Genomic DNA, 133,609 nt, shown 5'->3' on the forward strand with positions numbered 1-133,609 from the left:
TGCAGTTCTGCTTGGATGGCCTCAAGGGCTCGCGGGCTGTTCTGGGCCAGTGACTCTGTTGGCTGCACTGTGTGGTTCTCTTCAGAGTGCAGGGCGAGCGGCAGGCTTGATGGCACCAGCTGGGCCCCTGGTGGGAAGAGAGCCTTCAGCTGGCAGGTGGCTTTCGGGTCATCACAGAGCCAGTCCCAGCAGCCAGGCTGCCTGGCCGCCTGCTCTCCAGGCCCACCATCCTCACTCAGTGTGCTGCCTCCCACGGCACCTGGAGCCTTCGGGCGCTTTGATCCCTCTGACCCATCCACCCCCACGCCCTGCTTCCTCCTCGGTGCCCAAGACCTGCTGGGGGCCGGCTCAGTCACTCATACCCAACTTGGCTCCTGTGGCTTCAATGGCCACACCTGACCTTTCCTCCCTGTGCACATGGGTGGTGGTCCCTACGACCCTGCAGGCGTGGCTTGCTCTGGCTCACTCTTACCGCTCAGGTCATAGGAAGAGACCTTGCTGGACCCCAGGTTGCCTTGGCAATAAGAACAAAAATAAAAATGAGTCTGTCCAAACGAAGAGACTGAGTTTCTTAACACACTGTGTGAGTGTTTCTGGTAGATCCTGGAGTGAGAAGAGTAACGTTAGGACATCAGGGACGGGATCGAGCCTGGCTGTGGGGCACCAAGCCCAGCCCTGTCGTGAGGCCGGGTCTGATTTCTGGTGAATGCACGGTGGGTGCTACGGTGAAGCACGTGCCAGTCTCACACTTTCAGGAGCAGGCACCGGCCAGAGCTCCGTTCTCGCTCCTCCATCTGCCTCCTGTGGTCTCCTCTTCCTAATTGTTTAGCCCAAAGTGGCTCCTCTCATAATTTGCACTTCTTCATGTGCCATCCCAGCAGTTCTGAGAGGGAACCCCTAAGCTGCGGTCCCTGGAATTTCCCTGAGCCTGGTTCTAACATTTACAAGGTGTGTTCTACTGAACACAGAACAAATTCCTTTCTAGAAATATACTTCCTCATAGTACTTTTTTTTTTTTAATGTTCCACAGGACATGTTTGCTAACAGTCCCAATGTCTTTAGCTCCTCTATAAGATGAAGCAAAGCATGAATAAATCTATGTTCAGTAACCCTAATCCTCACCCAAACTCTCACCACATTACAACACACAAACTAAAACACACACCGTTTCCCACACCAGCCATCCCTGCTGGTCCTCTGTAGGCGGACACTCTGCCTCATCTTTCCTCCTGGTTTGTGGAGACGCCTCCGGTCTATGGGATGCCCCTATCTGCTGGGGTACATGGACCGCCCTCAGCGACATGGTGCCACCCGAGCAGCGGGAAGTGTCTCGGGCTGGCTTCCTGGCAGGGCTGAGCTGCCTGCGCATTCACTGGACGCCAGCACCACAGGCTGACGGCACAAGCGCCACATGGATCAGAGAGGAGGCTCAGGCGCTCCCTGCAAAGAACATGACCCCCTGGGAGACGGAATTCCATGAGGAACCACTGCAGGCGTGATACCATTGTTTTTCTTTTCATTGCTCATACATCACTCTTTAAAAACTGTTCTATGCTGTAACTAAGACTCATCTTGCCCTTTTAATTTCCAGGATTCACCTTGTATAGTTCCCTTTGAAATGGTAACAGCTGTCAAGACAGTCCCTCCAGGGACACAACTTCACGTCCATGACACTTCTGATTCCACGTGCCCACACCCTTAGCTCACTGTAAATGCTAGGAATGCTGTTACTATTTTATTTTAATCATCAATAAACTTAAAACTAACACAAATATTTTTTCTACCTCCTCACATTACATTTCTTCATGTTTTTCCAAGTTTAATCTATAAACATATGTTTTTTCCCCCTTTCATCTTCACTGATGTTAGAGAGGATGGGGAAGAGATGGAGAAACCCCAGGACCAAAGCCAGAACACTGGTGATGCTCCAATCAACTGAGCCGCATGGCCAGGTTCGATGCATGTTTTATAGCTAAACACCTCATCCTTTCTTAGAAAACATGCATTAAAGCTGGGGACAGAGAAACAAAAAAGTGCTCAGCACAGAAGAAGCCACAGGAGAGCCTGAGGGGGGCTGCGGCTCCTGAGAAAGAAAAGTCGCAGCGGCAAGGGGAGCCGCATGGGAGTTGCCTCACCTGTGGCCCCGTCACTGCCCACGCCTCACACCTGGTGGCCTCTCTCGCCACCGCTGGCCTCACACGTCTGGACCCGGCTGCCCTGCTCCCAGGCCACCACTCGCCTCAAGTCCACCAACCACCTGCCTCGCTCGTAACCTGAACCCCATGTGGCTCCAGTTGGGCCACCTTCTCTCCTCAGGTCCCCACCTCCCTCCGCTCAGGTACAAGGGCCTCTCGCCTCCATTTCCCACTCTGCCTGCACATCTGGCTGGTCTTTGGGCTCAGAGTGCACAGCAAGGCCACGCCTCTAAGTTCCAGCCCAGCTCCAGCCTCAAGCCTGCCCCCCCCCCCCCCGCCCACCTAACCCCACCCCTCCACTCTGGGGGAAAAGCCTGGCGGCTAGCCTTTATTTGCTGTTGTTAATCCTCACCCAAGGATATTTTTTAGAGAGAGTGGAAGGGAGGGGAGGAGACAGGGGGAGACAGATACATCAATGTGAGGGAGACACGCCACAACCTGTGTGCCCTTGACTGGAATTGAACCCTCGAATCCCAGGGCTGACACTCTAACCACTGAGCCAAACATGCTAGGGCTGCAGAAAGACTTTTATCTCTGACCTGCTGCTGGCCTCATATACAACACCATTTATTATTTAATGCACATTTTTTTCTATTGACCTGAGGAGACATGTTTATCAGACAAAATTTATCTTTGGATTTGGGTCTATTACTACACCTTCTATTCTGTTCCATTAATTTATCTATTTGGCCTAGCGGTGTGGGTCAGTGGTTGAGTGTCGACCTCTGAACCAGGAGGTCACAGTTCAATTCCTGGTCAGGGCACATGCTCCCCTGTAGGGGGCGTGCAGGAGGCAGCTGATCAGTGACTCAACATTGATGTTTCTATCCCTCTCTTACTCTCCCTTCCTCTCTGAAATCAATGAGAACATTTTTTTTAAAGTAAAATTTTGTAACCACGTATTTTCCAATTCTTTGCTAACTAGGAATAGGAAATTTGTAAATGTACAATAAACATTCCGCTTAGTCAAAACCGATTGAGGATGACTGTCAGGTGCTCATCTACAAAATGAAATAAACTTACATGTTCAAAGAATAAAGCAAATGTCAGAAACTGCAGATTAAGCAACTGTTCACCAGGAAGTTCCAAGAACATTTCCTCAACCTGTCAGTTATCAGCCCGGCGTCACCGGCCCGCCCCATGCCCCGCGCTTTGCGCCTGCGCGGGGGACGCTCGGGAGCAAGATGGCGGCGCCCAGCCTCCCCACTCCCGAGCACGGGCACGTGGGCCGGGGCGCCTTCCGCGAAGTGTACGCGCCCGCGGAGGACACCTTCCTGCTCCTGGACGCTCTGGAGGCGGCAGCGGCCGAGCTCATGCGGTGCGAGTAGGCGAGAGTCCCCATGGGACGGCGGTCGGGCGTCCTGGAGGCGGCGGCACAGGGCCCAGGAAGGGAGCGGAAGCGAGGTCCCCCGAACAGGTCGACACCGGAAGCCGTCACCAGGTTCCCCCCAGAAACAGTAGCGAGGGCGCCGGGGTTCCCTCGGTGTCGGTGCCGGTGTGGGTGTCGGAGCTACGAGCGCTCCGGGCGGCCTTTCCGCACCTTCCCAGCCACACCCGCCCCGCGCGGCTCCTTAACGCGAACCAGGAAGGCGGGGCCCCCGCGTCGCTGAGTTTACCCGGAAGCCCGCCGGCGCCGCGGGCACAAACCGGAAGTGAAGTTGAGATCTCGGGATGGAAAGTGTTATTTTTCTCGTTGATTTTTGGAGAGAGAAATTGTGAAAACTTAGTTACCTGCAGCCTCCATGTTAGCACCTTACAAATAACACTGACCTGTTGAAATGCTCACTGTAAACTTTAAATTTAATGACCGAGAAGAATGAATGCCTACATTGTCAATTTTTTAAATGAAAGGAATTTGGGTATTTAGATGTATTTAAAAATTAAGCCTTGAAGTGGCTTTTCTCAGGATGAAACAGCAATGTGTTCATTCCTCTTAAACTTGGTTAGATTTTTTCATGTATAAAATGGCCCAACTATTATTATAAACTAGTTTCCATTGTAAACGATGGAACTTTTGGATTTACTGAATCTAGACTAAAATGGTGCTGTTTTCTAAGTCATGGCATATCAACGATTTACAAGCACAAATTGGGCTCCACAGAATGCTGTACAAGGATCGAATTTTGTTTTAAAGTTTTGGATATTTCTGGTCTTGGAATTTTAATTATTTATGAGACCATAAGAGTTTATTTCAAATATAAGCTACCTGGTAAGAGTCAGTAGACCCTCCTATAGCATAATAAAGGTTTGTCAGCTATGGGACTGGTTCCTAAAGTTAGGAACCCCGAGTTTTGTTGTTGGGTAATTGGGTATTAGTGAGACCCCCTAAATCCCACCAAACCTATTTCTGTAGTGGGGATTCTTGGTGCTTTTGACACCAGATATGTATGTAGTTAAGGTAAGGAAATAAATTTGACTGAAGGACAAAATACAGTAGAATGGAGATACTCAATGGCAGCCTTAAGATTATTACTAATACTCTAAGATCACATACTTCAGTGTTTTCCCAATTTAGTATATAGTACAAATATGGGATTTCTTTGCTGCTCTAAATCTGTTATCTGTAGAATGGGTAACTTTCCTCCCCTAGGATATGCTGATGGATTTATGAATATTAAATATGTTTAAATGATAGAGAAATGTCTTTCATAAATAAATATTATAATAATATAACTATCATTTTAGGAAATACTAAACTAGGAACTTCTCCTGGAAAGAATTGATGTCTTTCATATTAAAATGTCTAACCCTAAATTAACATTATTTCATAGGTTTTATGTAATGTGCTGTAGAAATGAATTGAAAGCCACCTATTACTATTTTATGGACTTAGAATAAACTACATACCCAGAATTTTAACAATTTTGAGCTATGGAATATTAAATGAGGACAAAGCAGTTGTCAGAAATTAACTCATTTATAAATTTATTTTATATTTGTATATTTTTGTGACACCCTGTACCTCAGGTGAGTGGTAATAGGGGAGAAGTGGGTTAAAAGTAGCGTGAGAGTTCTTTTCTGTGATGTGTGTTTGCTGCAGCTGTAGTAACGGACTTTGTTTTGTTTAGAGTGGAGCTATGTCTGGAAGTGGGATCGGGGTCTGGAGTGGTATCCGCATTCCTGGCCTCCATGATAGGCCCTCGGGCTCTGTACATGTAAGTGTAAGGATGTCACAGGCACCCACATCTTCCACTAAGAGATTCACTGTACACACTATTAGGTGCTGCCTGAATGAAATCATTTTTGTAATTAGATAATATGTATCTGATGAGATCTGTTTAAGTAAGGACTCAGATTGCACATGAACCTCCCTAAAAATTATAACTGCGTGTTTTATTCCATCAGAATGGATAATTATAGAAGCTGCATAAGAATTTTAGGTCATCTCTAAATTTGAATTTTTTGAGGTAAATAGTTTATCACAAATGAATTGGGAGTTACCAGAATTTCTTTTGAGAAAAGTTTAGAATATAGAAATTATAAAGATTAAAAATTACCTATAAATGTTACCACATGGTTGCTTCAGTTTGTTTTCCTGTTTCCTGTTTTTCAGTTAATATGGTATCATGAGCATTTTCCTTCCAAAAATTCTTTAACACATTAAGCGCCTAGTCAGTCATTGGTGACTGATACTATACTTTGCGTCCGGAAGACGAAACAGGCGGGACGCTTAATGTGTTAAATTTCATTTTTGATGGCTGTGTAGTATTCCTTCATTGGATTCATAATTTAATAAATTCCTTCAGATATGTGTGTGGTTATGTGTATTCTACTTTTGCACATTATCCTATATAATAAAAGGCTAATATGCAAATCGACCGAATAGTGATGCGCACTGACCCCCTGGGGGCAGACACTCAATGCAGGAGCTGCCCCCTGTCGGTCAGTGCCCAGAAGCTGGGGTCACAACTGGCGAGCGCAGTGGCGAGAGCCTCTCCTGCCTCCATAGCAGTGCAAAAGCCCACTGGGGAGTGGGCCTAAGCCATCAGTTGGACACTTCCCGAGGGCTCCCAGATTGCACTGCAAGAGGGCACAGGCTGGGCTGAGAGACGCCCCTCTCCCGAGTGCATGAATTTTGTGCACTGGGCCTCTAGTATCAACTTAATAGACTTTTTTTAAATCAATGTAATAAATCTTTATTCTTTTCCTACCATTATTAAAGTATTCATTTTTTAAAAAATCTGCTTCACGTAAAAGGAATGGAATTCCTTGAATTTTTCTGAAACCGATCTGTCCCCTGAGCACAGGATATAGTTCTCCCTTTTCTGTTTGTAGGTGCACTGACATCAACCCCAACGCAGCAGCTTGTACCCTGGAGACCGCACGCTGTAACAAAGTCCATGTGCATCCCGTAATCACCGATTTGGTGAGATGTTACTCCTTGCCCAATAATAATTAATTTCCTTTTCAGATAAGTTAAGGTCAGCAGGATTTAAGTCAAAGATACTTGAGTGATTAATTTTTAACCCACTAAGCAGTATATCTCACAGTTTATGAGTTCTTGACTGATGTAACACTCTGTGTCCACAGTTCACGGGGGATTTCTGTTGACCTGTGTACATCAGGCTCTGTCTGTCACAATGACAGAATCCACTTCCAACTGGCTTCACTCCAGTGGGTGGCTTCAGGCACAGCTGACTCCAGGAACTCAACTGCCGTGACAGGCGTCCTTTTCTTGTGTCTGAACTTCTCTCTAGCGGCTCTGTTCCTAGGAAGTCCTCCCTGATGGTAGCAGGATACTTTCCTGTCTGCATCATCTTCTCCAGCAACCCCCATAGAAAGAAACTCTGTCTTCCAGCAAAAGCCCCAGAAGGAGTCTATCTTGGATGGGTTGGGGTCATGCGTCTTTCTCTCAATCTGAGTCCTCATAAAACAGTTCTCCTGGTTGTAGACAGTAATGCTTAGCTCAGAGGCTACAGCTTTAAAGCTGTGCAGTCTGTACAGGACAAATGTACCAATTAGACCTTCCTCCTCACTTCTAAACATGCAACCACGTGTCAACACGTGGGCTGAAGGGCTGAGACTCCTGAACATCATCTTCATTCTGATAGTCTTATTTCCTTATTTTTAGGGAAATTCATATAATCTTTATCTGAGTAAAAATGTAAAAATATTCATCTCCATTTCTGTTAATTAGTGTGGCTTGACACATTTTTCTTTCTAAAAATAGATATTTTTAAAGATGGTGATTTAATTTATACTCTGGTTTAAAGTCTGACAGTTGTTGAACATTTAGGTCAAAGGCTTGCTACCAAGACTGAAGGAGAAGGTTGATCTTCTGGTGTTTAATCCCCCATATGTAGTGACTCCGCCTGAGGAGGTAAGACATAACAGAATTTAATCGTTAATGCTGTCGGCTGCGTCCTTTCTAAACGCAAGCAAATTTCATCATTCGATGTCATCTGTGGATTAACACAAACTGCTCTGATTAAACTGACCCATCTCCATCCTTTAAAATTCCATTCAAATCGGTCCATGGTATTTGAATTCGTGTGTGTGTGTGCCTGTGTGTGTGCCTGTGTGTGCATGCCCTTTAATTACCTTTAAATTCTCATAGGAATTCTTTTTGAAAGTTTCCGGTTCCCTCCTCTCAAGGGTATTATGAGGCAGTGGGGATGGGAAAAGAAGGAAATTATGAAGGTAAAAGATAACTTAGAGGTTAGATCCGGGAGAGATAACATACAGGTAATAGAGGTGCATGCAGAAAGTTGTGGATGTACTTACTAGTGTCTCTAGACACACACAGCTGTTGGGTGTGCCCTGATCTGCACAGGATCAAGGTCTGGTCCAGCTCAGAGGTGGGCCCAGGCCGCAGGCCGGGCTTGACTCCCTCCTGAGGGACACCTCCCTCCTCTGGGTGTAAGAATGTGGTTGGTGCCAGCTGGTCTTCCCAAAGGGCCCCTCCAGTGCGAGCACCGACACCTGGCTGAGCATCCCTGGGGGGCAGATCAGCAGGGTCCGGCCCAGAGGGCCCCTGTCCACCCAGGAACAGAATGGAGAAGGGCCTGGCCAAAGCCGCCTTCCCAGGCACCTGTCCGCAGACGCCGTACTTGGTGCAACATCCAGAAAGGGGGAGGAAGGCATGAACCTGGAAAAGGAAGGAATCCTAGGAATGCCAAAAGGGAAGTCTCTAGGAGGAAAGTTGGGACAAAAAACAGGAATGCATGAATTTCCTCATATGATTCACTTTGTGGAAAGTTGTATATTGAGGTAGATATGGGAAGAACTTAAATACAAATGAAATTAAGCAAGTGGACACGTTGAATGTTCAATAACTATATATGATTATTTTCCATCATAAAATGTTATCCAGTCATTAAAAGCAAGGTAGAACTCAACTGAAAAGAGATTTCATAAGGTATTGCATAAGAAAAGAAAAATATACATAAATATACATAAAATAGATGGTTGGACTGTTGCCTCATTTTTCCCCCAACAGTGGGAAAATTATTTTTTTTATCATTATTTTCTAACTTTATAATTGGAAACTAATGTTTTCCTATTTTACAGATAAGGGAGGAAATGAATTCACAAAGACTACAAATTTATACAAGGTCACAAAGGCTAAGAAATGGTGGGGCTCAGATTAAATTTCACTGCCTTTTGTATGGCAGTAAAATACAAAATACATACTTGTTTGATGACTGTTACTTGTCAAAAAGATTAAGTTTGAGCCTGGCTGGTGTGGATCAGTGGTTGAGCGTCGACCTATGAACTAGGAAGTCATGGTTCGATTCCCTGTCAGGGCACATGCGTGGGTTTCGGGCTTTATCCCCAGAAGGGGGCGTGCAGGTGGCAGCCAATCCATGATTCTCTCTCATCATTGATGTTTCTATCTCTCCCTCTCCCCTCTTCTCTGAAATAAAAAATATATATATATTAAAAAAAGATTAAGTTTGTGATTCTGAACGTAACTCGAGTCAAAACAACCTTTCCACTGGCCACAGGTAGGAAGTCACGGAATAGAAGCAGCGTGGGCTGGTGGCAGAAACGGTCGCGAAGTCATGGACAGGTTCTTCCCGCTGGTTCCAGATCTCCTTTCGCCACGAGGGGTGTTCTATTTAGTCACCATTAAGGAGAACAATCCAGGTATGCAGACCACTGTCAAAGACTGTGCTCTATAAAGTCACCTGGAATGTTAGTATAATCGACTGACAACAGGTAGTACAGAACTCACGTTGAAAGAGGGATTGTGAGAGGCTGGTTTGGGGTTTTAAAAAGTACTGTCTTGCGGTGGGGATGGCAGTTTCCCCTTAATTCCTAATATTCAAACACAAAACCTTCAATTCCTTCTTCTGACACTTCACCCTCCGTATTGTGAATTCTCTCTCCTCCTCTAGTCTTCATGCCCTTGAAAATTGTGCTGTGCACATTTAGCTCATCTGAAGTTTATTTATTTATTTATTTATTTATTTATTTATTTATTTATTACAGAGAGGAAGGGAGAGGGATAGAGAGAAACATCAATCAGCTGCCTCCTGCACACCTCCCACTGGGGATGTGCCCGCAACCAGGGTACGTGCCCTTGACCGGAATCGAACCTGGGACCTTTCAGTCCGCAGGCCGACGCTCTATCCACTGAGCCAAACCGGTTTCGGCTCATCTGAAGTTTTATCATGCAAGCTAGCTCGTGGTATGGGTGTTTATGCCTTAGCTTTCAGATTACTTTGTAACTAAATTGACCATGTACACCTCAGGGCTTGACTTTTTATGTTATACCTTATATCCTCAGCCCTTCAAATCACATTATGATTACTAGGTTTTTGTTTTTTTGTAACTCCATTTTCTTAGTTCAGTCTTCAGTGTTGTTTGTAAAAGGGAAGGTTTTGCTTTTTTCAATGCACCTAAAAGAAATAAGCTATTTTATTTAGTACCATTGTCCCATGTTACTGTACACTGATATTTTTTATCCAAAGGGAAGGATTTGAGCAGAGAATGGAGCTAAACAACTAAAAACCTAATTATTGCTGTAGTAACAAGCAGGCTCCACTGCAACACAGGCCATTCAGTCTGGCTAGAATTCTCAGTAACACCTGGAGGGTACGAGTGCTCCCACCTGTGTCAAGTCCAAGTTCACTGTAGTAGAATCCTGCTTGGGGTGCATTGTTTTCTCAGATGAATATAATTTGTAAATAGTCTGTATATTATTTATTAAACCGTTTAGCAATCATACTTCACCAAATGATTCAGTTGAATTTTACCTCGTTTTAATTTCCATTTTAGAGGACATTTTGGAAACAATGAAGGTGAAAGGTCTGCAGGGGACCACCGCACTTTCCAGGCGAGCGGGCCAAGAAGTCCTTTCAGTCCTGAGGTTCACCAAGTCCTCACACAGTGTCTGCTCCACGTTACAGTGAACTAGTCGCCCATCGCCGGACACCATGCGCAGTAGGCTGCCCCCCCCACTTCCGCAGGAGCCGCGCTGCTTCTGCAGGAGCCAGGAGGGAGCCACACTGCTTCGTGAGAGGCGGGCCCGCCGTCTCCTCTCCGGGCCTGCGCTCGGCTGTGGGCCGGCCCCTCTGTCCCTGTCCGTGTCGCTCTGGCTCTGGGGGGCCGGCCTGAGCCAGGGCGTGGCGGCTCGCCGGCCCATCCCTGTCTCCATTACGGGCCTCACCTGCACGCACAACCTTCTGTCTGGTCGTGACCCATTATGGCATCCTGGCCTAATTTGCATATTTCATATATATGTATTACAGTGAATATACATATGGACATACTAGTATATACTGTATATGTGTGTGTATGTAGATAGGCTAAACGTATTCACCATATTTTGAAACTGAAGTCATTTTTTGGTTAACAAGTAAAACTGTCAGAAATTTGTCAAAGAGAAAGGTGAGAGGGCTGGGCGTTATATTTCACCTATGAATCAAGTCTACAGACATACTTGCAGGAAGTGCAAGGAAATATGTACATTATGTATACTTGGTATTTACATATAAAAGATAATTATATTATATACGAAAAGACATTCATTTCAGCATTGCCTAAAATAGCAAAGCAAGGAAGTCAACCAATGTGCCATCATAAAAGGGGTTGGTAAAGTAAGTTACAGTATGCCCAGGACCCTGAATGTGAGGGACATCCGGCCATCAAATGACTCGGATCTGTATGGCCTGAACCAGAAGGGGTTCATGACGTACTATTCAGTGAAAAAAAAAGCAAGTTACAGAACAGTATTGTCCTGCATGTATATTTTTTAAAGACCCACAGAGAGGGTAGATTTGTGCATATGAGAGTCTCAGAAGACATCAGGTGGGAACGGAGGAACTTTTGCTTTTTTGTAGTAGCATTTGTACAAGGATAATGTATTACCTACAATTTTTTTAACTTTTTAAAAAAAATTTTTAAATATACTTTCACTTGTGTAGTCTTCATTCTGTTATTTATAACTAGTGGCCCAGTGCATGAAATTCATGCATATTAAAAGGGAATTAGAGGAAATATATTGCTATTTGCTTTATAATAGAAGTGTCAAAGATGAAAGAAAATTAGTAAAATGTATATGAAAATCTTCCTCTTGTCAGACTCTGGGGCATGCTGCGGGACCCAGAGTCAAGTCCCCAACCACCAGCGCGCGCCTCGAAATCGCGCAAGACCCAGACCCGGCCAGCCCCACCCCCGTCAAGCCCCACCGGGCGGCGGATGGGGGGGCGCGCAGCCTCAGGTCCCCTGGCCTGGCACCGGGCAGGGGGTGCAGCCTCAGGGCCCCCGGTGAATGCTGGGCAGGGGGCGCAGCCTCAGATCCCCTGGCCTGGCACCAGGACAGGGGGCGTGGCCCAAGGTCCCCCAGCCTGGCGCCGGGGAGGGGCACGCACCTTGAGGTTCCCTGTCAAGCCCCGTAAGGCCAGAGGCATGGCCTGAGGTACCCCATCAAGCCTCGCTGGGCGGGGGGGTGCACCCTGAGGTCCCCTGTCAAGCCCTGCTGGGCTGGGGGCGTGGCCTGAGGTCCTCCAGCAGGTGCCGGGATGGGGGGTGTGGCCTGCGGTCCCCTGTTAAGCCCTGCTGGGTGAGGGGCATGGCCTGAGGTCTTCCGTCAAGCCCTGCCGGGGCAGGGGCGCTGCCTGAGGTCCCCCTGCCTGGCACCAGGGCAGGGGGGGCACGCCTTGAAGTCCCTCATCAAGACCCATCGGGCAGGGGGTGCAGCCTGAGGTCCCTGCTGATCTCTTGTTACGGGAACCTTGCCTCTGCTGTGGGCAAAGCCATCTTGTGTTACAGGAACCCTGCCTCCGCTGTGGGTGCAGCCATTTTTGTGATGGCGTGAGGGTTAATTTGCATATTGCTGCTTTATTATATAGGATGCCTTGCTTTCATTCTCCTCCCTGGTAAGATTTTCCCTATCTTTTATCCTTTACCATATATTTGTTTTCTTATTGCATATATATTGCAAATTGCTATGCATTTTTTCTTAGACCAAGGAGAATTATATTCAAACTAGAGGCTTGATGCACGAAGATTCGTACAAGAATGGGCCTCCCTCCCCCTGGCTGCTCGCACCGCCTTCACTCCGGCGGGAGCCGCCCTTCCACCTTCCCACACTGCCCAGAGGCCCGGAGCGGTTGGGGGTGATGCGGAATGCCTGCTGGGTTAATTAACCCTGTTGGGTTAATTTGCATACTCACTCCTGATTGGCTGGTGGATGTTGCGAAGGTATGGTCAATTTGCATCTTACTCCCTTTTTTAAAAAATTATATTTTATTGATTTTTTTACAGAGAGGAAGGGAGAGGGATAGAGAGCTAGAAACATCGATGAGAGAGAAACATCGATCAGCTGCCTCTTGCACACCCCCTACTGGGGATGTGCCCACAACCAAGGTACATGCCCTTGACCGGAATTGAACCTGGGACCCTTGAGTCCGCAGGCCGACGCTCTATCCACTGGGCCACACCGGTTTCGGCTGCATCTTACTCCTATTAGTGTAGATAAACTGACCAAGTGCAGTAGAGGAGATGCCTATCCAAGGAAAGTCAGAAGAACAAGGGTGAGGACTCTACTCTTCAAGATTAATTACAAACTTCTTTTAAAGAAAAAAACAAAACAAAACAAAAACACGTGTAGAATTAATACAGATAAATAGATCAGTGGAACAGAACACACCCAGGGATTTGGCGGCACGAGAAGGTGCAGGAACCTGGGGATGAGATACTGCTTCATAAGTGATGCTGTGAGAACTAGCTATCCATATGGCTCAGGAGTTCCATGGTCCAGCAATCACATTTAATTCCAGGTAAGTTAGGCATAGTTTTTTTTTTAAGCCCCGAGGAACGAACAAAATTTTAAAGATTGACAAATTTGACTAAATCTAACTGGAAAATTCTGTACAATTAAAGACAGCCACAGACCACATTATAGCCAAGCCCTATAGCCCCGGCCAGTGTTGCTCAGTTGGTTGAGCCTTGTCCCATGCACCAAGTCACCTGTTCAATTCCTAGTCAGAACACACGCCTTGGTTGTGGGCTCAATCCCTGGTAGGGGGTGTGCAGGAGACAGCCGATCAATGTTTCTCTCTCTCCTCTCCCTTCGCTCTCTGAAAAATCAATAAAAATATTTAAAAAGTCAAGCCTTGTACTTGAAGAAGCCCTGTAATAGATAAACATTATGATAATTAAGATAATAAACTCACAAAATAATGACCAATAAAAAGATGCAATGAAGTTCAGACTCTTGGTAGGCAGGTAAATAGAAATGAAAACGAAGACCTACTATCTCACAGCTGCCCAGCAGAGGAAGCGTCTTGTGAGACTGAGTGTGAGAGGAGGAGGAGGAGGGAAAGCAGAGGCCCCGTGGTGCACACCCCCAGGGAGAGCAGCCGAAGCCCATCGGAAGCCACAGAGCAGGAGCCCCCAGCTGCCGGTCCCTTCGAGGCCTTTATCCAGAACATCCAGCACATTTGCACGAGAAAACACATCAAGAATGCACACAGGCAGCTCTGTTAAAAATGGCAACCAATACCAATCGGAATGGCCAGTAGTGGGGGAACTGGTGAGTGAACTGATGTAATCTGACCCTAAAAAGTAGTTATATTGAGTTAAAAAGAAAGTTACAAAAGATAATGTACAAAATGATATCACAAATATGAATTTTTTAAAAACCACTGTATATTATTTATGAACAAACACGTGATAAAGTATAAACTCTCAAACAGGAAGGAGTCCCACCAATTTCAGTTTAGCTCCAGGGAAGGAGAGAGGAGAGGCCTCAGAGAGGAGTACAAGAGAGTAACACTTTATTTCTTTAAAAATTAGAAGCAAATGTGGCAAAATAGTCTGTGAAGAGCACAAGGGCTTTATATTATTACTCTGTATATTTGACATATTTTGTAATTAAAAAGAATTTTAATGGGCACATATGGCATAACAATGAAATAATAAATTAATTATTCACAGCACAAACTAATTTACTAATAACATTAATTATTTAAGCTATGGAAGCGTATGTACATACATTAGAGCATGTGCTACAGAGAGTTAAAAATAAATCCTAAAATTTGCAATTTACATTAGGGCTTTAAGTTACTAATTTTGCTAATGGACTTTGAATCTCATGCAAGTTGAAATGTCCCTATGCTATAATGTAAGGAGTGTTCTCTAGAGTTGCCAAAGCGATAGAAATAAAACTTTATTAGCGTGGTACTCTGAATTCCAGTCTTCTTTGGAAAGCGCTCTCCTCAGCAGGTACCAGGAACAAGCACTATGTACAGGTGTATGTACAGCTCTGGAGACGCGCGGCGTCTGTGTGAGGAGGTGCCCACGGGTCACAGGGCTTCACAGCAGCAGGGCCCGAGTCCCGCTGGAAACACTGCTCCCTCCCTCCCTCCCTCCCTCCACTTCCTGCCTGGGGTTTGGGTCGGAGGCCGAGAAGTACCAATACTGGAAAAGTTATAAACACACTCTTATTATAAAACAATCTTTAAAGAAAAAGTGTGTACCTTTGAAAGAGAATAACGCAGTCCTTTGGGAATACTATGTCAGAGAGAGACCTGGGAAGATTGGCCGTTTGAAGGAGGGTGAAGAAGAGGTAGTAGGGTTTTGCTATCTGCACTTCACTTACCGACTCTCTGAGCCTCGAGGCGGTAGGATAATAAATACAAAGAAGAAATTCAGGAGACAACTGGGTAGAATTCTGCACCTACAAACACAACTCCAGAGATCTGAAACGCACGTAATACGTCATTCTTGACTACAATACATGATCACATCCATACTATTTCAACAATAACCATTTTACCCATTTGATGGTGAGCAGTTGTTTTATTAACATGAATTGCTTTTGCCAATTAAACATTTGCAAGAGATGATTAGCTGATCTTTCAAGTGACCTGGCTGCTAGATATGCTAAGATTCCCGAGGGATGAAAGATTGCAATGAAATTATTCCAAGTCCCAAATCTCACACTTTCTGTTTCGGGCACCATTTTTAGGGTGATACTGCTGTGACAAAGGCAGGTTTCACCTACTCCACGTCAGCCTGTCATATTCCATTGTACTTGGTACTAAAATCCTTAACTTGACTGGAAAATTTAGCTTCCTCAAGTCTAATTTAATGTAACTTTGGCAGTATGAATAGCAAAATTCGCTTACAAAATTGAAAGCCATCTATAGCATTTAATTTTTTTTAAATTTCCTCCATCACCAATCTTAAGTTTCAGAACCACTCATTAATTTCCTTCCTCCCTCTCACAGAGGGCTAAATGCCACTCTGCTTCATGAATAAAGTAATCTGATTCCTGTTCTCTCAAATTCTCACGTAACGGAGTAATAATTCACGGACAAGTCTACAGTTCAAATGTCATGGCACATGGAACCTCTTCCACAGCAAAGCTCCGTGTCATGAGTTCATCCTCTGGATTTCATAGGCCCTAACAATGAAGGCCGTGAAGGCCCGCTGACTCGCTGATGGAGGACTGCAGAGCATGCTTCAAACAGCTCAAGATAAACTATATTGATAGCTTAGTCATTTTTATCATTAATCTACAAATAGCAGAATGCTATTTAAGTTTGCTGTCATAACTAATAAATAAGTCTTAAAATATTGCTAGGTATAAATCATCCCTCTCAATTCATTTGTCTCAGTGGACTGTTCTAGAACATAGATCAATGCAATGCTTTCACAAATTCCAAATCTGTAATTTAGGGGTTTTCCATATTTACTTTTAAATATACAAAGAGATTAAACTATTTTATAAATATTTTCTCTCAAAGACGTAATAATGTATATAATATTCGTATGTAAAAGAAACTGTTACAAACCAACGTAAAGGCAAGTAGACCCGACTGCAGGGCCATTACGCTAACAAGGGGCCCGGAGCAGGTCCGTCTAAGTCCGCTCACTGCCTCGCACCAGCGCTTCCGGGCAGGTCCAGTCCACGCCTTTGCTTTCCTTAAGGGTCGCTTCCAGGGGGAAAATCTCAGAAGAAGGTCTCACGACAGAGCGGACAAGTGGACTTGTTGCTCGATGTAAACCATTTGTACTGAAAAAGAAAAGGTTTTAAATGTTCAAAGAACTTCTCAGAGTTATCATGTTACACCTACAGCTAAAGTCACCTTGAAATGACTCAGTGAAAAGGGAGACCACTGACAGCTCCCCCATTCATCTCCAAACCAACACCCTCAGTGTCACTTACACAGGCTGCAGTGTGGTTCTTCCAAGGCTCACGCACACACCCCTGAGCAGCCAGGAAGACCGCCAAGCAGCTAAATGTCCACGTGACCTTTAGAAAGAGCCAGAGTGCCCTGGCCGGCGTGGCTCAGTGGCTGAGCGTCAACCTATGAACCAGGAGGTCACGGTTCAATTCCTGGTCCTGGCCCTGCACATACCCCAGTTCTGGGCTCGATCCCCAGTGTGGGGTGTGCAGGAGGCAGCCAATGATTATCTCTCATCATTGATGTCCTGTCTCTCTCTCCTTCTCCCTTCCTCTCTGAAATCAATGAAAATATGTTTTTTACAAAATAAAAAGAGCCAAGTGCTCTGATGCCAGACGGCCCTCAGTTCCACATTTCTCAGTCTACTTTATGATCTAGATCGTATAAGACCACCTGTTTGTGAGCACTGAGATCTGTATTAGAAACACCCAGTGATTCAAATGCTTTCATGCTACCGTTCTCACTAATTTACTATTTACTTTTACAGATTTTGAAAACCCATTTTAGTATGTCTCCCATTAACTACAATTAAGAGTTTATTTTTCATTGTTTTCTTTTCCAAAGTTAGATATCACATATATTATACATAAAGTAATAAATAAGTTAATTTCTTTTTAGACTCACCAAACAGGCTGAGTGGAACTTCTTCTTGCATGTTCTACAGGCTTTTTTGGGAAGAGAATAGTTGAACCCATGGATGACTGAAAAGCAGATCATGCAATCTTCAACACCCTCAAAGCGTTTGTCTACATTATTTTTCCATAACGCTAAGCCTTCCATAATACTTCCATTCTGTTAACAAGAAGAAAAAAAACAGGAATATACAATGAAGACAACCAATCAGTTAAAGTTGAGTTTTAACTTGGAGAGAAGAAAATCTGTTCTGCTATATTCACTTCTTTTAAGTTTTATGAATATTGGTTTTCAAAATGACCACCGAAATTTTGGAAGAGATAAATCTTTCTCCAGTAAAGACAAGATTTAAAAAAGGGTTTTGCACCAATACTTCAAGGTTCAGTCTCAGCTTGTTGCTTTATGAAACTCTTGATAAGTCAATCATTTAGATTTTTTCCGAATTTTAAACTAAAACAATTAATCATTTTATCTTCCCACTGCTGATTTGTTCCAGCTCTAAAAATTGGTGAATTTATTTTTTTTTTTAAAAAGTTTTCTTTACTGTGTAATGTTCACAATGTGTAAACAAAGCTAGAAAGACTTACAGGTGTTTAAAAGTCAAAGGTCTTTAAAGTACTGGGATTTCTATAACCACAGAAGGAGAGTTGAAATGTTAGACTAAGAGTAGCCTGGAAGACAGTCATCTGTCTGGCATATTACAAAACAATTCCACTCTAGCCATTTCCTTAATCACGACGTATTGTTCTGTGTCATTTATAACATCAATAAAATCAAATCAATTCCTCTCGAAGACCAGAGATTAACATGAAACCTCGGCCCGTGCAAGTCACTCAGGCACAAATCTGTGCCACCCAAGGAGCCAGGCGACCCATTTCCACCTCGAGCAGGGGATGTGTGTCAGTCTCACTGCCATGGGCAGGAGCCAACGAGGGGCCCCCAGTGTGGAGGCCAAGTGTGTGTGGGAACCGACCTGATGGGTGAGGTAGGTGCTCAGCTGCAGCATCCAGTTCCGCCACTGCTGCACGGCCACTCCCACGCGCCGCCCGCTCTCCACGGTGATGGAGCCCAACGGGTAGTTGGAAGGCAGCTGTATTATCAGCTCAATGACGATGTCCTCGATGCTGTAAGTAGCCATCACTTCGCGAGTAGTAGCGCGAGCCTTAACCTGTAACACATGAACAGTAATATTTGTTTTGTCAAATTTCTTGCCTTTTTTCACTCAAAAAGCATTTCAATAGGTTGACTATTAGCAGCCAGTTTTCATTCAAACAAGACGCAGGTAAGCACTTTCACTTAGTGGACGTCTGTATTTCATAAGTACCTGACACAGTCGTCCTTCGGTACCCACAGGGAAACGTAGCAGGACTCCCCTGCCCCTACGAGTGAGTCCCTCTGTCCGTGGGTCCACATCCCTGGGAACCAACTCTGACTTTGGACCCGAGGCTGCTGAGCCGTGGACGGAGAACCCACTGGTGAGGAGAGCTGAGGGTATTTTATGGTGGTTTAGGACATTCCAAGTGTATTTTACTGGGAATCCACTCTCATAAAACTGTTTTATTTTGTTATATTAGCTTTACCATGTAACACTAGTGTCTGACTAGACAAACGATGGAACAGGTTAATCATCACCGCTTGCCTTCCAGGGCATCAGATGCTACGCGTCTGCCAAGCCTCCCTCTGCGGCAGATTCTGAGTTTCACAGCACAACACGCACCCTGGTTCTGGTTTTCGTTCAGCATTGCAAACACAGCATGAGACACCAATGACCGCCCTTCACAACCACTCTTCTGACGTCCTAATTTCCAGGCTAACACCTTGCATCACCCTGAATGTCTCCTCCTGCTCCTCCCAGCTCTTCAAGCTTGGATACATTTCCACAAAATTCCCCACCCCCCGTTACATTCCCATCAGCACTGCCCAACCAGGCCTGCTCCTGCTCACAGCACCGACGCCAGCACTCCCCCACATGCCTCGACCCCGCGCTACCCAACAGCCCAGGGTTTCTATCATGGTCAGGCAGAGCAGCTGGCACAGAGGTAAGTCCACCCGCCACCGCCTCCACAGAAATGTGTCAGCGGCTGCACAGGACCAAACACTTCCGACTGCTCTGGGAGGCCTTTCCCAGCGTGACCTGGCCCATCGCAGAGCTGCCTGCTCTGACAGCCGCCTGCAGGAGCCTCCTCTCCATGAACACGGTTCCTCGTCCTTCCTCGGCAACTACAGAAATCCTCACTCCCAGCCTTTTGCTTCTGCCACTGTTTTCCTGCAGCGATGCCTTTCCACACGTCTCCCCAAACTCCTGCCCCTTACAGCACCTTCCTCCACAGCCAATGGTCCTCCCCTGTGACCACACTCTTCCCCTCCAGGTGCCACTTTCTAGTCTCGAACACAAACCGTGGTCGGTGTCTCACCTCCCGACCAGATGGCACGTCCCACAGGCCAGGCCCTAGCTATTGACCACCCTGCTCGCACCCAAGCCTGGACCTGGAGGCGTCCAATATATATTTTACCAGAACGGGTGAATGTTCAGAAACTCCTTGGTGGGGCTAATGAGATTATACCCGTTTCAATCTATGCTTTAATATGAGATCTGACGCACAAGAGTCAGAAAATACAGTAGGCAATTTCTGTAAATTCTAAACCAACGGTCACAACTGTGATACTTAACTCACTACACATGTCAGGCACAATCAATATTTAAATCACCTTCCTAGAAAAAAATGGAAGATTATACTAACCGTCATGCCATTAAACAGTTGTGTGCTTGTCTGCACAGCAGTGATTTCCTGTAAAGAAAGCACACTGCTGACGTACTTGCTGGTGAACCTATCGACAATGTTGAAGACGCGCTTCTCGCTGCTGTTCCACCACAGCCGGACCATGGCGGGCAGGTCCTTCAACGTCATGTGGTAGACGGAACAAGCCAAGTGCGGGATGTGGTACGGCAGGGTGGTCATTTCTGAGGGAAAAGCAAAGTCTTAGTTAGCAACATGGATCTCATACACAGAATAACAGGCTAATTCGAGTACTTTCCTAAGAAAATCCCAATTCCTCACATGAGGACTAGCGCTCCTAAAACAAACATATCAAAGAAGCTGGGACTGTACCATATTAGCTTTTTCTACATATTTAAAATGACCCATTACCACGGCAAAAAGAAAAGAAGATTCCAACTGACCCTGGAAAATCTGCCTAGAAACAGCGTTCTGTATTTCACACGAAGTCACAATAACAGGAAGCACTACTTTAAAGGGGGAATAAACGACGGAAGGAGTCCCGCCTCCTGTACTCCCAGCGTCACTGATGTATTCACGCCGAGTCCCGGAACACCCACCTCAACCTCACAGTCCCGCCCGTGCGCTAAGGCAGCGGCCGCCAACCTCTCGGACCTCACGGACACCAGTGGTCCACGGAGGTCTCCCGAGTCTAAGGCATTTAAACACATTATTCCGAGGAATCCATTACAACGCAGAACAGTCTGAGCCCCTGGCTAAAATCTGAGCTCACAGTGAAGGAAATAACTTGTACTCGTTTTTGTTTCCCCAACGGCAGACGCCTGATTACAGGCTACAAACCATCATCACATGACACGCACATGTTTACGGAAAAAAATGTAAGTCTCAACAATCTAGGCTTCAAAAATGTGTTAAATTCTTAACAGAGTTATGCACAAGGTCACACTGAATGTCCTACTTAGAGAAACATGGAAGGCCTTGCACTCAGGCCCCGTGAGCTGCACCCTCAGGTCTGAACCTGTCTCCAGGATAGCTCACGTGTGTGCGCGCACACACACATACCACATGCACGTGTGCACACACCACACGCGCACACACACCACACACATACACGTCACGCACACCACACACACACACATGCAATACACCATGTGCACATGCACACACCACATGCACATGCACACACATGCACCCCCACCCACCACACATATACCCCCCACCCATCCCCACACATGCACATACCACATACACAAGCACACACACACGCATAACACACACACATGCATAGGCACACACAAACCATCACTGACCTCTGATACTCAGCTGGACCTCCTCCGTGAAGAAGGTCTTGGGCTCCTTGCTCGAGAGCTCAGGGGCTGCCTCAGTGCAGGTCGGGTTTTCGGGCATAAGCCTGAACAGGTGATAGAGCAGTTTATTTAAACTCTTTGTTTTCCGGAGGTACATTGAATACAGAGCCCGAAGCTGGTGGAAAGCAAAAATGTGTTAGTAAACCCAGTTTAGCCAAGATCAGTCAGTAAGAACAAATCGAAGTAAAACAGATTGTACAAGAACAGTAAGAAAATCATTAGGGGACATATGCAGTACTTTCAACAATACGATTTTTAGAAACCATTAATCTGAGGACTCAGGATTACACAGAGGAGTCCCGCAAACAGATGCCATATCCTTCCTTCCCCGACGGGCCACGTGATGGCCCTGCCTCCTTTCCTCATCGACCCGCAGACGCTGCCGCTCCCTCATCACGCGACACGTGCTCTAAGGTCTCCCCCCAACAGTCTCCGGGAGGCTCACCTGCACTTGGAGTCCCTGCTCGTGGAAATCCACTCGCCACTCCCCAGATGACTCACTCGTCCTCCCACGCCTTCCACACATTCCTTCCACCCCACAAGCCCTCGTCTCTGGAAACCTTGCTTAGAACCAATTCCATTCCTGGCAGACCCGCCCCACCAAGACCCTGCAGCGTCCCTGCAGGACAGCACCGCCAGCAGTCCGCCTGTCGCTTTAGGATCGGGAGCTTCTGGTAAAACCAGGGGCTGCTGGGATCTTCTGTGACACAGGAGAGCCGGGCCCCACGGGGCACTGCGGGCACCTGTGAACCCATCTGGAGAACTCCTTGTCCCTCGAGGTCCAGTACTTGTCACGGGCTCACATAGCTTTAACATGATTTCCTCCACGCACCCGCACAGCTCCTCCCAGGACAGATGCCGAGGGCTCAAATGCGGGGATCAAGCCAAAGGGTTTCAAACTGATTCTTAAAATACATTGATCCAAGTACCTTTACCATGAAGCATTCTGGGGGGCACTACCTTGACCAAGTACCACACTCAATGTCACCAACAGGAGGCCCGGCCATGCTGAGCCTCTCGGAGACACGGTGAGACACATCACCCTGGGCAGAAGCCCTCCTGCTGAAAACCAACCAGCATCTAACCACCAGGAAAGTCAGAGCCGAACGGTCTACAAAGTAACTTACCTGGTGAGCTCCCAGTGAGAGAAGAAAGGTGGGGAATTACTGGGTAAAGAAACATGACAAACCAACACAAACAAGATCCTTGATTAAATCCCAACAGAGAAGGAGACTCACCTGTCTATAAGGGACATTTACTGAGAAATGTGAATACAAATTAGCATCACTGCATGAAATTCATTTGAGTATAATAGCTACATTGCACTTAGGTATGAACATGTCCTTGTTCTGAGGAGATACATGTTTATTTACTTATTTTAAAATATATTTTTATTGATTTCAGAGAGGAAGGAAGAGGAAGAGAAACATCAATGATAAGAGAGAATCATGGAGCGGCTGCCTCCTGCACACCCCCTTCTGGGATCGAGCCCACAACCTGGGCACGTGCCCTTGACTGGGAATCGAACCTGGGACCCTCCAGTCCACAGGCGATGCTCTATCCACTGAGCCAAACGAGCCAGGCAGGAGATCCATGTTGAAATACTTCTGGTAAAGCATCATGATGTCTACAACTTTCTTTCAAGTAGATCATCAGGAAGAAAGTGAATACAGAACAAGTGTGGAAGTATGGCAACAAGTGTCGGAAAGGGCCCATGACTTCATGAGTTATTCTTTCTGCTTCTAACTTTAAAATGTTTCAAAATATAAAGTAGAAAGGAATTTTTTTTAAACATTGTACAAATATACTTTTTACTACATGGAGGTGTAATACATTTGTATTGTTTTTTTTTAAATGTATTTTTATTGATATCAGAGAGGAAGGGAGAGAGAGATAGAAACATCCATGATGAGAGAGAATCATGGTGGATCGGCTGCCTCTTGCAAGTCCCTCACTGGGGATCGAGCCCACAACCCGGCATGTGCCCTTGACCGGAATCGAACCTGGGACCTTTCAGTTCGCAGGCCGATGCTCTATCCACTGAGCCAAACTGGCCAGGGCAGAAAGGAAATTTTTAAAAAATTAATCATACATATCAATAGACTTTCAAAACCACACACACCTTACCTAACAAGCCCACTCCTAGGTAAACAACATCGGAAATAAGAACATTCCACACCAACATGTCCACATGGACACTCACAGCGCACCAGTCACAACAGCCACAAGGTGGGACCACCCGAGTCCACCAGCAGGTGAGTGTGCTACGCTCGCGTGTGGTGTGTAAACATGATGTGGTGGGCTCCTCAGCACAAGAGACTCAGCCACAGAAAGGCCTCCAGCCCTGACACCTGCTGCTACGATGGCTCCTGAGACTCGAGCCGAGGGGAAGCAGACGCAAGAGGCCACACAGAGGCTGCCCCCCAATGTACACACACTGAGAGTAACTGCCCCCCAATGTACACACACTGAGAGTAACTGCCCCCCCAATGTACACACACTGAGTAACTGCCCCCCAACGTACACACACTGAGAGTAACTGCCCCCCAATGTACACACACTGAGAGTAACTGCCCCCCAATGTACACACACTGAGAGTAACTGCCCCCCAATGTACACACACTGAGTGTAACTGCCCCCCAATGTACACACACTGAGAGTAACTGCCCCCCAATATACACACACTGAGAGTAACTGCCCCCCAATGTACACACACTGAGAGTAACTGCCCCCCAATGTACACACACTGAGAGTAACTGCCCCCCAATGTGCACACAGAGAGTAACTGCCCCCCAATGTACACACACTGAGAGTAACTGCCCCCCCAATGTACACACACTGAGTACCTGCCCCCCAATGTACACACACTGAGAGTAACTGCCCCCCTATGTACACAGAGAGTAACTGCCCCCCAATGTACACACACTGAGTATAACTGCCCCCAATGTACACACACTGAGAGTAACTGCCCCCCCAATGTACACACACTGAGAGTAACTGCCCCCCAATGTACACACACTGAGAGTAACTGCCCCCCAATGTACACACACTGAGAGTAACTGCCCCCCAATGTACACACACTGAGTGTAACTGCCCCCCAATGTACACACACTGAGAGTAACTGCCCCCCAATGTACACACACTGAGTATAACTGCCCCCCAATGTACACACACTGAGTGTAACTGCCCCCCAATGTACACACACTGAGTAACTGCCCCCCAATGTACACACACTGAGAGTAACTGCCCCCCAATGTGCACACACTGAGAGTAACTGCCCCCCAATGTACACACACTGAGAGTAACTGCCCCCCAATGTACACACACTGAGAGTAACTGCCCCCCAATGTACACACACTGAGAGTAACTGCCCCCCCAAACGTACACACACTGAGAGTAACTGCCCCCCAATGTACACACACTGAGAGTAACTGCCCCCCCAAACGTACACACACTGAGAGTAACTTATTTCTACGGGTTAGATCTGAAAAGGAAGATCATCAATGGAGCTACCAGCTGTTGAGTGTGTAACACAGCCTTTGGGATACCCTGTATGTAAAATGTCCACAATCGGCAAATCCAGACACGGAACACAGGTGAGTGGTTGCCTGGGGCTGAAGGGTTTGAGAGGAAATGGGAACTGATGACAATGAGTGAGGGTTTTTTCCCCCCAGCCGCACACACACAATTTCACACACACACACACACATACACAATCTCACTCACACACTCACACACACACAATCTCTCTCTCTCTCTCTCTCTCACACACACACACACACACACACTCACACGGCTTTGGTTACAGTTCAATCTGACTGACTAGTTTTATGAGAAGAAAGGTAAAAATAACCCAGACTTAGGGCTGATTAAGGTTTTGTGGGTTTTAAATTCTGTTGTAGGATTCACCTAGTTGTGTTATTTGGTGGGTTACAGTGGTTTATCTGCCCACAGCTCAGTTCAGTCCCAGGCTTAGCAAAGCTGCTGGGAAGGTCTCTGTGCCCTCCCACACTCTGGTTTAATGAAAAAGGTGGTGCATGGCCATTTTCCAAACTTCTGAATATATGATGACAAGACCAAAATTCCTACACATAAAGGCCTCAATTTAGGGCCATTTTTGAGATGAGCGACATTTTAAGAAACAAATGTAAAAGCCCAACAATGAGCTCTTGAGGTTTGTCACCAGCAAATAACACTAGCTCAGGCCACGGGGAGGCTCAGGCCACAGGAAGGCTCAGGCCACGTGGAGGCTCGAGCCACGGGAGGCTCAGGCCACAGGAAGCTCAGGACACGGGGAGGCTCAGGCCACGGGGAGGGAGGCCTGAAGAGAAACCAAGTGATTCTGACACCGAGGTCAATGCTGCCCTGTAACCTGATTCCCGAGATACAAAGGCAAAGATGCAACTCGTGACCTACGGCACCAAGAGGCGGGTCGTGCCAACAGCAGACCCATAACGTGAGCGTTCTGAAATGCGCATCGGCAAGGAGTGCCTACACGCTCTCTCTGAAGAGGTAGCCCCAGCCTTCTAGGAGGACGTGCCCAGGAAGCCGTCCTCCATCAGACTGACTCAGTCTGCAGGAATTCTCCACGTCGGTACCTGCCTAAAAGACGTTAAAAATAAACAAACTAGAGGACATGTTCCAAGTGGACATGAGGCTGCAAAGTAACTTGGGCAAAATTACTGCTCTAGGACATTTCCCACTTAGAGAGAACGGCTGGGGTAACATGGGTCGTGTGCACACGCCTTCCTCTGAATGCTGGCTTTAAATAGGCGGATTGGCTGAGGACAGACTTGTCGGAGCTGCCCCAGGGGTGCTGACCTGAGAGGAAGAGGCTTTGAAGAAGGTGAGAATCAGCTTCCAGGTAAGGAGGTATCCCAGCACCGAGCAGAAGTCCTCGCTCAGCGGCCGGATCACCACGATCTGCCCCACAGGAACACCGCCGAGGATGCTCTCCAGCAGGTCCTCTTGCGTGTGGAGAAGGGACATCAGTGCTGCCGGCGGGGACCTGGGAGGCGGAGACACCCCACTTTCTGCACAACGTACCCCTCAACGACTGTCAGCATGCTTACACTTCAAACATTTCAGAAAAACCTTTCTCTATTTCCCAAAAACTACTTAAAAATCTCCTTTTATAGATTCACCTTGAACTCTGAATTTCACATAATGGCAATTATAGAAAATGAAAGACATAAAATATATATCACTTATACATGAAAAATATATGTATTGTACATGATATATTTCATATTCATAAAGATGTAAATATATATATTACATGTAAAGTGTTTTTAAATATGTAAACTTTTAAAGTATGTATTTAAAAAATGTTACTGGCTATAAAAATATGGACTCTAGAAGTTATCACTTAGTATTTAAACATCTATTTCAACCTTCTGTTTTATAGATGGGAAAAATCATACCCTTCGCAAAGCTGAAATGCCTCAAGCCCCTCAGCGATGGAAGAACAAGGCTACCAAGTCCTGCCAGGCCCTTCCCCCCGCAGTGGGCGCCGAGACACAGGCTCAGGAAGTGTAACAGTCACGGCAACGCAGGCCCCATGTGCTCCTCTCTGAACTTCCAGGGCTCCTGGGAGGCTCTCTGCAGGGGAACCTGTGAGACCCTGGACCCTGTCCTTCACCCGTGTCCTCCGTGGCTCCCGCCCCTGCCCACCCCCACGGGTCTTCCAGCTTCTGCATGCTTTCCTCCACCACCTCCCACACTGGCCTTTCTCTACTCCAGGCTCAGCGGAGAGCGTTGGCCTGCGGACTGAAGGGTCCCGGGTTTGATTCCAGTCAAGGGCACTTGCCCGGGTTGCGGGCTCAATCCCCAGAACGGGGTGTGCAGGAGGCAGCCGCTCCATGATTCTCTCTCATCATTGATGTTTCTATCTCTTTCTTCTCCCTCTCCCCTCCTCTATGAGATCAATAAAAATATATTTAAAAAAGAAAAGGAAAAAAAAGAACATTTACTCAACACTGTATCCTCCCCTCAGCATTTAATCAACACTTTGCACTAAATGGGTGCTCAAGTGATGTTTGGCCACAAAAGCTACCATGTGGCCTAAGAAGTTTTACTAAACAGTAGAAACTAAAATATGATTAAGGAGCAATTACGACGAGAAACAATCTTTTTGGGTGAACTCTAGATTTCATTTACATCTTACAGATGGCTGAGAACACCTGTTGAATGAATATACACTCCACCCTGGGAAGTCACTCCACATGAGATCGGTTATGACACTGCAATGAGCAATAAGCACATCATTAAAAGCCTTACAAGGCTGGTTCTTCCTCTTCGTCTCCATATGACTTCAGATTATCCTGATCATACTGTGGCAATTCTGGCATCAACCTGCAAATCAGAACATTATATTATTTTATTTTGAATTGTTCATTGTTAAAAATCATGTTTAAGAGCAGAAAGACCAATACTTATTTTGTAATGAATATATTTTTTAAATGTTTCCTAAAATAACTACCTATGGCCAGGATTATATAAATGTAAACTCTGTATGGAGAACACAGTGAAAGATAAAAAACCTGGCTTCCCTTAACAAATGCATAGTCAAGTTTACTTCATTTTTCTGTTGTTGGTTTTTTAACTTTAAAGACTTTAAAAGGGTTAAAACTGAATAAATATTCTATTATCTTAGAGCGCCATGACATCTAGTCAGACTCTTACTTGTACAGCATCTGATAAACAGCAATTTGCACGGGCCGAGCTCTGAAGAGGAGTAACGGGGCCAGTGTGTTCAGCAAAGTCTGGAGATGTTCCGGCAAGTTTGTCTTCTGGCCAGCAATCAACCTTGCAGGGAGCTTGTGACTCAAAAGCTGATCCTTTGGGATATATGTTAATGTTTCACACATGGGCTTTAGCACTGCATTCTGAAAGGACGTTTCAGATGTATCTCTGCTTTCTCCTGATGACAAAAAGAGAAACACATAAATGCACAGCCCAAAACAAAATGGGAAGTACAGTTTGACTGATTCACAGGTGATCAATGTCATTAAAGAAAATGCACCTGGAAAACAAAAGAGCCCTGGCCAGTGTGGCTCAGTAGGCTGGGCGTTGTCCCAGACACCAAGAGGTCACTGGTTAGATTCCCATCAAGGCACATGCCCAGTTGTGGGTTTGACCCCCAGGAGATTCGTGCAGGAGGCAGCCGATCAGGATTTCTCTCTCATCAATGTTTCTCTCTCTCTCTCTCTAAAATCAATTAAGAAAACTATATTAAAACTTAACATTAAACCAACTATAACTCTAGAACCATGAACTGAATACATTAACATTACATAATCTCAACTGTTCGATAACTTCTATTCTCCTTCTTAAAAAAGGCAGGTTTGGGTTGTAAATCTATCTGTGTTATCTGGTTACTCCCACTTTAATCTGCAATGGCCGTCGATGCCATTTTCACCTTCTTATCATGACTGAGCACATGCTGCTTGAGATGCCTGATTCTCTGGCTTGGTCTTCTCCTCTGGTGGACTGTTTGACTTACAAACCCACAGATGCTGCTTGGGATTTTCTGACAAGTCGTTTTTAATCTCATGATTATGCTCCTTTTTACTTGCCTGTAACGGTCACCAAGAGAGGTAAAAGCAAACTGTGGATGCCGTGGGAAAAAAATTCTTTCCATTCACTGACGAGGTTTGCAGGAAGCTGGCCGGCAGGGTCCAGCGTGGTGGAGTCGAAGAACGCACTAAGCTCACAGGCCAGAGCACAGCTGACGCAGGCCAGCAGCTGCACCAGGGGCACTGAGCGCAGGGCGTAGTTCTCACGTGTCGTCTGGGAAACAGAATGAGTTGGTCAGCAGACCTCTCCCAGAACACCCCCACAAGGCCACACAGCAAAGTCCCTTTCAGTTCCCAGGGACCCTTTCTGGAGTTTACATCCAAACAATGTTTCAAAATTAAATACTAGAAATTACAATCAACCCATTTATCCCGAAATGTTCTTTTTTATTTCTAAAACTACAAAACAAAATAGCATCAATGACCATTTAGCAAGTGGAATACATTAAAGACACATTTATAATCTTCTCAGGAGCCCTGCTGACTGGGCATTATTAAATTATGTTAAAATAAGGACACCGAGGCTCAGCAAGGTCACGTTTAAAGCCCCAGGCCACAGCACACAGCCAAGAGCGGGAGAGGCAGAGACTCCGACCAGGTCCACCCTGACCCCCTGCACGCTAGCGCCCACGATGATCTCAGGAAGACGCTGATCACCTGAGGCATCAGTTACTCTGACAATACTGACAGTGTGTTTGAAGAATAACTTAATTAGAACCCTAAGTCCAAAAATCTTGTCATGGAGAGAGAAAACCAGAAAGGCTGTGCAGCAGATACTACGTTAAAATGAGTGAACGAGGAGACCAGCTCAACAGCGGTTGGGAGATGGTCACGGAATGATAATGAACCTGTCCGTGAAACGGGAGGCGGCGAGGAGTCCGTCCCCAAAGGCGCTAGTCACCATCATTACGTAGACGACACGACTGGGCGGCAGTTCTGGTCTGCAGATGACCGGCAGAGGACACGAGACGCCCGTGCGCTCACCTCCAGCCAGGCCAGCATGGAGCACATGATGAAGTCCCACTCCCTCTCGGCCAGCGGAGGGGAACAGCACCTCAGAAACAGGGAGAGGAACCGCACGATCTCTACGTTCACTCCCAGGACCTCTGGGCTCACTCCTGACAGGTCACTGTGACGAGGACAAAGCAAAGCAGAACAGAAAGCATTAAAGCATTCGACAGACCACAACCCTTTAACCTTACAGCCTTATAAACAAGCGACTGAAATGTCCACCGTCCTACACTCTGCAGAGTTGTGACTATAAAATACACATTCTGGGTCCAGATTGTATGTACGGAGGAAAACAGTATAAAGAATCACCCACCAACTGAAAAGAAAAATATCTTCATGGTCTTTCTTCCAGCACATTAGGATGTTCAGTATACCATGCAATAGCTCTCCATCGTCTATGCTTCTGGTTTGCAGACAAGAATTTACAATGGCAAGATGTCCAAAACCTCCTAAAGGGAAATTCAAAATGAATATTAACAAAATGTAAGTTATATTGCTACTATAATAAAGACTACTTTAAGCTACTTTCTTGGACAGAGGGGGTGTTAGAGGCACCAATCCCTATGCAGTTGAAAATCTGCTTATAACTTTCGACTCCCCGCAAACTTCCTCCGCCCCATACCCGTGAAGAATTGGTTCCAGGACCCCGCCCCCGCCCCCACAGACCCTAAATCCTTGGGTGCTCAGGTGCCCTGTATAAATCCGCCGGGAACACGCACTGCCGGCCTCCGCACCGCAGGTTCCCACCGCAGGTCGCTAATACCCGGGCTACGCAGGGGAGCTGCACACGAGTGGACCACCGCTCCAACCATGGGGGTCAACTGTGAATGCATCTCCTCTTCCTTCAAAGGCAGAGCTTTCTTTTTTTTTTTTTAATCTTCCTGGCAAAATAGAAGAGACTCAAGGTACAGGGTGAACAAAAGTAGGTTTACAGTTGTTCGTATGGAAAATAACAATGAATAAAATAACACAAGAATAAACACTGTTTAGCGTACTCACAACTGAAAACCTACTTCTGTATAACCAGAAGTAACTGATTTTCTAAGAACTAAAAATCTTTGTCAGCTAATTCTGTCTCATCAGTTTGGCTGAAAGAACAAAACTGGATGTCAAATATCAACACATCACCCTAACCGGTTTGGCTCAGTGGATAGAGCGTCGGCCTGCGGACTCAAGGGTCCCAGGTTCGATTCCGGTCAAGCGCATGTACCTTGGTTGCGGGCACATCCCCAGTAGGAGGTGTGCAGGAGGCAGCTGATCGATGTTTCGCTCTCATCGATGTTTCTAACTCTCTCTCCCTCTCCCTTCCTCTCTGTAAAAAAATCAATAAAATATATATTTTTTTAAAAAATCAACACATCTGTCCTCCTCCGCTGCCCCCCGTCGGGCCTCTGCAGGCTGTGCACCTTCTGCCCCTGCCCCTCCTCTCTGCCGTCCCATACAGCCCGTCCGTGGTACAGCCCGTGCTGGAGAAATCACCTGCTCCCATTAGGAACTCCTCTCCTCTACGGGGTTGGGTCAACTGCTTTCCCCTCCAGAAGTACAAACCCCAACCCAACCCTCAGTGAACCCTACGTGCACACAGCAGGGAAGCCCAATGCCACCATGTTCTCTCTGGCATCAGCCGTTCCAGGTGCCATTCGAGAGATTCCTCTCGTGTTTTCTGACAGGCACCTCTTCTGTTATTTCAGACGTTCATTGCCCTTCAGGAAATCTACAATGTAGTTTCCACTCGTTACATGACCCAGCCTGAGAGGCCTGAGCCTGTCAGTTAGGCACCCAGGAGGTTCCCCTCCACACGCGCCACACATCTGACTCGTGTTGAGGTCCCGCCCTCTCGCCTTTCCTCACCTGCTCAGTGGAATTTTCCACCAATGATTTAGTCTCAACTTTCTACCCTTTCTCCTCCCCACGATTTTCCACCAATGATTTCGTCTCAACTTTCTACCTCTTCTCCTCCCCACGTGTATTTTCCCTGTGGCCTTGTATTCCTCTCCAGCTCCCACTTTCTTCTTCCCCCCGCTTCGCCAAACACCTAGAACAGACTGTCCGCCCCACCTTCTCAGCACAAGTTACTCCAACAACGCCAATGCCAGCGGACCCTTCAGGCCCTAGTTTATCTGACCTGCTGTGGTTTTAACACAGGTGACGGATACCACCTACAAGTCCTCGTTGCTTCTCTTTATCTTCAGTCCTTAGTCTCAAGTCTGCCTCCACCCACACCTCTTTATTCTGTGCTCGTGCTCCCTTGATCCTGTGTCTGAACAGGCTCCCTCCCTGATGGATCTGAGGCCACCTGCCGGCATGGACTCCCACAGCAGCATCTCGGTTATCACATGATACAATTTTATGTCTATCTTCTCCACACACAGCCAGTCGACAGCCTGCTGCTCCCTGAAACCTCCATGAACCCTCATTCCACAGGCACCTTCATCTCACATGCTCAGAACGCAGCACTGGCTCCCTGTACGCTCCGCCCGTCCTAACCCTCGGGTGTCCTACGGGGTTTCCCTCAAGGGCTCTGGTGCTCCCACCTCCCTCACAGGGAGCCCTTCAATTCTGTATCTGAATCTCCTTCATGTCCACATCCTCTTCCACCTCTGCCTTGACTGAAGCTCTGCTTCTCTCTCATGAAGCTTATCCTAGTAGCTTCCCACCTCGTCTCTCCCCCAGTCTCCCCTCTCATGCCCGCCTTCCCACAGCTGTCAATATGCTTCCTAACGGAATGTGCTCTCTCCTCCCAGATGTGGGCCAACAGCTCCTGCAGCTTCAAGTCCACGCTCCACCTACACACGAGGCTCAGGATCTGCTCCCTCCCATGCACGGAGCCCACCTTCCTGTGCACCCCAACCTTCCACCTGAGACGCCAGCTAAACTCAACGACCAACACTCGTCCTGTTTCTGTGTTCCTGGAGAGCCCTTCCCAAACCATGGCCATAGAGAGACAATCCTTCAACACTCAGGTGACTGTTTCTCTGTGAAATCGCCACTGACACTCAGAGTGGAAAACCCCTTCTCTGCCACTTCTACACATGGATTGTGTCGTTTATCACATGATACAATTTTATGTCTATCTTCTCCACACACAGCCAGTGTTCAACAGGGTTTGTGAAGTTAATAACAGATGGCAAAGTGTCCAAAGAAGTTTAAAGCAGGGGTCCTCAAACTTTTTAAACAGGAGGCCAGTTCACTGTCCCTCAGACCGTTGGAGGGCCGGACTATAGTTTAAAAAAAACTATGAACAAATTCCTATGCACACTGCACATATCTTATTTTGAAGTAAAAAAAACAAAACGGCAAAAACACCTGCATGTGGACCGCGGGCCGTAGTTTGAGGACGCCTGGTTTAAAGCCTTTCTCTATTTCCCAAAAACCATTTAACAAGTCTCCTTTTAGCCCTAGCCAGCTTGGCTCAGTGGATGGAGCGTCGGCCTGCGGACGGAAGGGTCCCAGGTTCGATTCTGGCCAAGGGCACATGCCTGGGTTGCAGGCTCAATCCCCAGTGGGGGGCGTGCAGGAGGCAGCAGATCCATGATTCTCTCTCATCACTGATGCTTCTATCTCTCCTTCTCCCTTCCTCTCTGAAATCAATAAAGAAATATATTTTAAAAATATAGTAAAATAAAATAAAAAGTCTCCTTTTATGGATTCATCAGGACTTTTAAGAGCTGCCCAGCCAGTGTGGCTCAGTGGTTGAGCCTTCACCTATGAACCAGCAGATTGTGGTTCAATTCCCAGTTAGGTCACATGCCCAGGTTGCGGGCTCCATCCCTGGTGCTGGAGGCAGCCAATCAATGATTCTCTCATCATTGATGTTTCTCTCTCTCTCTCTCCCTCTCCCTTCCTCTCTGAAATCAATAAACATGTATTTAAAAAAAAGAACTTTAAAAAAATACAACAAAAGTGGTTCCCTCTTTTGCCTTTCTGTGCTCACTCACTGGCTGCCAGGGAGACAAGGCGCAGCTCACAGAGCTAGGCACAGCCAGAGGGTCTGCGGTTGTCGGTCTTCCCTGAAGACCTAGCACTTCTGTCCCACACACGGTGACAGACACTCTCCACAGACACTACTCCCACGGCCCATCAGCTTGTCCTGTAGCAGAAGCATAAACTAGGAGTCAATCAGCTAGAATTTATCTCTGTTAGACTTGGGTTCAGATACTAAGAGACACTTGTTTCAACTCAAGCAATAATTAAAATAGCAGAATATTTACTATCAGGAAACTAACCATTCGTACTGCAAAGGTCTTCCCTGGCCCGAAGGGCAGGCACACACTGAGCAATGAATTCTTTCTTGTCGTCCTCGGGCAGAAATGGACAGAGGCTCTGGATGGTGTGCATCTTGCCTTCCGTTAGGGGGAAAAACCTGTGTACAGAAAAGGTGTGAATTATATTTGCCCTAAGTATGAGTTATTTCAGAAATGCCTTACTCAGACTCTTCTGGGTGATGAGAACGCACACAAATGCAATGTACTGCTGCTTTCTCCTTTAACGTGTTTCTAATTTTTAGAACGAGCATGCTCCCCTCCCCGCAGTGTGTGGCTGCTCTGAACTGCACACACAGTACGTGGGTAAGCTCTCTGTGAGAGCCCCCGAGGCCATTCACACGGGAGCTGATATTCGCGCATGTGTGCACAGCGGGGCTCACTTATCTAACAAGGTCGCACTAAACACACTATTTTCTTAGCTGCCACTTTCATACTTGAATACAAAGTATATAAGTTGTTAGCTGTCACATATACTTTGTAGATTTTTCTGTCAGAACAAAGGTACAAATTGTTCTATTTTAAAACAACGTAACTTTAAAAATTAGAAACAAAAACATCCCATGCTATGCATGTGTCATAATCTAACTATGTCTCTGTCAGTGGACACTGAGGTTTTACTCCCCACACTTTTGCTCTTATTTAAATAGTAGATGTTTTGAGCACACGTGCAAACACCTGTTCTGGCGAGATTCCTAGAAATGGGATTAGATCAAAGGATTGAAATGTATTGCACTCTGGTCATTTCAAATTGCTTTCCAACAAACACACACACACGTACTCCTTTGTGCTTTCACCAGAAATGTACACACGAGTGTCTTGCTATGCTCTCAATGAACCTTTTACATTCCTGGCAACATGGTAGATAAAATAGGCTTCTCTAAATCTGTACTTCCATCATTGCTAATAAGGCAAATCCTTTATACTTTCATTTCACCTGTGAATTACCTTTGACTATTCTATCTGTGAATTACCTGCTCAAGTCCTTGACATATTTTTCAATTTGGATTGTTTTACTAATTAATAGAAACTATTATATATTATGGACATTAATTCTTTATTAATTTGCAAATGTTTTCTCCCATTTTGTCACTTGGCCTTTAACTTTGCTGTATTTTTGTCATACAGAATATTTTTTTAAAAAAATGTATTTTATTGATTTTTTACAGAGAGGAAGGGAAAGGGAGAGAGCCAGAAACATCGATGAGACAGAAACACCAATCAGCTGCCTCCTGTACACCCCCTACTAGGGATGTGCCCGCAACCAAGGTGCGTGCCCTTCACCAGAATCGAACCCAGGACCCTCCAGTCCGCAGGCTGACGCTCTATCCACTGAGCCAAACCAGTTATGGCAGAAGTTGTGTTTTTTAAAAAAATTTTAATTCTGGAGTGTGAATACAGGGTATATGCAATGGGACCAAACTATACACTTAAGAATGCATGGCACTAACCGGTTTGGCTCAGTGGATAGAGAGTAGGCCTGGGGACTCAAGGGTCCCGGGTTCGATTCCTGTCAAAGGCATGTACCTTGATTGCGGGCACATGCCCAGTAGGGGGTGTGCAGGAGGCAGCTGATCGATGTTTCTCTCTCATCGATGTTTCTAACTCTCTATCCCTCTCCCTTCCTCTTTGTAAAAAATCAATAAAATATATATTTTTTTAAAAATTAAAAAAAAAAGAATGCATGTAAAAAAAAAAGAATGCATGTCAGTACTAATTAGTTCTAATAGTTTGTTAATTCCCTACACTTTTATAAGCAGAAAAAAAAATTAAATTGTGCTGAATAAAACAGGCAGTATCAACAGATCATAAGCTGCATTCCCTTACATCACAGTCCTGAGTGATGTAAATTGAGGGATGCGGAAATGGGACCAGGGAGGTGGCTGTGGCTATCAAAGGTAACACAAGGGATCCTTATGATTAAAACTGTCCTATATCTCATCTTGAGACTTTGGTGGTTGGTGGTCACACATGTGATCTGCACAGAACACACGGAAGCAAATGACCAGATGTAGCCTGGTGGACAGATCGCATCAATACCACTTTCTTATTGTGAAACTGCACTAACGTTATGCAAAATGGTGCCAACGGGGGAAACTGAACTATGGGATCTCTTTGTATTATTTTTTATAATTTGCATGTGAATCTTGAATTATCTCAAAATAATAAATCTATAATTATCTCAAAGTACTAAGGTTTAACCATTTTTAAATAAGATTTAAAACACTGACATTCAGTTCACAATCCTGCTGTGCCAGGACGTACACATCACCCTTGAACACTTTGTGGAAGCCAGTCGATTCCAAGCCCTTGGAGAGCCTCAGCCAGTGCTTTCTCGGGTGCCCGGCCTCTCTCTCTAGCAGTTCGAGCTACATCTCTCGTACGTCGAATCACAGCTAAGTTCTTTGTCTTAGGGATGTACTTACTGCATTTCTAGAATATGCTTCCACAGGATGACCCTGTGCAGAGAAGAGTAAGGAACTTTCCATAGAGCAAATGATGCCATGGGAAATGATGCAGGAGACAGAAAAAGGAAAGACATCAACAGAGATTTTTTGGGGAAAGAGAACAAGTTTATGAAATGCTACTTGTGTAAAACAAATATGAAATTCACAACAAAGTGTTATAAAGTTAAAACTGCTTATTATAAAAAAGTGTGTTCCAAACCTGAAATGATCAAAATTGTTTTGTCTTTCTCATTTCCTTTAACTTAATTTCTTCATCTCCTAGGCCTTGTTTTCCCGATTCCTTAGAGACTAGTAGTTGGAGGGAGCCAAGGTGGTCACATTACAAAGTAAAAAAGGTAAATAAGCATACCCTTCTTTCCTCCTGTAAAGCTGTTTTACGTCCTCAGGTGAAACACTTCTGGAAAGGATCAACTTAGCAATAATAAGAGACCACAGCGTGCCATGTTCCATGGATCTAAAAAAGGAGGGAAAAACCTATTTAGAAAGTGTACTTAAGATTTTTTTTTTAAATTTACAGAATTCAATCAATTCTGGATTTCTGTTACAGAATTAAAGCCCCTTACGAGGGCGTCAACTACCCAGGACTCCTGCACTAAACAACTGCCGTGACGGGAAGGGCTGGGAGCTGAGGCTCGTGACAGAATTTCCCAACACAGGGCAGCCCTCAGCCCCCGGTGTCCCCACGGACGATGCCAGGCTGCACTGGGGAAGGACACACCCGGGAACACGGAGGCTGGCGGACTGCGGAGGCTGGCGGACTGCGGAGGCGAGTGCAGGTGGGCAGTGTGCGCAGGGGACTGCAGAGGAAGCCCTGTCAGCGGTCAGCCCAGCAATTTCAGCCACGAGACACCTGACCGCTGCGACCTCTGCGACGACTTGTTCCCACCCGACTCCTCATCCCGGGAGGGTTCAGGGTGCTAAGATCAAGATGCAACTGCAGCAACAGGCCGAGCCCCCAGCAGCAGGAGAAGTGGCACAGGAGGCAAGCTGAAGCCACGCCCACAGGCTGCTCCTTCATCGCCTGCCCCTGGAACTATTTTTACATTTAGTAACACCAGCCAAGTTCAAACATCTCCCCAGAAAAATAAAGAGTACCTAGTATCCATAAGTTTTTATCACTAAAAATTCAGATTAATTTAGATCATCCTCTGACTGAAAAATTGGTATGAAGAGGGCTTAATTTTATAGAAACAAGCCACAAAGTAGTAAAATGGTCATTTAAAAAATGGAAATAGAAAGCGATTTTTACCTGTTGAACAGCAGGTGCAAAAGGCCAGACGTATTACCAAGTCCACACAAGTTATCGTAGGTAATGTCCATTTTCTCCAGCATTTCACCAAACCCGGCGAGGGAAGCAGGTGGGCTGTCCAGCTCCTCACACCACTGCAGCGCGTAGAGCAGCTCTGCGGCTGAGAAGGACGCACGTCAGCAGCTGCGCTCGCCCACAACCTCCCGTCTTGTTACTCCGGGGCCTCATTTCCTACCACTGGTTTCTGTCCACTAGTCTCAGATCTGTGAACTGACTCGAATCTGCTTTGAGGTTTTCGAGATAATGAGCACTGAGAACATGTGTTTGATACAACGTACCACTCCTCTCCCAAATCTTATTTCGTCCCTCTTGTGGATGTTAGAAATGTGACAGGAACTTAGTTATCAAATAAACAACTAAGGGGTCCAGGCCTGAGTGAGACGTTCCGGCCAATGTGTTAAGAATGGGACAGCAGGGTGGGGGGTGGGGGTTGGGGGGCAATGGTAAGATATGTACACATATAATACCTCAATAAAAAAAAAAAAAAAAGAATGGGACAGCAGGATACAGCACAGGGCGGGGCCTCGGTGACTGACAGGGCTGTCTTCCAATGGGCTGTCCACAAAGTTATCAACTAGGAAACTACAACCTCCCTCACGGGACTGTTGAGAATTAAATGACCAAGTATCTTTCACAAAACCTGGCATGTCAGAGATTTTTATTATGCATTTAGTCACAACTCTCTTATATAAATTCATGTATGATTTAGATTTTGAAGTCAGAAGGCTAGAGACCTGGCTAAAATCTAATCCTCTCCTTTTCAAGCTAAGTAATTCTAAGCAAGTCAAGATAAGAAAAACAGCCCAGCCGGCGTGGCTCAGTGGTTGAGTGTCGACCTATGAACCAGGAGGTCACAGTTCTACTTCTGGTCAGGGCACAGGCCCGGGTTGTGGGCTCCACCCCCAGTGGGGGGCGTGCAGGAGGCAGCTAATCAATGATCCTTTCTCATCATTGATGTTTCTCTCTCTCTCTCTCTCTCTCTCTCTCTCTCTCTCTCTCCCCCCCCCCTTCTAAAATCAATAGAAATGTATTTTTAAAAATTAGGAAAGAAAAGATAAGAAAAGCAGTAACATCTAACGGACAGCATTGATGAGGAGATTGAATACATGATGCTGTCAGTTTGGAATTAGTGATCCAGTTAACAAAATAAATGATGCTCTCCTTTCCAGTTCTGCTTTGGGACAGATTCCCTCTGAGTAACGCCCTGTGTGCGCAGCTCCTGCCCTGCACAGCACGTGGAGCTGGCCAGTCCCAGTGCTCCGCTGCCTCCTCAGGCACAGCCTCCGCCCAGCGAGGTCCCGGCTGAGGGCTTGCCCACGAGCCGACACAGGAACTGGAAAGGCCCTCTACTCCCAGCGCCACCCTGCACAGGTCACACGGACCTCGATTCTACCCCATCTGAGCCCACTCGCCAGGAAGAAGGTTCAGCCGATGGAGACCGAGGGACAGTGGTCCACAGGTTACGTGAGACCGGGCCCTCGATGAGCCACCAGACTCGCTAGATGCTCTCCTGGCTCAGGACACAGGTTCGCTGATGCTGATGTCCTGCTGGCCTGAAAAGTGTTCTGACACCAAATTCCGCTCAACACCTGACACGACGAGAGCCAAGATTTTGCTGTTTCCACCCGACTTGCAACTTAACATTCATCACTTAACTGACCTCAAATTTCTCATTCCTAAACGAATTAATTAGGAGCGGAAGATTCTTGATTCTTTAAAGATTTAAAACACAGTATAATCAAAAGTATTTCAAAATTCGTATTTATGCTTACATATACTTACTTATTTTCTCGAGTTCATTATTTTCTAGGACTATTTCCTTTTTCAGTGCAACTAATATCATTTTGCTCAATAATGCCGAAGTACACAAATGGCTAGGAAGTTTCTTTCTATCTTGTTCTTTAAAATCTGCTTTGAAACACTCATAATTCAAACTCAGTCGTCCTTCTAAAAGAGGTCTATGCAACCACTGCAAAAATATAAATTAAATGCAAAAATCATTACATATCCTATTTACCACCAAGTGTACAACTATGACAGGGAACAAAAATACAGTTATCAGAACATTCACATTGTCATTAAAATAACTTCAAAAATGAAGTCGTATCAGTTTACTATCAGTTTGTTAGCACCACAGAAGCCTGGGCTTTGGTTTCTGCTGCAGGAGCCTCTCACAGGCACGTTCCTGCAGACCCTATGGACACCACGTACGATACAGAGCATTCAGAGGCATCAGAGCAAAGTGAGCTCTCAGCTCACTTACTTGCTTTTCTTCACCAGAAATGAATACATCTACGCTCGCACGAAATCCAAACCTCAGAATGAGAAATGCTCTCCAGTCTCTAACATACCTGCTTAGGCAGCGACTGTCTCATCTTCTCCCACTCCCTGTGGTCTGGCATCACACTCGCAATATAGACGCCTAGAAGGGACGTATCTTCACTCTCTAAGAGCTTCTTCAGCAAATCGTCAGCAGCAGACAAGAGTCCCTGGAGACTGAAATAACGCAGAGAACTCAGCTGCTGCCATTATGCTGACTGACCTCAACGCCCTGGCGCATGGTCAATGCCACAGCAGCAACAGCTGACCTGAACAAAACGACAGAGCAAGCACAGGCAGGCGGCCTTTCCACGCCCCTCCTCCCCACACACACAGGCCCACTGGAGGGGCCTGACCTATTTCAGACCCGATCTTTCTGAAATACAGCTCCCTTCTTCCACAAAAAGAGCACGGTGACCAGAAAAGTGTCTGCCTCAACCCCCAAGGCCTCTGGATGCATTTGCTTAGTTTTCACCTTTATACATGGATTTAGTAAGAGCTGTGACATACACTGCAATTCAAATGCCTTAGAACAGTGGCAGTCAGACCAGCCAGGCAACCAGGCGAGAACGATCACATGACCCGCCAGGAGAGGCTGTGGTTACACCCACCCAGGGGAGACGGAGGACAGCACCAGCACCCGCCACCGGCAGCAGCTAGGAGTGCGCAGGTCTGTCACGCCGTCCTTCTTCCTTCAGGGAGCTTATGATCCACGTGGAGAAATCCTCTCGGGAGTCCTATCGATTTCTTATGTAACAAGTCATTTTCCATAGGCACCCACACTAGTATGGAGCCTGACTAAGGACAGTGATCAAGTAATAAGAGATGCTGTGCAAATGAGCACAGAAATGGTCACCTCGTAATGTCCAGAGACGGAGACTGAGCCTGGTTCTTCAGCCACAGCGCCGACGCCCGCAGGAAGGCACTCTGCTGAACTGGACGGCCAGGATGGTGGACCAACAAATTCACGCCAGAGAGCCAAGTATTTTTCAGTTTACAGATAAGAAAGTCTAAAATCAAAATGTCAACAGTAATTTGTAATCCCACTGAAGTAACTATAATCATTATAAAACACCTGAAAGAACTCACTGCAGATTTCAGATTTCTAAGGTGCCATTTAAAAAAGAAAACAGCCCTGGCTGGTTTGGCTCAGTGGATAGAGCGTTGGCCTGCGGACTAAAGGGTCCTGGGTTCGATTCCGGTCAAGGGCACATGCCCGGGTTTCAGCCTCGATCCCTAGTGGGGGGCATGCAGGAGGCAGCTGATCAATGATTCTCTCTCATCATCGATGTTTCTATCTCTCTCTCCCTCTCCCTTCTTCTCTGAAATCAATAAAAATGTATCTTAAAATAATAATAAAAAAATAAAAAAGAAAACCAAATTACTATTCAATGTCAAACAAAATGTGTCATAAATATGCAATAATAAAGCTAGCAAGGTAAAAAATGGTAAGATTTTTAAAGTTAGCTTTTTTCTTCTCTGAAATTCTTTAGATGTGGAAATAGTAAACCTTTTCCAAACAGAGAAGTTAGCAATGAAGAAGGGTTGGAGAGGAGGGCTTCCTATCGATAGTATTTTTTAATATTCCTTTTATAATAAGTCTAAATTAACTCAAGGCAGAATATAATCCTTAAAAAAGGCAATCTAAATTTCCTTTTGACATACATCAAGATTGAAAATTTATTAACATTGCGGACGGATCACAACAATTCTTGCTTCATGTTACGTAGTGTTTTACAAAGTATCATACATTCAGAAGATATCTGCTTGTAAGAACATGTAATAAATAACTTCAAAATGTAATGGGTATTTAATTTTAAAGCGTGCCTTTAACATTTATGTAAAACATTTTTTGTACTCGTTCAATAGAAACTTATCTGGCCACTGGGTAAAGCTAGCAATAAAACTACTGGTCCGCAATGTGTTAAGAGAAGGAAAGAGGTATTAATAAATGTGGAAACTGAAGCATGAAGAAATTAAGCAAACTACCAGAGCTCCTGAGTAAAGGGGCTAACATTCTAACCATGGCCCCTTGCAAAATGATATCACAGAAGAACTTTAGCCATCACGTCTATATACATCTTTAACGTAGTTTCAAAGCTGGAAGTGTTTAAGATTTGTAGTCCTTTACTCAAAAGCGTTTGAACTGTCACACAGCATGACTCAGTTAACGAAGCCTCGCACTGACATGCGAAGGTCAGGGCCAGAGTCCAGCAGAACCTGTGAGCAGTGGCTGTTACCTGGCAGGCGGACGCTGGCTCTGCTCTGAGCACACAACTGAAAGAGAGTGAGCAGTAAGTCTTCCGAGGACGGGACCAGCGAGCACCCTGTCGCCGAGCTGAAATAGTCATAGGCCACATCGCAGGTAAAAGACACTGAAGAGTCAATATTGTCAGCTTCTGACCATTTCTTTATGTTGGATAAGGTTGCATGAAGTTTAACAATAATTCTTTCAACATATACCTCTCCAATCAAGTAATCTAGAGAAAAATAATCACAAACAATAGAAAATATTAGCAGTATAATTTTGAATAACTTCCACTTGAGTGTATGTGTTAAAAAAAAAAAAAGGTGCTAGTGTATTAGACAAAAAAAAATCCTATCAGCCAATAAATCTGTTCTCACACAGAAAAGCCCTCACATGAAAAAGCAGCTCTAGCCCTGCCGGCGTGGCTCAGGGGTTGAGCGTCGACCTATGAGCCAAAGGTCACGGCTCGATTCCTGGTCAGGGCACATGTCCTGGTTGTGGGCTCGATCTCCAGTGTGGGGCGTGCAGGAGGCAGCCAATCAATAATTCTCACTCATCATGGATGTCTCTAACTCTCTCCCTCTCCCTTTCTCTCTGAAATCAATCAAAATACACTTTTAAAAAAATCATCTTTACATTAGATTTAAAAACAATGCTCTACAAAATTAGAGCGAAGAACTTTGCCAAATTCAAAACCCTTTAGAAATAATAAACTAAAGATACTAAATGTCATCCAAGTTATGCTACAAAGATTAGCAAACATTTAGGGTACTTACAAAATTAAGATATTTTAATGAAGTATGTCTTGTTATTCTCAACCAATAATATGCAAACTTAGGAGCATGAAACCCACTGAAAGACGAAGCCGCAGTGTTGCCTACCATTGTTAACATGCTGGGATAACACCAAGCTTAAGAGCGTCCATCTTTCTGAGAAGTAAGGTTCAGAAGTCACTGTGGATTCCAAGTCCTTGTTGCAAAGATGACTGGCCAAGGTTACCAACTTCTCTCCAAGGATATCTCCTTTCAGCCAAGAAATTACTAAAGCATGTTTATCTGAACTAGAACATGCCTAAAACCACAATTAGAGCAATGGTTAGAAATAAGATCAGAACGTGTATCTGCCTAAAGGAGTACTGGTACCAGACCGCATGCCTCCCTTTGTCACGTGGCCTGGCACCACGCCCCTCCTCCTCCTCAGGTCTAAGGCCCTTTCCTCATTCATCTCCCCCACCAGGAGTTCCCCCTCTTCCCCACTCATCACAATCCCGCCTGCTTTATGAACCCCCCATCCTCTCCAGCCCATGCTCATCGCTGTCTCAGATTGTCTAAGGCACTTACTGGGCTGTATTATTATTTACACTGTTTCATCTGCGTGTGTCTTGTTTCCAATGAGACTGCCAGTTCCTTGAGAGCAGAGACTGTCTTAAACTTCTTTGACACCTATCAACACTGCAGACATGCTCAACAATAGGGCTCAACTTTGAGGACACTTTTTAAAAAATGCTCTATAGGTATTCAATTTTGTTCATTAATTTTTTAAATTAAAGAACAATTACTATGTAATAATGGTAAATTACTTCAATAGGAGTAATGGGACTTATTATTTCCACAAATTCTTTGAAATAGTTACCAGGGCCAGATATCTGACAGCAACTGGTTTATTTTCATGGGGTGGGGAAGCAAGGAAAAAAGGTGTAAATCCACCCCCAAAAGCATGCTGATCCATGTTCCCAGAGCTTCTTTTGCTTTAAGGGCTGAGAAGAAAGGAATTTGCAACTTGGTTCATTTCAAAGCAATCTATGGAGAAAAAAAAAAATCCAAGTGTGGATTGGGTAGTGCCTGAAAAACTGTTTATCCTTTTACTTAAAAAATTGTAGGTAAAGGGGGACATCTGTGATATTCTCAATAAAAATGAAAAAAAAATTGTAGATAACCAGTGCTTTTATTTTAGCCCAAGCTTTTTACCACTATTCTGGCTTTATGACTTTGGGCAAATCTTTTTAAAAAATCCTCACCTGAGTATATGTTTTCATTGATTTTCAGAGAGAGAGGAAGAAAAGGGGTGTGGGGAAAGGAGGGGGGAAGAAAGGGAGGGAAGGAGGGAGGGAGGGAGCCTCCCATATAGGCCTGGACCAGGGATCCAACTAGCAACCTATGTGCCCTGATGGGAAATCAAACCCAAAACCTTTTGGTATGGGATGACATTCCAACCAACTGAACTACCAACTGGGCTAGGGCATTGGACAAATCTCTCTTTTTAATATTTTTATTGATTTCAGAGAGGAAGGGAGGGGGAGAGAGAGATAGAAACGATGAGAATCATGGATCGGCTGCCTCCAGCACGCCCCACACTGGGGATTGAGCCTGCAACCCAGGCATGTGCCCTTAGCCGAAATCAAACGCAGGATCCTTCAGTCCACAGGCCAATGCTCTATCCATGAAGCCAAACCAGGTAGGGCTGGCAAATCTCTTAAATCAACCTGGACCTATTTCCTAATATGAAAAATGAAGATCAAACTAGAAAATCTCTAAGGTCCCTTTCTAGATACAAAATTCAGGTTGTTTTTAAAAAGGGTGACTATAGGACTCTGCGCAGAGTATGAGGTTGCATAAAAAACAAGGGAAACTATAGTTTAGACAGCTACAAAATAGGCTTTCTTAATACAGTTTACCAAATAAACCAATCTATTTTACAGAATCCAGAAAATAATCTTCTGAATAAAATGTGTCTCAGGTTAGCAAGATGTGAAGTTCAACTTCTCACTGTTTTAATGAAGCTAAAGAATGAGACCAGCCCTAGCTGGCTTGGCTCTGTGGATGGAGCGTCGGCCTGCGGACTGAAGGGTCCCGGGTTCGATTCCGGTCAGGGGCATGTACCTTGGTTATGGGCACATCCCCAGTGGATGGTGTGCAGGAAGCAGCTGACTGATATTTCTCTCTGATCAATGTTTCTGACTCTCTATCCCTCTCCATTCCTCTCTGTAAAAAATCAATAAAATATATTTAAAAAAAAAAAAAAAAGAATGAGACCAGCTCTGAGGAGAGAGAGCTGCCTCCTATATGCACGTGAGGGAGGCAAACCCTGCCCAGGAGGACGACCTCCCAGCACGTGTCTGGACAGCGTGCAGGCCCTTTCCTAAGCTCTGATTCTAGACCCGCCAGGCAGGGCTGTTAGTGTGGCTCCATGCCGCCCGCCTATGGGGAGAGAAGGCACTGGATAAGCTAATGCAAAGATGTGCCTGGTAAGTTACATTTCTCATTGAAAAACAGTAACATTCTGTTTTTCTTTTGTAAAAACAAACTATTGGGGGAAATGGAAAGTGACTGTTTAATTGGCAGAGCTTCAGTTTTGCAAGATGAAAAAGCTCTGGAAACTGCACAATAATGTGAGTACACGAAGCACTACTGCACTGCACACTGAAACGGTTCAGGTGGTAAATTTTACTTATGTTACACCATCACTTCACTTTATTTTTAGTTATTTTTTATTGATGGGAGAGAGGGAGAGGGAGAGGGGGAGGGAGGGAGGGAGGGGAGGAGGGAGGGAGGGGGAGAGAGAGAGAGAGAGAGAGAGAGAGAGAGAGAGAGACAGAGAAACATTGATTTGTTGCTCCACTTATTTATGCATTCATTGGTTGATTCTTGTATATGCCCTGACCAGGAATCAAACACGCAACTTTGGTCTATTAGGAAAACGCTCTAACTGAGCTACATGGTCAGAGCTGTAACATACTTTTAAAAGAGAGAAAAGCCCTAATCGGTTTGGCTCAGTGGATAGTGCCTCAGCCTGTGGACTGAAGGGTCCCAGGTTCAATTCCGATCAAGGGCACATGCCCGAGTTTTAGGCTTGATCCTCAGTGTGGGGCCTCCAGGAGGCAGCCAATCAATGATTCTCTCTCATCACTGATGTTTCTCTCCCTCTCCCTCTCCCTTCCTCTTAAAAAAAACACACAAATTTTTTTTTAAAAAGATAGAAAAACTTGTAAATTAAAGAATTATCTGTGTAAAACTTTAAAATAATCCAAAAATGCTTTAAAAATTTAGGTACCTAGTCCTAACATTTCTAGGGGTAGAAATGTGTTAAGTTACATTTGTACCTTCATTAGGAAATACCGAAGCTATTTTCTTAACTTTCTAAATTGTTTATGTTCCTTGATTTATTTTCATTATTCTCATCACCAATTTCTTTCTTTTCTTTTCTTTTTTTTTAATATACTCTATTGATTCCTTACAGAGAGGAAGGGAGAGGAATAGAGAGTTAGAAACATCGATGAGAGAGAAACATCGATCAGCTGCCTCCTGCACACCCACCACTGGGGATGTGCCCGCAACCAAGGTACATGCCCTTGACCGGAATCAAACCTGGGACCCTTCAGTCCACTGGCCGACGCTCTATCCACTGAGCCAAACCGGTTTCGGCACCAATTTCTTATTTAGTCCAGTGGCCATCAAAGGCTGGAAGCTGGGCCAACAATTTCCTGATGTGTTCTAGCCAAAGCTAGAGCCACTCAGTCCATTTATGTAGAAGGAAAAGTAACTAGGGTAAGAGTAGAAATTGCAATCTTTGTTTAAAAAATAAATTTTTAACCCTGCCTTTGTTACCTGCTAAGAAGAAACCCTGGATTTTCCAGAGCCTGTTCATCCGTCCCTGATATTCCTAACCAGAAAAACACGGCAGAAAGGCAAGCACCAATGTCTTCCCAGTTACAGGGAGTTACAAGAACGAGGAAGTCCTCCAGCACAGACCCCTGACCACATTCGAGGTGTGATTGTGCCGGTGGTGTTAATGTTTCTATACTCTTAAACACAAAAAGTAAAGGAAATCATCCCTGTGATACCTTTTCAATGACCTGAAGAACCGAATTCCATTTCAGATCCACCTAAAAGAAGAAAAAGAGTCAGGAACAATCTCTGAAGGAACAGTAAACATACATAAGTACATTAAGTAACCATGTAATCACTGAAAAATAAAACCTTTTTAGCTCGTCCAACTGTAACGTATGGAGTGAAAGCACTCACCCTTTTATTTCCAAGCTCGTGTCTCACACACTTCCCAAGTCACAGTCAACACACTGCTTTCCTCAGAAACAACACACACATCACCCGGCAGGACCCACTTTACTTATCTGTGATCACAGGGCGGGTACACCATTCCTTTGAAAAGATACACAGCAGTAATACCTCAGTGAGATCATCCAAGACATCTTTCCTCTCCTTCTCATCTTTGCAGCAACAGAGGGCGCTGTACAGAATGTCCACCACGAAGCCGGCCTCCTTCCTCGTGTCTTCATTTAGCCAACCGACCACTTTCTGGTATAAGAACTGCACTGCCGGGTTTCTCTGTATAAGTTTGGCTATTTCCAGAGGTTTGGATTTGGCGATACTCGGCTTTTCATCACCTAGCAGCATCTTGAATATTTGGGTTGAAGAGAAGGAACTGAGCAGAGTGGAAAGAAACCTTAGGTGTTGCTCTGACTTCTGTTCGTTGACATAATTAATACTCATCTCTGCTAGTCTGCAGACTAAGTCTTCCAGCGGTTTCTTCCGCCGCGGAGATATCAAGTCTGAGCCGGGATGGGGGAGAGGAGGCTTAGCCACTAATTCACAGCCCTCACTGTGCTCCCCTTCTGAGGAGACACGCTTCTCATTCTCGTTGTTACTTTCAGGCACCTCATCAGCAAATCTAACCTTACCCATTTTTTTGTTATTTGACTTCAGTGAGCTCTTCGGCTTCTGAAGGACCTGCAATAGGCTTGATACACCTGAAACACACTTCACATCAGCTTCTGGCACATTGATCTTCTTGTAACAGACCTCGGAGAGCCTTTCCCAGAAATTCAGCAGCACTTTCTCCAAGTTCTGAGCAGCTTTATCATTTTTCTCCATGTCTGCTTTGGCTTCCCAAGAACTTAAAGTTTCTGCTAAATAGTCAAAGAGTTGCCCATCTTGCAATCTTGGGTCTTTGAGAACTGTGTCAATCACAGGAATCAGCTGAAAAACAAAGTGAAACAGAAAAGTTCAGTTTTCAGGAGAAATAAAATTTAAGGTATTTGTAAAACATTATAAACGTTCATATTTAATGAATGAAAAACATGGATTTCCCCCCGAACTCTGAAAAGAGTTAACTTGAAAATCATTTTCATATCATAGAAAGAGCATAATGATTTCACGCTATTCCCCCTGCATTACTTTGTTTTTATATGATTAACCAAGATTACTGTCATTAACAGATAATATAGTTTTCTCTTCATCTTCTGAAGTTATTCAAGTTTTCTTATTTTCTAAGCCATTATGAAAGACAGAGAAGACCTATAGAAATCAGAACTCTTTTTATTAAATTACAAAAATAAGAAAAGTTAACTATCTGAGAAGGCAAGGAGGATATGGGCTTATATTACATCAATTAATTTTCCACCGGGAGAGCCATATTCCAAAACCTGCTTGCATCCCTGGTTCTAAAAGCCAAGCACAGCTGTTCACAAAAGGATACAAGGCCCAGCCGGGTGTGGCTCAGAGGCTGAGCATCAACCCAGGAACCAAGAGGTCACAGTTCAATTCCCAGTCAGGGCACATGCCCAGGTTTCAGGTTCAATACCCAAGAGGGGGCGTGCAGGAGGCAGCCAATCAATGATTCTCTCATCATTGATGTTTTTCTCTCTAAACCCCTCTCCCTTCCTCTCTGAAATCAATAAAAATTTATATATTCTAAATAGGATACACGTATGTAAATATCCTATATAATAAAGAGGTAATATGCAAATTAACCATCACTCCAACACAAGATGGCTGCCCCCATGTGGACACAAGATGGCCTGCAGGGGAGGGCAGTTGGGGGGGACCAGGCCTGCAGAGAAGGGCAGTTGAGGGGGAACCAGGCCTGCAGGGGAAGGCAGTTGTTGGGGGACCAGGCTGGCAAGGGAAGGCAGTTAGGGGCGACCAGGCCAGCAGGGGAGGGCGGTTAGGGGCAATCGGGCCGGCAGGGGAGCAGTTAGGCATCAATCATGCTGGCAGGGGAGTGGTTAGGGGCAATCAGGCTGGCAGGCAGGCAGGCGAGCGGTTGGGAGCCAGCAGTCCCGGGATCGGGCCTAAACGGGCAGTTGGACATCCCTCAAGGGGTCCCAGATTGGAGAGGGTGCAGGCTGGGCTGAGGGACAACCCTCCCCTCCATGCACGAATTTCGTGCACCGGGCCTCTAGTTTTAAAATAAGATAACTGCTTGCATTATTTAAACTTAATACAAAAGGTCACAAATATCATCTTCTAAATTCCATTTTGCATTTCAACTCTTAAAACAGGCAGGGTTTGTACATCTGGAGACCAGTCCCCAGGCACGACAGTATGAGACTATTCTACTAGCAGCTGTGACACCCTGAGGAGGAAGGCTAATCAACAGAAATGGCAACAAGACACATGAGCTGGACTCTTCATGGTCAGTGTGAGGCACAGGTGGTTTACACACTATGCATACCTGGTCATTGACGAGCATCTCCTCCATCTCCTCCTCGCCTAAGCTTTGTTGCATTATAAAACGCAGGCATTCAAAAAAAGCAGACATCACTGCTGAGCACTCTGAGAAGCTGGCTTTGATTCTCTCTGTTGACAGCCTGAAATAACAAATACCTGAGGCTTACTCTTTTATAAAAAAGAATATAAGCAATGCAGAAACACCAAAATAAAGCCATGGAAAAGGCATCATACCCAAAGAAGAGGAATTTTTACAAATAAAATTCTTAAACTGAAAACTAAGAACAAATACAGCCTGATTAGAATGTAAACTTGAAGAACTATGAAAAAAGTCTCAAGTACCCAAGAAAGTTTTCAATTTAATTCTCTAAAAACTTGAAAAGTGTTTAATTGAACAGTAAAGCAATTTTGGGAAAATTTAAATAAGACACTAATGTATATGTCTTCTACCCATCTGTGAAAATAACAAATCTCCTTCACTTTAAAGATCAAGACTAGCCTGGCTGGTGTGGCTCAATGGCTGAGCTTCAATCTATGAACCAGGAGGTCACAGTTTGATTCCGAATTAGGGCACATGCCCGGGTTGCAGGCTTGATCCCAGTATGGGGGCATGCAGGAGGCAGCCGATCAATGATTCTCTCTCATCACTGATGTTTCTCTCTCTTCCTCTCGGATAACAATAAAAAATATTTTTAAAGATCAAGACTTTAAATTCCTTACCCTGCAACTAGAGAGGTGAGGAAGTTTCTGAAGAAGTCCAGCCTTGGGTCTGTGATGGACTGAGGGAGTTTGCTGATGAAAGGCAGAAGATAAGGATATATGACAGTGGCCAGACCCCGACCACCTTCACGAATCACAGCTGACAGTTTGGGAAAAACACTTTTTTTTGCATTTACATGAAGCCAACAGTCCTAACCAAAGAAAGATTATAATAATAAAGATTATAAACACACTTTTCCCAATGAACAGAGAAGACACATAGGTCTCAAAAATAAAAATCAAGTATTCTACCTAAAAAAGCTAGTATCTCCCACTGCCATTATAAACTAAAACTCTGAAATTATAAGAAATTTATTACATATAGTATCATGTATCCCACATGCTTCCAGAAAAAAAATTCATCAGAAATAATTATTTACAATTAAAATATTTCTATAAAAGCTGCATTCTCAAAATAACAGCAATATTTAGTCTTCAATATAAGATTCTGATATGCTTGCTTCAATGAGCCACATAAGAATGAGTGATACTGGCTAAACTGAAAGTAAATAAAAACTCTTTGCCATTTTATAATCAGTTTATGACTTACACAAGTTTTGGATTAAGTATTTTATTTCCAAGAAGCTTTTTTCCAATAACTTTCAGATATTATAACCTAGTAAGCTCTCTCCAAGACAAGTGTTCCCGGGTGTACTAAACATACTTCTCGTACGTACCTCGATAGTTGTAAGTGTATAAAGTACAGCTTCCCAGAGAGCAGGGCAGACAATGGGGTCACTGTCATCAATGCTAAGCAGAACAGACGAGCTCACTTTTGATGCTTCCTTTTTCATCAACTGCGGAATACGCTGGCACAAAGCAGAAACTAACTCAAAGTAAGCTGAGCGGATCTAAAAGAAAACACAGAAGTTGAATTAAATTCAAGCAAAATAAAACTAGGATAGGCTTTTATTCATGGTTAAGGACAGATAGGTTACTCATAACCCTCCCATTAATAAAACTAAAACAACTAGAAAAATACGTCCAAGAATATTTTTAAGAGTATCAAATGAATGAGAAGCCACTAGGAATCAGCAGGCCAAAAGTGAAGGCAGAAAAGAATTCAACTTCCCGTTTCTTTGGCTGAAGTAAAACAGAGCTAAGTGCAGAACCCTTCACTGGGGCCGTGGAGTATTCCTACAGACAGACTAGCAGCACAACGTTACACAAAGCCAGATAAAAACAAGATACCTTGAGCCACTATCATTAGAAACCAAAATTATCCAAGTAGCTTGAAAAGACAAAAAGAAAAACACCAATGAGAGCATAAGAGACACCAAGAGGAAGAAAACAGCACGTCCCGAGCAGGAAAAGGTGTCAACAAGCAGATTAGAACCACACACACTGCACCATCAATAGCGTATGAAGAGATGCTAAAGGGCACTTAGCAGAGTAACTCAAGTTAGAGGTCACCTGAACTGCTATTACTCTGGTAACAACTAGGAAGCTGCATGGCTTCTAGACTGTGCAGGACTCTCCATGCACTGAAGGTCCAGTCGAGCGTAACAGCCGTTCAAGTGAGCACTCCAGCCCGACTTCAGAAAGTTAGTCGGTATGCATTTACTCTTGACTCAGCAAATGAGGTTTTCGGAAAAATAAACTCTCACAGCTCCGAGGATACCGGAATGAAGAACTGTGAGGGTGAGGAACTAGAGGAATTGGTGTCTATCACGGAGGGATGGGCAGGTAAATGGAGTGGAGGCCCCTTCTGAACACTACGCAGCAGTTAGAAGCCATGGGCCATGTCCACATAGAGGAACATGATGAGTTTAAAGTATTTTAGTACTTTTTTAAAGTACTAAGTAAAAAGCAGTAAACGGAACGGAATGTAACACAATGCCACTTGAGCACATTTAGAAGGGTCAGCGGGTGGAGGTGGAGGATGGAGACAGAAAGGAAAGGGAAGAATAAACACGTGCCATGAGAAGGCCTTGTACACCCACAATGTTAAGGTGCCAGGAGTGAGGAGGACGACAGTTCACTCTGATGCTGTAACCCAAATAGGAAATAACAAAGCGAAAATACAGTAACATCTGGCAAGAGAGGTGACTCAGTGCTACCACAGAGATGCATTTGTAGAGTTTCAAACATAAACAATACACATAAAGCATAAACATAAACTAGCAAGATCTGAGGGAAAAATAAATCAGAGAAATGTCTTAAGATAAAAAAGATTAAGATACCTGAGGTATATTGTGTTTTCCATACTTCCAAAATTTATTCTGTGATAGAAGAGACTTAAATTTCTCCTCCAGAGAATCAAGTTCATTATCAGGTAAGAGGCAAAGCAATTTCTTTAATGCCAATAAGGAACAAGTTATAACCCGATAGAATTTAGCTTCTCTCTCTTCCTCTGGAACAGTTCTTATTGTAAAAAGAAAATAAATAGGTTTAAGGATTGAGTAAAAGCCAAACTACATACTTGGCACTTCTATTTTAAATGCCTACCAAAGTTGCTTTATTTCTATATTCTATTCTTCCTATGCCAACCCCTCCTCAAAATACAAACATCCACAGAATTCCAATCAGTTTTCACACAACAGGTGACAGTGATGAGAGCCACGGCTGGGGATGTGTGCAAGTCCACTGCTCTCGGCAGCAGGTAACGGGATGAGCCTCGGGAGCGGGTGTCACTGTGTCTAAGATGCCTTTCCCAACAGACTCTTAACAGTGTGTTTACAACGTAAGGAAAGTAAAGGGAACATTTTACTACTATTTCAGTAAAACTATTCATAGTTCTTCAACTATTTTCAGCCAGACCACAGAATGGTTCCTGCTATGACTGTCAAAAGGTGAACGTGGGCTGGCCAGTGTAGCTCAGTGGTTGAACATCGGGCCATGAACCAGGGGGTCTTGATTTGATTCCCAGCCAGGGCACATGCCTGGGTTTTGGACTAGATCCCCAGTAGGGAGCGTGCAGGAGGCAGACAATCAATGATTCTCTCTCTCCATCCCTCTCCCTTCCTCTCTCTAAAATCAATAATATATATTTTTTTCACCCTAGTCAGTTTGGCTCAGTTCGGCTTGCGGACTGAAGGGTCCCAGGTTCGATTCCCGTCAGGGGTACATGCCCAGGCTGTAGGCTTGATTCTCTAGTGGGGTGTGTGCAGAAGGCAGCCGATCAATGATTCTCTCTCATCATTGATGTTTCTATCTCTCTTTCCCTCTCCCTTTCTCTCTGAAATAAATAAGATATACTTTTTTAAAAAAATGTCTTTATTGATTAAGGAAAATAAGATATACTTTAATAAAATAAAATCAATATGTTTTTAAAAAGAAGTGAATGTGGGAAAAACCTAAAAGCATCTCTTTGTAAGCAAACCAAATATGTGGCTCCCAGATCATTCACCTCACTCAGCAGGACGGACCGCAGGGAGCAGTGCTTAGGACAGCACCTGCCCATAGCACTCCAGTACGTTTTCATCTCTGCATGCAGCACCCCCTTTACACGTCACCTTATAACCTAGGAATGAGACAAGCCCTTAACGCGAGTTACACGGTACAACTTACTGTGGGTCACTGAGGGAGTCAGGTGTTTCCTTTAGCAGGTGGTCCTGCAGCACCTGCAGGGGGACAACCCGAGCCTTGAGATTGCATTGAATTGAAGGTGACAGGGAGAGCATAAACCTCACCCTACCTCAGCAGGTTACCCCCGCCCCACAGAGAAGCTACATTAAGCAGCAAAGCTAAAAGGTTTGAATTTACTTATTTTCTTTCCCTATCATCCCCAAGCTGGCTGCTGCTGGGGTTACTTCTCCAAACAACTGCCGTTTCCATCAGGAGGAAGCGTCCCCGAGACACTCCTGCCCTGGCTTCTCCGTCCGGTGTGCCCAGAGCGGTGCAGCGCGTGGACTCCCTGTCAGTAGTAGGAGAATCAGCCCTGCTCCCCTTCCCCCTCTGAGTGCCTCCCTGCTCAGAGAAGAACACAGCTGTGCTCTGCCCCGTCACAGGCAAGTCTAGCTTCCGTCGGAGAGGCTGGGTGCGTCTGCCTCCTTCTGGGCCCAGCACAAGCGAGGACCCGGCTCCGGTGTCAGCTGCACCAGCACTAACAGCGCTGACATTTGCTGAGCGTTCCCACATGCCAGACAGTGCTCGGAGCACACTTCCTGCCGCACCTCCCTCCGTCCTCACAATTCTCAATGGAGGACAATTCCCACAGTGACAGACTGAAAGGAAGGACAGCAAGTCGCCTGGGGTCACACACCTCGCTGACGGGAGAGGGGCCCTGAACAAATGGTATCCCCAGGCCCTCCCTCTTACAGGCAGCACAATACACGATCTGCAGACAGTATCTCCGAGACCTGAACTGGGGAACTAGAATGCACACCATGTACCGTCTAAGTCTGGCATTTTGATTTTCATTTGTCTAACTCCCCTCTAATAAGTTGGCTTTGTCTTTGGAAAAGTTCAAACCTAGTACCTGCAATGAACTGTGACAGAAGCTGAAGGGAAAGTAACATGGAGGAAATCATCCACAGGTTCCACAAAAAGCCAGCACACACACACACACACACACAACCATGAACAGCCGAATCAGTTACCTCAAAATCCATTTTCTAAAACTCTTATTCTTAAACATTTTTAAAATTTATTTTTATTTTATATATTATCAGTGAATTCAGAGAGAAGGGAAAGGAAGAGGGAGATAAAAACATCAATGATGAGAGAAAGCCTTCGCCATTTTGGCTCAGTGGATAGAGCATCCGTCTGCAGACTGAAGGGTCCCAGGTTCGATTCCTGGTCAGGGCACATGCCCATGTTGTGGGCTCAATCCCCAGTGAGGGGCATGCAGAAGGCAGCCGATCAATAATTCTCTCTCATCATTGATGTTTCTATCTCTTTCTCCCTCTCCCTTCCTCTCTGAAATCGATAAAAATATATTTTAAAAAAATGATGAGAGAGAATCATTGACTGACTGCCTCCTGCACGCCTCTCACTGGGAATCAAGCCCACTGGGAATGCATGTACCCTTGACCGGAATCGAACCCGGGACCCTTCAGTCCACAGAACGATGCTCTATCCACTGAGCCAAACCAGCGAGGGCGCGTTTTCTAAAACTCGTAGTGTCCAGACTCATGACACTTCACTTTCATAACAGTCACCACTTGATATTTACATAAACAAGTGACTCTTGCCCTGTGGTTGGGTTAGAGAACTCCCTTTGAGAAGATGACTGAAGGTACAAATCCTCCCCTAGAAAGGCAAGCTTGGCACACCTGAGAAATGGAGCCTGGCAGGACCGAGACCCTCCTGGGGAAGGAGGCTGCAGATGTGTGCCTGTGGGAGAGGTGTCGGGGAAGGACCAGCCATGAAGAGCCCTGGAGTCCATGATTGTAGCGAGGAGGGGAAACCACAGGAAGGCTGACCGACTGACAGGAGGGAGGGAGGGAGGGACAGACACGGGCTCTGAAGACCCAGGAGCACTGCATAGGGAATGAACGGAAGTACACAGTTTTTAGATCCTCAACTCCCTCTCACTCACAGTCCATCTACTTCTATTTCATGTAATATTGAGATGGTTGGTCATCTGTTTTTCCAGTCCATATCTCAGGAATAGCAAAAAGGAGGGACAAAGGAAAATAGTACTAGATGCAGACAAACTGAAAGCCACAGAAGTTATGGCTGACACAAGTTGGTAAAGTGTGGGCCAGGATTGAAGAAACTTTCAGATATGTTAACAGGAGTCTAGATGTGTATGGCAATTTGAAGGGTAATTTGTCAATATTTATAGAAATTTTACATGTTCATATCTTTTTTTTTTAAAACTTTTTTTTTTTTAAATATATTTTATTGATTTTTTACAGAGAGGAAGAGAGAGGGATAGAGAGTTAGAAACATCGATGAGAGAGAGACATCGATCAGCTGCCTCCTGCACAACCCCCACTGGGGATGTGCCCGCAACCAAGGTACATGCCCTTGACCGGAATCAAACCTGGGACCTTTCAGTCCGAAGGCCGACGCTCTATCCACTGAGCCAAACCGGTTTCGGCCATGTTCGTATCTTTTGACCCAACAAATGATGACTCAAAGTGCTAACAATTATTACTCCCACAGGTAGGAAGAGTCTACTCATGAATGTCCATTAAAGCAGTGTTTGTTATATTAAAAATATTGGAGTAAAACTACACATGCATATTTTAAGTTACCTGGACTGCCATATATCCATACAAAAGAATACCAGAGAGCCAGAAAAAAAGAGTGAAGTAGATCTGTAAACATGTGTTAATATGGAAATATGGGGGGGAAGTAAGTTTAGATTGAATTTTTAGATGCACTCTTTTTTATATTATACTAGAGGCACGAATTCGTGCATGGGTGGGGTCCCTCAGCCTAGCCGGCGATCAGGCCGATCAGGGCCATCTCGCCCAGTCCCAATAGGGGTCGATCGGGCCAGTCAGCCAGGGGGAGGGACCGCGGGAGGTTGGTCGGCCGCGGAGGTTGGCTGTGGGAGTGTACTGACCACTGGGGGCAGCTCCTGCGTTGAACATCTGCCTCCTGGTGGTCAGTGTGCGTCATAGCAACCGGCTGTTCGGTCGACTGGTTGTAACGGTTGCTTAGGCTTTTATCTATCTATATAAAAGGCTAATATGCAAAGTGTCCCCTCAGGAATTTGAACGGGAGACCCAGAGTTTGATCTCTTGCTATGATGTGCACTGCCCACATGAAACAAAGGAAGGCCCTGGCCGACAGCTGGGAGGCCCCGATCGGCCCTGAATGCCAGCCAGGCCTAAGGACCCTATCCCTGCACAAATTTCATGCACCAGGCCTCTAGTGTTAATCATATTTAAAATGCAACATGAATAGTTGTGTTGAACACTATTTTAAAAAGACAATCTTCTGGCCCGGCCGCTGTGGCCCAGTGGTTGAACCAAGAGGTTCCCAGTTTGATTCTGGGCAGGATACATGCACGGGTATTTCAGGCTGGATCCCCAGCAGGGAGCATGCAGGAGGCAGTGATCGATGTTTCTCTCTCATCAATGTTTCTGTCTCCTATCCCTCCTCCTTCCTGTCTCTAAAAAAAAAAAATCAATAAGAACATATACGTGTGTGTGTATATATACACATATATATTCATATACACACACACACACACATACACATACACACACACACACACACACACTTTTTTAATGATAATTTTCTGTTGGAAAGACTCCACACACTTACTCCCTCATAAGCCAGGTAAGAGAGCTGTCACTGAAATATGCCTGCTACCCCTTAAATACTTAAGGAAAAAACAGAGAAGAGTGGCAAGAACTTACACTTGTGATCTCATCCTTACAGAATGCTATGGCTTCAGGCTGTTTGCTGGGAGGGAAGGCTGCTTCGAAGGCATCTTTTGCTGCGGACGCGGCTGGTGCGTATGTGTCACACTGAGCTATGAGCCAATAGCCCATTAAACTTTTTAAATAAGGAGCCAAGTGTTTCTTAACTTTGAGGATAAGTTTTTCAAAAGCTTGCTGTGTGGCTTCTCGAACCCGTCGGTCATGATCCTATTGAAAATATAACATGGTTTAAAATAGCTCTAGCTCATTAAAACAAATATACATAATTCTGTACATGCTATGATGACCCCTTAATAAGAATTCAACTATATACAGAGCTAAACACTAGTAACTATGTGAAGTAATTTATTTCCCTTCTCCCAATGAGATAAGAACTATATTCAAGACTGAGTCAAGGCTAGGCCTTAACCCAAGAGTGGGGAACCTTTTTCCTGACAAGGGCCATTTGGATATTTATGACATCATTGGACGGCCATACAAAATTATCAACTTAAAAATTAGCCTGCTATATTTGGTCAAACATTTAATTAAGTCACCACTAATGCCTTGGCAGGGCCAGACCAAATGATTTTGTGGGCCTTATACGACCCGTGGGTCGGACATTCCCCACCCCTGCCTTAAACAATGAAGCAATTGATTCTCATTCTTCTGCATCAAATATACACAGAAATTAAACTACCCAAATTTATTGTGACTGGAAAGCATTTGGGTAATTTTGACCTAACTTTTGAAAACACAGACTCCCTATACACATCATACAATGTGTAATTATGATCCAATCTGTGTAACATTTCATAATCCTTACCAAAAATGTCCTATAAACCTGACAGTCTCTATAATTAGATTAAAAAAATATACAATAGCCCTGGCTGGATAGTTCAGTTGGTTAGAGTGTTGTCTTGAAAGACCAAAGTTATGGGTTCAATCCCCAGTCAGGGCACATGTATGAATCAACCAATCTATCTATATGTATAAAACCTAAGCGACCGTTATGACCAGTCGACCAAACGACCAGTCCTATGATGTGCACTGACCACCAGGGGGCAGATGCTCAATGCAGGAGCTGGCCCCTGGTGGTCAGTGCGCTCCCACACCCAACCTTTCGTGGCCGGCCAACCTCCCACAGTCTTCCCCCTAGCCAGCCAGGTGGTCACTGTGCTCCCACAGCCAACATCCCGCAGCCAGACAACCTCCTGCAGTCCCTCCCCCCAGCTGGCCGGCCCCGATCGCCCCAATTGCCAGAACAGGCCGAGGGACCCCACCCTTGCACAAATTCGTGCACTGGTTCTCTAGTAAATACATAAATAAATAGAACAATAAATTGATCTATCTCTCTCTCTCTTCCTCCCTCCCTCTGGACCTCCCTTCTTCCCTTCAAGGGCTTCCTCTCTCTAAAAGTCAATTTAAAAAAAATACAACAGAAATAAGCCAGTAAAGTCTGGATACTTACAAGTGAAATTTTGCAAAAAATTCTTGGCCAGTATGGAAGAACTCCTTTTACAACTTCTGTGTCTCTCTCTGTACACATAGTTCCAAATTCTTGCATAGCCTAAAGTAAATTATTAGCATTGTTAAGGCTCAATAGCCATAATATTGGCTTTTTATTACATTTATTCTGTTCTAGAAGCTTCATCTGTTTTATTTAATGGGAGAATACATTGTTTCTATTTGTGCTTATATATAGGACTAATTTGAAGAGTTCCTTTACAAGCTAGTATGGTAGAATATTTTAAGTTGTTTTAAAAAAGATAAATACACAGGATTAAATTACAATCTCTAATGGGACAAAAAGAATACAGCGAGAAATCCAAAGTGGCTCCAAAAAGTGCAGAGCAGCACACTAATTTATAACCTAGAAGGTAAATGCAAACTACGCTTAAGTCTGTGTGTCAGAAAGAAGTGCAACTGTGAAAGAATTTACTAGCGATGATTCATCGCTCTCTACATGAAACATGCCAATGATATCTTAATAAAAGGATTGTCTTCATTTTCATGGAAACAAGAAATCTTACTTTTAATTTCGTGGTGACATCTTTCTTAGAAAGTTTCCGCAGCACCATTCGGAAATCAGAATCTACCAGGTTGTCTATTTCCTCAGCTCCCTGAACGGCAGGAACGTAGCCCAGGTCACTCTGAAATGTTCCAAAACCAATGAATCCAGGCACGGTTCCCTGTTCTTTGGCTAGAAGTTCTGCAGCTCGGCCACTGTTTGAAGGCTGATAAGAAAGGAGAGAAAAAAATGTCAGAGTCCAGGAAGAGTTCAAAATTTAACTTTGAGTTCTTGAGTCATCCTTGGTAATTCCCATGGGAGAACAAGCTTTTACTTGAGAACTTCTTCTTTTTAGCCTAAGATTTCAGTGCAATGTTCCCCAAGGGTGAATGTTTCTGTCACCAAGAGGGTCTCAGTAATGATCTCAGCGCATTGCGGACGGATCACGAGAATTCTCGTGTTTTCATATTATACAGTGCTTTACAAAGTATCATACTTTAAAAAGATATTAGCATGGAAGAACATTTAATTAATAACTTCAAAGTGCAATGGGCGTTTATGTAAAATGTTTTTGTACTCGTTCAATAGAAACTTATCTGGCCACTGGGTAACGCTAGTAATAAAATTACTGGTCCACAATGTGTTAGGAGCTATTTCCTGGTTTCCTAAACATCAGAAAAATGTTCTTTAAACTGGGTACATGATATCAAGTTAATGAGTCATGACATCATTTTAAAGACATAGATTAAAATATCTAAAATCAGAGAATGCATCACAAATGGTAAGCCCAAGTATTGTTTTATCAAATGTTTTACTTCCAATATTTGTATAAATAATATGTATATACACTTGTATACTGTGTAACAATGTAAAATTAACCCAAAATGGTTACAAATTACATTATTATGGACATAAAAATCAATACGATTATCATAAGATACATTATTTTGTTTTGAACCATAATCAGTGGTCTGCTTGACTGACACACAAAGTGGTGGTCTCTTAGCACTAAAAGTTAAGGGATTAGCTGTGACAGAAAGAAAATATTTGAACTATTGAAAGAAATTCACATGGTGTCATCAAATAGGAAAATGCCTCAGTTCAAAGCCCAGGATGACATTACAATCTCTCTAAACTTATCTGCTTCTTATTTCTCTATAAGAATTTTCAAAAAGGGCTATCAAATGTGTGATTCAGTTTGCCCGTACCTAACAAAATTGTGTATGGAGAACTTATTTGTCAAGGAATAATCTGGGTTACTTTCTAAACTGAGTGACCAGAAATGGAAATGATGGCCTGAATTACATTTTTTTTCAAAACAGCAGCATTTAAGACTAATTGCAACAAAGGTTCTCTACTTTAAAACCTATTAAAATGAACGTTATTCAATTTGTCTTTCTCAATATTGACACATGAACAAAAAGCTACAAAGAAAGTTAGTGAACTAAAATACAATTCTGAAAACTAAATATGATGACCTTAGGACATCAGAATCTTATCTATAACCCCATTTGTAAACAGCTTTATGATAAAACAGAATGAAGTAGTATAAAAAACTAATTATTGCTAAAAGCTAAAGGAGTCAAGGCTGAATTCTGAACTGACCTGAATTATCAGGGCTGGACAGTGATAACTGGGCGTGGGAGAAAAGGTATCCCATTTCTAGTTTCCAATTTAAAAGTAACAAATTAGTTCAATATTCTGATTGTATCTTTTACTCAATGTCTACTTTGAGTTTAAAATACAGTTACTGTTTCCTTTTACTTACTCTATTGTATGTCAGATGTTTATACCCACAGCTCAAAAAACAAGAACCTGATTTTCTTTCTGGCAGTTAATTTTCTCGTACACCTAGTTCGCTCTTTTGTGCCTGTCTTCCAGTTTTTAGACTACTATAGCAATAACTGATTCTAGCAATTATTATTAAAGAATACTAAAACTAGGAGATGAAAGTTTGTGGGAGAGAACAAGGTATTTGAAGTGGTGCGCTTGTGTCTACAGTTTAAACACCAAACTCAGAACATATCTTTCCCCGGCTGGTCTCAACCGGTTCAGGAAGGTTCTGCCCCCTTTCCTCCCTTTGCCTGAACTGAGCTGCCACAATGTATGTTCCAGTCCCAAAATGAACGTAAGGGTCCCTGAATATACTATGCCCTTTCACAAATCACACTTCCGTCTTTGCATAATCTTTTCTCTCCACCTGAAAACCTCTCCATTTTAATTGTCTGATAAACTCCTACTCCTCCTTCAAAACACACTCAGGTTTTCAACATTTGCCTCCCTCAGGTCAATCCCCATTCTTTTCTATTCCCCACTTCCTTTCTACTCATACCTCTATCATAATTCTCTAATATATTACCATTATTTATATACTTATTGGTGTCTATCATCAAGAAAATGGGCCCTAGACAGTTTCCCCAATGGGTAGAGCATTGGCCCGCAGACTAAAGGATCTCGGATTCAATTCCAGTGAATGGCATATACCTGGGTTGCAGGCTCGATCCCCAGCCCTGGTAGGGCGCATGCAGGAGGCAACCAATCACATCCATGTTTCTCTCTTTGTCTCCCCCGCCGCCCCCCCCCCCCCCCCCCCGCCTCTTTCCACTCTCTAAAAATCAACGGGAAAAATATCCTCAGGTGAGGATTAACCAGATAAGGGGAAATTTGTCTATCACTTTTGAATACTTGGCATTCAGGATTCAAGGTCTTCTGCTGGATCAATGACTCCACTCAAATCCCAATTCCACAACTCCTGGTTACATGAACTTAGGTAAATTAATTTCTTAAGCCTCAGTACCATCATTTTCAAATGAGATAACTGTAGGTAACTCGTTATTTGGGTTGTTGTCAAGATTAAACGTAAGTTTTTAGACCACCCTAGCAATAACTGATTCCAGCAATTACTAACAAAGAATGCTAAAACTATTATAGATGAAAGTCTGTGGGAGAGAACAAGGTATTCCCAGTCTCAAACTACCACTTAATATATTTTTAACTAGAAGCCCAATGCACGAAATCCATGCATGGGGGGGGGGGGGGGTCACTCAGCCCGGCCTGCGTCCTTTCGCAATCTGGGATCCCTCAAGGGATGTCCAACTGCTGGTTTAGTCCTGATCAGATATCCCTCTCACAATCCGGGACCCCTCGCTCCTAACCGCACGCCTGCTCGCTCCTTACCGCTTGGCTCTCCACTCCTTAGTGCTACTCGGGAGGCAGGAGAGGCTCCTGCCACCGCCACTGCACTCACCAGCCCTGAGCCCAGCTCCTGGCTGAATGGCGCTCCCACTGCGGGAGCACACTGACCACCAGGGGGCAACTCCTGCGTTGAGCGTCTGCCCTTGGTGGTCAGTGCGGATCATAGCGACCAGTGGTTCTGGTTCTGCCATTAACGGTCGCTGGGCTTTTATATATAGATAGATATAGATATAGATATAGATATAGATATAGATATAGATATAGATATAGATATAGATATAGATATAGATATAGATATAGATATAGATAGATAGATAATCAATGGAAAAAGCTCTCTTCATCAAGTGAAGAAACAAATATCACCAGTGATGAGAAAAAGAGGCTATGACAGGGAGAAAGAGCTTCATCTAGGAAGCATTCCTGTCAAAATGGTTTAACCTGAATCGAATCATAAGGAATAAGAAGACAATTCTAAGTTAAGCAAAACAATTGGCCCAGACACTTCCAAACTGCCCATGTCATAAAAGAACACCCCTCCCACCATGGGAAAAAGCTGGGAAACTGTCAAGATCTAAATAACAAAAGGGAATGAGTGGTCTCTAGCTGGATCTTGGCTGTTTTTTTATTTTTATTTCTTAAATTCTTTAAAATATGTTTTTACTGATTTGAGAGAGAGAGAACATTGAGATGACTACAGAAATCTGAATACAATGCTGTATTCTATTCGCTAACAGTATTATACCGAAGTTACATTTTCCTGTGTTATACTTGTTCGCGGTTATGTAGAATGGCATTATTCTTATAATTCACATGAAGTACTTAGGAGCTGAATTTCTGCAAGTACTTCTCATATGGTTCAACAAAACACATATACTTAGACCGAGGAAGCAAATATGACCAATTATTGACACCTGGTGACTCTAGCTGACGAATACATTGGTTGTCGTTATAATAACCTTGCATATTACCCCCTAGTACTCTTTTCCTTATATTTGGAATATTAAAAAAAAAACACCAAAACATTGAGGACATTTTAAAAATAAAAAGGTCCGGGCTCCGTGAGGGGTCCGTGCGGCTGCAGAAGGGATGGGGAGGAGGCGGGAGGGCGAGAGCCTGTCCTGGACCCCGGCCCTCAGGCTCCACCTGGCAGCCTCCAACCCACCCGAGTCCACGGCCCCCGCTCGCCCCGCAGGTGCCCTCCCCGTCCCGCTGCCACCGACGCATTCGCTCGAGAAAGTGTGTGCGCGGAGGCAGCTCGGCGTGGAAGCCCTCCTCTCCGTCCGCCACCTGCTCACCGGCCCCGCCGGCAGGGACACACGCGGGAGGTCGCGCTCCCACACACCCCGCCGCCCCGCCCCGCCCGGCTGGCCGCCCCGCTCTCACCCGCAGGTTCCCTTTGGTCCGCTGCTTGTTCTTCCCGCCCATGGTCGCGGTCTCCGCCACACTCAGCCGCAGCCCCCGGGTTGACACAGCCGGGCCACAACTTCCGGCCCTGCCTCCGGAAGCGGTCACAGAACAACTTCCCGGCCCTCCCCTTCCGCCACCCACCCCGGTCTTCCTGCCGCCCCACTCCGGCTCCCGCCTCCCGCCTCCCGCCGCGGCCTTGACTACCTCCCCGCATCACCTCACAATGAGAGCCCCCTCTCTGAGTGACGTCACCCCTGTCCAATAGGAAGCCGAGCCTGGGACCTCAGCGCTGAAGCTCCCCTGCCTCGGCGGCGGGAGGCGAGATTGGTTCCGGTGGAGGGGAGGGTGGCAGGTGTTTTCCCACACGGGTTGCAGTGGGACGACTGGCTGGGGCAGTGTGAGACCTTTTGAAATGCAATCATCAGCATCACCTGAGTGTTTGTTAGAAACGCAGGCTATTAAATCAGATTCTGCATTTTAAACAAGATTCCCAGGCCATGTTAAATTTGAGAAGTAGTGCTCTAGGCCAGTGGTCGGCAAACTGCAGCTCGCGAGCCACCCTTGAGTGTGGCTCTTCCACAAAATACCACATGCGGGCCCGCACGTACAGTGTGATGGAAACTTCGTGGCCCATGCGCAGAAGTCGGTTTTCAGCTCTCAAAAGAAATTTCAGTCGTTGTACTGTTGATATTTGGCTCTGTTGACCACTGCTCTAGGCAATATTCCCTCTAAATTCCCACCTTTTCGTATAACTGTAATGTGCAGTTTTAGAAAAGGGGGTGACTGTGGCAGTATGTTATATTTGAAATGTATAGATCTCGTAGTTCATGGTTTTGCATCTGAAAATAATGAGAAAAAGCACCTGTTGCTGGTTATGGCCTCATGTCCACATTCCCCCTTTTGTACTCAAGGGCATGACACTGAGCTCGGCAAACTCTTCTTTATTTGACTGGCTCCTCAGCAGGCACTGGGAGACTGGACCAGAACGCATCAGGGACAGCTCCACTGGGTCAGCCTCTTGGGTCAGATTCCTGCCCTGTAAACTATTGGACCCGCCTCATTGCGCCCTTGGGAGCCAGATGCAGCCAGGCACCACCCTATCTTCAGGGTCTTGAACTAAACCCTGTCAGGGCCTCCTCCAAACTACCCTGACTGCCTGCCTGCCTGCCTTCCTTCCTTCCTTCTCTTGCTCTGTTACAGTATATGAGAGGGGTTCATCTCCCCCAGTTGCTCGTGGAAGTGGGGTTCTTGGGGTACCTCTAGAATAAGCATTTCCAGAGACCCCCACGAGAGGATGAGGTATAGTAGAAAACTTTATTTTCACAGAATTACACCTCTGGGTTTCCAAAGCCCCATTTCCCTTAGTCCAGTCATAGAAAAAGGGCAGGTTGGGCTTCACTAGGTCTAAATCAGAGCCAGTGTCCAGAGTTTCTTTTCCATGTTGGAGCCGGGTCCAACCCCGCATCAGGCGAGGTGCAGTCCATTAATCCATATGGCTATAGAGGAAACATGGGCAAGAGCCACACAAGAGAGCCCCACAAACCAATGGCGAGGAGCAACAATTCTGAAGAGGGCCTGTTTAGGGGATTATACATTTCCAAATGTCCACACGCTTGCAGTGGCCATGCTCACTCTGGCCAACCATCTCTGTCTCCTGGTGTGATTGGCAAACAAGTACCTTCCCTAGGTCACAACAACTTTATTGGGCTTGTGTCTGTTTTCCCTTTGTTGGATCCCTTCCCCCAATGTTTTCCAGGAATGGGCAGGTGCTCCCTGGGCAGTGTGACATTGCAGCTTCCTGGTAAAGCTGCCCAAATGACATGCCTGTAACGTCTGCCTTCCCTTTCTCCTTTCCTGCTATTAATAACTGGCTAATTACAATGGTATCACAGGGATTGTAGCTGCTGCTTCAGTGCTGACCTCTGTTACCTCTTTTGGCTTTTAAAATCCCTTTTAACCAATCTCCCACATTAATTTTTTAATATATTCTTATTGCTTTCTGAGAGAGGGAGAGAGAATCACTGATTGCCCCCCAGCACGCCCCACACCAGGGACTGAGCCCAACCCAGGCATATTTATTTATTATTAAATAAGTAGTGAAGTTTGTTTTCTGAACCAGATGGCGTCAGGTTTGCCAGATTGTGCTTCAGTGGGAGGCTTGTGGTGCCCCTGACAGTTTCTATGGGCTCAGTTCATCCTAGGTTGTGTAATCAATGTGTGTGTGTGTGGGGGGGGGGGGGGGGAGGTGTTTAACTACCAGCACCTGTCCTTAACTCCCAGCTGCCTTGCAGTTTTACAGAAACTGTTGGATTCCCCAATAACCTGAAACATAGATTTCTTAAACAGATAAAGCTCTGTAACAGCTGTTTTTATATAAATACTGAAAGTAGTAAGTTCTTAATGCATTTTTTCAAATTAATGTGCAGATGATAAGATTGGCTTCCACTTTTCAAGTTCAATGGATATGGATTTGTGGGATTGTTACAATTTTTGAATTTTGTTTTGCTTAAAAATACTATTGCCCTAGCTGGTTTGGCTCAGTGGATAGAGCTTGGACTGAAGGATCCCAGGTTGAATTCTAGTCAAGGTCACATGCCGGGTTTCAAGCTCCATCCCCAGTAGGGGGCTTGCAGGAAGCACCTGATCAATGATTCTCTCTCATTGTTGTTTCTAATTCTCTCTCCCCCTCCCCCTTCCTCTCTGAAATCAATTAAAAAATATATGAGTAAAAAAAGAAAATTAAAAACTAATACTATTGTTGCCCAGACAGTGTGGCTCAATGGTTGAATGTTGACCTAGGAACCAGTTCAATTCCTGGTCAAGGCACATGCCCGTGTTTTGCCCTGGATCTCTGGTTGGGGAGTGCTAGAGGAAGCCGATCCAATCAATGATGTTTCTCTATCACTCTCCCTTCCTATCTCTCTAAAAATCAATAAAAACATACTTTAAAAATGACACTATTGTTTATATAGGAATTACTTTTATAAATAAAAGTGGACATGTAGCCAATGTTTTCTGCTCACACTGTTTTCTATAGATTTTTAACTTTTAATCGTAATTTGATTTGGCATTAATAGTTTCTTTTAAGGATAACACTTTCTTCATAGATGATTCCAGTTCAAGACATATTATTGGAATAATACATAGAAAAATTGTCATTGTGGAATGAATATACATATTGAATAGTTTTACATTTAAGGATCTTTATATTAAATATTCATTTTTAAAGTCTAAGGAAGCCATATTGCTCTAACATTTAACTAGTTTCTTACAGCTTTTATTGTGTCTCTTACATTAATGTAGGAGGACCATCTAACTTGCTGTTTTCTTTTTTGCTGACTAGTACTGTCACCCATTTTCAAAGGAATTTACTAATCATGAGGTTGGAACATCTGCATTCTCTGTCACTCTGTCAATAGTCCAATGTCTAAATTTGACAGGTTTGTCCCGAGGAAGAAAACTAATAATATTTTATTATATTCTATGTGTTTTTTGTTACACTTGAGATCTGTGTATTTGTACATATCAGTGTATTTTTTACTAAAATAATGTACAGCCTGGCTGGTGTAGCTCAGTGGTTGAGCATCAACCTATGATCCAGGAGGTCATGGTTCAATTCCGGACAGGGCACATGACTGGGTTTCTGGCTCGATCCACAGTGTGGGGCGTGCAGGAGGCAGCCAATAAATGATTCTCTCTCATTACTAATGTTTCTATTTCTCTCTCCCTCTCCTTTCCTTCCTCTGAAATCAATAAAAACATTTTTAAAAAGAGATTGAGCTCAGTTCATGCCTTACCCTTCTGTGAGGTGAACTCAGGAACAGGGCATTAAGTATACAAAAATATATATGAGCTGCAAACTCTATTTAAGAAATACTTCACGTGTTTGTGTATCAAATGGTTGGGATAGAATAAAAACTAAAGCTTTAAAAATATTTATTTGGCAAAACAGCTTTCCACTGCTGCTAAGTGGCACAGAAATATAAATAAGATGGGTTTTATTTCATAAGTAGAGGCCCGTGTAGGGTCTAGGGTCCCTAGGCCTGGCCGGTGATCAGGGCTAGCTGGGGCCTTCCTTCATCCATGCCTCCCCCTGGTGGTCAGTGCACATCATAGCGAGTGATCCAACTCCCGGTTGAACTCCCGAGGGGGCACTTTGCATATTAGCCTTTTATAGAGATAGATAAGCTGTCTATAGCGAGGCAGGGGCTGGTGCTGGGTCAGCAGCTCACCACAGGCGCTGGCATCTCTGTGGTTCTCTTGGCCTTCCTGCCCTCGAGCTTGAGGGGCTACTGCAGCTCCAACCATCGGCCTTGGTGTTGCAGCAAAAAGAGGGGGAAGAGGTGCTCTCGCTGTGTCAATCATGTTTACCAGGAAAGCAAAAGTTTTACTAGGCAACCCATAGCCAAAGCCCTATCCCCAGGCCACCTGAGCTTCAAGAGAGGCTGGGAGAGCTCATGGAAGCAGGTAAAGGGCAGGGGTTAGAGACTGGGTGGCAAGTTGGACTACCAATACTATCTAACTCAAGTCAAATTAATTTCTCTTTCAAAATGGGTAGATATGCCAAGGTATTTCTGTCAATAATTTTAAGATTATAAACTAAGACTCAGTTCTGCATTCAATCAGGACATATTTTTAACAGATGCACTTCAGCTATGCTACTTTTTCTTTTTTACCCCTAACATTCTAGAATGGACTAAAGGAAAATTACTTAATCTCTCAAGAAAGAGGGGGTAAAAAACCAAATGGCCAACAGTGACAAAATACTTTCAATGACTCCTCTGCTTAGCTACTGTCCTTCCACGCCAAAGAACATCTGGAAAACATCCCCACATCCACTGGCATTTAAAAACTGATACAGCTGACCAAAGTCCATGTGGTTTCCTCTGGCTCCACTAACACTGAACACTTTTTCTTCAAAAACTGAAAATTTTCTCCATCTTTCCATTTCATCATTTGTACCATCCAAAGGAATGTCTTCTCGATGGCGAATCAAAATTCTCTTCCAGTTTAATTTTTTGAGTCTGAAAAGAAATTTTCAAAGAAGAAAATTTGAAACTGTGTTGTGCATTCTAGAACACTGAAATCATTATTTTCCTAGAAAGGAAGAATCTATTTTATCTCAGGGATTTATTTTAATCAAATGTGATTCTGGTCATAATCCTGTCCCCAAAGTTTGTTGCATTATCACTGATACAGAAAGTGCTGATTCTCAAACTCCCGAAAGGGACCCCTCAGAAACTCATTTAGGGTACCAGTAGAGAAGTGAGAGGATTAGAAATTCCCAAGCTTCACAGGGAATACACAGCTTACGATGAGGAAGAATCAGATCCACGGGAATGGAGGGCCTTGATTCACCATCTCTTTACAGAACCCTCCCATGTGCACTGTGTCCGATGAGGGAAGTGATGTGACCACGTGTGAGTTCTACTTTGTCCACTGACTTGAGACTGAATTCCCACAAGACACCACCCAGGGAAATGCTTATTTTACATCTCTAGGATCTAGTTGAGAACTGCGATTATTGGCACAGCACAGAGTTTGTGAGAGTGCACCCACCTTGACCAGAATTCTTCGCAAGCACCGTGGGGGCCTTCCACACAGACCACGCCTGGCTTCCCAGGCATGCTAAAGCCCGACAGGGCAAGCTCCTTCGCCCACTGCAGAATGTCCTTCCGTTTGCATTTGTTGTAGATGTGATGGCTATAGATCCAGAGTCTCGTGAGAATGACATGGACGGGCTGGTCTGTACTTCCTGGAATGGGGGGAGGGGTGGGGTCTCTGCTGACATAGCCAGAGGCGTGTTCTCTAACCCAGTCGGTGGCATTCAGTATACAGACGTCTCCGAGGCAATTCCTCTGCAGGTATGTGGTCAGATCTGTGTTCAGCTGAGTCTGCTGGGATCTACTTAATAATACTGACCTGGTTTATATGGGATAAAACATTAAATCAGTTTTCCTGGAACAGAAAACAAAATCAAGAATTGCTATTATTCTCCGATTAATTTTGACCTTAAAAGCTAGCCAGTTCCTGTAACACACCTGACAGTGATTTCAGGCAGAACTGCAGGGTATTCAAAAGGAAGAATACAGGCCAGAGAAAACACCACCTGATCAAGAGAGAAGGAAAATGCCCTCAGCGTTACGTCTTGACGCGTTTCAATGCTCCCAAAAGCAAAGCTGATTTACCACTGTGTCCGCAGACACGTCCAGGTTCATGTTGATAGTAAAGTAAACTTTTGAAGATCGGCCCTCCATCGTCCTCTTTTCAATGCAATCTTTCAGTTCTGCTACAGCGAGCTGGTCATTCACTATGAGCTCATTCTCGCCAGGGAACATGCTGGCCAGCAGGTCTAACTCAGAGAGCTGGGCCTCAGCCTGTTCAATCTCAACCATTTTGGATATCTGTAAGTTTCTAAGGAGGTAAGAATAAGAGACAATTAACACATACAATCTTAGGATTAAGGGTACTTATTAGATTAGTACCCTTAATTCAATAGATTAAGGTTACTTATTTAAAAAGTATTTGACTTCTTCAGAAAATGTGAAATTTGATCAGAATATCGTTCCCCATTATTCTACTTTGTAATGCCTTGTAATATGTATGTAATAGATGTAATATGTTAATATGGAACAATCCAGTGAGAACAATAAACTCTAATAATAACCACACACCGATTCCTACGTATTGAGATAGTTGATCTGGCATCTTGATCTACTTTATAAAAGTAACTGAATAATGTAATCAAAACCCACATCAATGACAGAGCCAGGAAAGAGGCTAAGACAGGTCACCTTGGAAACCTAGAATGAACAGAGTAAGCAGAGCTAAATCTATGATGGTTTTATCTTAATATTAGGTATATTAGTTTTAAAAGCAGGAGACTAGCCCTGACCGGTTTGGCTCAGTGGATGGAGCGTCAGCCTGTGGACTGAAGGGTCCCGGGTTCGATTCTGATCAAGGGCATGTACCTTGGTTGCGGGCACATCCCCAATAGGGGGTGTGCAGGAGGCAGCTGATCTATGTTTCTCTCTCATCGATGTTTCTAGCTCTCTATCCCTCTCCCTTCCTCTCTGTAAAAATAAATAAATAAATAAATAAATAAAATAAAAAAGAAAAGCAGGCCAAAACCGGTTTGGCTCAGTGGATAGAGCGTCGGTCTGCGGACTGGAGGGTCCCAGGTTCGGTTCTGGTCAAGGGCATGTACAATGGTTGCGGGCACATCCCCCGGTGGTGGGTGTGCAGGAGGCAGCCGGTCGATGTCTCTCTCTCGTCGATGTTTCTAGCTCTCTATCCCTCTCCCTTCCTCTCTGTGAAAAATCAATAAAATATATTTTTAAAAAAAAAAGAAAAGAAAAGCAGGAGACTGGGAAAAGGGAAAATAAAGGCTGCTAATTATTCCACAGCTCAAGTAACCCCTGTCAACATTAAAAAAGTACAAGGTTGGAAAATTCAAATAGTAGAGAAAAAAATTAAGATATAGTTTCTTGCTGGTAGTCTCTTCCCCTACCTACCTAAGTCCCCGATCCAAGGCAAAAAGTATTTGGTGTTTCACATCCAAAAAATTTTTAAACATTATACATAAACATAAATGGAAAACATATGTTGATATAATCCTAATAAAGAGGGAATATGCTAATTGACCCTCACACTGTCACAAAGATGGCGGCACCCACAGCCAATAAGGAGGGAATATGCTAATTGACTGCCCCACCATCAAAGATGGTGGCACCCACAGCCAATAAAGAGGGAATACGCTAATTGACTGCCCTGCCCTCAAAGATAGTGGTGCCCACAGCCAATGAGGGAATATGCTAATTGACTGTCACGCCCTCAAATATGGCGGTGCCCAGGGTCTGCTTGAGGAGCAGGCAGTGGCAGCAGCAGAGGTGTGACGGGGCATCGCCTTCCCCCGATCGCTGGGTAACCTCCCGCCCCTGAGGGCTCCAGGACTGTGAGAGGGGGCAGGCCAGGCTGAGGGACCCCCCTCCAGTGCATGAATTTTCATGCATCGGGCCTCTAGTGTGTAAATATATGTAGAGTGAGATATGTAAACATAATTAAAATGTGTCCAAAGGGATGACACATACATCTTCCCCCCCCCCCCCCGCCACTTCCTACCCCCTTTACCCCTCTTACTTTGGAGATCTAGTCACTGTCAGTACATGGCAATCTAGCTCATTCTCTCTAGGGGTTGTCATACTGAATCAGGTAGACATACTTTATTGCATTCTTTACCTTGGACATTTGGGTTGCTCCCACATTTTTGCTATTATGAACAATTCTGTAATAGAAGTTCGTTTCATATATACAGTTTGATGAGTCATATATATATATACACACACACACACACACACACACACACACACACACACATATATACACACTAGTATATATAATTTGGTGACTACATATTCAAGGGTAAGTTTGCAGAGATGGCTTGTTGGAACAACAAGTTCAACATTTAAAAACCAAGTTGCCTTCCAGAAAGTTGTCATACAAAAGTTTGAATTTTTTACATAGTTCCCTCCTTTTTAAAAATAATTATTAATACATTGTCTTGTGTGTATGTGTGTGGCATTCAAACAGAGTTTGAGGGACATACGGGACTATACCAAAAACCCTAACAACATTCATGTCATCCGAGTTCCAGAAGGAGAGAAGGCAGAGCTGAAAAAGTACTTGAAGAAATAATGGCTGAAAATTTTCCAAATATGTCAAAAGGCATAAAGGAATTCAAGAAGCTGAACATATCTCAAGCAAGATGAACACACAGAAAACCATATCAAGACACATCATAGACAAACGTCTGAAAACTAAAGACAAAGAAGAAAACCTTGAAAACAGCAAGAGATAAATGAGGAAAAATAATTCATGTTAAGAAAGCATTTCTCATCAGAAACTATAGAGGCCAGAAGGAAGAGTCATAACATTTTCCAAGTGCTGAAAGTAAAGAAAGATTATCCCACAGTATTACATCCAGTGAAAACATCCTCAGGAATGAAAGGGAAATCAAGACATTCTAAGACGAATGAAGCAATTATTAATAGTTGTCTAAACGTGGGTACAAGGAAGAAGGAAAAGACTTTTACTTTCCAATTTGGACGCTTCAATATCATTTGAAGTTTCGTGATTAGCCTGCAGCACTTTTAAATTTCACAGAAAAAAAGAAAGGTTACACTTATTTAAAAAGCTCAGTTCCATTGCTCAAGAGGAAAATATGGCTTACCTTCTCAAAGAGAATTTACTCAGTGAAGTCAAACACCATTATTTATGTTAGCGGTATCCTCAGGGAATTCTTTCTCGTCTTTGGTAAAGTTTTATCAAGCAGCTACTATATGTAGAGCTTCACCCATCCTTCCTTCCTGGAGCTTTCTATTTATTTATTTACTTATTTAATATATTTTTATTGATTTCAGAGAGGAAGGAAGAGGTAGAGAGAGATAGAAACATCAATGATGATAATCATTGATTGGCTGCTTCTTGCACGCCCCCTACTGGGGATGGAGCCAAAACCTGGGCATGTGCCCTTGACTGGAATCAAACCCAGGACCCTTCAGTCCATAGGCCGAGGCTCTATCCACTGAGCCAAACTAGCGAGGGAGAGCCTTCTATTTAGTTTGAGGATCGGGACATTAATAAGATCTAGAACAATGAAGATAAAAGGACTTAGTGTTAAATGATCAGTATAAATATTATTACAGGCATGGGGAGTAAGATTAGGGCACAATCAAAGAAATGGGCCACCAGGAAACTTTGGGCAAAGGCCACAGGAGCTGAGCTGAGCCTTGAAAGAAAGGTAAGACTTAGACAAGCCGAGTGGGAGGCATAATGGGGAGAGAGAAGAGAGGTCTGTGAGGCAGGAGAGCACAGAAAAATCACATAGCCCTGAACCTGTCCCTGCTTCAAACCCCAATGACCAAGGCCTAATCCAGAGGCTCATGATTTGGACTATTTTCCCTGGTGCTACCGACTTTGTGCCCTAACCCATTTTGGCCCTTCTTTCCTCTCTCAGCACCCAACTTCTGTGCCTTTCTTGTGGTCGGGTTCAGCCAATGGGCTGGCAGGAAGTGGGAGGATGGGAGGAGAGAGTCCATGGTACTTCTCTGTGGTTCTCTGCTTTGGTGGGATTCTGACAATGGCTGTGACGGGCTAAAGACCACCCCTTCTGCAGGCAGCCCTTGTTCCTCATTTCCAGCAGACCTTTCAGGCCTAGTCATGTTCCTTTAAACTTGGCCACTCCTCTGTAAACAGACCCTTTATGAACAATCTCTTCACAGCTTCATGTTGAGTGTGTGTTATTTCCTTCCAGACCCTTTGGTCCTCCTACCGGAGTCTGGTTCTAATGTCTCCATCAACTTGCGCTCAGCACCGTCATCACATTGACTGTATGCGGCGTCTAATACATGTATATGGAGACAAGCAAGAGAGCACCAGCAGTCCTGTCATCCCCCTTCACCCCCCCTTAGAAAAAAGTTATTGTAACTGGTGATTGGGCAACAGTGTTGTAATCTGAGAGGAAGGAGTCCCTAGAGTTCCACAGGGGAAGGCAAGCTGGCTGACCCCCCACAGCTCCCCATGGAGTGAACTGACCGGATTCACCATCTGGCTGTTAGTTTCAGACTCAGAAGCAGGAAATGCCCGCATGTTGAGTGGATCCACTCCCCACAGGCTGCCTTGGATGATCCATTATCAAGTCCTTTAGGACATTAGCTGCAATGGATCCTGTCAAAACAGACCACAGATTATGGGGATGTCTGAATTGTGAGGGGTGTTGAGTTCATTAGGATGAACTGGATGCAAATCTGGAAAACATGAAGCGCTCTCTCTGCACCCGTGAGTGTGAGTCGATGACAACACTACATCATTCCTAATGCCAGTGTGGTTCCAACTGAAGTCCAGGTGCCAGTGCCATGCTGGGGAAATCTTACACAAAAGCATTTTCCGCTTAAATAAGTTCTTGAGGTGCAGAATGACACAGAGTTCAACCAGTTTCTTTAGGGTGCCCAAGGGTCGTCCTATTGTCTTGACTGATCTAGTGTTTATCTTAGACACAAGTGATTGCATTTGGACAATAAATTATATGGGCACTTTTTTTTTTTGTATGTGGCTTCTCAGCCTTTATTGTTAGATCACAATATGCACCATGAATTTCTAAGAGGAGGGTTTAGTATGTGTTGTACCCCAAACCTATCTGACCCTGGAACACTTTTCTCCAGACCTAATGCCATTAGCGCTTCTCGATACAGATGCGTTATTCCTGGCTGGTCATCTAGCCGCCCCAACTTAGTTAAATACCAAGGCTACAGTCCATCTTCATCGAGTCCTTTTCAAATAACGTTTAAAATTCCTGGACTTATTAGAATTCCAAAAATACCCTTCCTAGTCTGTTTTGGAGCTGAGGACTCCAGCAAACAGCTTATTGGTGTTATTAGAGGAAAGGAGGTCACGCACTCAGGTCCTTGACTAGCGGTTTAAGTGTGCACTCTTGCCAGTCTGCCCCAGTGCCACCTGCCACCCATGACCTTGACCTTAGGCCAGTGGCTTGGTTTCTCGTGCCTCAGCCTCCCCATCTCCAAAGCGGAGATGACAGGGCTGCTGTGAGGACCGAATGAGGGTGTGGAAACGGCACAAAACAAACTTGGCACTAGAGTAAGTCCCTACAAGCGCCTGCTAGGGCCGCGAGGGGCTCCTCACTCAACAAGTGTCTCTTGAGCACCTACTGTGTCCAGCGCGGTCCTTGGCACTAAATGACAACAATGAACAACAGGACAAAGACATCTCTGCCGCCACGGAGATGCCCTCTCGTGGGAGGAGCCAGGACGCGGCCAGCGGACGGCTGTTAGGATGAAAAGGCAGGAAGGGGACAGGAGCCAGCGGGGAGGTCTGGGCCGAGTTCCCGGCCAAGGGCCCAGCACCCTCGGGCCAGAGGCAGGAGGATGCGGACCGGTGGCGGGAGCAGGCAGCAGGGCTTCAGGAGTCAGGGCTGGAGAGGAGACGCGGGCAGTGCCTGCGGGGCTCACACGGGCCAGAACTTCCCCTCCTGACTCCTACGGAAGGCCCCCGCGGGGTCTGGCTCGGTCGCGCAGAGGCCACACTGCTGCCGTGCGCTGCCGCGCGGGTGAGGGGCCCACCTGCCGGCAGGGCCCGCGGCTGGAAAGGATGCCCTGGGCTCGCCGTGCGGGAGGCGCCGCTCAGTCCCCAGCCCGCATTTCTGTGGGCCCTCGCGTCCTCCTCGCCTCGGTGTTTCTGGGTCAGACCGGGCCGGGGGCGCCCACCTGTTTAATTCCCCCACCGGGGCTCGGCGCCCATGGGTCCGGAACCAACAGACGGAACCGCAGGTAGTCCACACGGGCCGCGCTGGGGCTCAGAGGGTACTGCGCAGAACCAGGGGGCCCAACGAAGCTCAGGAGGGCTCCCGACGCCCCGCGTTGGCCTGAGGAGCCGCGAGGGGCCGCGCGCCTCCGGCGACCGCCGCTCCCGCTAACCAGCAGGTGAACAACCCACAGCCACGCCCCGCGGGGGAACGCACTCAGGACCAGACTTCCGGGACGCGGCGACTGAACTTCCGGCTCGAGGCGCGCGCATGCGCACCGCAGAGCCGCGCACCGGAAGTGGCTGAGGTCGGGCCGCTCCGGCTTCCGCTCCGTCGCCTCTTATTCGCCACGGGGAGGAGGACGGAGCCGGCCGCGCGGGGCCCGCGAGGAGTGCAGGGATGGGCGCCGTCGCCGCGGGTGAGTCGTGGCCTGGCCGCGCGGCCTCCGGCGCCCGGGACGCGAGTCTCCTGCCGGCCTCGCTCTCTGCGCCGCGGCCTCGCTCGGAGCGCGGGTCCCGGCCTCGCCTGGCGCCGCGGCCTCGCTGGCCTCGTCCTGTCACTTCCAGGAGCTGCCCAATGAGTTGTGGGTGCTGGCGCCCCCCTCGCCCCGGGGGCCCGCGGTTCCCGAGGATGGCGGCCGTTGCGGGGAGAGGGCTGGGGCGCGGGGGAAGCGGGCCGTCACCTCGGCGACCCTGTGCTCCAGGGTCGGACCCCAAACTCGGCGCCACGTTCCAGACCTGCTGACAGCAGTCCAGACGCTTCCATGCTTTTTTAAGAAATATATTTTTATTGATTCCAGAGAAGAAGGAAGTGGGAGAGAGAGAAGCATCCATGATGAGAGGGAATCATGGATCGGCTGCCTCCTGCACACCCTACACTGGCGATCCAGCCCGCAACCTGGGCCTGTGCCTTCACCGGGAATTGAACCCTGACCTCCGGGTTCATAGGTTGGCGCTCAACCACTGAGCCACACCGGCCGGGCTTAGTAGATTTCTTGATGTTTTACAGCTGACGGTGCCCACGGTACTCTCTTCCCATGACTCACTAGATGCCCTGTACGGTCGTCAAAACTTTACTGGGGCTGTTTCCGCAGCACTGAAGTCACCACCACTGTCCAGTCACAGCTCATCCTTCAAGTTTCCCTCAAAGCAGTTCTGACAGCGCTGCCTTCACGCGGCAGACGCCACCATTCTCCACGTGGTTGCTTCGTTCTCTTGTACGTACCTCTGCACCATGTGATCATCCTTAGTCCGTCAGGTATTTCCATGCACTAAGTGTTTCTTGAGGACCTACTAACACTGTTTTAGGTAATTCAGAGGCAATGCCTAAAACCGCTCCTTTTCCCGGACCTTTAGATCCCAGGTGGAGAAATTGCACATGTCCAGGTTGAAGATGCCCCAGCTCGGGGTCAGAGTCGGGTGTTTGGAGTGGAGGGCACCAAGGATTGACTGGGTGGGAGAGAACGGTCTGCCCTTGGTTCCATCTCTGACGCCCTGTGGTCCTTCATCATCTTGTTGAGTTTCCTCCTTTGGTGAGATGCTCCGTGTACAGAGTTGTTGTGAAACGCCAATGAGATGGTGATCATGAAAGGGCATGTGATTAAACTTCACTGGTGTTTTTTTTTTGAGAAGTTAATGAGGGTCAGGATTGCAGAGCAATGGGGACAACTTGTGAAGGACCCTGAGTGTAGGCTGGGGAATGTGGACTGGAGCCTGTTAAATGCTTTCAGTCAGGAGTGATGTGATGGAAATGGCATCATGGGAAGATGTTTCTGGTGCCAGAATGCAGCACAGGTTAGAGGGAGTTTGACTGGAGGCAAGAACTTGAGTGGTATTTACCCCCCTAAACTCTACAATTCTAGATAAGTTATGTTAAATGTTATCTTTAGGGCAAGAAAACATACATAAAATATACCTTGTATTATATACACCTATATATTTTGTATTCTTTTGTTTATTTACTTTGTAAACTTGTTACATTTTAGATTATCTTTGTAAAGGTTAACAATTACTTGATGTGGTACTAAATTTTCATACAGGCCTTTTGAATTACCTTTAATTACACTAACCCATTAAGAGCTAAAAGAGGAATACTTATAAGACCCTAAGACAAGACATGGTGACAGCTAAGTAGCAGAATTAATTGGGAAGTGTTTTCAAAACATGTGTTCCAAGTCTAACTTTACACTAATGTAATCAGAATTTTAGTAAGCATGCCAGGTCAGATATTCAGTGATTTTGACACTAAGCTATTGTAATGTATGTTAAGTACAACTTTTCAAAATCATTACTATTATTTAAAATTATGTAAACCTGTATGTACTTTCAGTACTTTTCATATTTACTAATTTTGCATTGTTGCCTAAGGAGGTGCAGACCTGATGTGTCATAGTATTCCAAACTGACTTTATAATATAAATATTTGACAATGCAATTATAATAAATTATTGTATAATACCCATATAGGGTAGTATTCATACAGGAAATCCTGGTGTGGAAAACGCAGAACAATCTATCATTGTTTTCTTTTTGGCCTGGTAATTATTTTGCAAACTTTCTAACTCACTTTAATAGTTTGTTTTCAGAATTATTTTTAATTTTTCTTAGAGAAATTATTGATTTAATTTGCATAGACCTCAGAGCTAAGAAAGGAAACTTAGCCTGGCCAGCATGGCTCAGTGGTTGAGCATCAGCCTATGGACCAGGAAGTCACAGTTCAGTTCCCTGTCAGGGTACAGGCTCCATTCCACTGTGGGACATGCAGGAGGCAGCTAGTCAGTGATTCTCATCATTGATGTTTCCATCTCTCTCTCCCTCTCCCTTCGTCTCTGAAATCAATAAAAATATATTTTAAAAAAAGAAAGAAAGGCAACTTAGAAGGGAAGGACATTGTCTGCGTGCCACGCATTCCACGTGTGCTTAGTGAGAAGTTGAATCCAAATGGTGCCATGTGCTGAGACTTCAGGTCTGTGTAAGAAGACCTGGGTTCTCTCCTAACCTTCACATTTATTGAAAACCTCTTTTTTGCCCTAACCGGTTTGGCTCAGTGGATAGAGCGTCGGCCTGTGGACTGAAGGGTCCCAGGTTGGATTCCGATCAAGGGCATGTACCTTGGTTGCAGGCACATCCCCAGTGGGGAGTGTGCAGGAGGCAGCTGATTGATGTTTCTCTCTCATCGATGTTTCTAACTCTCTATCCCTCTCCCTTCCTCTCTGTAAAAAAATCAATAAAATATATTAAAAAAGAAAAAAGAAAACCTCTTTTTAAAAATAATGTATTTTTATTAATTTCAGAGAGGAAAGGAGAGGGAGAGAGAGACGAACATCAGTGATGAGAGAGAATCTGTCTCCTGCACGCCCCCTAATGGGGATCGGGCCCACAACCCAGTCATGTGCCCTTGACCGGAATTGAACCTGGGACCCTTCAGTCCTCAGGCCGTCGCTCCATCCACTGAGCCAAACCAGCCAGGGCTTTTGAAGACCTCTTAACCTGACTAAGAATCCGTTTCATAAGCTAGGAAACTAGTGTAGTACTGTTTATTTTCTCTACTTCAGAGTTTTTATTGAAAACTACATGATATATGTGGATGGTCTTTATAAATGACTAGAGGCCTGATGTACGAAATTCATGCAAGAGTAGGCCTTCCTTCCCCCCAGCTGCTGGCACCAGCCTCCCTCTAGCACCCGGGACTTCCCTCCAGCTGCCCACAGGCATCGGACCCTGGCTGGCTTCCCCTGTCCTGCCCCAGCTTCGTCAGGAAGGACGTCCAGAAGATGTCTGGTCTAATTAGCATATTACCTTTTCATTATCATAGATAGTGTGTGATAAACATGTAAAATGTTACCTATGGCTGAGTTCTATTACTGTCTCAGAAAAAGTATAAATGACCTTTTTTTAAATCAAGTTAACTTTATCTTGTTTTCTAGATTGTTATTTTGTGTCAGGAAGTAATCCATGAAGTGCCAACATGGGAAAAAAACGGATAAAGGGAAAAATTGTTCCAGTTGATGATACTTCTGAATCTTTAGGTATATTTCACCAATTGAACCTTTAAAGTGATGTTTATGTCTGTAAATGGCCATTTTTTAATGTGTAAAAATGGGATCGCCCTCAGTGGATAGAGCGTCGGCCTGCAGACTGAAGGGTCCCAGGTTCGATTCAGGTCAAGGGCACATGCCCAGGTTGTGGGCTTGATCCCTAGTAGGGGGTGAACAGGAGGCAGCTGATCAATTATTCTCTCTCATCATTGATGTTTCTTTCTCTTTCCCTCTCACTTCCTCTCTGAAATCAATAAAAAATATATTTTAAAAAATTTTTAAAAAGGGATCAAAGTGTACATTATTGTTCTGTAATTTGCATTTCTTTTTTTTTTTTTAATTGATTTCAGAGAGAAATTGATTTCAGATTGGGGATCGAGCCCGCAACCCGGGCATATGCCCTGACCAGGAATCCAACCTGGGACCCTTCAGTCCACAGTTGACACTCTATTCACTGAGCCACACCAGCTAGGGCTGTAATTTGCATTTCAACTTAATGTTTTTATCTAATACACTAGGGGCACAGTGCACAAATTCGTGCACTTTGAAAGGAACTGTGGGCTGTGAGGCTGCGGTAGGCATAGGAGCAGGTCCTGGCCCATCCTCTGCGCCCCCGCCCGGCCCCTCCTGCCGTGGCACCCTCCCCCCCAGTCCCGTCTGCTGGCAGCCCCCCTCCTGCCGCCGCCGCTGCTCCCACACGCTGATGGCGCCAGCCCTGCTAGCACCCGTTGACGGCGAGGAGTGATTGGGGCCAGCGCTGGGCGCTGGCAGTGGGTGCGAGCGGGGCCAGCGTCTGCAGCAGAGGCGAGCGCTGGGCAGGACCGTGGTGCTGGAGCAAAGAATTTTCAGTAGCCACCAGAGCCCCAGTGACAGCGACCAGTGCCCCATCTTGGTCTGGCGCCCCTGGTCACCTCCACCATCCCACCGCAACCGACGCCTGCCATGTTCCGTGCATGCCCCCTGGTGGTCAGCGCACGTCATAGTGACCAGTTGTTCGATTGTTCCAGTTGTTCTGCCATTCGGTCTATTTGCATATTAGCCTTTTATTATAAATGACACATCCTATATGTCGTTTAACAGTTTTCAACATTTTAATGGCATGATTAGTCCATTGATAAAAAAGACCATGAGTTCATAGTTCTCGTCTGCTGTCTACAGTTGTGAAACTTTCAGTGGCTGCCGTCTCCTGCCTTGTGCTACTGTAACGTACTTTGGGATTCCTGTACATGCATTTGTTCTCCTGCCTCTCCTGCCAGGGTGTGAGCTCCTCAGTGAGAGAGCTGAGCTTGGTTCTTTCGGTTCCCTGCACCTGCCTCAGCACGGGGCCTGCTGACTGAGCAAGCACCTCTCTGCAAACGTTTAAAATAAAGAGGATAATAAATATGATAAAAGGCCTCAGTTAAAGGAAATAGTTAAATGCATCGAAGTGAATGTATGTAGGACTACAAAAAATAGCAAAATTCCAGATTTCTCACATAATCAACTAATATTCAGATACCAAACAAAATGTTACTTTTCAGATTATCTAACAATTTGTACCTAGGATAAATTCATATTTGAAGTTCAAATGAAAGGTAAGCTTTGGGATTCTCTGAAGAAAGTTGTATTTTATCTCATCAGTCGTGTTATTTGTTTTACTAGAACCTGTGTGCAGACACATTAGAAAAGGATTGGAACAAGGTCTTCTGAAAAAGGCTTTAGTGAATGTGGAATGGAATATTTGCCAAGATTGTAAGACAGACAATAAAGTGAAAGATAAATCTGAAGAAGAAGCAGAAGAAAACCCTTCAGTTTGGCTGTGTCTTAAATGCGGCCATCAGGTATGCTTAGATGTTGATCATTGTGGGATTTTACAAACTGAGCTTGTTTTAGAAGGTGTTACCTAAGTACAGGATGCCAGCTCGCATAGGCCATGTTCCCTAGGGAGCAGGTGCCTGGACTGAGGTTTGTGAGATTTAGGTGGTTTCCTGGGATGTGTTTGCAGTGTATCTTCACCAGGAAAACTGTGAGGGAGGCAGGATTAGGCTGAGGGAGAGCAAAGAGGCAGACCTTCAGGGCCTCAGCTAGTCTCAGAATGAGCCGTGGTCTTGGTACCTGTGCATAAACCAGTCCTTGGATGTGGGCTGCCCTTGGTGTTGGGACAGGTGGGGTGGGGGACCACCCTTAGCCAAGCCAGCTTCCTTTCTCAGGATAATTCCTGAGGATGGACAGACCGAGCTGTGAGCTGTCAGCAGGCAGCTGGGAGAAGGGAGTGCCTTGGTCTTGTGGGTGGGGGTATCTGGGTGGCAGAACAGCTCCCAGGTATACACGCACTAGAGGTCAGGGTCTCCTAAGTCACCTGTATTGGTTTGGGAACAGGGCTGCGAGCCAGTTCTGCCATAAAGCCTGAAGATGAGGCAGACACCTTTGTTTTTCAATTGAAACTTTACTGAGATGATTACAGACTCAAATGCAGTGTGAGAAATAATAGAGATATCTCTGCACACTTTGCCCAGTTTCTCCAGTGGTAACATTTTAGCAAAACTAATACAGTATTATAACCAGTACAGTAGGTCCTCAGGTTATGTCGGAGATGTGTTCCTACGGCGTGACGTAACGCGATTTTCGCTGTAAGTCAGAACCCACCTACATAAGCACCTACGTCACTCACATGGAGCACATACACAGCAGTAATGAAGTGAAACAGTAAAAAAAATTTAAAAGAAAGATAACAATTCCTGATCTTTACTTGTGGTAAATAAATAATAAAAAACATAAAGCACATATGTATGTGCATATGTCGAAATGACGGAAATTTTTTTTTTATATAAATAAATTGGAGATGGCAACGTAAACGACGTACGTCGAGTCCGACATAACCCAAGGACTGTCTGTAAGTTAACATTGATATGATCCATCATCTTAATCAGATCTTCTGAGTTCTTTTTTTGGAGAGAGAGAGTGTGTGAGAGAGTGTGTGAGAGAGACCTCTATATCAAGCACAACAGTTAAGATGCTGAATGGGCCTGGCCGGTGTTGCTGAGTGATAACCTATGAACCAGGATGGTTGAGCGATAACCTATGAACCAGGAGGTCACAGGGCACATGCCCAGGTTTCGGGTTTGATCCCAAGTAGGGGGCGTGCAGAAGGCAGCCGATCAATGATTCTCATCCTTGATGTTTCTCTCTCTCCCTCTCTTCCTCTTTGAAATCAATCGAAATATATATATATTTTTAAATGTTTTAAAAAAATCGCTGAATGACTCCAATATCACCTGGATCTCTTCTTTGCCCTTTTATAACCACACCCTTCACTCCTCCTGTCCCTCCCCTCAGCCTCAGGCAACTACTAGTCTGTTCTCCATTTCTAAAATTTTGTCTTTTAAAGAATTGCTATACAGCCTGGCCGGTTTGGCTCAGTGGCTAGAGCGTCGGCCTGTGGACCAAAGGGTCCTGAGTTCGATTTTGGTCAAGGGCATGTACTTTGGTTGTAGGCTCCTCCTTGGCCCGGCCGCGGTCAGGGCTCGTGCAGGAGGCAACCAATCGATGTGTTTCTTTCACATCGATGTTTCTGTCTTACACTCTCTCTCCCACTCTCCCCAAAAACCAATGGAAAAATATCCTCGGGTAAGGATTAACAACAACAACAAAATAATAATAAGTAAATAAAATAAAAGTTACTCTGTTGTCAGTATTTTTAAAAAAATGCTAACAGCCTGGCTGGCGTGGCTCAGTGGTTGAGCTTCAACCCATGAACCAGGAGCTCACTGGTTGGATTCCCGGTCGGGGCACAGGCCTGGGTTGTGGGCTCGACCGCCCGTTGGGGGCGTGCAGGAGGCAGCTGATCAGTGATGTTTCTCTCTCATCGATGTTTCTATCTCTCCCTGTCCCTTCCTCTCTCAGTAAAAAATCAATAAAAACATTAAAAAATAAAAATAAAAAATGTTATGTAAATGGGACCATATAGTATACAACATTTTGGGATTGGTTGTTCACTTACATAATCACCAAAGATTCATCCAGGTTGTGTATCGTAAGTCTGTTTGTTCTCTTACTGCTGAGTGGTGGTGGGTGTTTTAATTGTATTGCTGCTTGCTTAACTGCTCACCTTTTGCAGGATGTCTGGCTGGTCCCATTTTTGGCAGTTATGAGTAAAGCTGCTGTGAATGCCGTGTACCAGTATTTATGTGGATTTAAGAATTAATTTCTCTGGGAAGTGTGCTCGGGAGCCAGTGGCTGGGCCATGTGGTACTTACCTGTCCCCAGTGCAGCCGTGTCACTTCGTGTTCCTGCCGCAGTGCGAGGGGCACACTTCCTCTGCGGTCGGGCAGCGTTCTCAGTGTCAGCCTTTCTGAGAGGTGAATGGTGCCGCCTCATCGTGTCAGACAGTGTGTAAAGATGGTTAGCAAAGAACACATTTACTTATTTGTACTTGAAAGTTTTTCTTTGAACCTCTTAAATGCACCTGGTGAGCAGGAATATATTTTGCGACTTTAAATTTACTCTACATTTTATTTATTTTGCTACCCTTTAAATTCCTAGTCAATATTAACTATTACTTTTGTCCCACTGTAGTGATCTTTTGCACTGTGATTCTCAGCTGCTGTCTTAAGACAACTCTTTCATTCTTATGTTTCAGTTGATTTGCAGTGGTGATACTAAGTCTCAAAATTAATGTCAAATTTAATTCATTTTAGAATTAAATGTTGAGTGGGATGAACTGTCAGTAGTGCTTTATATCACAGTTACAGGATTAGAAGCCACGGACAGATAGTCCCCTCCAAAGTGTATTTTAGCTGCCCTGGAAACAGGACCCATCACTGTAGTGCCCCTGGTGCAGGCAGACGCACGGCCCAGGGGCATTTCTTAGCAGGGACCCAACCAGCTGCAGGCAGGAAATGCATGTTCTTTTACGAATAAGACTTTAGATCTTGTGGGTAAAAACCTCTCATTTACTTGCATATGTGCATAGCCCATGGGCATAGAGGACAGTGTGGTAGGCCTGGAGGATGTGGGGTGGAGGGGGTCAGTGAGAGGAAAAAACAATAAAGAAGCAAAAGAAAAAGTTAGTTTGAGTTTGGAACTATAAAAAAAATCTCATTTACTTGTTCAATTAATGCTGTTGACTTTCCTTTTTCTAGATAATTTTGATAATAGAAAGACTAACTCATTTTTTGTGCCTTCAGGATTTACAGTTCAGGGGAGGATGGACATAAACATTAGCAATTTTAATATAAGGTAGAAAGTAAGGAATGCCACCAGGAATTTACACCATATTTGGTAGGAGAGTATTCACTGGAAGAACGTAATGTTTTCCTCTGGGAGTACAAGCATAATAATTCTGAGGGAGGTGGCCTTGGGGCGGGATCCGGAAGACTGGGTGGGATTTGAGCAGAGGCAGTGGCGGTAAAGGATTCCGTGAAGGGAATCACGAGAACAAGATGCTGTTGGTTGGGAAGATGCCGAGTGTGTCAGCTGGTAGACGTACGTGGACAGGAGGAGGATGGACCTAAGCCTGGAGAGCTGGTTCGGTCAGAGGGTGTCAGGTGTGTTGACTAGGAGTTTAAGAGCAATTTATAATTTTTGAATTAAGCATATAAACAGAGCTTTGTTTTATGAACATTAAACTGAAAAAATATGTATGTGAACAAAGAGGTTGAAGTTAGGAAAATACTATTTAGGAAGCCGATACAGAGTCCAAACTAGACCCAGTGAACGACTGCATTGGCACGGCGTTGGGGACTGGAAGGGCAGGCTACAGGGAAGGAGCACTCTTACTGCGTGGTTTTCTCCACGCCTACGTTTTCACAACATCGAGACTCTTTAGAGTCTAACATTGTGTTTTCAAAATTGTGAGCAAGGCAGAATTTCTCGAGCCACTTCTTGTTCACTATAGAGTATGAATTCCCTCCTCTTTGGGTGAACTTCTGTGGCCTTGACACTGGCGATGCTGGTTCCCTAGGGCTGCGGCAGGAACTCCCAGGAGCAGCACGCTCTGAAGCACTACCTGACGCCAAGGTCCGAGCCCCACTGTCTGGTGCTCAGCTTGGACAACTGGAGTGTATGGTGAGTTTCAGCTTCCTGGCTGGAAATCATTGGAGAAGGGAGGTATTTGAAATGTTAAAGGAGCAAGAAAGTTAACATTTGTGTGTTTGTTTAAACTCACCACTTGCAGAAGGCTGGAGACTGATGTTATGAGAAGCGTCTGCTTAGTATTGCACTAGCACCGTGGTCGGCAAACTGCGGCTCGCGAGCCACATGCGGCTCTTTGGCCCCTTGAGTGTGGCTCTTCCACAAAATACCACGGCCTGGGCGAGTCTGTTTTGAAGAAATGGCGTTAGAAGAAGTTTAAGTTTAAAAAATTTGGCTCTCAAAAGAAATTTCAATCGTTGTACTGTTGATATTTGGCTCTGTTGACTAATGAGTTTGCCGACCACTGCACTAGCATAAAACTGGTAGCGTGTAGGAGACTAGGAGCCCTCATCCTTTTCTCTTGCTTGTGATACTGTAAAGCGTATGGTTGGTTGCTTTTAGCTTAACAATTGGGACACCAAGAACAAATTCCAGACTAACAGGGTATAATAAAACTTTGGCAGTGAATTTACATGACAATTTTCACATCTTTAAAAACCACTTACACAGCAATGTTCATGGAACATTATCTGACAACTAGAGGCCTGATGCATGAAATTCGTGCAAGAGTAGGCCTCCGTTGCCTCGGCTGCCTCAGCCCTCGCTGCCCTGGCTTTGTCCGGAAGGTCATCTGGACGGTCATTCCACTGTTCGGTCGTTCCGCTGTTCGGCTGTTCAGTTGATTTGCACATCATGCTTTTATTATTATAGATAGATTATAAAATTTGTTAATTTTGATGATGTAGGCTTGTTCTTTGAACTATGCATAGAGAAAACTTTTGACTTTAATGTTATAAGTAGCCATTTCGAGTACTACTAGTATGTTTGTTTGGGGTATTTTTCACAGTATTTATATGTAGCCATAATTTGGGCTAATGTTATTAATAGTAAACCAGAGTTAATATGGACAGTCTTCTTTAAGAAAACATACAAGTTTTATTTTTATTTTCTCTAATAAAATAATTTGATGGTTATACACTTTGGATTCCAGGAATCATAATTTGTGCCCTTTTTGGTTGTTAGTTTGTCACTTTTTTCTCTGTGGTCTTTGGGACACAGGTGTTACCTATGTGATGATGAGGTCCAGTATTGTAGTTCAAACCGATTGGGTCAGGTGGTTGATTATGTTAGGAAACAAGCCCGTATTACAGCTCCAGAATCAGGTAAAAAAAATCATTTGTTCCTTAATAGATACTGTAATGTTGACTTTCATAGCTTTTGATATTTGAATAATTTACTGGACTACCCAGTATTGCATATAGTTGAGTAATATTAATTATGATTGACTTTAAACTATGAGACTATTTTTGGTTTAAGGATGTAAAACTGAAAATATAGATAATTCTAAAGTGTTGGAATTAGAAGGGAATCAGAAATAACCTAGTCCCCATTGATGAGGAGTCTGGTCTCATTGATGAGCATTCACGTCCTCCCTGCACAGGGGCTTAAGGCCGACCTGCTTTATTTTATTTTAAGACTTAAATTACATATATATATATATATTTATTGATTTCAGAGAGGAAGGGAGAGGGATAGAGAGATAGAAACATCAGTGATGAGAGAGAATCATTGATCCCCCTTCTGGGGATTGAGCCCAAAACCCAGGCATGCTGCCCTTGACTGGAATCGAACCTGAGACCCTTCAGCCCACAGGCTAACGCTCTGTCCACTGAGCCAAACCAGCTAGGACAAAGTCGACCTGCTTTAGACTGAAGTTACTCTTCTTTGGATGATATAAAAGTAAAGTACTTGTAAGTCCTTCACAAGGCCAGATACTTTTCAGGTATTTTTCACACATAATTAAATTAATTGGGTGCTATGCATCCTTAGCTTTAAGTTTGTGCAGGTTTTTACAATCACAGAAGTATCTTTGGCAGAGCCACATTTGTTTGTTCCTAACTTCAGGGTGCGTTTTTTAATTCATTACAAAGTTTATTTCATGTCTACATTCTTTACTTGATTGCTCTGTATTCCAGCTGCACAAGGTAAGATATGCTCTTTTGTAGAAAACTTTGTGCATTAACAAAGGAGTTTTTGCTAAAAAGCATATCTGTTTGGTTTTATTTGCCAGACTAATGCTCACTTCAGTTTTGAGTATTTTTTATTTACTGGTTTTTCTCTCTCGATGGTAGTTTACTTATATTTATTAGAAAACATTTAAAATCAAGCAGGTGGCAAGTAATAATAGTGGGTAAAATTCACAAACTCTAGTACTCCGTCCTCAGTGTAACTTTGCATTTGATATGGCTATATTACACATTTTGCTAAATCATTCTTTCTTTTTTTTCCTAAAGCAGCAAAAGATAATGGTAACATTGAACTTGAAAATAAAAAATTAGAAAAGGAGAGTAAAAATGAACAAGAGAGAGAGAAAAAGGAAAACATGGCTAAAGAAACTTCCATGAATTTCACTTCTCAGATATCTGTGAAAGGACTCAGTAATTTGGGGAACACGTGTTTCTTCAATGCAGTTATGCAGGTGCCAGCGTTAATTTTCCTCTTGTAAAAATCTAGTATCTCCCTGTTTGTTACTTCCAGTATTGAGTTTTTTCGCCTTAAGTAATTTATTCCCATGTTTTCAAAGAAAACTCAAGGAAGTGCTTACTTTGCATGTCAATAAAACACTGCTGAAGGGTTCAAAACAAACATGACCCCTGCCCTCAGGACTTGCCCTTGGTAGGGGGGCGGGGGCACGGGCTAACCCTGGACAGAACAGTGGGTGCATGGGCTGAGAGAACCGTGGTGGAGGCGGGTAGTGGAGAATGCCTTCCCAGGGGCTGCTTATACCTGGAATGGAAGTGCTGATGAGCATGGGGAGTGGGGAGAAAAGCATCCATTGCTTGTTTCCTGGATAGAGAGTCAAGATTGCAATGTTGGGAGTGACTTTGTATTTGGATCGAATGGGTTAATTTGTCTTGAGATAACTTTCCTTTTCCATCCTACATTGCAGAATTTGTCACAAACACCAGTACTTAGAGAACTGCTGAAAGAAGTAAAAATGTCTGGAACCATTGTAAAAATTGAACCACCTGACTTGGCACTAACAGTATGTACTTTAAAATTTTCTTTATAATCATGAATTTTCCTCTGTGAATATCCATATTTTAAGTTACTTTAAAGCATTGATGCTCATTTTCATCATTTTTGTTTGTTGTGTTTTAGGCTACCAAGTTAATGACTTTCAGACTAACAAAGTATAAGGAGCCCCCCCTACCCTCGCTATTTCTTTGCTGCTTCTTTGCTGCGTCCTGCTGAGACTTGTGTGTGGCTTCCTTCTTGGGAATGTTGGGGATGTTTGTGAGGCCCCGGGCATACAAAAGTGTAGCCACAGGAATTCCACCTTAGCTTTTGCATTAAGTCTTTTGCTTCTTAAGTATTCTAAGTCCCTGATCATCTAAAACTAAACCAGTAGAACTGAATTCTTCATAAAATAGTCTGTGACAGAAAGAACCTTTCTACATCTGTTGATGTGTATTTTGAACTTTTGAATAGACAGCTCAATCAGGCACATTGGCAGTATAGGTTAACTAGTTACATTTCACTAAAATAAATGATTCCTAAATTGGAATGATGAGAGTATTTTTTGTTCCCGTCTTCAGGAGCCCTTGGAAATTCACCTTGAGCCTCCAGGCCCTCTTACTTTGGCCATGAGCCAGTTTCTCAGTGAGATGCAGGAGACCTCAAAGGGAGTCGTGACGCCTAAGGAGCTCTTCTCCCAGGTCTGTAAGAAGTGAGTATCTGCGCGGAGGGTGCCTTCAGTGCCTAAGTCAGATGCTGAGAAATTCTATGAAAACTTGTAGCACGAGAGCCAACCCAGTGCACACATGAGAGTATCGGCTATTGCATTTGGATTAAAGAACATGTGCTTTATGTGACAGTGACATCTGCCACGGGTGGTATTGGACTACACAGAAATTTTAAGAAACCAGAGCACATCAAGACTTGGGATGTGCCCTGACTGGTGTGGCTCAGTGGATAGAGCGTCGGCCTGTGGACTGAAGGGTCCCAGGTTCGATTCCAGTCAAGGGCATGTACCTTGGTTGTGGGCACATCCCCAGTAGGGGGTGTGTGCAGGAGGCAGCTGATCGATGTTTCTCTCTCATCGATGTTTCTAACTCTCTATCCCTCTCCCTTCCTGTCTGTAAAAAAAAAAAAAAAAATCAATAAAATATATTAAAAAAAAAAAGACTTGGGATGTGATCCTAAGACTTTGTGAAAAGCGTTTCCCATTGTAGTGGACTCATCATCACTTTTCTCTTTCTCTGTTTTCCTTTCTTCTGTAGAGCAGTGCGCTTCAAAGGCTATCAGCAGCAGGACAGCCAGGAGCTGCTCCGGTACTTACTGGATGGGATGAGAGCAGAAGAACACCAAGTCAGCATGTTTTATAACCTCCTCTCACTAACTCTCCTGTCGTTTGGTATCTTAAGGGGCATTAAAGCAGTGAAAGTAGTTACTGAGGCCATTAGATTGGGAAGACTCTTTATGCACCAGCCTTTTCAGTCTGGCTGTCATTAGAGTGATGACGAGCATTAGAGATGATGCCCCTCCTCACGATGCTCTGTGTTGCGTGACGTTCCAGCATTGTGTCCTTCGGGGTTCTGTGGTCTGGGCTGCACCCACGAGCTCGTTCCCACGCAGCGCCTCACTCTGATTCTGAGTGGGACTCTGCACAGCCTTCCGAGTCTCGGAAGCACAGCGGCCTCGAGTAATGAGTAACGTCGTGTTGTCCATGTTGTGTTGCTATCACGTTGATGAGCCTTAGGGCTTAACTCTTTATGTCAATTAGCAGGTGGTAACATTGGTTTTGTTATATGTCCTTTTGCTTAAAGTCACAGAATCTACTGACGACGTGAAGATTTACTATATATTAACTCACTTTGAGTCGGGACATTTGTCTCATTTTAAAGTTTTTGTTACTTGCCAGGATGGAAAGTAATGTACTTGGGGATGTGAATATAATTAGTAATAATGTAGTGATATCAACTAATATTTATTTTGCTCTTATTTTATGTCAAGCACTGTGCTTAGTATTTTATATGAATAGCTTAGTCTTCACAGCCATTCTACCATCCCCTCGCTCCTAGATTCTGGAGCTGGACTGTAGGAAGCCTCAAGGCCCCTAGTGATGGGCGGGCTTTCCGGCTGGAGTCTGTCTCTGTGGCTCTCCTCAAACCGTCCTGCCTCTAGGACGAAGCTCAGTGGTCTCTGCAAAGGAGATGGGCCTGTTCGGAAAGCTTTGGTTTGAGTAGGTTAAGATTTTGAAATGATAAGACAGTGCCTTTTCCATGGGTTAGTGGTTTTATAAGTATAATTCTTTTTAGCTCCTTGAATTAATTTTGAAAATGTGATTTTAGAAATATTAATTTTTATTCAGTAAGTTTGGAGAGCTAATTCTTGATCACTTTCTTGACTTGATCACATATTTTCTAAGGAAAATAATTATAAAATTTTAAATTTAATAGTATGCATATATTCATTTTATTACTTTTAGAGAGTGAGTAAAGGAATTCTTAAAGCATTTGGTAATTCTACTGAAAAATTGGATGAAGAACTAAAAAATAAAGTTAAAGGTAATGTTTGACTTTTTGAACTAAACCACTGTAGTTGAGTTCCTCTGTCCCTTAGGTGCAGATGCCTGCACATGTACTTTGCATCCAGTTATTAACATACTTTCTCTTTATCACCATTGACCTTTAAAAATTATTCAGTACTTCAAAGATGGATATTTTACAAAAATTAAACTTCTGACGTATTCTTTTTATGCAATGTTATAGTGACATTTACAAAGATAGAGCTAAGATGACATCACAATTTGATTTTTAAAAGATTAAACTTCTAGTTAGCAGTGATCAGTGAAGTACACTTGTCTGTGTGAGTTGGCAGGAGCTGGATTATTACCGTGGAGCCAGCCTCGCTCTGACTGTGGTGTGGCAGTTAGCGGCCTGGCATCGGCCTGTCTTGGGGCTCTGTGAGGTCGGGACTCTTCTCTGCCTCCTGTCGCCACAGTTGCCCCCGCTGGGTGCTGAGCCCTGGAAATGGGGTTGGTGCAACTGAGGAGCCACATCTTCATTTTCACTTAATTTGAATTAATTTGATTTAAATGCTCACAGGACCAGTGGCTACTGTATTGCAAACCATAATTTAGAATCAACAGATAGCAACTCTTTGCCTCTGCGGTGCCCCTAAGGGCCTGGCTGGTGACAGAAGGACTCTCCTGCTGTCACTTTCCGTCACAACGTGTGTGTCTGTACAAATTGACATCTGCTCTTTGAACAAAGTATGTACATTTCATCTATTTAGAAAAAGGGGTGGCCAGGTAGTAAGATTATGTCCCCTTACACTAAACTTATCAAGATTATTGCTGGAGCATAGGAAGATAAAAGGAGGATTTTGTCTGAAACATTTTCCTGAAGGTTCTTTGTTTGTTTTGCTCTGGTTGTAAGTGGAGCTCAGTGAGCCGCCACAAAGCAGGTCACGCGCATTGTCGCCCAGCCTGCTGCCGAGTGTGGAAGGGAGCGAGTGTCGTCCAGCTCGCTTGTCTGCTCGCTTCTCTGTGGAGACAGATAAACAGAACGTCCCCCTGCCCTGCACAGTTGTTTTTCACTAACTAGGTCTTGGATGAGAACTTTTTCTTTCTCCCGAGATGTGACAGTGTGAAATTTGTTGTGCTCAAAAGTGCAGTATGTGCTGCTGATTATAGCATAAATAAAATCATGGTAATTTTGTGACTAGAGAAAGACAAGTCTGAGATAGGAAATTAAAAAGTAAAATTTTAGGGCTAGAGAGGTTAAGAAGTTGTAGCTGCTTCAGTTGGTTTTGTAAGTGTAATGACACATTTCCCCCGTGCAGATTATGAGAAGAGAAAATCAGTGCCGAGTTTTGTGGACCGCATCTTCGGTGGGGAGCTCACGAGCACAATCATGTGTGACGAGTGCAGAACGGTGAGTGGCGGTCGTGCTGCGGACTCACTGCCAAGACCCCGCCTGCCAGCTGTGCTTTCAAAGAGGCTGCACCACAGCTGTCCTCGGGGCCGCCAGGCGCCGTTCGCTGCTGGCTCCGGGCCTCTTGATATCGAAGAGTTATTCATGTGTCCTGCTTTCCGAACCCACAGTTCTCAGTGCTGTGTTTTTCAAAGATTAGGCCCCGCCACCCATCCCACTATATGATGTTTACAGTGAACCTTTTCCTTCCTTTTACGTTTTCTTTTTTGGTTGGTTAAGGTCTCCTTGGTTCATGAGTCTTTCCTTGACTTGTCTCTACCAGTTTTAGATGATCAGGTAAGACTGCTGAGTTCATCTTATTTAAGTAGATCGTTTTCTTGTGTAGATTTTATGGGGGAGCCTTGTCACCTTCTCCGTGTGTACATCACTAGCCTGTGGAGAATTTTTCTTAAATAGTTGAATGAAGAATGGGATACTTTTTTTACAAAAAAAGAGGAGACTGTGGTTGGAATTCTTTATAGTTAAATTGATTAGTTTATATGTAAAGATGTATTTTCTTCATATTAAAAGTTACTATTTATTTTCATTATTTAAGACTAACCACAAACCCCTTACAGTCCTAAGTCCTCAGGTGTTTAATAGAGACTATCTCAGTTTTAAGCCATATGAATTTGGTTTCTAGTAGTAGGAAAAAAGAAAACATGTTATGAATTTTGGATAAATCATTATTCAACTAAATATGAATCAGGGTTCCTTTTAATCACTGTTAGTGATTAAAGTCTTACAAATTTATTTTCTTTCCCCAAAACTGTCATTTCCACGCAAAGAGAAAAATGAATAAAAAGAAACACCTACATTGGGATGAGGAGATGACGGGATAGGAAGTGCACTTGGGAGTGGACAGGCTCCATCGGGCTGCGGCCTGTGTCGAACGCCGTATGCTGCGTGCCTGCTGTTGCCCTTCCATGTGCACTTACTTTTCTTACTGTGGGTTTGCTTGTTTTGTCAGGATATGAAGAGTGCTGTTTAGTATTTGAGATGAACAATTTTGTCCCGGGTATATTTTCAAACATTGTGGGAAATCAATTACTGTAAAATAGGAGTAGAAAAATATTTATGTAGCATTAAGTCTCTTCACCAAATGAAAAATTTTATTTTTGGCCCATTTTTTCCATATTTTAAGAGTGGTAAGAAAAGTATAAATGATAAAAATCTGAAAAAGACAATGGAGAATGAAGATAAAGACAGCGAGGAAGAAAAAGATAATGACACTTACATGAAAGAGAGAAATGATATTCCGTCAGGAATAAGCAAGCACTTGCAGAAAAAAGCAAAGAAGCAAGCCAAAAAGCAAGCCAAGGTGAGTCATTAGGGAGAAGGCCACACTTCTCTAGTGTCCCGTTTTGAACGACTACGTGTGAGAGTGACGTGGTGGATAGGCCTCGTCTTATAGCAGCTCTTTCACTCGGGAGTCCGAGTAGTTCCTGAGTGTTCTCTGCTGGAAATTTCTTCCAGTATATGCCACCAAAAGGGACAACTTAAAAAAAGTTTTAGTTCATTTTTAACATTTTTGAGTTATTTATTCATTGACATCCAAACTTTAAAAGTACATTCATGTGTACAAGTCCTCTTGACCCTGTCCTTTTATGATACTCATAACCACTTCATAAGCTCATGTGTTCTCTGGAGTTTCTTTTGGAAAATATGATCAAATACAAGTATGTTTTTATCTCCTTTTAGAAATTATGCACACGGTTATGGACTTTGTTTTTTGTTTGTTTCTACTTTATTAGATTCTTGATCTTTCCATTTTAGGACTCAAACATTTGTTTTTTAAATATTTTTATTGATTTAAGAAAGAGGAAGGGAGAGGGAGAGAGAGAGAAACATCAATGATGAGAGAGAATTATTGATTGGCTGCCTCCTGCATGCCCCACACTGGGGATCGACCCGCAACCCGGGCATGTGCCCTGACTGGGAATTAAACGCTGACCTCCTGGTTCATAGGTCGATGCTCAGCCTGAGCCACACCAGCCAGGCAGGCTGTACCAATTATATTCCCACCAGCAACATCTGAGACTTGCTTTTTCTCCTTGTCCTCACGGCACTGTGTTCTCAGACGTCTAGATTTCTGCCCGTCTGATGGTGGCATATAGTAACTTAGTGCAGCTTATTTTCCACTTTAAAAAAAAAATTATATATATATATATATATATATATATATATATATATATAACTTTATTGATTTTAGAGAGGGAGAGGGAGAGAGATTGAAACATCAATGATGAGAATCACTGATCGACTGCCTCCTTCCCCCACCCACCCCCAACTGGGGATCAAGCCCAAAACCTGGGCATGTGCCCTTGACCGGAGTCAAACCTGGGACCCTTCAGGCTGCAGGCCGAAGCTCTATCCTCTGAGCCAAACCAGCCAGGGCTATTTTCCACTTATCTATATATATAAAACCCTAATATGCAAATAGACCAAACAGCAGAACCGGTCTCTATGATGTGCGCTGACCACCAGGGGGCGCACGCGGAACATGGTGGGCATTGGCTGCGGCGGGATGGTGGAGCAGGTGAGCAGGGGCACCAGACCAAGGCGGGGCACCGATCGCTGTCATTGGGGCGAGCCTCTGGTGAAAATTCTTTGCTCCCATGCACCATGGTCCCACCCGGCACTTGCACCTGCTGCTGGCGCCGGCCCCACTCACACCCACTGCTGGCACTGGAGTCACTGCTGGCCCTGATTGCCCCTCAGGGCTTTTCTACCTCCCCCTGCTCCTGAGGGGCAATCGGGGCCGGCAGCCGCCTCTTGCACCCACTACCAGCGACAGCTCTACTCACACCCACTGCTGGAGCTGGCCCCAATCACTCTGCACAGTCAGCAGGTGCGAGCGGGGACGGCACTGTCAGCACGTGGGAGTGGCAGTGGTGGGAGTGGAGCTGCTGGCAGACAGGGGACTGGGGGGCTGCAGCGGGAGGGGCCGGACAGGGGCACAGAGGATGGACGGAGACCTGCCCCTGTGCCCACCGCAGCCTCGCGGCCCACAGTTCCTTTCAAGGTACATGAATTCATGCACTGGGCCCCTAGTTTTAATATAAGTGAAGTTCAGCACATTTTTATGTTAAAGAGTCATTTGTGTTTCATTTAAAGTATTCACTTATGTTCTTTCCCCATTTTTATTTTTTCTAATTGAACTTATTGAGGTGACATTGGTTAATGAAATTATATAGGTCTCAGGGGTACAGTTCTGCAGTATATCATGTGTGTCGCATCCTTCTTTCAGGTGGGACTGTTTTTACTGAAGCACCTGGGAGACCATTTGTGTCCTGTGCTCCCTTCCGCTCCTCTGTTCACGTTAGCCTCACGGCCTGTCCTCTTAGTTACAGCCAGATGGTGACCCGTCTTCAGGCAGGACTCTTGATGAAATGCCTTTGTCCCTCAGCATGGAAATAGGCTGCAAATGGACAGTCCCCTGTACACAAGGCTTCCTTGCTTCTTCCCTGACTTGGGAACATTTGTTTCCTGAATGTTTCCCTCTGTCTCTGTCCACGGTATCCCTGTCTCCTCAGGGAAACCAGCCTGCGTTGTGTGTAAAGCAAGCATGTCAAACTCAAAGGCTCACACGGGCCAAACAAGGTTTAAGTTTATGTGGCTGCAAAATAACAAAAGCTTCAGTTGTCATAGAAATGTAGGTTTATTTCGCTAGAGACATGCTGAATACAAAGGGCTGAAATAAATGAGTCATCGTTACCATGAAATAATAGAACATTTTAATAAAAATTAATATTTTAATTGAACATTAACTTACCAGACACTGAATAACTGCACAATAAATGTAACGCAAATAAACCTATTTTTCTTGTTCTCCAAAAGCGAAATATTTCCTGTTGCACACACCAAACAAGTCAGTCTAAGACCAATGATGTGGCCATCAGCTGCTAAAATATTCGCTGCTAGTATTGGTGGAGAGAAATGGTGTGTCTGTGTGTAAGGGAAATGAATGCAACACGATTATAGTCATCAGTCATTATCGAATGTTGTAGTTCGTTATTAATAATTATGTATAATAGGACATTGTAAAAATTAAGTTACAAAATTTTTATTAAAACGTTTCTTACATATCGTTACATTGGCTAGGCCGTGAGTTTGACATGCTTTGTGTAAAGTCACTACAGGGTATAACAGTTTACTCCTCTGTCCAGAGCGCTCCTCTTAGAACAACATCCTGCACATTTTTATTTGCCCTAGTGCAGTGGTCAGCAAACTCATTAGTCAACAGAGCCAAATATCAACAGTACAACGACATACATCTGGAGATTCTGATTTAAATTTTAAACTTAAACTTCTTCTAACGCCACTTCTTCAAAACAGACTCGCCCAGGCCGTGGTATTTTGTGGAAGAGCCACACTCAAGGGGCCAAAGAGTCTCATGTGGCTCGCGAGCCGCAGTTTGCCGACCACGGCCCTAGTGTGACGGTTGTTTGCTGATTGATAGTTTACTCCTACTTTCAATCAAAGACATTTTCTTCAAAACTTATTTGATCACTGATAGTAAAGGAACTCTTAGGATCAGTTTTGGGAATAAATTCTTTGTTATCAACTTTATTTTTGATGAATAAGCAAGAGAACCTGATGTGGTACATGTACGCTCCTTCTCTCAATTTTAAAAAATGTTTTATGCTTTTTACATAGAACCAGCGAAGGCAACAAAAAATTCAAGGAAAAGTTCTCCATTTGAATGATGATGTCTGTGCCTTGGACCATCCTGAAGACAATGAGTGTGAGGCTGAAAGGTCCGTTCAGGGAGAAGCGGATGTCAAGTCCGACCGTATCTCCCAAGAGGAAGTTGTAAGTGAAGAATATTGTGTTAATCCGAACGACTTGAATGGCCAAGAGAAAATGATAGAAAATGTAACCGACAATCAAAAATTCACAGAGGACGCAGAAGTGAAAAGTGTCAGCGTGGATAACGACCTGGAGGTTTTGTCGTCTTCTCCCACTGACTGTCCCGGGAGTTTGAACGGTGCCTGCCTGGATGTGGGGGGTGGTGGGGAAGTGGACATTTCTAGGGGTTTCCGGAACCTGCACTTGGATGCTGCTCTTCACCCTGACGACATCCATCTGGAGATTCTGAACGGCAGCCCTGCTCCCGGGACCACGCTGTACGAGTGTGTGGGCCAAGACCCAGAAACTGCTTTCTGTACCCTTGCGAACAGGGACGCGTTCAGTGCTGACGAGTGCTCCATCCAGCACTGCTTGTACCAGTTCACCCAGAACGAGAAGCTCCGAGACGCCAACAAGCTGCTGTGTGACGTGTGCACCCGGAGACAGTGTGGGGCCCCAAAGGCACACCTGAAAGGTACTGGCCCCTCGCAGAAAGCACTCGGGGGGGGGAGGGGTGTTCTGCCGTCGGGAGGCACTGCTGCGGTAATGGTGTCCGACTTGGGTGGACCAGAAAGCTCCCCTCCGTCTAAACATTCGAATGGGAGGTCGGATAACCCCAACCGGATTGTAGGGCTTCCCGACAGTGTGCCCTTGGACACGTGCCGTGGGTACACCGTCCCCCGGGCATGGTCACAGCAGGACCCTGACGGGTCGTGGCGGCTGCCTTGCTTCCTCAGTTTCCCACCAGTATTGGGATGGCCCTCACCTCCTTGCTCCTAGGAAGCCACACTTTAATATTCCTCAGGTACTAAAGGGACATGCCCAGCACGAGGTCCTGGGAGCAAGGCTTTCTTAGTCTCCCTCAGAGGGACGAGGAGGGGCTTGGGGGAGTGGGACAGGGACTGTGAATGCTTAAGGACGCTTGCTAGATAGAATCGTTGAAACTAATTTTCAAGTCTAGTTTTTCATGTATTTACATGTCAGCACAGAATAAACTGTGTTGATTCCACCATTCTGTTTAGAGCAGGTGTTGACAAACTAGTCCACAGGTCCAATGTGGCCTGCGCCTGTTTTTGTATGGTCTCTGGGGAAATGCTTTTCATACATAAATATTTGAAAGTTATTTCATGGTAGAAGACACTAACTTTGAACCCCAGTTAATTAAATGTTCTCTCCCCAAAAGTAATTATTATTTTCTTCAGTAGACTCTATCGTACTTTATTACATTTTGAATTCCATCAGTAAAAAATTGTGGAAGTTTTTATCTGATATATAAAATCCTTGAATAGGTAGGTCCTTAGTCCATAAAGCCTAAAATATTTACCTGGTCCTTTCCAGAAAGTGTACAATTCTGGCTTTTTCATCACAGACTGAATGCCTTGGAGTTCTAAAATGTTCACACTGCTGTGTATTTTTTTCCTTTTTTAGGTGAAAAGAAACATGTTTACACCAATGCCAAAAAGCAGATGTTAATTTCTCTCGCTCCTCCTGTTCTCACCCTTCATTTGAAGCGATTTCAGCAGGTACCCATTTGTTACCTGAAATGAATTTTAAACATGTAACACCTGCTTTATGTCTAAACATAATACTTTTTATTTGGTTTTGTTACTTCTTAATTCTAATGTCAAAGAAATATGAAAGTAAATATATATGTGTTTGTAACACAAAAGTTTTGATTAAGGTGCAAGTCGAGGAGGAGGAGGGTTTAGGCACAGTTCTTCCTGTTTACTAGAGTTCACATTGCTCTTCTTAATGATGTTAGCACTAGAAGCCCGGTGCACGAAATTCGTGCACGGCAGGAGGTTGTCCCTCAGCCCAGCCTGTACCCTCTCCAATCTGGGACTCCTGGAGGGATGTCCGACTGCCCGGACAGGCAGTCGGACATCCCTCTCACAATCCAGGACTGCTGGCTCCCAACTGCTTGCCTGCCTGCCTTCCTGATTGCCCCTAACTGCTTCTGCCTGCCAGCCTGATCACCCCCTAACCACTCTGCTGCCAGCCTGGTTGATGCTTAACTGCTCCCCTGCCAGCCTGTTTGCCCCCAACTTCCTTCCTCTGCCAGCCTGGTCACCCCTAACTGCCCTCTCCTGCAGGGTTGATCACCTCCAACTGCCCTCCCTTGCAAGCCTGGTCCCTCTCAACTGCCCTCCCTTGCAGGCCTGGTCCCTCACAACTACCCTCCCTTGCAGGCCGGGTGCCTCCCAACTGCCCTCTCCTGCTGGCCATCTTGTAGTGGCCATCTTGTGTCCACATGGGGGCAGCTATATTGTGTGTTGCAGTGATGATCAATCTGTATATTATTCTTTTATTAGATAGGATAGAGGCCTGGTGCACGGGTGGGGGCCAGCTGGTTTGCCCTGAAGGGTGTCACAGATAAGGGTGGGGGTTCCCTTGGGGTGTGGGGTGGCCTGAGCGAGGGGCCTGTGGTGGTTTGCAGGCCGGCCACACCCCCTGGCAACCCAAGGGGAGGCCCTGGTATCTGGAATTTATTTTCCTTCTACAATTGAAACTTTGTAGCCTTAAGCGGGTGGGCCCGGCCAGGGTGTGCGGAAAGCTTTGCTTCCCCTGTTGCCGCCGGCAACCCTGGCCTGCTCTCTCAAGCTCCATTCTGCCGCCATTTGTTTGAATTTGTTTACCTTCTATAATTGAAACTTTGTAGCTTGAGTGGAGGCTTAGGCCTGCAACAGCTATGGAAAGCTTGGCTTCCTCTGTTACCTGGGAAACCTTGCTCTCTGTGGCTGTAGCCATCTTGGATTGGGGTTAATTTGCATACTTGCCCTGATTGGATGGTGGGCGTGGCTTGACTGGTGGGCGTGGCTTGACTGGTGGGCGTGGCTTATGTAGCGGAGTGATGGTTAATTTGCATATTACCATTTTATTAGAGAGGATTGCTCCAACCTTAGTTACGTGCTCTCCTTAGAGCTGGCCCCGGTGGAGGCCGAGTGCCTCTCAGAAGAGCATTCTGCTCGGTTTTCAGCATCAGAATCTCAGGTCTAACGTGGCTCTCCTCGTTGCCGAAGCAGAAACGTTTCCTCACAGGAGCAGCTCTCCTGCGTGTGGGTGGGGTGCACGTAGCCACACCGATCAGCTCTGAGTCAGTGAGAGACTGAAGGCGGGCGGCGGGGCTGCAGTGTCCTAGCATGCACAGCTGTGCAGGACAAGAACCTAAACCCGTTCCTCTTTTTCAGGCTGGTTTTAACCTACGTAAAATTAACAAGCACATAAAATTTCCGGAGATCTTAGATTTGGCTCCTTTTTGTACTGCTAAATGTAAGGTAGGTAAAGTGTTCTTTTTGTGAAAATCCTTTAAGGGAAATCATCTTACTTCCACAAATGGAGCAGCAGCTCACCACGTGTGAAGTTGAGCATTTCGGAGCGAATGGACCTTTGGCTACTGTGCCTTCAGACTTTCAAGGTCTGTGATGAATTGTTTTGAACGTCAGTTTTATTACAGTTCAACATTTTTTGAACTCCCATTGTTGTGGCAGACGTTGTCTGGGGAACTGAGGGCACAAAACTAACGGTGAGCAGACATTAACGGGCAGTCAGTCTTTCAATGAGGCTCAGTGGTAAGATTGGTGCACACGGAGCAGGGTGGTTCCAGGGAGGTTCTGTTGAGTGGACGTGTCAGCCAGCACTGGCATGGGACTGGTGCGGCGAGTGGAGTGGCCATGTGAGGTGGCATGGGGGTGTAAGCAGTTCTGGAGCTCACAGGGCGAGGTCTGGGGAGTGTGGGGAGCTGAGCTAGGAACCTGGCTTTATTAGGCGAGCAGTGTGGAGCCACAGAAGCGGGCCACTGAAGATCTGTGAATTAAGTGGGTTCTGGCTGAAGCCTGGAGGCTGGGCTTTGAGGAGGAAACAACTAGAGGCAGGGGAACTAGTTGGAAGGCTGTTGAGTTCTGTCTGTGGATGCTGGGCTTAAACTAGCACAGGAGAAAAATTAACCAGATTTGGGGTCCATTGGCCTGCAAGACAAGACAGAGGCCTTTCCGTAAATGCTGAGGGTGACCCAGAAAGGGGCGGAGCGTAGATCCCCGGGCCTGGCTGAATGACTGGGTGTGTGGGCAGAGGGAATGCCATCCATTGATGTGGGAAACCCACGAAGGGCGAGTGGAGAAAGTTGATAAAGGGTTCTTGTTTGGGAAGGACTTGGCCATCAGTGCTAGGTGGAGCTTCAAGCTGGGAGGTGAACGCAGAGCCTTGGCTGTCGATGATCTCCAGGTAGAAGGTCTGTGTCCAGTTTGAATACGCCAGTCTAAGTACCTCGTCTTTATCCACGAAACTTGAAATGACAGGAATTCCTCTTCCCCATCTAAACTGTGCCTGCAGTGGGTTTCAGAGCTGGCAGATAGTGAATTGCAATTAGTGTGTTTGTAGGCCACTGCCACTTTTGCTGTAGTTTTGAATACAGGGCATTAGGAATCCAGCTTTTGCCTAAAATGCCAGTGCCCTTTGTTCAGGTTTCAAGGAAAGAGCCACATGTCCTTGACATCAGAGTATCAGAGAACAAGACTGGAAAGTAGTACGGACTAAAGAGTAGCAAGATCATGGCCAATTTTTCACGTGCTGGTAACTTCCAAGGATTGAGACAGGAGATACTGGGGATAAAGCAGGCAGGTCCATGAAGAGGCTTAGTTGAAAAGGAAAAATGGCAGATCCTTGAACATTTTTTTTTCTTTTTTTTAAGTCTGGGAGACTTAGGTAGGTTTGGAGGTCAAGAGGAAAATGTAGAAGTTGAAGATACAAAAGGTAAAGGTCCTTGATATGGGGAAGACCCTGAGGGATGAGGACATGGCGTTGCAGGGAGAACAGGCCCTGTGCAGTGTAGGTGAGGCTGTGCCTTTTCCTGCCGTGGGAGGCGAGGCCAGTTTCTGTGAAGGACATCCAAGGACAAGTGACAGGGTTGTGCAGTCACACTGAGGACCTGATGAGGGGGGAATTCATGAATTTACTGCCCACATGTACAATGGTTTCCTAGCAACAGCAGCTGTGTGGGTGGGTTTGTGATGAACTGGGTGTGGTGGCCATGCTGGTGCGTGTGGAAGGTTGTGGTGCTCATGGTCTCAGTTCTCCAACGCTAATGGGCTTTGGAACCACCAGGGAATCACTAGGCCACACGGGGTCTGAGTGTCTGCATTTCTAAGCTCTCAGGTCGTCCCAATGCTGCTGTTCTGTTACACTTTGAGTCTTGAAGACAGGTTTTATTTGGGAATGAGACCAAAGAAGGCAGGAGAAAATGGGACTGGAGGGTCCTGTTAGGTTAGAGTCCGGGTTAAGCGAGGCTGGAAGAGCTGTGCACAGAGATCAGACTTTCAGTCAGAATCTTGAACAGCTCCCAGCGATGAGGCTAAACTAGAACAGCAGGGACAGTATTGAGGGTCTGAACAGTCCCCAAGGAGGGTAGCTGGATTTGGGGTGAAGCAGCATTAAGTGAATAGGGGTACTGAGTAGAGCAGGGTGTACACACAGCACCACTGGAGGGCAGGTGCTGGTCGAGGGGTTGACGGTGGCCCCAGCTGGAGACACTTGTCCACGTTCATCCAGCCTGTAACGGGCAGGTCTGAGGAGCCACCTCTGCTCTGGACAGGGACTGAGGCTCCAGAGGCAGAGCCAGCCCCGCATTGAAGCCAGGGGTGGGGGTTGGATGTTGAAATGTGACAGGCAGTTTTTAGCAGGACCAAGGGTGAGAGTGGTTGAGGCCTTTGGGATTATTTGATCCCAACTCTCCTGAAGGAACTCGGGCAGGAAGCGATGCCATGGGGTGGCCTCTGGGAAAGGGCCGCGGCTACTTTGTAGGAAGAGTGGGCTTGGCTCAGTGGGCAGAGAAAGTCAAGTTCAACCTCATGGATGACCTCTGTGTAGGGTACACCCTCTTGCCCACATTTCCTGTGTAAATGGAACAAGAACTAACATTTGAGTCCTGTTCGGTTCTACAGAATGTTGCTGAAGAAAGCAGCAGGGTGCTGTACTCTCTGTATGGAGTCGTGGAGCACAGCGGTACCATGAGGTCCGGGCATTACACTGCCTACGCCAAGGCGAGAACGGCAAACAGTCGCCTGTCTGACCTTGTTCTCCGCGGGAATGTCCCCCAAGGTGAGCCTGTTCAGTTCTGGTAACGTGGCATACCAGAAAGTGAACTGGAATCGTTTCATTTACACTTAATTTTCCATCTCCTCGGCAGATTTTGAAATGGAATCAACCAAAGGGCAGTGGTTTCACATCAGCGACAGCCACGTGCAAGCTGTGCCTACAGCTAAAGTCCTGAACTCACAAGCGTACCTCCTGTTTTATGAGAGAATTTAAGTTTTTATAACAGCTGTAATAATAATAAACAAGTGAAGACTAACTAAATCATGTTCACGGTAAATTACGTCCACACCAGGAGAAATCTCGTGCTGAAATATCGAAGGAACACCTGCAGATTGACCACGGTTTTGTCCTGTCATCTGTCGTCATGGTGTTCCTTCCTGCTTCCAGGTTCTGGACGGATTCGGAATCGAGTCCTCTGGTTAATGTGTCTGGTGGTTACAGCACATCAATAAACTGACTTACCCCAACACTTGTTTTCTTACTTACAAAAAAGGTTGTAAATGGTGTTGACTGACCCCACCAGGTAACATCTGACTGGCTAAGGGAACTTCACTCTTGTGTGTTAACTTTCTGAACATAGGTATTTGATATTGGCAGTGGTGTGTGACAGGCAGAAGCATGTCTTTAACACTGATGCCACGGTGGGCACGGCTGCATGCAGGCTAACTGCAATTAACTGGCCCAAGGCACCAGGTCCCCTCAACGCCAGCGTCCCGAGGGAGCCTGCAAACTGTCTGCCCAGTCCATTCCCTTTACCAAGCCTGTCAACAGTCCTGGGAGTTTCTCTAGGAATTTCTTTGGTGACAGGAACCCTGGACTATGAAGTTACTGAAGAGGTGTCACTTTTAACACGTGTAGAGCTTAGCTGGGACCCTGTCAGCCACCAAAAAACAATATAAAATTTGAAAGTTTTCCAACACATACGTGACACGTCCCATAAACATCAGTTAACTTTTACTGATCTAATGAAAGCAAACTTCGTTAATTTGTGCGGGTCAGGAGGGGCATGCTCAGCTGTAGCACACATCTTTGCACTTTGTGGCTAGAATATAAGGATTTGAACCCTTTGTTGCTAATGAAACAAGTTACTGTGAGTCTTAGAGTTTCCAGAGTTATGATGAAAACACTGAAAAATCTAGTCCAGGAGGCAACAGGCTTCCAGTAAAGACCAGTGAGTATTTCAGTCTTGGGCCACCTGGTCCGTCACACCTCTTCACAAGGCCAAGCCCATGAGAGCAGCGCAGACCATGTCTGAGCACAGGAGCACGGCCATGTTCACCACCGGGCAGCAGGCCAGGCATGCACCACCGGGCAGCAGGCCAGGCACACACTGGAAACAGGCCCTGATCACTCCCACAGCCAGTTTCATGAACCAGGTCGAGCCAAGTCTTAGATCCAGGGACGGTGTTCAACAGAAATGAGGCTTTGATAGTAACAACACCTTTACTGCATTGTCCAGCCAAGGACACAAACACAACACTTCTTAACAAGAAAAGTGCCAGGCAATTCCTATTCACTACAACTACTACCTACAGCAAAATTAACCCCCTCAGTCATTTTGGTCGTCATCCCAGTCTTTCTTCCCAGTGGGAGGCTTGGGCCCACCGGCTGGTTTGGCCATGATGATCTGCAACACAAAACAACAAGAATATACTTAGAAACTCTCTAACCTTTAGGAGAAAGAAAAAAGACCACGTTTCTATTGGCCTGGCTGAAGATTACGTAATCATCTAGCGATAAGCCATGGGTTTACAGTGCACATGAAATTCACCCCCACAGCAGACCTTTGTCAGCGCTCAGCACGGAGTTCCCTGCTTTCCTCAACATTAACCGCAACAAAACACCCATCTGTTAGGAAAGGCATTCATTCCCTCCAAGACCTGCAGGTCAACACCATGGAGCAGCGAGAGACTGGCACGCACCACCGGCGTGAAACAATCAACATGGCACCCGATTTGCTATTTACACACGAGTGTTGTCTTGCCACTATCTTTATCACAATTTCCTTGAGGTTTAGGAACTTTAGGTCCACCTGCCAGTTTTGCCATGAGAATCTGAAGTGGTTGATACGTAAACACATACACTAAGTTCCAACACTGAAACTGCTAGTCGTGCACCTGAGAACCATTCCAGCGGTGGAGGGGTGTGGTAAACAAGTTCACCTGCCCAGTTCCCTGGTGACTGGAAAGCACACACCAGAAGCCTCTGCCTCATCTACCATGTGCAGCCCAGCATTCCCCAGGTACTGCCATCTAGCATCATTGAAGGACTAGAGGCCCCGGGCACAACATTCGTGCACTCTGCCCAGCCTGCGCCCTTTCGCAGTCGGGGAGCCCTCAGGGGATGTCCAACTGACAGGGAGCAGGCCTAAGCTGCAAGCTGCAGTCGGACATCCTTAGCGCTGCCACAGAGGTGGGCCACTGCGCTCCCCCTGTGGGAGTGCACTGACCACCAGGGGGCAGCTCCTGCATTGAGCGTCTGCCCCTGGTGGTCAGTGTGTATCACAGTGGCCGGTCGCTGTTCTGTCGATTTGCATATTACCCTTTTGTTACATAGGAGGATTTGTTTGGAAAAAAGGGAGAAGAGAGGTGATAGTTTAGGGCTAAAATTAATTTGGGAGTCTAAAGTTAAATTAGTTGGGTTTCCTCAGAATAGAACTCTCTAATTCATAATTTCTGAATCTCAAAACTAGAAACAGTTATTACTTCCCAAATTTATATTAAGGAATGTTTCTGGGTTTGGCTTCTGTTTAAAGCATAATACCACCCCCTCAGCCCTGATGGGTTCCACACCTCTTTTCAGAAGCTTCCGTAAGAACTATGAATCAAATTCTTGGAATACCACCTTACAAACTGAAGGTAAGTTCAGACTGAACTAAAGGCATTCATTATAATTTCAGAATCTAAGTGTAGCTTGATTTTTTTAAAAGTACCTAGACCAGTTCTCAAACTCTCTGGGCCTCATAACCACCTGCACGGCTTCTTTAAAACACATTGCTGGGCCTCCTTCCAGAGTTTCTGATTCAGTGAGCTTGGGGTGGGCCCCAAAATTTGAATTTTTAACAAGTTTTAGGTGATACTGATTTGTGGACTGTTATTTGACAAAGATCAACCCATCCCTCCTACATTATCGAACACTTAAAACTGGATTTCCAAGTGCCGTCCCAGAATATATGCTGCGCAAAATTAGGTACAAATTCACGGCAGCAACACAAACTGGTGAACGGGTACCTGTTTTCCCAAGTGCAGACCAGGCAGACAACAATGAACTAACGAAGGCCAGGCTCCCATTTAAACCCAAGACCCAAAAGCACCTTTGTGCCCGAGGCCCTCAGCGGCTGCAGCTGCGGTCTCGCTGGCATAACTGACAGTCACCAAGGGTCTGGAGGTGAGGAACTTCCTCAGTTAGAATATCCGCTCCCATCGCCTGTCCCTTCTACTTTGGATAGTTTTAATTCTTAGCCACATGCTAACTTTGAGAATAAGCATTTCCTTAGGCTTCTGCTATATTTATTTTAAAACTACATATTTTCAATGAAAACTACCCAATACATCAATTTAAAACACCAAACTAATAAATCTACTACACAAAAACCCAGCTGCGTGTCTGGTCCTCTTGTGAGGGGAAAGGGGCTTTCATGCCCCGAGCTGCAATTTGTATCTCTGTAAACATCACCAACTGGTCCCTGTGTTCAGGTTGCTAGTTTCCACCTCACTTGCTTCTCTCCCATGACTAACTTGGCATAACTGTCACTTAATGGACTTATGCTGTGCTCCCACAAATTACAAGGTTCTATTAAGTACTTATAGATATTTCATTGCTGAGAATCACTTCTAGGATTTTGTAGAAAAAATGAATTTCATTAAGTTTACTAGCAAACACCTTGAAAAATTATGAATTCGGGTTTGTCTCTGAACCCAGTAGTCGTTACCATAATTTTTTTTAAAAGCGGAGAAATACTATGATTTTTAATACCTTTAAAATCTGCTAGTCCTCCCTCTACACGTAATGTCACAGCAGAAAAGTTAAGCACCCAGTTCCTACCGCCTCATGAATTCCCTACAAGCTGGTGACCTGCAGTGTCTGCCCTCTGCCCTGCCTCATTCCTCACCAACGTCGCCCTGAACTTCCTCTCCATGCTATTTACAAAGGGCCTGAAAACTAAGACTATAAATCCAATCGGTCTGACCCATTCCAGTTTAAGAATAAAGACACCGGCCGGCAAGGCTCAATGGTTGAGTATTGATCTATGAATCAGGAGGTCACAGTTCGATTCCCAGGCAGGGCACATGCTCGGATTGAGGGCGCAATCCCCAGTAGGGGGCGTGCAGGAGGCAACCGATTGATTTTCTCTCATCATTGATGTTTCTATTGCTCTCTCCCTTTCTCTCTCTAAAATCAACAAAAACACATTTGAGGGGAAAAAATAAAGAATAAAGATGCCGGTCCTGGCCTTCCTACACCTGTCAGGCGAAGATGAAGCCACTCCTTTGAGCAAATGAGAACTGTGCTTGGCCTAGTTCCATGAAGACACACTATTGAGCCCCATGAATATGTTTTTCTAAAGATCAAACCCTCCTTCCCCTCACCTGGTCCACTCTGAGCACAGTGACGGCCGCGTTGGTCGCCAGTTTGATGGCCCAGTACTTCCCCAGGTACGTGTCCAGGACGCCAGCCTCCAGCATGTCCTTCACAGCAGGAACCTCAGCCTGTCGACGAAGCAGTTCTCACTTTAGATTCTTGTATGTGGAAATGTTTAAAGGATAAAAGTGCTACCCTACACACCCTACAAAAGGTTATTAATAAAACAGGAACACTAAATTCTCATTCCTTTTCTTTTTACACAAGTATTTGTACTTTTAGGTTTTGCATTCACAAAATAAAGTTCAGTGTTTTTTCCAAATACCTCAATATCTAATCCAACATTTTTATTTCCTTCCTGATGTACTGCATAGAGTTTGGAGATGACTTCGTTGGCTTTAACCCCCGAGTTCTCTGACAGAGCCCGGGGAATAGCTTCAAACGCCTCCGCGAACTTCTTGATGGCGTACTGTTCCAGCCCAGGACACGTCTGCAGCAGAAACAAGCTCGTCAATGGATTTGTTCACGTCGCAGGAGGAAAGCCCCTGCCCCCGAGCGGTACCTCTCCGTAGGACGTGATCTGCTTGGCTAACTCGATTTCTGTTGCTCCACCTCCAGGCACGAGACGTTTATCCTGTGACACGTAGGAAAACAGTCAGTGAGCAGGAGTTTTGTTTTCTGTGCTCCACCACGACTCGCTGGTCAGGACCTGCTTCTCACTCTAAGCACAGCTGTTACCCAGATGCAGAGCTCTGGGAGTCGGGCATGTGACGAGGGAGAAAGCACGAATGGGAGCAGGTGCACCTTTGCAGACCGAGCACTGAGAGCTGTGCCTGTGATGGAACCCGCCACGCCCATCCCTTCAGGAACAGCTCCCGGATCTCAGGTAGAACAGGCTGCTTCCCACCAGCCGCCCACGGGAAGGCCTCCCAACGCTCGGGAGTCTGTGCACTGCGCCTGAGCCCTGCAGTGAGCGCCACCTCCCGACACTGCGTTACTGACCCTGGTGAGAACTTTGAAAGTGTTCACAGCGTCGTCGACCGCCCTCTCCACGTCGTCCATCAGGTTGTCTGTGGAGCCTCGGAGCACGATGGTGGAGATGGCCCCGTCCTCCTTTTCTGTGGACCAAGGGCAGACGTGTGGGGACGAGTCCAGGGCACGAACACCCATGCTGCAGACACCTGCGCCCTCTCCACCTACCATGCTTGAAGACCACCACCTGGGTGTCCCCCACTTCTGAGAGGGAAACACTGTCACAATGCCCCATTTCTTCAGCCACAGGAGGAGTCTGTAAGAAAGTGACCGTTGTAACAACAGTAACCAATAGGCTCGGCCGTTTGTCAATGTGTCCAAAATGCATACCAGCCTAGGCAGAGCCGTAGCACCCACGGTCTTACACAGCCGCCGGAGGTCCCACTTGGAGTTCAGCCTTAAAAACAAAACCCAAAACAAAGACCTTAATAGGAGCCTTGATTCCAGCAGCTAGAAAAAAATGCAGAGATTAAGCAGGAAACTGTACACTGGTCCCCATGCCACACATTTCTGACCCGAAGGTTCAAGCTCAGAAAAGGTTTGGACTGCATGGTGGGCCCAGGTTGGGGGGGGGGGGGGGTCACGCATTATTCTAGAACGGGGAGCTTCAAGTCCCCGTCAACGTTGAGGGGTCAGCTGTAAAGCACGAGGGTACGTAGAAAACGCCTGCTTTCCTGCGGCAGCCACATTTACAGGGAAGAGAGCAGGGGTTTACCTGCTCATTAGATCACGTGCGAGAAGGGGGGAAGGGAGAGGGCCTGTCCAGTGCCTCATGCCCTGACCCCTCTGGTGACTGTACCAGGCCTCTGCCGGAACGCCTCCCCTCCCTCTCTTCAAACGACGCCCCAAGATTAAGTTAGTTCTTTTGCTCTTGGATCTAACACCTTACGCTTCCCTTTTTGGACAGCTGTCAGGGTGTGTTGAACGGGTTTAGTGTCTCACCATCCAAAGCCCGTTAACAGAGGTGGACAGAGGAAGGGCCTCACCTCACCAGCATGACGTTGTACTTGTTTGCGTAATGGAGAGCCATGTCTGCCACCTTGCCGCCCGTGACGATGACATTGGCCCCGGTGTCAGCGATGGCTCTGACCTGGGCGTCCATCAGGTTTTCTTCCCCCTTACTGAAGTTCATCAGCTCCTCAGCAGTCTTGATCAGCACTGTTCCCTAGCAACACAAGCAGGAACTCTCTTAAAACCATTTCACTGCTTGGATGTCCAAAGTCATGAGAGCAGTCTACTGAAGAAATCAAGATTGGGAAGCACATGAAAATACACGTGAACGTATTATGAAGCAGAATACGGAACCTTTACAACAACAGACACCAGCCTGTTCCCGACTCCCGTTCCAAATGGACGCCTGCTCTGACGGGCTCCTTGGCGGGAAGGCTGGAAACCCTTCACGCCAGGTGTGCTGTCAAGCAGGGTCCTGGCATCGGACTCGGACAAACTAGTTACCGAGGCAACAATGTGGTTCTTCTGTTACACCAACCGTCACCTGCCCGTGCACAGCGACGCCAGGCTTCAGGGCACCAAACAGACGTTTATAAAGAGTGGACCGATGGCCACGCCCACCCAAACCTGCCACACTTCTGAGCCTATCAACATCTCGGATGAAGTCAGCAGTGACCAGAACCTTCAAACCTGACACACACGTGGTGAAGAAAAACAAACCTGTCCACTTTGAATGACATCAGCATGTTTTTTAGGAGCCACAGAAGCCCACTGTCACCTTAAAGCACGAACGAACAGCACACAGCACTGGGACTCCCTGGTGGGCACCCTGCTGCCGAGTGTGTGACCTACTGAGGTCAGGGGCCATGTCTATCACAACAGAAACCACACCACTGTGTGAAGACTCAGCTTAATACTCAGTGTTGGAATTAGATTTTCAAATATAAACCCGGCTTTAAACACCAGACATGATCTGTTGTTTCGATAATCACACAGTCGTCACTGGTTAAGAGCAAACCGTCCAGAACACAGAATCCTGAGGCGCCTGAGGGCAGCCCCAGCTCTCCCGGTGCTGGTACCTTGGTCTCGGTTATCATGCCGTCGAAAGGACACGAGTACACGGCTATCTTCGCGTCTTTGACAGAGCTCACGTCCCCTTCCGCTTCCTTCTTGAAAACCATGCCATGCAGGACGGAAGAGGAACAGACGCCTGAGCCCTGAGGAGTGACACCAAAGCCATCAATGAGCTCACCTGCAGCACCTGGGCTGTGCTGAGTCTGCGGTTACCAAAAGTACCCTCTTCGACTAGTGACAGAGAGCAGGAAGGAGCCACTGATATGGGGGAGGTGAGAGGGCCTTCAGTACAGTGAGAGGAGCCAAACACAGAAAACTGTTCTCATCCATCCATCCATCATCCATCATCCATCATCCACCCACCCACCCACCCACCCACCCATCATCCACCATCCATCCATCCGTCACCCACCCACCTACCCACCATCCACCCCCACCCCCAGTACTGGGGCAGAATAGAGAACAAGCATCGTTTCAAATCTCCCAAGCTCACCACTTAATAGGGAGGGGAGAGTGCATGGAGGGAGTCAGAAAACAGCATGTGCACATTCACACACACAGAGCGGGCACATCAATGTTTCTCTGTCTTTCCCTCTCCCTTCCACTCTCTCTAAAAATCAATGGGAAAATATCCTCGGGTGAGGATTAAGATAAATTGCTAAGTGCCAAAACCAAAGGCAAGGCTTAGGTGTAGATTAACACAATACCCTCCCCCCACCCCAAAACAGATATCTAGGTAATGTCAAACGCATTTTCTAAACTTACCAGAATCTTACAAACTCTGATGTTATCAACGTTGAAATGGCCCGACTCGGGAAAGATAGACACTATTGAGAGAGAGGACGCATCAGGAGCTGCACGTGGGACAGCAGGGGAAGCCCCTCCGTCCCGTCAGACAGGTGATCTGGATCTGTACTCACCACAGGCCTGGGCAATGAGCTTGGCCAGAAAGGCTTCGTTACCATACTGCTTACTCATGATGGACGTGTGGAGCAGAGACGCCACTTCATCAACATCTCGGAGATTTTTTGCAGAACAACAAACCAAACTAGGAAGGATCTCGTGGGCTTTCCTGCAGGCTATTTCATAACCTTCTATGACCTTACATGTGAAATGCAAAAAATTATTATTATGGCGACCCAATGAACATGTACATTTGCAATATAAAATAACAAAGCACACGTCCAGAACGACATTCATGGCAGAACCTACGAGTTAGGACAGGGGTCCTCAAACTTTTTAAACAGGGGGCCAGTTCACTGTCCCTCAGACCGTTGGAGGGCCGGACTATAGTTTAAAAAAAAACTAGGAACAAATTCCTATGCACACACTGCACATACCTTATTTTGAAGTAAAAAAACAAAACGGCAAAAACACCCGCATGTGGCCCGCGGGCCTTAGTTTGAGGACGCCCGAGTTAGGAGGACAGCTGTGGGCGAGGCCACATCTGAATCCTAACCGCCACGTATTAGCTACAAGGTCTCGAGCAAGACGTGCCTGAGGCCTCACTCCCTTCTCCCGAAATGGAACGGGTGCTTCATTAGCCTCACAGACAGGCTCTGGGGAGGACGAGGGGGGGCCTGCAGAGGTCCACAGCACTGGCAGAGGGAAGGCTCACGCTCGCTGGGACTGAGGATGGTTCTTTGAAGCAGTGGGGGTGTGCATGCATGAGCACACACGTGAGCACACACACACTAACTAGGACACTAAAACGAACGCTTGCCTCGGAGACCGAAAGGCCGATCCTCAGGAGCTCCTCAGCCAGCTCCAGCAGAGCGCCGGCAAACACCAGCACGAAGTTTGTGCCGTCTCCAACCTCTTGCTCTTGCATGTGCGAGGCCATCACGATCATTTTAGCAGCAGGATGCTGCACCTGGTGGAGGGGGTTGAGTTTAACAGCAAGTTAAGGCACCTGATATTTAAAGCAATACAGCCATTCATTCCGATCTCCCAGGGGCCAGTAACTCCACTGCACAGACGGACGGTGTGGTCACAGGGGACAACCAGGCACCCTGGTCCCTGGTCCCATGTGGTCACTTTGAGAGGAACGACCTCAAAGTGCGTACGCTCTTCACCTGCAGCCGCCAGCACGTCCGTCTCCACACACCAGGTCAGAGCATCACTGTATGGTCACTAAATTAAAAACAAAGCAACTCCCACCACTGACTCTAAGCCTTTTAAAAAATCTTTACGAGAGCTAAAATAGGTATGGTTTAAGTGGGACATGAGTCTCACTTTCTGTGTTTATTCTTTTTTTTTTTTAATATATTTCTTTATTGATTTCAGAGAAGGGAGAGGGATTGAGAGATAGAAACATCAATGACGAGAGAGAATCTTGATCGGCTGCCTCCTGCACGCCCCCTATTGGGGATCGAGCCCACAACCCTGGCATGTGCCCTTGGCTGGAATTGAACCTGGGACCCCTCAGTCCGCAGGCCGATGCTCTATCCACTGAGCCAAACCGGCTAGGGCATGTGTTTATTCTTAATGTAAGGGAATCAATTGTGCTTGAAAAAGGGGAATAGAAAATGTTTCTTCCAAAAAAGTATACCAAGATTTTAAGTGTTCCCCCCCTTAGGATTCAGATGCTTTTTTAGAAATGAAAAGGGGTACCAACTGATGGCGAGAAAACGAAGCAATCAGTACTATGATCGAATCATGAGGACTGTACCCCCACAACCACACGACTCCGAGAACAGCACAGCCACGACACTCACAATGACAAGTCCCTCCAGCATCTCGTGCAATTAAACTTTTGTTCAGTACATTAAGAATGTATTGTTATTTAATAAGTGAGAGAAATGTTAACTCAACTGTAGGATTTCATTTAAAACGACTAAGTTATTCGGCTTTAAGAGCCAAGTTCAGGAACACTGGTGGAGGGTCACACAGCCTCTGGGACAAGCGGTGACAAGGGACGGTCCTACGTGTGCTCAAGTGCTGACCGTCCCAAGAACCTGCGGGCGTATCTCTGCTACAGACTCTGTGCCGTCAGAACGGCGCTGTTTCACTGTCACAAAGCCAAACAAGTGGTCTTTTCTTCAAGCCACTGCTGAGCTCAGCTGTCCCTGCCTTGATAGCTTCAGTGCCACACACTTCAGAACCAGACAACAGATCCATCTGTGTGATTAGCAAACATCCTTTTTGTTGTTGCCAATCCTCACCTGGGGACATTTTCCCATTTATTTAAAATTGAAAAACAAATGTTTTCACTGATTTCAGAGGGAGGAAGGGATAGAAACATCCACGATGAGAGAGAACCATTGATTGATTGGCTGCTTCCTGCACACCCCCTAGTGGGGATCAAGCCCGAAAAACCACATGTGCCCTGACCAGGAATTGAATGCTGACCGCTGGATTCACAGGCTGATGCTCAACCACTGAGCACACCAGCTGGCCTCCACTGATTTGGAGAGAGAGAAACACTGATTGGTTGCCGCCCGCATGTGCCCTGACCAGGGACAGGGACCGAGCCTGCAACCAAGGTATGTGCCCCTGACCAGAACTGAACCCAGGACCCTTCAGTCTGCAGGACGATGCTCTACCTACTGAGCATGGCAGCCAGGTCTGATCGGTTGCCTTCTGAAAGCATCCGACAGGGGACCAAATCCGAGACCTTCTGGAGCATGGGACGATGTCCAACCAACTGGACCGAGCCGGACCGGCCAGGGCTGAGATAAGGTTTCTTCCAGGTTAAGATCTACTTAACCTTTGCGTTACCAAAACAGTTCTTGGCTTTTCAAAAGAAATAACTTACTTCTAGCTCTCTTAGAATAGTCGCTGCGTCATTTGTCACAAACAGCTTCTCCAGGTGGTTGATAACCATTTTGTTCATTCCTCAAAGGGAAGTTAGAAAAACAAGTCCATTACCATTCAAATCCTTCTCCAAATACCCAGGAAACTCTAGTTAAAAACCTATTCCTCTGCATTTCTTAAACAACGGGAAGAACCCACCCACTCCAACTCCCCACGACCCCCAACGCACACCCAGGTCATGCCTCCCCCTCGCGTCTCCCCAGTTCACTTGGGACAATGCCAATCTCATCTCCTTTTTGATCAATAAATATAAACTATACCAATATGCACAAAAGAATTTACTTAATATGTTTAGTTTTCTGCTTATCCCATACACCTGCACTAATCAGATTCCGTGGATGGCAGGAGGCAGGGGATCTTCCCCCTTAAATCACAATGTCAGGTGCGAGATGGGGGACACTTGTAACAATGAACATGAGCTCCTGTCCAGTAGTCAGAGCTCCATGGTTCCTCCACCCTCTCCAGAGAACAGAAAGGAACGTTTGGTTCCTACTTTCCTAAAGGTGACCTGAGCTGCTGACTGAACACTGGGAACCTGACTGGTGTCGCTGAACGGAGGGAACGTCAAAGCCGCCCTGTAGGCCGCTCTCCAGCGAGTGGAGGAGCCGTGGAGTCCCGTCTGCCTCCTAAAGCAGAACTTGGAGATTACCATTGGGCCCGTACGCCGTGCGAGTGGTCTGGGCGAGCTCCTTGCAGGCCTGTATGTTCCTGTACACGGCCTCTTCCAAACCGGAGAAATGCTGTGAACAGACCTTCTGATTAGAACGGGAGGCAGGAACGGTCCTTCCCCGAGAACAACGGGTCGAGTGACAGCACCGCCCTCGGGACCGTCCTGACCACCAGGAGACGCAGGCTGAGAGCACGCTGCCTGGTGTTCATGATGACGCAGAGTCCCACCCGTGTAATGGGAACACGGCCTTTAGGGGCCTGGCCTGTTCTCAACCTCTCTCTGCAGGGAAGGCCCACGCGCTCCTTCAGGTGGAAGCACCAGTGGGAAGTGGAGGGAGCCGTTTCTGTGTCGGGGCCTGAGCTTACGAGGCCAGCAGCTCAGGGTCCCTGGGAAGTCCCACTAGTGCCCCTGCCCCCAGTGCTCAGGGCCTGGAGGGCAGATTCCCAATGCCCCTCAACCCCCCTGCCCCCACCGACAGGTTCCCCAGCCGGGCACAGAACGGAAGAAACCCTGCTTTATTCTGGATGCTCTAGACTTGGGGGTGACTGTGGCTTCAGCTTCACCTCCGTTAGAGCTGCTTCCCCCAGCCCAGCAGCCCCAGGGAACCACCATGCGGAGCTCGGCGGGAGAGGGAAGGCTGACAGCACTGTCCCAGGGTCCGCGGTGAGGCTGCCGTAACGTCCGCAGGAGGAACCGTGACCCAGGCAATGCCAACCTCGACCTGACGCGTCTTCAGCCTCCTCTCCTGCCCCCTCGCTCCTCCACCTGTTCTCCCCTCTGACCGCGAACCAGGCCCCCCTCCTCCTCAGGGACAAGGCCCTCTGAGCGCCATCTCCTTCCTCCCCGGTCCTCCGTGGCTACACCCCATTTCCAGGGCCTGGACACCTGCCCCTGTACCCGGGCGGCCGCTCCCACTCAGCACCGCAGGTCCCTCTCCACCGCCCAGCTCTTGGTCGGCTCTGCCATCACTGAGATCCCCCCCTCCTGGTCTGACCCTGTCATCCCTGCCTCCGGCCATTGTCAGCTAGCCCGCTTCCCCCGCGCTTAAATCAGGGGCCGTCACGCTGTCCCGACGGTGCGTCCTGCCTGCAAGAAGCTCGCTCCCCGAAACTGTTCCCTGAAATGGCACCTCGCTGCCTGTTTCCTTAACTGACCACAGGAAACCCGGGGGGCAGAGAGCGAAGCCACCACGGGAGCGGCCAGCGCCCAGGTCGCCGGCGGAGCACGGACATTTAAAAAGTGATGCTCCGGGCGACACTCCCGGTCCGGCCGTAAAGCCGCGTGGGTCGGGCCAGGGGCCAGGTCCCCGCGGGCGCACAGCTCCAGGGCCACCTTGCGGCCCGCCCCCCATCGGAGGGGCTGCGGGCCGAGCTCGGCACCCCCGGCCCCGTGGGGCCCGGACCACGTGGCCCGAGGACCCGCCGGCCCCGGCCCCGCCGCCCGCCCCGCCGCCGTCCCGGAGGGTGGGGACAGGCGCGCGGCGGGACGCGAACCAGGGTCGCGGGGGGACGGAGGCGCCAAGGCCGGACGCGCCCCCACCCCGGGCACCGCCCTTTCTAGAACCTTCTCTTCCTCCAACCGCGGGACCGGGAGCAGCCGCCCTCCCCTCCGCGGCCGCCACGCCCGCCCCCTCCCCAGCCGGCGCGCTCACCTTGGCTCCCTCCTTGAGCATCTGCGCGAAGCCGGGGGCTTTGGGGACGTGGAGCGCCATGGCTGCGCCGCGGAAGCCGTTCACGCGCCGACCCGGAGAAGCGAGGGCCGCACAGCCTCTTGGGAACGCCGCGCGGGCTCAGGCCCCGCCTTCTCCCGGGATGCCCCGCCCCGCCGCTGGCGGCAGCCTCGCGAGATGGAGCAGTTCCCGCGCCCAGACCGTGCTGACGATCCCCGAGCAGGTCGATCGGCGGATCTTCGGGTCCGCGCAGGTGCAGGCCGCCCAGGCAAGGCGCTCGCTCCCGACGGTTCCGGCTCCGCGGGCGCGGGGCGTGGGCCGTCGGGTTTCCTGTTTCCGAGCGGAGGCCGTGGCTGCATCTCAGGGCAGTTTGCACGTCACCCTCCAGAGCCGCCGACAGGGTGGAGGCAGGTCCCTTTCCTCCCGGTGTGGTTCTGCCTGTGCGCGAGCCTGACCCCGAGATGCCCGCGCGAGGGTGGAAGGTGCCGGCCTGGTCCCCGGCGTGCATTTCCCGCATCGCTGCTGCGGGGGCGGCTGTGGCTCCGGCCCGGGGGCCCAGAGGTGGTGCGTTCTTGGTCTCGGGCTGGCCAGCCGGGCCCGGTGCCCCGCACAGAAGCTGTGGCTCCAGGTCAGTTCTGTGCCCCTGGGATTTGCCCCTGGACGGCGGCCGCAGAGCTGGCTTCCCCACCCCCTGTGGGTGTCTGAGCCTCTGATTCCTGGTATGAAAACTCTCTCTCCCTCTCCCTTCCTCTCTGTAAAAAAATCAATAAATTATATATTTTTTAAAAAACCAACTTTCTGCTCTGCCCGCCGGCGTGGCTCAGTGGCTGAGCGTGGACCCATGAACCAGGAGGTCAGGACTCACGCCCCGGTGGCGACCCCCAGTGCGGGGCTGCAGGAGGCAGCCGATCCATGATTCTCATGGATGTTTCTCCCTCTCTCTCCCTCTCCCTTCTGCTCTGAAATCAATAAAAAAATATTTTTAAACAAACAAAACTCTTTCTGCTTATAAACCCAGATGGTTTCTGTTTCCTACCTGAGATGCCGATTGAGGATTCCCGTGTGAATGGTTGTGAGGGAGGTAAAAACAGCCCCGGCCAGAATTCCGCTTTGACAGTATAACTTCTAACCATCTTATCCAATCCCAATGCAAAGCCTAACAGAAAACGGCGTTTGAGGGGAATTCGCCGAATGCCACGCAGCACTCTCAGGTGAGAAACTGCCCTGGGTCAAGCCAGGCAGCTGGGTTCACGGTCTTTGGAGAATCGCGTTTGACAAGCATTTTGGTATCACCATCGCCCTGGACAGGGACAGGGACAGGGACAGCCACGTGCAGTGGACACTTGTCTCCGTTCTAGGCCTGTTGTTGCTGTCAAACATTTCGTTGCGTGGAATCTTTTTCATACGACCCGTGGGGAAAACGTGTCCCGGTAACCACTTTTTATTTTATGGCCTCTATGATCTTACATCTTTTCTGTTTCTCTCTTTTTTAAAAATATATTTTTACTGATTTTAGAGAGAGGAAGAGAAAGAAACATCAACGATGAGAGAGAATCATTGATCGGCTGCCTCCTGCACACCCCGCATTGGGGATCAAGCCCACAACCCAGGCCTGTGCCCAAACACGGAATCCAACCGTGACCTCCTGGTTCATGGGTCGACATTCAACCGCTGAGCCACACCAGTCGGGCTTTTGTTTCTCTCTTAAACTACTAGAAACATTGAGCCAAATGTGAGGCCCAGCTATCACAACTATACAGGTGATGTTTTTCATAAGCCACATCATATCCTTTAGGGCAGTGGTCGGCAAACTGCGGCTCGCGAGCCACATGCAGCTCTTTGGCCCCTCGAGTGTGGCTCTTCCACAAAATACCACGTGCGGGCACGCACGTACAGTGCGATTGAAACTTCGTGGCCCGTGTGCAGAAGTTGGTTTTCGGCTCTCAAAAGAAATTTCAATCGTTGTACTGTTGATATTTGGCTCTGTTGACTAATGAGTTTGCTGACCACTGGGTTATGGGTTTGATCCCCAGTTGGGGGCAACTGATCTGATATTTCTCTCTCACATCAATGTCTTTCTTTCTCTCTCTCTCAAGTCAATAAACATATCCTTAGGTGAGGATTTTCTTTTTAAAATTAATTTTAAAAATCAATGTGAATTGAGGCTTCTAAACCCATTAACCCTTTGCACTCGCTTGCTTTTTTCTCGATTCCTTTATTCTACTCGGGATTTAATTTTTTAAATACCCCAGATTTTACAAAGCGCGGCAGTAGAATAAAAAACTGGAGTTTCTTTTCATACAAACTTATTTATTTGGATTTTTTATATTTCAAATTATTGATACATTCAAAGAGTAATTTTAATCTCTATAATTTTTCATGGTGTGATATTTTTTGAAACATTCACCCACATGAAGACCTGGTTTACATTTATATGTTTCGCAAATATAAGTCGTCTCTCTTCTTCCTCCTTTGATTTTTCTGTTAGAACAAACAACACAATCTTTGTGTTTTTTGTTAGGGTGAGGTGTGATTATATGGAGCTTTCCATCTAAACGCTGCTCTAAGTTAGTGGATAATAATCTACCCCTGGAAGTTAGTGTACTGGTCTAACCTTTTTCACGTGACTGATGTGTCTTAGAAACAAATAGCCTTTGAAGATGCCATTGGTGAAGCTTAGGTGGTGGCATCAGTTGAGACGGCATTTACATTTTACTTGTCCTTTCATGCTAATGAAAACAAGAAAAGATACTGGAAAAATAGACAAAAATCCCCCTTCCCGCCGCGGTGAAACTACGTGTTGAGTGTGGCTCGACATACGAGCTGCTACCGATGCTAACCGTGTCGAGTCACCCTCGACATCCGAGTGCAAAAGGTTAATCATCTGCAAGACATCTGTAAATTTATAAACTAGCACTTTAAAAAATATATTTACACCCCATCTCATTCCCTAAAGCAGTGGTTGGCAAACTCATTAGTCAACAGAGCCAAATATCAACAGTACAACGATTGAAATTTCTTTTGAGAGCCGAAAACCAACTTCTGCACACGGGCCACGAAGTTTCAATCGCACTGTACGTGCGTGCCCGCACGTGGTATTTTGTGGAAGAGCCACACTCGAGGGGCCAAAGAGCTGCATGTGGCTCGCGAGCCGCAGTTTGCTGACCACTGCCATAACCTTTTTGAGCACGGAATGATGCTCCAACCATTGAGCCATACTGGCCACGGCCACAGTGATTTTTTGAAAACTAATTTAGTAAGAGAAATTGGCAATTTTTGCTAGAAATGCACAGTGTAAGTCAGGTGTCCTCAAACTACGGCCCACAGGCCACATGCGGCCCGCCGAGGACATTTATCCGGCCCGCCGGGTGTTTTTGCCATTTCGTTTTTTTACTTCAAAATAAGATATGTGCAGTGTGCATAGGAATTTGTTCATAGTTTTTTGTTTTTTTTTAAACTATAGTCCGGCCCTCTAACGGTCTGAGGGACAGTGAACTGGCCCCCTGTTTAAAAAGTTTGAGGACCCCTGGTGTAAGTAGTACAATACCAGAGCATAAAGCAAGCTTAAGGCTGCCTTACATCACCATACATTGATTCCATTAAAAACAACAGGAATAAAAGGTCACTGTATAACTTTTCTCCTTAAATTAAATTGCGAATTGATGCATACAAGATGGTTCCAGATTTCTTTTAGGTTCTCAGCCCATGAGCCAGCACTTACTGCGGAGGTTGGATGAGTAAGGACACTCCATGTTCACTGCTTAGCAGCCACTGCCACCCTCACGTACCCTGTTCTTAGTGTTTCGATGATCTTTTTTAATATTTTTAAAAATTGATTTGAGAGAGAGGAAGGGAGAGATAGAAACATCGATTGGCTGCCTCCTGCACGCCCCCTTACTGGGGATGGAGCCCGAAACCCGGGCATGTGCCCTGACTGGGAATTGAACAGTGACCTCCTGGTTCATAGGGCGATGCTCAACCACTGAGCCCTAGTGGCCGGGTGTTGGTTGTTTCTTATTAAAATGATTTCCACCGGGATTCTCATTAGGGTGAGTCAGTCTCGGGAATAAGATTAAGAAAGGATCTACTGATGTGTGGTTGGCTGGAGCAGTTGCATTGTCTCTGTGCTATTTGATGCAGCTGTTTTCTGTCCTTAATAGACACTCTTCTGACTCCGCCTAATCGCACCGGGAGGTGAGATCCCGCCAGGCAGGATCCCTGACCCAGGAGGGTCGTGGCTACGAAATCCTTTCCAGGAGATCGTTTCGTCCGCCTGCATCATCACACGGGGATTTTCGACAATTTAGGAAAACACCATCTAACAACAATTAGAAATTAACTTTCCAAGATGAAAAAGGAGAGTCATTTAGAAATAAGAGCGACAAAGGAATATGTTTAGAAAAATGTAATAATACACAGTCACTTATCCAATGACTCTCACATTTTGCCAAAAAATTACCAAGGAGAGAAGGAAAAAGAAGTTAGCAAGGAAAATGCCTGTCTCCACGCCCCAGCGCTGTCTCCTCGTGGAGTGTGGGGGGCTGTTAGGCCCTCCTTAGGACCTTTGGGACTGAGGCTTGTAAGGTGATGCCACTCGTTCCCATAAGCTTTCTGTCTGATTTCTCACGCGGCCCAAACAAGAACAGGTGTGGGTGCAAAGGTGACACGCAGACCTACTGATAGTAGCAACAGGTGACAGATAACAGCCAGGGACACACATACAGAGACTTGAGGAACTAGGGAAGCATCACTGGGGCTATTCAGCGAGGCCACTGCCTGGATGGTGCATTGCAGGTGAGGTGACCGCCGGCCGTGAGTAAAACAAATAACGATTCTTGCCCCTTTTACGTGGTCAGTGGACATGCCAAATACATTTAAATTCTATCAAAAGTGACTTAATTTTTAAAAACATTGCTTGGTTCTTTTTGTAAATTTTATTTACTTTTTAAATAATTTGAGAGACATCTTTATTGTTGAGACTATTACATATGTCCCTCTTCTCCCTCCCACTGTCCCCCTCCACCTGGTTCCCACCCCGACCCAGGCCTTCACCACTCTATTGTCTATGTCCACAGGTAATACACATCCTATATAATAAAAGGCTAATATGCAAATCAACCGAATGGCGGAATGACCGGTTGCTATGACACTCACTGACCACCAGGGGGCAGACGCTCAATGCAGGAGTTGCCCCATGGTGGTCAGTGTGCTCCTACAGGGGGAGCGCCGCTCATCCAGAAGCCAGGCTCACGGCTGGCGAGTGCAGAGGCGGCGGGAGCCTCTCCCACCTCCACAGCAGCGCTAAGGATGTCCCAACTGATGGCTTAGGGCAGTGGTCGGCAAACTCCTTAGTCAACAGAGCCACATACCAACAGCACAACAATTGAAATTTCTTTTGAGAGCCAAATTTTTTAAACTTAAACTTCTTCTAATGACACTTCTTCAAAATAGACTCGCCCAGGCCGTGTTATTTTGTGGAAGAGCCACACTCAAGGGGCCAAAGAGCCGCATGTGGCTTGCGAGCCGCAGTTTGCCGACCACTGGCTTAGGGAAACAGGCCTAAGCCATAAGTCGGACATCCCCCTAGGGCTCCCAGACTGCGAGAGGGTGTAGGCCAGGCTGAGGATAACCCCCCCAGTGCACGAATCTCGGGCACCAGGCCTCTAGTATGCATATAAGATCTTTGTTTAATCTCTTCCCACCCTCCACCCCCTTCCCTCTGAGAATTGTCAGTCTGTTCTATTTCCATGCCTCTGATTCTATTTTTATTTACCAGTTTATTCTGTTTATTAGATTTCTTATTCATTTATTTTGATTTTTAGATTCAATTGTTGATAGGTATGTATTTGTTGCCATGTTGTTGTTCATATTCTTTATCTTTTTCTTCTTCCTCTTCTTAAAGTATATCCTTCAATATTTCATATAATACTGGTTTGGTGGTGAACTCCTTTAGCTTTTTCTTGTCTGTGAAACTCTTTATCTGACCTTCAATTCTAAATGATAGCTTTGCTGGGTAGAGTAATCTTGGTTGTAGGTCCTTGCTATTCATCACTTTGACTATTTCTTGCCACTCTCGTCTGGCCTGCATAGTTTCTGTTGAGAAATCAGCTGATAATCATATGGGTGCTCCCTTGTACGTAACTAACTGCTTTTCTCTGGCTGCTTTTAAGATTCTCTCTTTGTCTTTTGCTCTTGGCATTTTGATTATGATGTGTCTTGGTGTGGTCCTCTTTGGGTTCCTTTTGTTTGGGGTTCTCTGTGGTTCCTGTACTTATAAGTCTATTTCTTTCACCAGGTAGGGGAAGTTTTCTGTCATTATTTCTTCAAATAGGTTTTCAATATCTTGCTCTCTCTCTTCTTCTGGCACCCCCATAATTCGGATGTTGGTACCCTTGAAGTTGTCCCAGAGGCTCCTTACACTATCTTCATATTTTTGGATTATTTTTTCTGTTTGCTCTTCTGGTTGGGTGTTTTTTTGCTCCCTTGTATTTCAAATCATTGATTTGATTCTCAGAATCCTCTACTTCACTGTTGAATCCCTGTATATTATTCTTTATTTCAGTCAGAGTATGCTTAATTTCTGACTGGTCCTTTTCCATATTTTTGGAGGTTTCTAGAAGATTCTTGAGTAACCGTATAACTGTGGTTTTAAACTCTATATCCAGTAGTTTGCTTTCTTCCATTTCATTTGTGACATGTTTCTTTGTCTCTGCATTTTGGCTGCTTCCCTGTGTGTGTTTCTATGTATTGGGTAGAGCTGCTGTGTCTCCTGGAGTTGGTAGAGTGGCCTGTGTAGTAGGTGTCCTGTAGGGCCCAGTGGCTCAGCTGGGAGCTCTAGGTGCACCTCTTTGTGGGCTGTGAGCACAGCCTTGTTGTAGTTGAGAGTTGATTGCTGTTCGAGTCACTGGGAGGAATTGACCTTCAAGCCAATTGGCTGTGAGAATCAGCTGCGACTACAGAGACACCCCTATGGGGCAGGACTTGCTTCAGTGGGGCTTTGGTGCTCACTGAGTCTGCCCCTTGAGTGTGTCCCTTGTGGATGTGAAGAGTTGTATTCTGGTATGGTCTCACATTGACCCCTGGGTACACTGGCTCTTGGGTCTCCAGGGAGGTGCAAGGTCAGCCACTGCCTGAGGCCACCCAGCAGGAACTTCAGAGAGATCTGTGGATTCCTTCTCTTTGTATCGGGTTTGGAAGTGCCCAGACGAGGCCCAGCTGTGAAGCAAGGCAGGTAGGTGCTGGTGCTGGTACTGGGTCTTGGGCCTTTTGTTAGGTTTGGGCTCCCTGACCCAGCTGCAGCTTGTTTGAGAGAATTTAGCCTGAGTAAGGACAGGCCATTCAGATGCAAAAGCTGCTGCCCACAGCTTGGGTGGGGTTGTAAATTGGATGAGGGGTCTTAGGGAATCATCAGGGCGGAGCAAACAGAAATGGCTGCCAGTCAGCCCTGCCGGGGAGGTCCCAGCACAGGAACAATGACCGCTGCGAGCACCTCTGTCTGGAAGGAAGCCGTCCCGGAGTTCCTGCCCTGATGCCAGACAATCCAGTTCCGCCTCGTATGTGTCTGTGAACAGGATCTTGTAAGGAAGCAGGATCTCGTAAGTTCAGTTCGCGGTGCCGGCCTGTTCAGAGGAGCAGCTGGGTCTCCAGCAGCCTTTGTGTCACTGAGCCCCAATCCCCGCTGGTTTTTACAGTCGGAGTTCTCACTGCCCATGGGGGCTTCTTTCCCAGCGCTGGGACCCGAACTGGGGGTCCGGTGTGGGGCTGGGACCCCTTGCTCCTCCGGGCGGCCTCCACAGAGACAATCTCCCTCCCAAGTAAATAAGCCGGAGCAGCCCTTTCCCCTCCCACCCGTCTCAGTGTGCGTTTTTCTTTGCTTCTCTAGTTGTGGGGCTTCCATTCAGCCAGCTTTCCAGCGGTTCTGATGATGGCTCTTCTGTATTTTAGTTGTAATTTTGATGTGCTTGTGGGAGGTGGCGGGTACAGGCGTTTACCTTCGCCGCCATCTTCCGTCCTACGTTTCTGCTTCCACCTCTTGGTTCTTGGTGGAGGGAGCTTAACTTCTCTGAAACATTCGTTTATAACATCGCGTTCCGCCGACATGATGTAGGAGTGAGGTGCTGCTGTGTCTACCATTGCTGAGTGCTCACGGCTGTTCCTGCGTTGTTCGAAGCAGCGTGGGGGGCGTCCAGGCAGGATCACAGCTCTCACTCCGTGCAGGACCCCGAGGCAGTGAAATTGCTCCCATCGGGGTGACGGGGCGGCTCAGATCTCCGCGCGTCCAGTGGGTTTGTGGGGCGTGGTGACCGATCTCACCATCCCAGCCCTTCTGTGCCCCTTCCTAGAAGACTGCCTACTGCAGTCCTGTTTCCATGGAAAACACCCGAGAACACGCAGGAAAGCAGCGGAGAGAAATGAACCTGGACGTCTCTGAGCTGACACTGCTGTTGGCACCGCGGGCGGGCGACGTGGGGAAGGCCGCCTGTCCATTCCTCCGGGTGCTGATTGAGACCGGGACCCTGAGTTCCCTTCATACAACGCCAATTCCCAGCCAAGTCACTCCAGACCTTGGAAAACAGACTCTAAAATAGCGTGTGGTGTCCCCGGGGGGAAAAACCATGATGTAGATCACAGAGTGAGGACTGCGCCGAATGGCTGCTCACAGCAGGAGCCGGCCCAGGTCACCAGGGATGGCCAGGAGAGAGCCTGGCTGCACCCGTGAATGCTCCCCGAGACGCACCTGCGATGTTCCCGGCGGGACCTGCTGCTGCTCCTCAGCTCTGGGAACCCGGGTCCTTCAGTCAGAGGCTGACCCTCTGTCCACGGAGCCCAACCGGCGAGGGCGGGAGCGTCTCCGTGAGCTTTTGCGCATTAAGCAGCGCTCACCACGCCGGGGAGCAGCTCGGCCACCCTGAGGACGCGCGGGCAGACTGGGGACTGTTGATGTCATTTCGTAGCGACCACGGCGTTTGGGGGTTCCTCCTTCAGGTTCGTTTGCCACAGGCTGGGTGCCATGTCACGGCGGATGGCAAAGGTCAAGAATGGGGAGCAGTGCCGGCCTGGGGCGGGCCCCATTTAATTGGTGATGATGACGAGAGGACCCAGGGAGGCCGCCCGCAACAATGAGAACTTGAGACCAGCGGGTCCTGACGGGGGCACACGTCCCAGGGGGGCAATCTGACTTTAAGGGGGCGATTCGAGAATGCGTTATGAACAGTGAAGTGTTTGCATTTCTTGTGGGTCGAGGGGCCTCATAGACAGCGTGTAAATACATGTGACGTTTATGCATTCCAGTTCTCTCTGTTTTGAAACTTTATTTGCTATTTTTTCATGTCACTTCATATTATTATGTTTTTTTTTAACAGTTTCTTAGTGACGTCTTCCTCAGGACCCCCACGGTCCTTTCGTCCTTTTATTTTTCTCAGGGTTCAATTCCCGGTCAGGGCACAGGCCCGGGTTGCAGGCTCCATCCCCAGTGTGGGGCGTGCAGGAGGCAGCCGGTCCATGATTCTCTCTCAGCGTTGATGTTTCTATTTCTCTCTCCCTCTCCCTCCTCTCTGAAATCAATAAAATACATATTTTTAAAGGAGAAGAAAGGGTTTGCCTGACCTAGAAATGGTTTCCACACCATCAGCCTGCCCCTCGCTTCTGAGTGAGTGTGCGGAACTCTCCCTCATCGCCTCCTCGGCTTCTGTTTCTTTTAAAACATCACCAAGCAGCCTGCAGAGGGCGCACTCCCCTTAACGTATGCCTTTCTAACCACTTCCCAGAGAGGACAGGTTTTATGGGTAAAAACTAGTGTCTGAGGGGAGAGGGAGTGTGGGACAGCTATTCTCCTCTCTGTCCAATGCAAGGAAGCAGAATCTATAAAGGGAACAGGGGATGCAGTCTCTTTCAGCTGACAGAAAAGTCAATCGCTATGACTTCCTTTTTTAAAAATAAGATTGATTTCAGAGAGGAAGGGAGAGGGAGAGAGAGATAGAAACACCAATAATGAGAGAATCATTGATCGGCTGCCTCCTGCACGCCCCCTACTGGGGATCAAGCCCGCAACCCAGGCATGTGCCCTTGACTGGAATCGAACCTGGGACCCTTCAGGCTACCCACTGAGCCACACCAGCTAGCGCTATGGCTTCCTTTCTTTAGTTGGAGCTGGAGTCGCCAGACCCATGTCCTCCCTCACGGACCGCGGTTTTTCAGTTTGTTACATTCTTGGGACTCCTTTTCCCTCACGTGTGTGTATGTGTGTGCGTGTATATGTGTGTGTGTGCGTGTGTATGTGTGTGTGTGTGTGTTCCCCTCTTTCAATATCAGCCTTGTCTATAACGCACGCTGCATATGCCATTTCAAAGTTTTTTAGTAGTCAACATTAAACAAGTAACAAGAAACAGGTCAAATTCATTTTAAAATAGACCCTATTTACCCCAACTTATCAAATTTCCGTCCTTTTAACGTGTGGCCAATAGAACAGCATTAGAGCCGTTTTACATCCCTCTTTTGGCACCAAGTCCCCTGGTGTGTCTCGCCCTCGGGCATGTCTCCACGCACCAGGGGCTGCTGACCTGCACACAGCTCTCCTCTCCTTCCTCCAGCCACGGCCCCCAGCCCAGCGAAGCCACAGAAATCCGTGTTCCCCCAGGTGCCCTGTGGCGGGGCCCGTGTCTAGTCGTCTGCTGATTCGGGTCACGCGGGAAAACCGGGAAGCGACGTGTGTTCCTTGGGGGAGAATGTCCCCTCTCGTGCCGAGGCCTTGTCAGTGGAGTGGAAATCTGTTTCTCGGCCAGCCCACTTCTCAGTGGCTCTAACTCCCTCTGCTCCAGCGGGAGGGAGGGATGCTGAAACCTCCCTCGGTGTTTTCCGAGGGTCCTGAGAACGCCTTGTAGCCTCGCTTCCCACGGGCCAACGACCGTGTGACAGCTGCTCACCTAGCTGTCTCCACTTCGTGTGGGGTACTGTTATGACCTCTGTTTAACCTTGAGGATGCGCGGGTCAGGGAGTGTCCCCGGGGCCCAGCCAGGACCCCGCAGAGCAGGGATTCCACGCTGGGTCTCATGACCCCCGATGGTGGCTCCTTTGACTTTATGCTCCGTGTTCCCCAAGTTGTGGGCCTGTGAACCACAGGGTGAGGATGCTGGTGAAGAGCAGAATTCTGCTGGGGGAGAGCCTGTCAGCAGGTCTCTCCGTCGTACAGGAACAAGGAAGCCCACCCCTGCGGCCGGGGGCTGGTGGTTTCTCCGTTGAGCTTCCAAGACCAGAACCAGGGCCTTCTGACGCCGCACGTGGGCTCTCTCTCTGCGAGGAAACGTTTCCGGATTTAAACTCCGGTTCACAGGCCATTAACGATCCTCTCTGAGGAGGAGGCGAGAGGTTTCAGATTCTTCTCAGATCAAAAAAGAACTGACATCAAAAGGTTTGCGTGGGGTCATTTGCCTCCTCCTGACTTTGACTTGGCCTTGGTCTATACTTAGCATTTCATTTTCGGCCCTGCAACCTCGTGGAGGGCCAGCCAGCGGCCACGGTCGCTGCCGGGCCTGGTGGTCACGCCGAGGCCAACGCCATCTCTGCGCCCCGGAATCCCCGCTCACCTCAGGGTGCCTGAGACCCGCCCTGGGAGGTGCGTTCGGAGTGGAGGGCTCCCTGGCTCGTGGCTCCGAGGAGGTCTGGGCTCCTGCCTCTCACGTTCAGGTTCCCATTCTGCTTCACTTTCTCCCCGGGGCCTTTCCGCGTGTGTGTGGTTGAGCTGTTTTTATAGATTGTTTTTATCGATTTCAGAGGAAGGGAAAGGGAGAGAGAGAGAGAGAGAAACATCAATGGTGAGAGAATCATGGATCGGCTGCCTCCTGCACGACCCCCCCCCCCCACACCCCCCACTGGGGATCAGCCTGCAACCTGGCCTGTGCCCTGACCCGGAGTCGAATCATGACTTCCTGGTTCATAGGTCGACGCTCAGCCCGCACACACTGCCCTCCTGGCGCAGACCCCGCCTGGTGCTTCCTTGTTGCTCTGACCTGTCCTCCCACGCCGTGGCCATGGCCGTGGCCGGAGGGAGAGGCCGGCCTGTGTGGGCCTGGGGCTGGCGTTCACCTCTGGGATGTGACCCATTCTGCTTACGTGGCCGTGGTCTGAGGGTGAACTCCCAGGACGAGAAGGGAACAGTCTAGAGACGGCCCACGGCTGCCATTTCCTCTCCCGGCTGCTCTTGCAGGTGAGCAGTGGCCCTCGTGAGTCAGAAACGTCCTACTTCCTTTCGCAGTTTTGAGGGTACGCGTGTAACCCAGTCCCGGGGAAACCGCTGTGAGCTTCGGGGGATGATTCCCTCCCCTGCCCCCCGCCCCCCTTTGGAAGGTGGTGGTGGGCTGTGGCGTGTGGGGCTGCAGCAGCCGTGGTGAGGCCACGGGACACAGAGGTGTGAGAACAACAGGGGAACTCAGAAGCCTGGCTGCATCGGGCCGGGAATGAGCCCATCCTACCTCGGACCCTGGTTCTCGGGAGGGTGTCCGTCGGTGAAGACATTTTGTCGCGTGTTCTGTTCGTGGCTGATGGCGATGACGTCGCTGACGGGGAAACGCCGCTTCTCCGGGCTGTGCTCGAGCTGTGGTCGTCGCTGCTCCATGAGATGAATGCTCCTCGCTCTGTGTGGACGTGAGGAAACGCAAGGTCAGAAACGTAGTGTTTTGTCCAACAACGCGGCAAGCAATGTCCTTATGCCTACGTTTTAGTCTAAGTGACACCCCACCATTACCTTTACTCAGCGGTTCCCACGGGGCACATGCCCCACAGGGGGGCAATGTGATGTTTAAGGGGGCGATTCCAGAATGAGTAATTAACAGTGAATGTTTTGCATTTCTTGTGGTTCTAGGGGCCTCAAATACAGCATATAAATACATATTGTGACATTTATACATTTCAGTTCTCTATTATGTGTTTTAAAACTTAATTTGCTATTTTTCATGTCACTTCATATTATTATTATTTTTTTAACAGTTTCTTAGTGACTTCTTCCTCAGGACCCCCACGGTCCTTTCGTCCTTTTATTTTTCTCTTTCATGGCTGCCAGGTTCTTCGGAAGCTTGTTTAGACCAAGTTCATGGCCTTTCAGGCTTCCTCCCATGACTGGGAGTCACTTTTTGAACAAGGATTCTGTGTCACAGCTGTGGGGGGGGGGGCTCCAGATGTTAGAGATGCTCACGGGGGGGGGGGGGGACCAGGATGTTAGAGATGCTCACGGGGGGGTGGGGGGACCAGGATGTTAGAGATGCTCACGGGTGGGGCGGGGGACCAGGATGTTAGAGATGCTCATGGGTGGGGCGGGGGGACCAGGATGTTAGAGATGCTCACGGGTGGGGGCCCCGGGGGTCGTGGCCAGAAGCAGGCTGGGAACCATGCCTTGGCAGGGTGGAAGGGGTGGCAGGAACCTTGAGGGCGGTGCTTCTCTCCACGGGGGACGTGACCTTTGACTCATAGCCCTCAGGAAATCTGGGTTTTTATTTTAGTGTTTGATCCTCGCTGATGCAAGCCTTTTATTTCTGTTGCCCGTTGCACAGGGCTGTTCGAGGTCCTGTCTATAAAAGGCAGCGAGCAGAGCACCTCGGACGCGTGCCTTCCGCGGTGCCATTGCCGTGGCTGCTAACTTGGTCTTTTCCGCGTCGCCCTCTGGAGCCCATCCCTAGAAGCTCTAATTTGGGGACCGGAGCTGAAACAGCTCCACGGGATCTCGCTTGCTGGTCATTTAAATAGCTGAGCCCCTGCCACGGCCGTTCAGCCTCTCGTCTTTCAGTCAGCTCAGCAGTTCTTCCACACTCGGCTTATTTGTGAACGCAGCCTCCTTTTCTTCATCCGCTGCAACCGGCCTCTATAAACAGCACCGACGCAGGAGGAGGGCGTGGGCTCCGCATTCCTGTGATAAGTGACCTCAGCGACCCACAGGAGCGGAGCACGCGGTCCCCACGGCTCCCGGTGGGCATGGAGGTGTGCACCCAGGTCCCGGCGCCCATGACTCGTTGTTGGACCCTGGCAAGTGACTCGCCCGCCTTTTGCCTCAGTTTCCACATCTGTAAAATGGGAGTGATAGCAGTGCTGACCTCACAGACGGGACGAGTGACAACATGTGCAGAGCCCCTTGTTCACATTTCGGTGAAATGACAATGCTGGGCCCCCTGTTCCAGTTCCGAGGTGGCGACACTAGATCGCCGATCCAAGCGTGAGGCCCCCCTGAGTGTGAGGCCCAGTGCCCGGGCCCAGGGAGCTGGCCCTGGTCGTAGGACCGTTGTGAGGATGAAGTGAATTCTTGTATTTAAAGCCCTTAGTGTAGTGCCTGGCACAGGCGGGATCCGGGTGAATGCTAGTGAAAACTGAAAAAGAAACAGCGAGGGCCCGGCCGGCGTGGCTCAGGGGTTGAGCGTCCACTCTGAGCCAGGAGGTCACGGTTTGATTCCCGGTCAGGGCACAGGCCCGGGTTGTGGGCTCGATCTCCAGTGTGGGGCATGCAGGAGGCAGCCGATCCATGATTCTCTCTCATCATGGATGTTTCTCCCTCTCCCTTCCTCTCTAAAGTCAATAAAAC

General features: G+C 46.4%; 5 protein-coding genes across 15 annotated transcripts; 2 read left to right on the forward strand and 3 right to left on the reverse strand.

The window, feature by feature from the left end:
• The first annotated feature begins 2,538 nt into the window (after positions 1-2,538).
• Positions 2,539-11,788, forward strand: HEMK2 (HemK methyltransferase 2, ETF1 glutamine and histone H4 lysine). Of its 2 annotated transcripts, none has more exons than XM_079762998.1 (6): positions 2,539-3,513; positions 5,264-5,350; positions 6,471-6,561; positions 7,432-7,515; positions 9,143-9,284; positions 10,419-11,788. In XM_079762998.1, exons 1-6 carry the CDS (start codon positions 3,380-3,382, stop codon positions 10,550-10,552), a joined length of 672 nt encoding a protein of 223 aa, XP_079619124.1. In that variant the 5' UTR covers positions 2,539-3,379; the 3' UTR covers positions 10,553-11,788. The 2 variants fall into 2 exon arrangements, with proteins under 2 accessions (XP_079619124.1, XP_079619125.1); XM_079762999.1 differs by having other exon boundaries at positions 3,380-3,612.
• A 1,439-nt stretch (positions 11,789-13,227) lies between these two features.
• On the reverse strand, positions 13,228-64,953 carry LTN1 (listerin E3 ubiquitin protein ligase 1). Of its 2 annotated transcripts, XM_079767112.1 has the most exons (30): positions 64,849-64,953; positions 60,293-60,496; positions 59,731-59,829; positions 58,257-58,487; positions 54,505-54,557; positions 53,178-53,358; positions 51,672-51,845; positions 50,956-51,146; positions 50,240-50,375; positions 47,953-48,762; positions 47,610-47,651; positions 43,651-43,840; positions 42,762-43,001; positions 41,378-41,531; positions 40,554-40,698; positions 39,985-40,171; positions 38,143-38,302; positions 37,243-37,347; positions 34,390-34,526; positions 30,477-30,612; positions 30,137-30,281; positions 29,153-29,366; positions 28,260-28,497; positions 27,855-27,929; positions 26,397-26,583; positions 21,519-21,690; positions 20,212-20,432; positions 18,444-18,638; positions 17,462-17,629; positions 13,229-16,665 (listed from the first exon to the last, which is right to left on the reverse strand). In XM_079767112.1, exons 1-30 carry the CDS (start codon positions 64,888-64,890, stop codon positions 16,603-16,605), a joined length of 5,295 nt encoding a protein of 1,764 aa, XP_079623238.1. In that variant the 5' UTR covers positions 64,891-64,953; the 3' UTR covers positions 13,229-16,602. The 2 variants fall into 2 exon arrangements, with proteins under 2 accessions (XP_079623239.1, XP_079623238.1); XM_079767113.1 differs by lacking the exons at positions 53,178-53,358; positions 59,731-59,829; positions 60,293-60,496; positions 64,849-64,953 and having other exon boundaries at positions 13,228-16,665; positions 58,257-58,324.
• A 1,232-nt stretch (positions 64,954-66,185) lies between these two features.
• Positions 66,186-77,397, reverse strand: RWDD2B (RWD domain containing 2B). Of its 4 annotated transcripts, none has more exons than XM_079766269.1 (5): positions 77,151-77,397; positions 71,061-71,286; positions 70,914-70,981; positions 70,432-70,794; positions 66,186-69,896 (listed from the first exon to the last, which is right to left on the reverse strand). In XM_079766269.1, the coding sequence occupies exons 2-5, from the start codon at positions 71,265-71,267 to the stop codon at positions 69,662-69,664; spliced, it is 873 nt and encodes a 290-aa protein (XP_079622395.1). In that variant the 5' UTR covers positions 71,268-71,286; positions 77,151-77,397; the 3' UTR covers positions 66,186-69,661. The 4 variants fall into 4 exon arrangements, with proteins under 4 accessions (XP_079622395.1, XP_079622393.1, XP_079622394.1 ...); XM_079766267.1 differs by having other exon boundaries at positions 71,061-75,597; XM_079766268.1 differs by having other exon boundaries at positions 76,596-77,397.
• Positions 77,398-77,479: 82 nt separating this feature from the next.
• Positions 77,480-106,125, forward strand: USP16 (ubiquitin specific peptidase 16). 6 transcript variants are annotated; one of them, XM_079766970.1, is made up of 19 exons: positions 77,480-77,606; positions 78,197-78,445; positions 81,114-81,215; positions 82,866-83,044; positions 87,166-87,269; positions 88,395-88,498; positions 89,630-89,814; positions 90,286-90,381; positions 90,935-91,065; positions 91,619-91,706; positions 92,827-92,905; positions 94,185-94,276; positions 94,556-94,612; positions 95,460-95,636; positions 98,975-99,641; positions 100,595-100,689; positions 102,355-102,441; positions 105,103-105,259; positions 105,348-106,125. In XM_079766970.1, exons 3-19 carry the CDS (start codon positions 81,155-81,157, stop codon positions 105,467-105,469), a joined length of 2,481 nt encoding a protein of 826 aa, XP_079623096.1. In that variant the 5' UTR covers positions 77,480-77,606; positions 78,197-78,445; positions 81,114-81,154; the 3' UTR covers positions 105,470-106,125. The 6 variants fall into 6 exon arrangements, with proteins under 6 accessions (XP_079623096.1, XP_079623095.1, XP_079623097.1 ...); XM_079766969.1 differs by having other exon boundaries at positions 78,197-78,404; XM_079766971.1 differs by having other exon boundaries at positions 78,197-78,404; positions 89,633-89,814.
• Positions 106,126-106,665: 540 nt separating this feature from the next.
• CCT8 (chaperonin containing TCP1 subunit 8) lies at positions 106,666-119,178 on the reverse strand. Its single transcript, XM_079766975.1, has 15 exons — positions 119,032-119,178; positions 117,360-117,450; positions 116,652-116,731; positions 114,618-114,767; positions 113,815-113,995; positions 113,660-113,721; positions 112,900-113,037; positions 111,856-112,034; positions 111,200-111,266; positions 111,038-111,125; positions 110,840-110,955; positions 110,400-110,471; positions 110,163-110,327; positions 109,846-109,965; positions 106,666-106,883 (listed from the first exon to the last, which is right to left on the reverse strand). The coding sequence occupies exons 1-15, from the start codon at positions 119,089-119,091 to the stop codon at positions 106,806-106,808; spliced, it is 1,647 nt and encodes a 548-aa protein (XP_079623101.1). The 5' UTR covers positions 119,092-119,178; the 3' UTR covers positions 106,666-106,805.
• Between the last annotated feature and the right edge of the window lie 14,431 nt (positions 119,179-133,609).

Source organism: Cnephaeus nilssonii (genome assembly GCF_951640355.1).
Source record: "Cnephaeus nilssonii genome assembly, chromosome: 3".
Lineage (NCBI taxonomy): Eukaryota > Metazoa > Chordata > Mammalia > Chiroptera > Vespertilionidae > Cnephaeus > Cnephaeus nilssonii.

Excerpts from the sequence above, each read along its gene's own strand:
- HEMK2 (XM_079762998.1), top strand. The coding sequence starts at position 3,380 with ATGGCGGCGCCCAGCCTCCCCACTCCCGAGCACGGGCACGTGGGCCGG. Across the intron at positions 3,514-5,263 it reads GCAGCGGCCGAGCTCATGCG|AGTGGAGCTATGTCTGGAAG; the intron begins GTGCGAGTAGGC and ends TGTTTTGTTTAG. Across the intron at positions 7,516-9,142 it reads TAGTGACTCCGCCTGAGGAG|GTAGGAAGTCACGGAATAGA; the intron begins GTAAGACATAAC and ends CACTGGCCACAG.
- RWDD2B (XM_079766269.1), bottom strand. The coding sequence starts at position 71,267 with ATGGTTGAGATTGAACAGGCTGAGGCCCAGCTCTCTGAGTTAGACCTG. Across the intron at positions 70,982-71,060 it reads ACGTGTCTGCGGACACAGTG|GTGGTGTTTTCTCTGGCCTG; the intron begins GTAAATCAGCTT and ends TCTCTTGATCAG. Across the intron at positions 69,897-70,431 it reads TGCGAAGAATTCTGGTCAAG|ACTCAAAAAATTAAACTGGA; the intron begins GTGGGTGCACTC and ends ATTTCTTTTCAG.
- LTN1 (XM_079767112.1), bottom strand. The coding sequence starts at position 64,890 with ATGGGCGGGAAGAACAAGCAGCGGACCAAAGGGAACCTGCGG. Across the intron at positions 26,584-27,854 it reads GAAGAGGAAGAACCAGCCTT|GTCCCCGCCGGCAGCACTGA; the intron begins GTAAGGCTTTTA and ends TCCGCCTCCCAG. Across the intron at positions 18,639-20,211 it reads AACTGTTTAATGGCATGACG|GTTAAGGCTCGCGCTACTAC; the intron begins GTTAGTATAATC and ends CATGTGTTACAG.
- USP16 (XM_079766970.1), top strand. The coding sequence starts at position 81,155 with ATGGGAAAAAAACGGATAAAGGGAAAAATTGTTCCAGTTGATGATACT. Across the intron at positions 87,270-88,394 it reads TTGGACAACTGGAGTGTATG|GTGTTACCTATGTGATGATG; the intron begins GTGAGTTTCAGC and ends TTTGGGACACAG. Across the intron at positions 94,277-94,555 it reads TGTGTGACGAGTGCAGAACG|GTCTCCTTGGTTCATGAGTC; the intron begins GTGAGTGGCGGT and ends TGGTTGGTTAAG.
- CCT8 (XM_079766975.1), bottom strand. The coding sequence starts at position 119,091 with ATGGCGCTCCACGTCCCCAAAGCCCCCGGCTTCGCGCAGATGCTCAAG. Across the intron at positions 117,451-119,031 it reads TGCTCAAGGAGGGAGCCAAG|CATTTCTCCGGTTTGGAAGA; the intron begins GTGAGCGCGCCG and ends GTCTGTTCACAG. Across the intron at positions 110,956-111,037 it reads GGTGGTGGTCTTCAAGCATG|AAAAGGAGGACGGGGCCATC; the intron begins GTAGGTGGAGAG and ends CTTGGTCCACAG.